The sequence below is a fragment of the Epargyreus clarus genome, unplaced genomic scaffold (assembly GCF_041222505.1).
Source record: "Epargyreus clarus isolate Ecla_fem2 unplaced genomic scaffold, WU_Ecla_fem_2.2 ptg000014l, whole genome shotgun sequence".
Classification (NCBI taxonomy): Eukaryota; Metazoa; Arthropoda; class Insecta; order Lepidoptera; family Hesperiidae; genus Epargyreus; species Epargyreus clarus.
The window spans coordinates 15904546-16048724 of NW_027332222.1; the positions used below are offsets into that span (position 1 = coordinate 15904546).

At 34.4% G+C, this 144179-nt stretch overlaps 15 protein-coding genes across 21 annotated transcripts; 6 read left to right on the top strand and 9 right to left on the bottom strand.

The window, feature by feature from the left end:
- Positions 1-277: 277 nt before the first annotated feature.
- Positions 278-3704, bottom strand: RpS23 (ribosomal protein S23). The gene is made up of 5 exons (XM_073079212.1): positions 3551-3704; positions 3045-3204; positions 2000-2198; positions 1356-1445; positions 278-359 (listed from the first exon to the last, which is right to left on the bottom strand). The coding sequence occupies exons 1-4, from the start codon at positions 3552-3554 to the stop codon at positions 1377-1379; spliced, it is 432 nt and encodes a 143-aa protein (XP_072935313.1). The 5' UTR covers positions 3555-3704; the 3' UTR covers positions 278-359; positions 1356-1376.
- A 3224-nt stretch (positions 3705-6928) lies between these two features.
- Positions 6929-7522, top strand: RpII15 (RNA polymerase II subunit RpII15). The gene has a single exon (XM_073079369.1). The coding sequence runs from the start codon at positions 7081-7083 to the stop codon at positions 7459-7461; it is 381 nt and encodes a 126-aa protein (XP_072935470.1). The 5' UTR covers positions 6929-7080; the 3' UTR covers positions 7462-7522.
- A 4256-nt stretch (positions 7523-11778) lies between these two features.
- LOC140747118 (uncharacterized) lies at positions 11779-28916 on the bottom strand. Its single transcript, XM_073079371.1, has 7 exons — positions 28565-28916; positions 27124-27267; positions 24700-24787; positions 13415-13564; positions 12688-12817; positions 12458-12547; positions 11779-12242 (listed from the first exon to the last, which is right to left on the bottom strand). The coding sequence occupies exons 1-7, from the start codon at positions 28753-28755 to the stop codon at positions 12058-12060; spliced, it is 978 nt and encodes a 325-aa protein (XP_072935472.1). The 5' UTR covers positions 28756-28916; the 3' UTR covers positions 11779-12057.
- A 2898-nt stretch (positions 28917-31814) lies between these two features.
- On the top strand, positions 31815-41359 carry LOC140746998 (casein kinase II subunit beta). Of its 2 annotated transcripts, XM_073079215.1 has the most exons (8): positions 31815-32126; positions 32628-33470; positions 36574-36651; positions 37171-37273; positions 37890-37989; positions 38278-38369; positions 38973-39162; positions 39445-41359. In XM_073079215.1, the coding sequence occupies exons 1-8, from the start codon at positions 32025-32027 to the stop codon at positions 39551-39553; spliced, it is 1617 nt and encodes a 538-aa protein (XP_072935316.1). In that variant the 5' UTR covers positions 31815-32024; the 3' UTR covers positions 39554-41359. The 2 variants fall into 2 exon arrangements, with proteins under 2 accessions (XP_072935316.1, XP_072935315.1); XM_073079214.1 differs by lacking the exons at positions 31815-32126; positions 32628-33470 and adding an exon at positions 36204-36348 and having other exon boundaries at positions 36576-36651.
- A 1480-nt stretch (positions 41360-42839) lies between these two features.
- LOC140746997 (protein roadkill) lies at positions 42840-44270 on the bottom strand. The gene is made up of 2 exons (XM_073079213.1): positions 44041-44270; positions 42840-43955 (listed from the first exon to the last, which is right to left on the bottom strand). The coding sequence occupies exons 1-2, from the start codon at positions 44059-44061 to the stop codon at positions 42963-42965; spliced, it is 1014 nt and encodes a 337-aa protein (XP_072935314.1). The 5' UTR covers positions 44062-44270; the 3' UTR covers positions 42840-42962.
- Positions 44271-46123: 1853 nt separating this feature from the next.
- LOC140747001 (uncharacterized) lies at positions 46124-59912 on the top strand. The gene is made up of 19 exons (XM_073079218.1): positions 46124-46331; positions 46912-47011; positions 47339-47464; positions 47967-48085; positions 48486-48711; positions 49372-49523; positions 50058-50198; positions 50865-50958; positions 51193-51379; positions 51760-51903; positions 52412-52556; positions 52995-53120; positions 53747-54048; positions 54687-54778; positions 55241-55357; positions 55700-57004; positions 57278-57382; positions 57766-59416; positions 59497-59912. The coding sequence occupies exons 1-18, from the start codon at positions 46300-46302 to the stop codon at positions 57835-57837; spliced, it is 3585 nt and encodes a 1194-aa protein (XP_072935319.1). The 5' UTR covers positions 46124-46299; the 3' UTR covers positions 57838-59416; positions 59497-59912.
- Positions 59913-62616: 2704 nt separating this feature from the next.
- Positions 62617-66580, bottom strand: LOC140746999 (casein kinase II subunit beta-like). Of its 2 annotated transcripts, none has more exons than XM_073079216.1 (6): positions 66180-66580; positions 64748-64850; positions 64382-64469; positions 64190-64281; positions 63456-63645; positions 62617-62767 (listed from the first exon to the last, which is right to left on the bottom strand). In XM_073079216.1, the coding sequence occupies exons 1-6, from the start codon at positions 66252-66254 to the stop codon at positions 62686-62688; spliced, it is 630 nt and encodes a 209-aa protein (XP_072935317.1). In that variant the 5' UTR covers positions 66255-66580; the 3' UTR covers positions 62617-62685. The 2 variants fall into 2 exon arrangements, with proteins under 2 accessions (XP_072935317.1, XP_072935318.1); XM_073079217.1 differs by lacking the exon at positions 66180-66580 and adding an exon at positions 65423-66111.
- Positions 66581-71082: 4502 nt separating this feature from the next.
- Positions 71083-84727, bottom strand: Mvb12 (multivesicular body subunit 12-like Mvb12). Its single transcript, XM_073079219.1, has 6 exons — positions 84418-84727; positions 79032-79536; positions 75391-75601; positions 73826-73948; positions 72253-72634; positions 71083-72045 (listed from the first exon to the last, which is right to left on the bottom strand). The coding sequence occupies exons 2-6, from the start codon at positions 79240-79242 to the stop codon at positions 71959-71961; spliced, it is 1014 nt and encodes a 337-aa protein (XP_072935320.1). The 5' UTR covers positions 79243-79536; positions 84418-84727; the 3' UTR covers positions 71083-71958.
- Positions 84728-85986: 1259 nt separating this feature from the next.
- On the bottom strand, positions 85987-90651 carry LOC140747003 (uncharacterized). Its single transcript, XM_073079220.1, has 8 exons — positions 90417-90651; positions 89901-90236; positions 89174-89335; positions 88650-88738; positions 88214-88333; positions 87340-87441; positions 86775-86844; positions 85987-86495 (listed from the first exon to the last, which is right to left on the bottom strand). The coding sequence occupies exons 1-8, from the start codon at positions 90537-90539 to the stop codon at positions 86319-86321; spliced, it is 1179 nt and encodes a 392-aa protein (XP_072935321.1). The 5' UTR covers positions 90540-90651; the 3' UTR covers positions 85987-86318.
- Positions 90652-90886: 235 nt separating this feature from the next.
- Nubpl (NUBP iron-sulfur cluster assembly factor, mitochondrial) lies at positions 90887-95146 on the top strand. 3 transcript variants are annotated; one of them, XM_073079223.1, is made up of 5 exons: positions 90887-90979; positions 91289-91463; positions 91990-92155; positions 92429-92613; positions 93007-95146. In XM_073079223.1, the coding sequence occupies exons 2-5, from the start codon at positions 91364-91366 to the stop codon at positions 93378-93380; spliced, it is 825 nt and encodes a 274-aa protein (XP_072935324.1). In that variant the 5' UTR covers positions 90887-90979; positions 91289-91363; the 3' UTR covers positions 93381-95146. The 3 variants fall into 3 exon arrangements, with proteins under 3 accessions (XP_072935324.1, XP_072935323.1, XP_072935325.1); XM_073079222.1 differs by having other exon boundaries at positions 90913-91142; XM_073079224.1 differs by lacking the exon at positions 90887-90979 and adding an exon at positions 91195-91216.
- A 440-nt stretch (positions 95147-95586) lies between these two features.
- Surf4 (Surfeit locus protein 4) lies at positions 95587-106260 on the bottom strand. Its single transcript, XM_073079225.1, has 6 exons — positions 106104-106260; positions 102653-102814; positions 100421-100522; positions 97677-97907; positions 96651-96830; positions 95587-95814 (listed from the first exon to the last, which is right to left on the bottom strand). The coding sequence occupies exons 1-6, from the start codon at positions 106152-106154 to the stop codon at positions 95728-95730; spliced, it is 813 nt and encodes a 270-aa protein (XP_072935326.1). The 5' UTR covers positions 106155-106260; the 3' UTR covers positions 95587-95727.
- A 446-nt stretch (positions 106261-106706) lies between these two features.
- Positions 106707-107704, top strand: ubl (Ubiquitin-like protein 5). The gene is made up of 3 exons (XM_073079231.1): positions 106707-106759; positions 106862-107074; positions 107398-107704. The coding sequence occupies exons 2-3, from the start codon at positions 106897-106899 to the stop codon at positions 107439-107441; spliced, it is 222 nt and encodes a 73-aa protein (XP_072935332.1). The 5' UTR covers positions 106707-106759; positions 106862-106896; the 3' UTR covers positions 107442-107704.
- Positions 107705-108001: 297 nt separating this feature from the next.
- LOC140746923 (uncharacterized) lies at positions 108002-109503 on the bottom strand. Its single transcript, XM_073079082.1, has 3 exons — positions 109483-109503; positions 109283-109333; positions 108002-109128 (listed from the first exon to the last, which is right to left on the bottom strand). The coding sequence occupies exons 1-3, from the start codon at positions 109501-109503 to the stop codon at positions 108622-108624; spliced, it is 579 nt and encodes a 192-aa protein (XP_072935183.1). The 3' UTR covers positions 108002-108621.
- Positions 109504-109701: 198 nt separating this feature from the next.
- Positions 109702-112707, top strand: LOC140747007 (pre-mRNA-splicing factor 38B). Of its 3 annotated transcripts, none has more exons than XM_073079227.1 (7): positions 109702-109890; positions 109956-110084; positions 110402-110526; positions 111004-111139; positions 111506-111719; positions 112160-112312; positions 112389-112707. In XM_073079227.1, the coding sequence occupies exons 1-7, from the start codon at positions 109875-109877 to the stop codon at positions 112633-112635; spliced, it is 1020 nt and encodes a 339-aa protein (XP_072935328.1). In that variant the 5' UTR covers positions 109702-109874; the 3' UTR covers positions 112636-112707. The 3 variants fall into 3 exon arrangements, with proteins under 3 accessions (XP_072935328.1, XP_072935330.1, XP_072935329.1); XM_073079229.1 differs by lacking the exon at positions 112389-112707 and adding an exon at positions 111976-112084 and having other exon boundaries at positions 112160-112299; XM_073079228.1 differs by lacking the exon at positions 112389-112707 and having other exon boundaries at positions 111976-112171.
- A 368-nt stretch (positions 112708-113075) lies between these two features.
- GlyRS (glycine--tRNA ligase) lies at positions 113076-115583 on the bottom strand. Its single transcript, XM_073079226.1, has one exon. The coding sequence runs from the start codon at positions 115444-115446 to the stop codon at positions 113245-113247; it is 2202 nt and encodes a 733-aa protein (XP_072935327.1). The 5' UTR covers positions 115447-115583; the 3' UTR covers positions 113076-113244.
- Positions 115584-144179: the final 28596 nt, after the last annotated feature.

Below are 144179 nucleotides of genomic sequence, written 5' to 3' on the forward strand. Positions count from 1 at the left end.
AGCCGAATATTTCTCAATGTATGCTTAAGCAGACTACAATTGGTTACGCGGCTTCGTGACGTAACATATGGAGGACTGTTGCTTATTACGTTAATGACAACAATTGTTTAATTAATCTTGTTACTTTGTTTACGCAAAAATGCTCATCTACATTATGGATACATTGATTCACAACTCCCAGTTTCTTTTTATTTTTCTAAAAGGTATTTTTTAATATTCTCAACTATGAAGCACGCACTAGTTTGGTTGGAATTTTTCACACAAAAAGAAAAGATAGTTTGGCATACATAAATTTATTATGTACTTGGCTTTACATTTTTTTTAGTTTACACTTAGAGCAACACCACTCCCCAGCACAACTGAAACAAGAATAATAATAGTTTAGACATCTCACAAAGATAATGATGATAAATGATATGGATTTATAGAATCAGATCTGTTTCGCATCATGACAGTCAGCAGTAGCAAATAGATAATATTGGCATCATTTAGATCCTATATACGGTAAAACCAATATCTTAAAAAACCATTAAAATATATGAATTTTTTAAGTAACCAATAATAATATTAACCCTAAAGTTAAGTACATAAGCAGACTGCTTGAAAAGTTACTTAATTATACTTATTATCTTTTACCAAATAAATGATAAGATAATGAGTGTTGTAACAATAATGACTTCAACTTAACTTTGGACATTCAAACATTTGTTACAAACAAAAGGTTAAACTTATCTGTGAATGTTAAATGTAATGACATAATCGGTGATAACTAACTTAAACATTGAAAAGTATACACTATTCTAACAGATTTAAACTTTTATTTTTGCATTAGAGCATATCCTTACTTTACAATGGTTGTTAACTTTTTATAAATGATTACGTTTTCTGTATTTATCGCCCTACTCTAGGATCCCATGTTAATTGGTATCATAGACACAACAATGACTTCTAAAATATAAAACAATTTTTTTATTTAAATGTCTAAAAATTGTAAGAACTGACTAGCTGCTTGATAAGAATTAAGATCTAGCATTGCATAAAAGCTTACATTATAAATGTCTATTCACCACCTCACAAATCACATTGCGGCAACTTACCTCCACCCATAATTATATATGGTCATGACTGATTTAATTAATTACTGACATCAATTTTTCCTAATAATAAATATGGGAGTACTTTGACTATACAAGTACATTTATTTTTAAATATACGAGGATACTAAAGTTAAATATTATAATAAATTGACTCAACAGCAGAAGATTGTTAAATTTACAATTATATCATCATGACATTATTTCCATTATTAGTAAGAACAACATATAAAATATATAAGAAAATATACATATATTCACCTTATCACAGCGTACATGGTCTTATGATCTCGGTCTCTCCTTCTTCTCTTTGTAGAGGGCGAGCAGTGATACGTTGGCAACCTTCACCACCTGCAACCAAACACAAATCAATTCATCTCCATTATGGTTGTATGGAACCAACTGTTTTGGGTTTCAGTACAGCTGACTGCATCATGGCCCTCAGAGTAGCAAATACTCCATTCATTTTAAGTAATTCATCATTTCTGAGTTGCAGCTTCTCATACTGATGTACATTATATTTTATATGAAAATGAAATATGTTTTACAGTGTGCAAAGTGAATAAAGACTAACTATGTCTATTTTCAACAGTACTAGTCCTAACAGTTGAATTTTGTTTTTATCATAGCACTTTAAAGGTAAGAACCACACTATAAATAAAAAACAGGATATACAAAAATAGAGGAAAGAGTAACAAACAAATTTTGTGGCTATCTTAGGAATTTGGCCTACAGCTAAATATCACATGCATTTACTTTTGACAATAAACCAATTTCCATACACTGACAGACAGCTACACAAGTGAGCAGCATTTAGAGCAAATACAAATGAACTTATTATCTTACAATCATTACCAAGAGAATATGAAAGAGAAATTATAAAAAAAAAAGTGACATTTGCTTACCTTAAACCTGACTCCAGGAATGTCACCGACAGCATGACCCTTACGACCGAAACCTGCTACTAGTACTTCATCGTTCTCCTCAATGTGGTTCAGGCAACCGTCCCGCGGCACGAACGCTGTAACCTTCTTGCCGTTCTTGATCAGCTGCACTCTCACACACTTGCGGATAGCTGAGTTAGGCTGCTTGGCTTCTACACCACTGTTGACAAATTAATTGATTACTTAACATCTGTACCACTAATTTGAAACATATTTAAGACATGGGAACATTTTTTCAGGGAGTGTTATGATATAAATTTTAATAAGTTAAAAAATCATTGCAAATAAATATAAATGCAGAATATCTTAATAATATATAAAATTCACTAAATTAGACAAACTTTTGATTACAATGTTTGATCATAGACCACAGTTCCAATGATATAGAAAATTTATTAAAATGATAACACTTAAACACACAACTAGTTCACAATATAATCGCTAACTATAATTACTTAGTAAAATCAATACATTGAACACAATTTATGTATGATAAATTTGTAATAAATACCACATGGCCCATATAAACAAAAGTATGAAATTACACTGCTGTTCATGTTATTTTTCGTTGAATTGTTACGTGATGCGATTATATCATTCCTTCATGCAAACAATTAAAACAATAGTGTAGTAAAACTAAGTAAACACGTAATACGTACATAAATCATCCCTAACATAAGTGGTTTATTAACCCCATGTGTAGTTCATTGACCCAATTCCGGCGGCTGCATTCCCAGGGAGACGCGACGCCGCCGCTCGCAGTATTATCCTGTGATTGTAGACCGAACACATTCACGGGAATAATAATGCGCGCGGGGACGCGCTACGTGACGGCACGCCACTCTTGTCTTCGACACACTTTCTTGCACGTACGCTTCTTGCGCGACTGTTCGACCGTTATTCACTTCATTAGCATTCCCCCACAATTTTTAACGGTTTCGCGGAAAGACTTAGCGTCACTTCACACGAAACTGATGCGCACGTGAGACAGGTAAAACGTACTTACACTTTCTCTAGGACGATGCCCTTAGCGTGAGATGCACCACCGAAGGGGTTGGCCTTCCACCTCGTCCCCATGTGGGCCTTTTTGTAGTCCTTGTCCGCCCATCGCTGCTCGCGGCGATGGTTCACGTGCTTACGCGCCGTGCGTATACCACGGGGTTTACCTGAAATCGTAAGTTGCCGGTTATCACTCCATGTTTACGGAACGTCATGAAATCGACACACTACACTCTGTGGATGATTCCGTGAATGGGAAATCTCTCGTTGAACTTTATTTATAGCGCAGCATTACCGAGATGAAAATAGATTCGTTTATACACCACGAGAAAAACATGTCTGCGCCATGGCCGACACCTAGGCATGCAGATACAACTAAATAACCAAATTACTTAAAAATATATTAACGTAGATTTCACTTTCACATAACACAGCTATTACACTTTGAAACGAATAAAAAACTGATAAACTTAGAAATAAAACTTAAAATTCAGGCACAGAACTATTCCTTACCCATTTGGATAGCACGACACCAGTCGGCTACGGATGGGAAAAGAAATAATTTTTGACCAACCACTGCCTTCAGTTCAACATTACTGCCAATATTATAAAAAAAATATTAGGTGTTGCCATCTTTTTTGGATATTATATTTTTAAGCCTACTATACACTATCAAGCACGTTGGAGGTCTTAATGAAAAACTTTACGTAATTAATTACAGAAAATTAATTACATTGTTTTAATTTTATTACATAACATAAAAAAGTAGTATTACAAATTACGATTAATTGTGTCTTTCAATTTTTTTTTGTTTTTTTTTTTTTTATTTTACCATGGAATAATAAATATATTTAAATATATTACGTTATCAATTACGTTGTAAATTATTTACAATATTATTAATTTATTGTCTTTCAATTGGTTATATATATTCTTCATCACTATTCTTTTGTCGTTGTTTGTATCAGATTATAAGTTTAGATAATTATGCTATTATTATTTATTGTACCTATGCCCATATCTGCTATGATTATGTACAAAATATTTATATAATTCCTAGTTCCCATGCACAATTTTATAATACATATTGTCCTGAATAAAAATGTTACGTTTAGTATAATAATATCATTTTAAAATAATATTACTCATATTTTAGATAAAATTAAATTTCATAATCTTGAAAATATTATTTAATAGTATTAACTGAAATCAATTGTATAAGTACTTGTTTATGTAAACATTTATGCCCATCCTAACGAGGGGCGCTAGTTATACTATTTGTATTTTATAAACCTACTACATACTTTACTAATACCACAGTATAAGGATTATACAGTATTTTATCTTCATACAAACGCACGAAACGCAAGCCACGCCTACTCGCCTCGAGGTAAGTAAACACTCGGTACACGCAGTGTCGTGAATGTGCCACGGTGACGAGCGGGTTATGTGACGGTTTTGTAAGATATTTTGTTGTTTCAAGAATAATATGGCGAAGAAAAGTTATAGATTATATTGTGTTGTTTTTGGTTGCTTCAATTCGTCAATAACACATCCAGATATAACATTTTTTAAACTGCCTGGAAACTCCGAAAGGTAAGACAATTACAATGATTTTTATGTTAATACTAGTTACTTAATCTACTAGGTACTACTACTACTAAATTAGATTAGTTTTTAATTAATACAATTTGATATTTTAAAAAAATACGTATGATTGTTGTAATTTTGGTTCAGTAGACAGGTGTCAGAGCTTGTTATTTGAGGTTATCCCTCTTCTGAATTAATAGAATAAAACTATTTCTTCGACCAATTTACAACTTTTATTATTCCCGCGCAAAATAAAACTCGAAACTGTTGATAAACGAAGGGCTTGCTTGCACAACGCACGCGTCGTATTTATTCGTCGTCGCGCGGCGCAACAAAGGCTGAGGGCGTGGCTTAGCGGCCTTTCGGCACCCGTTTGTTCGCGCGATATGCCGCCGAGGGACTATTCTGAATGAGGTAATATAAATATTAGAAAATGAGAATTGATCTTAATTTATTTAGATCAATATTTTATTATTGTTGTATTATTTTAAGATCGTCAAAAATAAGAAACTACCATTTGAAAGGTATTTTCTTGATAGGTAGGATAGAACCTTTGTTTACATTTTGGACACCCAATTATGAATCGGAGTATAGATTATAATTAGAGATGCGCCGAATATTCGTTTGGTATTCGGTTTTCGGCGTATTCGGCATCTTTTTTGGTATTTGTATTCGGCCGAATTATTCGGTTTTGGTGCCGAATATATTCGGTTCGAGTAGGTATGTCTACTTTCGTGTATACACGACACGGTACATAACTAAAACACAAAACTTCTTATGTAAGATTTATGTTATATTTTAAGTCAAAGAAATCCTATGATAATTTAATAACATAAAGCAATTAAACTTCAAATCAACATTTATTTTGAAACCTTAAAAGAACATATTTATTACTTACGAGCTGTGCCCCGCGGTTTCACCCGCGTTAAAAGTGTAAATACTCTGAAGTTTTCATGGGATTTAACTTTTTTGCGCTTATCCCTAATTCTTTTTCCAAAATTAATGTAGCCTATGTTACTGTCTATAACATCAGCTAATTGCCAGTGAAAGTCCCATCAAAATCAGTACAGCCATTTTAAAGATTAGCCGGAACAAACCAAATTTGAAATAATTTTTTTTTTCGTTAAAAGTACCGTATGTACCGTATATTTTATATTTTCCTTTTATGTTATATGGTCTTAGTAAAATGTTGTTATTTTGACATTACAAACAGACACTTAAATTTTAATTATTTGTATAGATTCTAAAGTTAGTATAGTTAACATTTATTTTAAACCTCAAATCAGTATTTCTTTTTACAACTTAAATCAAAGTTTTAATGAACACAGGTAACTGGCAAATTGACAATAATGGACACTATAAAAGAAATATTAGAACCTGTTTACGCGGCAAAACAATGAATTGGTAAACCGAATCATTCGGCCGAATATCCAGTTCGGTGAAAGTTAAACCGAATAATATTCGGTATTCGGTTATTCGATGAAACCACTATTCGGCGCATCTCTAATTAAAATTATTATTAAATATTGTATTAAATATTTAAACTAAATTTTGCATAATTTATGTTAATTTATAAGCTATCATGTCGAACATATTTCATATTTTATTGTTGTATCTGTCAAGTACCCAATTATAAGAATAGTTTTTATTACGTAATATATACATATTAAAAAACATAACATGCATTTTCATTCAACACTTTCTATATAATTAACTATAGCATTCATTTGTATAAATAAAAAAATACAACATTTACAATCAAAAAATTAAAAAGAAAGTCAAGTATGCAGATGTAATTAAAAAACTGTAGGCAGGCAGCCCTAACGCGTTACCTTGCCCAGCGCAACCGTAGGTATCTAATTCAAGGACAGGGCCGAGTTAAATTACTGTATATCCTTATACTGTGCTAATACTGTTCCTTTAAAAAGAAGTTAATTAACATTATAAAAATTACAATACAAAACATAACTATAACTGTATTTAAACATAAGTATTTTCTTTAAATCTTTCCCTCATAGCAGAATTTATGAAATTGGATGATTTGGTGTTGGCTTAAGAGATCATATCATTTACACAATATTTTTTTATTGTAACAAAAATATGACATACAAAAGATCCACTTAAAAAGTTAAATTTAAACGACAAAATTAAATACAAATATTAAATAAATATATTGTGTAATAAGACAATAAATTATGTTCTACTGAATAATATTGTTTCCTATGCATACACTTCAAAGTAAAAAAGAATGGGTATGTCATATCGTATCTGACAGACTGACATTGATTGTCAAAAAGACAAGTCAAACAGCAAACTCATTAACTCACTCATCGATTCGATGAATCCAAAGCCAAAACCACTACAACAACAAACTTACTACTAGAAGTTTCTCGATTTCCACAGGAATCCAAAAAGTATTATAAATACTCTAAAACTTTAGACACAAAATCGCTATGACTCTTAACCTCGGTAGAAAGGATGGGGGGCCCGGATACGTGGGTATTCAGTTCTGTCAAGAATGCAACAACATGCTTTACCCGCGAGAAGATAAAAACAATAAAGTGTTACTGTATGCCTGCCGGAATTGCGACTACAAGCAATTAGCAGACTCCAACTGTGTGTATGTGAACAAAATTATGCACGAAGTAGACGAGTTGACGCACATCAACCCTGACGTGGTCAGTGACCCAACCCTCCCTCGTACGAAGGATCACATGTGTCCTAAATGCAACCACAGGGAAGCAGTGTTCTTCCAGGGGCAGACGAGACGCGCCGAAGAGGAGATGCGACTATATTACGTGTGTACAAGTTGTAAACATAGATGGACTGAGTGAATGTTATTATTGCTTCAAGATGTATATTATGATGTAAGTGAAATAAAGTATTTTAAGCTTATTTCGTGATTTTATTTTCAGCATGGCTATAACAACCGGCTCAGGTTTATTCACTTTACGACAACCAATACAAATATTTTTTACTATCAAAATTAATTATATTTGCTAATAATTTAAGAGAAATAAGTTATGTCTAAGTAAACTTTACATATAGATAATCAGACACTACATTTTCAGCAACATGATGTTTCTGATGATGTGATTGCATAGTCAGTACTAGTTCATACTTCATCTGTAATATTGAATTTTTAAATAATTAATTAGAAATAATTGTTAAGTCAATGATTCACCCAATTTACGACTAGCTACTAAAATCTAGCACTCTAAAAGGGTTAGCGAGTATAGAAATAAAAGATATTTTTTAGATTTTTCTTGCTTTTATTATAACTAAAAATATTGCCAAGCCACATCTGATCTAAGTATAACAGTTAACAATTCACAGCCATTGATTAATTAACTAATTACAATAATGGAACATTGCAGCTACAACAAGTTTCTCTCTGAATTGCCTAATTATAATAACAACCGTAACTTACTAAATAATATTTCTGTTTCATTAATAACTATCATATTTCTAAAGGGTTTTACAATTGCTTAGTCTCTATTACAAATGCTTAATGTCTACAGTAACAAGTTATGGGTGTTTATCATTCACCTGAACCAGGCAGAGGAGTTGTTTAATGTTAACAGTGAAATTCATATCTTTCATATTCAGTTATTTTAGTTTCATATAAACTGAAATTACTGCAATCCCCTTGCACATATATTTCTGGAAATTTCCTTCTTTTGTAAGGTGTTGATGTAGATAAAGCAGACTTTAAAAAATACATTCTTATAGATAGGAATTTTCAAAGAATAGAACCAACCTAAGGATTTTTGTCCTATATCATCAATTCATCAGTAACAACAGATGCTTTCTTCACTCACAGCCCCATACTAGGGCTCCCTGTGTTGTAGGTTAGATGGACACACAAGATGAAAATCAGATTCAGAATATAGAATTGAAAACCAAAATATAGATACACCGTTTGCACATCAGATCCAGTATAAATACTCTGTCATACGCATCCAATAGAAGTTATAAATGTATTACAGGTCTTTATTTCTCTTTAAAATATACCATGAAAGTATGCTCTGGTGATTCATATTTTCAGTTGATGGTGGCTATTTAGCATTAGATGGCTCACCTGAATCCTGGCTGTTTATTATGATAATAACAAGGGTAACATTATATGACTAGGATGGATAGATAATTAAGTTATAATAATTTTGCTTACAGTAGCCCAAAATAAATACTTGATTTTACCACCATATACATCAGTTCAGTTAGTCAGCACAATTAAATTAACATAATAATATAATTTATTTTAATGAAAAAGGTAACCCAAAATGGGCGCATTTGTATATTTCGTCGCTCACACATTATTAAAAAGGAATGAGAGCTATAAAGATAGAAACTCCATTGAAAAAAATATACCTATTTATATGAACAAATAGCGTAAAAGTTGTATGTCAGTAAGTTATTTAAAGATATTTAACTTATTGTTTGGTTGATAATCTTAACAATAATTTCTTAAATAATGATTCTAACATAAAGTTAATTTTTTACCATAATCATTCTGCTCACTGAGTGGCTAATGATACGTTCAATTAAAACAACTAGGCGGATGATAATAATAAATTCTACTTAATGATTAAAAGGTAATTATAATAAATAAATAAATGTTAACAATGAAACCCGCGATCAATATTAATTTAATAATAATAATAGGCTTAATAAGTTTAATAAATTCTCAGTTGAAAGTGGTCTTTTCAGCTTCATGTAATAATATCTCGACATTGCGTCATTAATGTTTTATTAGTGAAAAAACAGTTTATTTTTATAATATTGAAGTAGCTAATATAGACTATATGACCAGTAGGTAAGTGGCCTACACCAACACCATATAAAACAGGGGTTCGAGGTGAACCCGTTCATCGATGCGTTTCAACCTGATAAGATGATTGCTTCAAATGTAAATCAGCCGTCATCCCCACTGTCTCACACCACAAAAAGGTGGTGGTAGGTACTTCCTCGGTCGTTTTTTTATATATATAATACCCCAACGATGACGAAGACGGGCTTCCTGATGGAAAGCAGTCACTGTCGACTATGGACATTTGCAACACCAGAGATGGCTTTGAAAGAGAGCTCTTTTTGAACCTTTTTTGAAGAGCCTCATGTAATAGCGCTCCAGGAATACCTCAGGAGGAAGTTCATTTCACATGCAAGTCGTTCGTGGCAAGAACGTCCGCGCAAACCGAAACGTGGGGGACCGCCAGGAGTCCAGTTGGTGTGGATGGAACTTCATCCTTCGGGGAGTGGTGCGATGGAGAAATTGTGACCAGGTAAAATAGTTCCTGGGAACACTCACCATTGTAAAGCCAATCCATCTCCCTAGCCGAATCTATATCCCTCCGCAAGCTTAAAGGTTCTAACCGATCGGAGGTCCTGGGGTCGTTGACGATTCGGATCGCGCGTTTGTGCACGGAGTCAAGTGGGTTAAGTTGGTATTGGGGCGCCTCTGCCCAGAGATGGGAGCAGTAATGGGGAATTACTCGAATTATGATTTTCTAGTTCTACTACCTTTTAAGTAACTATTTTTAAAAACGTATTATTTATGTACTACCGAGTCCATATAAGGGACACCAATTAAGGTGCACCCTAGAAAAACGGCACAATCTAAATTAGTCTACTTAGTCTAGATTATCGTATTGAAGCACAGTAATATCAAATAGATATTATCAAAGCTAGTTCGCTTAACAATTAGATTACAATATTTAATAAATCGAGAACATGATCCTAGAGGGGCAATACTAAAAATTTAACAAGTGTACATTTTAATATCATCAACCTTTGAGGAAGACGGGGAGTGCGACATAAGTCGTTGATATTAATCTAATTTTTTATTTTAGCTTATTAATATCCGGTTTATACGCATCTACGAATAGAGTAGCCGGATAATATTATAGAACCAAATGGTTCCAAACGTTATGCCACATGCTTAACACGCTGGTTTAAAATTTTTGGTAACCCTACCTGCTAATATTGCGATATGATAGTTATTAAGCTCAAATCAAATTATCATTTTATGTATAAAATTAAATCTACGATAAACAGTGATTCATTTAACTTAACATCTTTTTTAAAGTCATTATTGAAATTTTATTAGAAAATTATAATTGAACTAACTACCTACGTCGTAAGGCATTAATCATATTTTATTACCATAATAATTAATAAATAATTATCAACAATTTCACTTGTATCTAAACAAACTTCGAAGGTTTTGTACCTAAGCTTGTAAAAACATAAATGGTTTAATTTTTGTTTCAATTTATCGTTAATCGTTTACTAATTTCAATATTTTCATTGCCTATGGCGTTGCCTTTGGCAATGAAAATATTTGGAATAATTTTAACAGGCAATAAATATATTTATTACGTAAAAAGATCGCTACGAAACATTCGATAAGTAGGTATACGTATTTCGTTGTATTAAGTAATTACTTAAAAAATAGACCCCGATTCTAATTCTGTACTTAATAATGAATTCTGGAATCGTTGCATAGAAGCGAAGAGCAGTAAAAACTATTTTTGCCTATTACCTATTACGTATTGATCAGGATTCCCAGATTCGATCAAGCACTGGCTTTACAACTTATTTTAAAAATAATTTACGTATTTTAACTTCATTATTTTTTTTTGTTATAACAATTTAGAACCTCATGTCTAATTATACAGACGGCCGTATTATCGATGTACAATTATTATATAAGAAGTGTGCGTACGAATAAGGTAACATCAATAGTAAATTTACTTCTATAACTAAGCACTAATATGTTATCAAAGGGTAAGCTCAGGCAAAACAACCATTATTTCTATTTCCTACACTAAGCATGAAGCTATTTTATCAGGGTTGCTTAAAACTAATGGAGTTTATTAGGAAGAATTTGATTGGCATACAATACAAATTATTCCGTTACTTGATTACCCTTACGGCACAATTATCTCGTTATCATTGGGAAAGTGTGTTAAGCCCATAAGTATTTTATTTAATTCAAGGAAATAACTTGCACAATTTTGAAAAATATACATCCAAAAAGTCATTGTATTATGTAATCGATGTACCTATATCGATTACGTTCTTTGGAACCACCAAACAGCAAATTCGTAGTACTTTATGTCTCCAAAGTCATATCTTGAACCACGTCAAACTATTTTCGCATCGCTTCCCCTAAATCCAATAATATGGCACAGATTTTCTGTCGTCGTCATGTTTATGGATGATACCTGAATATTTATTCAGAAATAAATTGATCTTCACAGTTTGCCACTGTTTCCATATAGCGACGGACATTTCATTTAGAAGTGAAACAACAAAACCCAAACCGAACTCGAAACACAACGTCACTCAAACGACCGAATCACATTACTCATTTACTTCTTATACGTGGCATCGATCTTAAACCTCCTGCCACGTATGGAAAGCTGTCGTCAGTGTTCCTGCGGGGGCTCCGGGAAGTTGTCCGGGAGGGGCGGGAGCACGTTGGTCTCGAACTGGCCGTTGATGTTGCCCGGGGGAGAGTAGTTCGCCACCACTATAACTTTGCCGGCCCGAGAGCGAGCCTTGCCTACGCCGAAGAATCGTGTCGATACCCAAACCATTTGGGTAAAGTGACCTGGAAAACATGATTTTTTATAAATCTTGGGTTTTAGTAGGTACAGGGATGGTTCGTCTATTGGTTTATTTATAACCGCTTATGGAAAGACCTTGGTTTCTTTTTATTTTTGAATCAATAATATCCAAATGCGTAAAGCCCAATTTATAAAATTTTAATTACATGTTGATACCATCTTATCGCGTCATGTACCTACCTATTTTTGGGTATATTACCTGCATTAACATTAGCGTGTAAAACATCAGATTCTTTGAAGAAGTTGTACTGCCGAACCGCTGCGTACCAGTACGATGACACTTCTTGACCTGAAAGATATTTAATATCATAATATTTCAGTCGTAGAAAAGCTTAACAAGCAAGATACAACGCATAGGTACTACGATAAAATGAAATAACAAAACCTAAAACAGCTTAGTTGAATCACGAAATATAAATATTATTTTACCCGTGATGTCAGGTTGGATATCACTGACCGGGCGCTGGTAAAGATTCTGCCCAACATCGCGATCATTCCTGTAGTGGAACTTGTTGGTGTGAGCGAGGTGGTTTGCCCACGCCTGAGCATAGTCGCACAACTGAAAGATCAACGTTGAATTATAGTTATATATGACGTAACAAGGTGTTGAAGTTTGTGTTTGAAGTACGTTCAAATCCTTCTTGCAAGCTACGAGTAGAAGTTGCCATTAAAACGAGTTCTCGGTGACCTTTGTTCAAAATCCATTGCAATAAGAACAAATCTTCTGAGCGAAAAGTTTTGAAAGGTTAGAAGATACTCGAGCCACTTTAAAACTTTAAATCCAAACTTCTGAAGCTCACCTCTTCAAAACCCGGTCATTGTTGTGTAATAGATGCATTTGGCATGGCGAGCTCTGTGGGTAAATCATGGCTCTTTGAGACCAGTGTTTTATTGCATAGGTTCATGCCAAAATTTTCATCTGACCTTCAAGACTATGACATTTACATCACGATATTATTTTATGGTACCTATCACGTCAACTATTTTTTAATTGCAAGTAGGTACTTATTTGGAAGTCTAAGGAAAAAATAACGAATGAATTTCACACAGACACACTCACACAGTTAATTAAAATTAGTATTGAGGCTGTGGTTGGGTATTTATATTTAAAAAGAGTTCTGTCAGTTCAGTATTTAATTTAAAATAAATGGCATACCTCGGGTGCCATGTAGAGCTGTGGCGCGCTATGCCGCTGCCGGTAAACGTTGTGCCAGCAGAGGCACTCGGTGATGAAGTCGCTATCCTGCCACGCGGTGCGCACCTCGCTCCACTGCACCACCATGCTCACCGGCCTGGTCTTTAGCACCTGCGTTTCAATGCAATTCATAGAATAACCACATCGGGTATTGATTTCATGGAACTCTTACTGTGATATGTTATGTTATTTACTTCGAGACTGACCGTACCTATGTACACATAGGTTTGGTGTGGTAAGGGAGACATAAGTTTCCGAGGCGTTCCAGCTTAGTCCTCAGGGTAGCGCCGCATATTTGACCGACCTCAGGTACGAATCTCATCCTATCGGGGATTGATCACAGATGTCCATGGACTACTTACAATTAGGTGGAGTGCATGCTGATCTGCTACTACTACATTACATTAAAAGTGTAAAAATTATTTGTGATTCTACATTGTGCCCGCAAAGATCGACTTTTTAGTATTTGTTCACACTAGACATTGGCAAATTTCTGTTATAGACAGGCACAAATTTGGTGATTGTTAATAACTCAATCAGAAAGGTGTGATAATAAATAAATTAAAAAATATATTTCTTTCAAATAAGTTCTAACTTAATACATTTTGCCATTAAAATTAAATCAACCCTAACATAAATTCTAGATAGAATTGGGAATTGGGGCCGAATATCCAGCAGCAATAAGGCACGGTTTGGAAGTGCGCCAAATGGCTCGCTCGCCAAGATTTGCACCGATATTGCATTGGGGCCCGCACCGGCTGGCTACCGGCCATACATTGTAACATAAATTAGAGAAATTCTACATGATGCAGACATTAGTCGAAGAATTTTAAAAATCGCATCTTACTAAGAAATATTTACTTTCAATTTAAAGTTAAACTAGACAATGAGCGAGCTTTTTAACCGAGTCCAAAAAGTAAGAACGTACTAAGTTTGACGGAATCTTTTTTAGTACATTTAAGACTAATCAAGAGATTTAAATTTAATATTAAACTACTTCTATTATTACAAAATAATATAAAATAGAAATCTGTTTAGAAACATTTAAGTAACCTGAAAATCTGTTTTTTTCTGGGTCTTAAATATCAAATCCCGGCTGGTCAACCGATTTACTAAATAAAAAGTTATTGGCTTTTTAATATAAGTAAGTGATTTTATCTTAAATAGTCTGTGAAACCTATTCATAGCGATGTTTAAAACGTTCAAAACTTTAAGTTGGCTTCACTTAACCCATTATTTTTTTGTATAGAGCCAACGTACGCTGTCAAAGTGCGCTGGCCACAAAGTATGAATTCGAACAAAAGGTTTTTCATCAGCAATGAAAAATTAAAACCATAGAGCCGCAATGGATTCTATTCAGTGAGAACTTTTAAAAACACAGGCCTAAAGTAGCTATTGTGATAACTTTAATAATAAATAACATGGAATATGTGTGCACGGGCAAAGAAATATCTACACCAAGCGTGCTATTCAAAATATTTTATTCAAAGTTCATATTTTAGAGAATTATTTTTGATGTGTGACGTTTATAAGGTTTCGATGTGGAGAAAAAGCAGTGAAATTAAATCACATGAATATCATCTATTTTACAGTAGGGAATTCATCTCGGAATAGATCACATTATAGTTTAGTTACGAATTTTGAGAGCTTTTGAAAGAACTCTACAGTCTCTAATGTTCCCCACGATCGTTCCTTTTACCTTTAGGAAAACTAATCCTTCATTTCTAATAAGGACATAACTTAGAAATCACTTACCGGGAATCCAAATGGAACCCCCAGAAGACTATCACTCAGTTTGTAGTTCAAATTCGGATTAGATTCTAGAATTTTCCTTTAATCACTATATTTGGAATGTTTCTAGTGAAATATGTACATCTTAAACAAGTAATTAATTAAAAAAATCAAAAACCCGACTGCACCAAAAAGGCTGAAGTAGAATTTCCAAAAGCAGTGAAATAGGCATTTTATTATTTTTATCCAGAAAGCCACATACAAAGTTTCATAGTAGGTGTCTGCTTCAACAAAAAAAAGATGTTCAAACAATATTATCCTATTTATCCTCCTTGAACAACCCTTATCACTTAGGGGTAAAAAATATAGATAGTGGCCGATTCTCAGACCTACTGAATTAGGTGAAAATCGGTGAAGCCGTTTCGGAGGAGTACGGTAACTAACACGAGAATTTTATATATAAGATATATTATAATTTCCTCATAATTTCCTGTATTTTGACACCCTATTCGATAGGTTTGGTTAACTTTTTTTAAAACGTGTTACTACTCGTATTTCGCGAAAAAATCCACCATTTACGGTCTATAAAATATATAACTTCAGTAAATCAGAGTTTCGGTCATTATTTTACCTCGATAGAGGTAGAATTTCATTATTTTTATCTAACAAGCCTGATGCAAAATTTCATAGAGTTTGCTTCAAAATTGACGATTGTTCAAATGAACTTTAAACCCTTATTTTACCCTCTACGGGGTTGATTTTTCGGCAGGCGATAAATAAGTGCGTCCTTGTTCCTATCCAGAAGGCCAAATACAAAATTTTATAGTAGTTGCTTCAAAATTAAAGGATTTCAAAAAAACTGTTTTACCCTAGTTTACCCTCTTTAGGGTAGAATTTCCAAAAGGCCTTTCTTAGTACTTATTCGCGCTATATAGAGAACCTATGTGCAAAATTTCAGTGTAAGGTCCTTGGTTTAGGCAGGACGTTGCTTTCTGAAAAATGAAAAAGTCATTTAGTTAGTCAGTCAGTCAGTCACCTTGCTGTTTTATATATATACAAATATGTTTTTATAATCTCCGTTTAATTTCCTTTCATTTGATACCCTACTCGATAGGTTTGGTTAACTTTTTTTTTTAAATGTGTTACTATTTCGCGCCAAAAATCCGCCATTTTGTTTTTTTTTTACTAACACCTATCTAAGGACACTCGGGTCATTGAGACAAATATAATGACACCTTAACTGTTGAAATTCATCCAGCCGTTTGTTAGATCGGATCAAATAAAGAAAGACAAACATACAAGATACGCGCGAAAAACATAACCCTTCCTTGGCAGTCGGGTAAAAAATCTTCAACCATCTTTATGTACTGCTTTAATACCATGTCCAGCCTCATTTTTCATCTCTCGTAGTTTCATGATTACTCTACACTTTACTCCACACTTTTTCACACACATAATGCATTCGTGCATTTTTTCAGATTTTTTGCAACTAGAAAATTCTCGGTGGAAAGCGGAAAATCGTGTCGCCGTATTTTAAACCGCCTGCAGGCTGCAGTAGGTAGGTAGGTACGTTTTAACTTACGTAAGAGTTATGTCTTTTATAGGTACATCTTTCCACTAATGTATGACAAAAATGTATTAGGTACCTAAGTATTGTAATAAGTATTCAGCTATTAATTTAATTGCATTGCAACAGAATATATCTATGGATTTCATATTGAAACGTTCATAGCTCTATGGTATTCACAACTTGCAATTAAATTGTAAGCTTACTTCTTATACTTATACTTATTTATTTGGATTTGATGTTAATTCGTGTAATTATAACCTCATAGGTAAACGCCCGACTGATCTAAACTTTCATATTTTCTTTCTTTATTTTTTTAAATCACGTACAACTATGTTAAGGTGTGCATTATCAGTCACCTTAAAGTAATATAAAGATAATATATGTCCTCCGAAACTAAAAATCAGCAGCATTGATGTTATAAAGAAATACCACCAACGAATCGCGGTGATTTCTTCCACTTATGTGAGTATGCAATATAAACCACCTTAGTCAAAGTTTGATTTAAGTATATTGCATATACGCCTATAACATTACGACTGTATCAAAAGTACTTAATTCAAATTGAATACCTACCTACGATGTTTATCCAAAGAGCCGAAAACAAAGATGTTTCAAGGTTGCGTGTCGGTGGCGTCTTAGCGATAAATTTCAATAATGGCGGCCCGAGCCCCGCATAGACCCCATTTGCATTTCACATTCCGAACGAGTATGTTAGTTTCCAATCTACATATTTTACCTTTAATATTATAACGCTACCTACACTAATATGTACAATAAATTATATATATGTACTATGTACTTCTTAAATAATATGTATAATAAGAAATAGATTACGTTCCTCGCATGGCTATACGCAAATACGTACCTACGTGGTAATATTTTGTGTTTAAAATCTAGTGAAACTGTAGCAGCATTGCTGCCACGTCTATAATTGCCTTAAAGCTGCTGTATACCTATATATATTACATACAGTACTGTATAAGATAGATATGTAGACTTACTGACAGGAATCACTTATAAGTGAATTTACAAAACATAAATAATTGCAACACATCTAGCAAATAAAAATTCCAAGAAAATATTTATAGCAGCAAAATAACTAAGGGCCTCATTACTCTCATATTTCACACGTCAAAATAGCAAGTTTTTATGAAAGAACGAGCATGGCTGATGGCCCCCACTGAAAAAGTCAGGCTGAACTCCCCTCTAATTGGAACACGGCGAGAAATAAAAAGCTCTCATGAACTTTCACCTCAGTTCATGCCTGTTTTGTAGAGCGCTTTATTCTGAAAAGAAATCCTGAGTTATAGAGTCATTGTGTTTTGTCGAGTGCCTTCAAAGTCTGAAGGTTTAACGAATGTATGATTATAATCTTTTTAGAAGTGACAAATGAGCATGCAGTCAACTTGAAGGGATTTTTTTTTATAAAATAGAGGTGGCACAAACATGAAGTCCGTCTGAATGCAAATGGATACTACCGCCCATGGACATCTGAAATCGACGCTTAACATTGGCGTTATTATAAATATGTGTGGAACTGTGGAACCGAACCACAAAGGAGTCTAACTACCTCCAAAATTTTATCACTGATGCCCATAGACAAGTGAAACAGTAAGGTGAATCAAAATCTTACTCAAGTTCGAAAACAGATACGTTGCTGCCTCCGAGAACTTAGTTGGGACATCTCGTATATCTTCTTTATACTCAGAAATAAGTGTTCATCAGCTAACACGCTTTTCATGGTTTTTATTGACCCGAGTCATAGGTGACTCGCGTCAATTATATCGACGATTGACACTCGATGAGTTCTGCAATGTTCATCTGTAGTGCTATCCAATTAAATCTCGAAATAACAAAGCCCGTATAATTTTTCCGTTGAATATGCAGTCGTTTCAATTGACTCTTGATATTTGAAACGTGCCTATTATGTATGTACAATAATGTACATATACGAACATTTGCGTTTTCATAATTTAAATGCCAACCTGATGACCCATAGAGTAAAACCCAGAGCTCTAAAGTTCACAGAATGTGGGAGTAATTGAAAATATTAATATATTGTCGAAGTACTGTCATTGTATTCGCTGAGAGACGTGAGAACCCGAAATTACTAACGAAATGTCAATCATGTTAATCATAATCTTTAAAATATCGTAGTCTATAACGTCATAATTAGTTTCGACAGTTTTAAAATTAAGTACTTAATATACTACTTATTAACTACAAGGTCCTAACTAGAAGGTTATTTACCAAAGATGACTAAGGATAATAGAAATGAAGCAAAATGGAAAAATCATTCATGTATCTTATACAGATAGATCTAAATCGGTTTATCTCTACATTAAAAAGCCGTGTCACCCTACAGTTGTTGTTTAAAAGTGTACTTAAAACCACAGAGGCACAAGTTTAGTCGGGAGCTTTACGAGAACCATTAGCGTTAGTTGTTTTTGTTTCCTCATCAAGAAAAATAAACATCATTAAGCACTGAACAAACGTGAAGTTTTTTGCTCTCCGCGTTAGATACATTTAACTGGAGCACCGTTATGTAAATAGATGCTGCAACAAATCGACTATCTGTAAGAGCTTCGTTCCCTGGTTTTGCAGATAAGTTAATATTAGAATTTGAGGCTCATACCCATTAGTTTAGCACTTTACCACTACATATTGGATAATTCATCATGTTATTTGTGAATTTTGTCCTCTTGTAAAATTTACACACTATATAATGCCGATTATACACAATAAATATATAACATAAGTGGTAACCGTTTCCCATTTTCATCTATAATATCCAACAAAACAGGTGTATTTTATTCTAAATGCTGTAAAAATTGTACTTAAATATTGTAAACTAATCTAAGTGAGAGTGTGAGTCCACACAACAAGAGCTTTGATCTCTAACCTTTGAATTGAAATAATTGTCTGAATGATGCCAGAAAAGAATTTTCATTTCGCTTGAAGCATTTCCGCAATATTTTGTCCGATATCGGTATAGTTACTTAAGACACCGACCCGATAATATGGCACAAATAAAATATAAAAAAGGATAGTAAAAAGTAAGTGCCTATTTATTTTTCATATTCTTTGCAACGATATTAAATAGGTATCGTTGCTGTATCCCGCTTATGGCACATCGAATGATAATAGCGAACGATGTATGAATATATAAATTAAGGGTGTAGTTATGTATATACGTATGTATAACTCTATTACATCTCACTAACTTGCGTAATTTTAATATTTAACACAATGGATATTTTTTAAAAGCGGTACCTACATCTTTCAATTATTCGACTATGCCGACATCAACGCCTAATAATATCAATACTAAGACTACCAATACTAAGACTACCAGTTATACTTAGTAGTAAACGGATTGTAAAATTTCAACCGTCTTCCTAGTACAGTTTAACAGTTTGATCGAAAAATGCCGAAAAAATCCGATTTGTTGTATGGAGACCCCCTTTAATATTCAACTTTATTTTAGTATTTGTTGCAATAGTAAAAATTTCATGTGTCTATCCATTACGGTTCCGGAGATATAGCCCTGTGATAGACGGACAGACGGACAGACAGCGAAGTCTTAGTAATAGAGTTCCATTTTTACCCTTTGGGTAGGGAACTCTAAAAAGAAACAGAAGACATAATCACTCGCTTCTAAAAGCACTTTGCTTAGAGCAAGTGATGTGAACGCGGTTCATTGAATCACATCCGCAGCGACCGTACTCGAACAATGTACAATCTCTTTGTGTTGACCTCCAGAGACTTTCCGCTTTTATGTCTCGTCTTTCTTTTGATATCTATCTATGAATAAGAGCTTTCGCTATTTATAGAATGGCATAGGGCTGTCACCTGTCCCTGTAGTACCAGGACCAGAATAGGGCTACGGTATCCCCTACCTGTCGTAAGAGGCGACTAAAAGGGGCTTTCGGGGTTGCGGGCGGCAAGAGTGGGAGCTCAAACCGTCCAGCAAGCGACCCCGGGAAGGACAGCGGTTTTGTGTGGTCGCATATCGCTGTAATCACCAGGGGATGTGAGAGGAGCGTAAATTGCTCCCCCAGGGCAGAGCCCGATAGAAGGGCATCGCGTTAGGAGGACTCCGGTTGTGTTCCGTTGGAGATCCCGGGGTTCTCCACGAAACGCTGAGGACGGCCACCGGGGGGGTTTTAGTGCGGTAAAAATCCCACATAACACGGCGTCACTCCCAACCTTCAAAAGGTACCCTGGCGTCGGGTACCTTTTGAAGGTTTCCCCCTCGTCAACAAAAAAAAAAAAGAAGGGCTGTCACCTAGAAGTGTATACCAGACATTTATTTAATAGCAGTAGGTATTTTTTTCATCTTTTTCTACTGACGGATTCTAAGATTGCTCTTGGTGTTAAATAAATTTTTATCTATGGCATCCGTAACTAACTTATAACGGAACATTGCTTTTTAGATTAAGTTAATCCACGACCCGTAATAATTAAATCAAAATGCAGAAAATGCGTCATATCGTAACTTGTCTGTTTTACGACTGTTAAGCCAGAAAACAATAGTCTCTGACTAGGTATAAACCAGAATTAAGTGCGGCACCCTACTCGTTCTACAAGGATTCTTAATTTTTTTTTATCCAAGATGACGCCCTGTTTGATATTGTCCTGTCATGTCAGGCTAGGATGCAACGAATTTCAGGTTCGATAGCCGATTAAACAAACATTTAATAAATTAATCACGTTCATTGTATACCCGCAAATTATCCGCGCCACTTGTCAGTCCATTCTAATTCAGTTAACCTTGCTGTTATGCAAATTAGACAACCCTAGCGCACAAGGCAGTATCACGGTAACCCTCGCCTGCTATTTTTAAGCACGGGCGCTTACCTACGCGAATTGTTCACGGAAACGCCCCACGGTTCGCTCCGCTCGAGCTGCCGTGCATAAATCACGAAAGCCTTCATTTACGTGAAAGCTGGCATTGTGACATTTATGGTAAGCCCCAAGACGGTTTCCGACAAATCCCTAGCGCATAACGTTTAGTGGTTGTATAATATTTAGAAATTGATTTTAAATATCATACGATTTACTCGTACTAATTTAACATATTTTTTAAAGATAAGCTACTTTTCATGCGTTATGAAAAGGTATCTGATTAGTGTTTTTTTTTTAATGAAATCAAAATTGCGCATGCGTTACTTACTTAAATGCTTTCGTGTTTTGACATAAAATGAATTGAATTTGGATGAAATTACCAAGTTTATTATTACTTTCAAGTTCCTAATTATTAGTATTAAGTAGTAATTAAGTCTTCTGATAAAGAACAATCCAATAAAAGATCATTTGAGTTTATTGTGAATACCTAATTAACTACCTACATCGGAGAAATATCCAGTCTATTCACGATGGCATTAGTGGCCGAATTAAGATCTAATTTCGGGATAGAGTGGTTTGATGTCTTATCCGGCCATTGTTTATAGTAACGTAAAGAGATTCGTGCCAGAGATCGGATCTTATATTGCCCAACTACATTGTACATAATACATATTATACATACTTGTCTACTTTATAGTTAACAAATATACAATCTAAATAGGTACGCGGTAGATGTAGATAGTAGATAAAGGTAAGGGGAGATTTGTACTACATAAATAACTCCAACCTGAGTCTGATAACAAGGTCTTATCTTACAATCGTACTCGAGTCCCTATCGATAAAACAGCTGAGTACCTCCATTATCGACATAACAGCTGGGTTCCTTTAGCAGACAGACAAAGTACAAACGAATCTGACCTTTCAACTAATCAGATGTAAATGCGCCTCCCATTATATTCGCGTCGGGCGGAAGGGCTGGAATGGTTCGTAGGCAGAGATCCTAAGGTCACGCAGTATTTGGGCGGATCGGGTCAAGGGCGGCGCAACCTGTTTCCGGACCTGGCACGTTTTTTTTAAATGGCTAAGGAAGGTTTGCCAAAATGGTTATGAGTCATGAGATTTAAATTTTTAATCTTCATTGGAAGACTTTAGAAGTGGTACATAGAGTTAATCATCAGGTACTAAATTGCAATGAATAACGAGAAAAATGGGCGATATTACTTACTCGTTATCAGAGTTTACTGTTGTCCATCTCGTATTTAGAAATTAATCGTTGCATTGAAACACTGAGAGAATATTATCTACCTCTCTTTAGGGTAATCTCGGATCGTAATCCAAATTAATTGTATTATGATAAGTGCATACGAGAAATATTCAAAAAGGGTAAAAACCTCGTTAAACGTACGTTTTACTTTCTAACCTTATGAAGTATTGGCAATATGCGATTATGAACATTATATGACGGAAAATAAATGCCTTCATCATACTCGTGCACATCCATCATGTATTGACGGCAAGGCCGATAATACTTACTCAACCCCACATGCGCTGACTGTATATCTCGTTACAAGAGCGTTATTTGATCGATCATGGCCCAAGATTGAATCCTCTACAGATCTCATTACGTATCGTATACCCTACACGGTAGACATTTGTTTTTGTACGCTATATTATTTATAAGTACCTATAGTATAATATTCTATTTAGTTCATATAATTGAATATTAACATAATATAAACGATACAGAAAGTTTTTGTACTGTACAATTTCTGTTTACATTTACTAAACAACGCCTAAAAACTATAGGTACTAACTTATACTTACCTTACTTAACTTCATATAATTATTTATGATGATTTCACATTAGGAGAATATAGTTAAAGACTGTTTTCGTTAGAAAAAAACTGGGAGATATTACCAAGCTACGAGACTACGATTTAATTTGTAATTATGCAATATTTTTTTTATGTCATATTTTTTATTCCTTGTCTATCCTCTTTCTTCTCTGTAACAAATGCGAGTAGCTGACCTACGTACCACCAAGCTTCCGCGCGTTCTTGTAGGTCTACGAAAATGCTTCAATATCTTCGTGCTACGTGGTCTACGTGTCATGCTACGACGTGCTACGTGCTACATGCGCCCGCTAAATTATTCCATACTAGCTGACCCGGCAAACTTTGTACCGCCTCAAAATCTATTTATCAAATATATTTCATATAAAATATAGCCTATGTTATTCGTGAAAGAATTTTTAAAATCGGTCCAGTAGTTTTTGAACCTATTCATTACAACCAAACAAACAAACAAAGTTTTCCTCTTTATAATATTAGTATAGATTTTATAGACATACATTGCTTTGTATTACATAATAATATCAATTATTTGCGGATTTTGACACTTCTTTCTCAGAAAGCAAAAAATAGAATAAAATTACTAACAGTTTATCTACTGAGGAATGATGATTAAAGTATTTAGTATACCTATTAATTAAAAAAAGATTCCTTAACGCCAATGCAGTTAAAATTTTACAAATTGGTTTATTTAATGTTGTTATTACCAAAGCACTTAGCTAACTTTTTCCCTTTTACCGGTTCCAATTAACTATTGCAGCGTTGACACATTATGCAGTGACCATGGTAATAAAGTTTATACTTACTAATTACTACACATGTGGTACGTGGCACAAACTGCCTGATATGCAAAATAAGGTCGACGTTTGCGAGTAATTAAAATTCCACTTGTAACTATTAAAAATATGTTGCTGTTTTAATCGAGCGAATTAAAAAACTCAAACGGGCTTTTTAATATGTAGCTGTGTATTCTATTAAAATTTACAAAATATGTTAAGTACCAAAAGTAAACTCATACTTTTACGAGTAAATTTAATAATAAATATTAAAATCGCAGATGGAATCCGTAATTTATATCACTTTAATTGAGATAAGAATAAAACCCTAATGAAATTATGATATTAAAGGTAATATCTCTAGTTAAGTACATATGCACCTATAAGATATGAAAGCAGTAACATAGAAAGTATCATACAATTACTAAGTTTACACAGACTTAGGAGCTTCTAGCTATCAGTTTGGCTTACCTTTTGTAAAAGTTTAGGTCTATTGTCAAGTGGCTCGGTTTCGTTGTCGTGTTTCTTCAGTGCTTCGTTGTTGTTTCTGGAGGGATATCTGCAAGAATACAAATCTTTTATAGATTTTTACTTATGTTATAGAAATGTGAGTGAGTAGTCACGACTCTGATGAATAGCAATACCAGAACCTAGTACAATAATATTGGAGTAACAGATGAGCATGCAGTCCACCTGATGGTAAGTGGCCCGTGGATATCTCCAATCAACCACAGATAGGATTACATATTCCTACCTGGAGTCGGCCACAGGTGGGCTACCCTGAGGACTAAGCTGGAACGTCTCGGAAGAGTATATCTCCCTTACCATATCCTTCGACCCAGAACACAGCAGCGCTCAAACTTGCTGTGATGAGTCAGAAAGAAGGTGTGGTGGTGGTGCCACCGGAGTTGAACAACAAAGGGTTCTACCACCTTAAAATTTGTAGAGGACCAAGTATATTGCAATCGGCATTTCCGAATAAATGTTTCATATCATAATTGTATTGTATTTAATAGATTATTTTTATTGTAGTGACCTGCGTTGGTTTCTTGAAATAATTTTGTATACGAAAGGTAACATTTAATCACTAAGTATATATTTTTAAGTACAACGTTTGCATTCAATTATAAATCAAAATGATAAGTCGTAAAATCTAAATCTACTCGTACATATTTCAAGATAATAAAACATACTTAGCAAGAAAGAAACGTAAGAAGGGTTACGAAAATATCAACTATATAGCAAACATATTGACTCGATTTCGAAAATCGAGTTAGCCACAACTCGGACAAAATCGAATTGGGCCATGATAAATCGAGTTAATGATTCGTGCGCTCACATTTAGACACCTGGGACAAACCGAAAGCTCAGGGCTGCGATAAACGAACCATTTACAACAAAAACTGTCAAGAAAATCATGTTACTTGTAAAAATTGGATTCGTCTACTAAAACAAGGTAGGACTGCTAAGACTTACTTATCAAGAATGAATGTAACAAACTCGAAGAACAACCCCTATCACGAGGAGGATGTCTAATTGACCTCGTTTTTCATTTTAGATTGTGTTTTAGCCAGCATCTACATCCATCAAGAGATCTGATCAATAATATCATACTGCATTGTCATAGAAGTAACTTAAGCCTCCCAATGTACGAGTAAGTCCAATAATATATTCTAACATAGCAAGTTTAGTAAGTTACTTAAGGTCTTGTAATAGACACATTTACATAACCTCGTCTTCGTGTCATGTTGTGTTGTCGTGTTTAAATTTTAACTGTAGGTACACATTCCTACTTATAAATGTATTAAAATTTAAAATAACTTTAATAACCACAAAAACCATGAGCTGGTACATCACTAATTTCAACCCTCTCCACTTACGTGATTCAAAATAATAGCTACTGATGTCGAGATAGGCATTATTTTCAAGGCGTTGCGTGTCGCGGAACAAAAGAAGTGTTAATCGCTAATATTTATTGCCATGATTAGTTTACTGACATAAGTATTGTTGAAGGGCTCGAATAAATTCGCTAACATTACTGTATTACTTTTTATACCTACTTAGTAGGTAAAGTTACGAAGTAACAAGTTACAATTGTCGCTCGAACTACTTAAATGTTACGGAATAGTATCAAAGAACTTTAGGAACTACAGAATTATTAGAATTAACGCTTTGTTAGTAGTTACCTAGCATATTCCGATAGATGTGTTTTCGAGGCCACACTATAAGTTAGAATTCTGTTAGATTATATAAATTTCCTAGCTTACCAAAAAATAAACCAAAACAAATACTTACTTAAGTTTAAAATTTCAAATTTTCAAGACCAATGTTTCTATTTGTACGAGATTTAATCTTCCTCTTAAAAATTATAGCGTTTAATTTAAAGTGCCAGTAAGTATATTAAAACGACAGTGTTATACCTTTATTTAAGTACTTTATACAGCTACGTAATTAATTAAAGTTTGTAAGCAACTCAATAGAAACTTTTTTCCGTTTACATGTACAAAATTTCGGCAATTTTAATTAATAAGGTACTTAACCGCTGACCACAAATATACAGGTCTGTGGCGCTGACATACATAAATCTACACATGCTTTAAACATGGTTTTACTTAGGTATCGATAAAAATGTAAAAAGTAACATTTTAAAATTCTGAATAGGTACAGCAGCAGTTAACTAGAAGCACGCATGGTAAGATAAATCATATGTTTCAATCTTAATAAGTAATCAGAGAAATCAGGGTTACTAACGCATCTTTGAGGTTTAATTTGTGGTCTTCGGGGCTGTTATCCAGGATCGTAGCTGCCCATTAGTGTGATTGTATGCCAGTTTACTGCCCTTCTCTAAAGCTATTTGTGAATAAAACTTATCTTAAATTGAAGAACTAATCTTACCTATCAGGGTTGAGGAGTGCTGGAGCAACCTTCTTCCTGAGGTTGGCGAGCGCTGTCAACTCCTCGCGCTTCCGCGACGGCGGCGGAGCCCCGCACAGCGTCAGCAGCGGCGTAGGCGCTGGCTGGGCTGACCTGGCCAGCAACCTGAGTGGTATAAATAAAAGGATAATTGTCTAGTTGTGTATTTCTTTGATCATTCACAAAACATCACCGCACTGACGTCGACCTAGTTAATGTGTCGTAATCTTCGATCACTAGTTCTTATAAGTGATCGAAGGTCGTAATAGAAAAAAAATATATTTTTGACATTTGAAAGATAGTGACTTTTCAGCAGGCTCAGAGTAATGTTCTACAAATTGGAACACATTAAAATTAATATGACGCGTCCTAACCTGAATCTAATTAAGTATAGAGATTAATTATTTGTAACCGATCTCTATAATTAGATTCACAACAATGTAGGTACAGAACCAATACACAAAATGCGTGCCTGCGAGTTTCCTGCTAAATCTATCCACTATGGTATTATTTGGAAGAAAATTAGTAAACGTTTCATATCAAAAGGATTTCATGTTATACTTTTAACACAACTTGAGACCTATTACAAAAAATATATAAGTAGTTTGAACGGGATGAAATTTCAATTTGGATATCATACCCCAAAAAGAGCGTGTTACTTTTTATCTTAACGATTAAGTAGTTAGTATAGGAATTCACGAAGTTTGTAAGTGGTAAATATTCTAAATGATACAAAATCTATTTACTTACTTAATTTCTGAATATATTGTACCTACCAAATAATACTGTTTTACTATAAGTATGTGGGTAAATTGATACCTTAAAGATTTTCGACATTTAAACACATAGTTTTTATTTTGTGGAGATGAGAACATTTTACGAAGATATAACCATATCTTCGTAAAATGTAATCTGTGTTAGTAAACATAACTGATAAATCCATAAGGTTTACTTATTCTCTAGAGAGCAATATAATTGGTATAAATCACGGCATAGTTTAAGTAATGTAGAAAAATATTACGTTACTGCATCATAAAAATATTTACTTAGGCACGTTGGTAAATAAAACATTTAATTACTTACAATTCATATAATTTCAATAAAACGACCGTTTAAGGACCATAAAAATAAAATACTTAATGTTATTCATTCATTTTAAGCCCTAAAGTCTGTTTATTTAGTTACTATTCACCTTTTATTTATTAGTCTTGTAACGAAACTGAAATTTAATGCTCACCTGAAAGCTCTACAATTTACAAAGCCTTTGTTTAGATATTGAGCTAACGCTACGGAAACGACGTGTTAACGTTTTATTAAAAACGATTTAATGTTAATCTATTGTTATTATTATCAAAAATAGACGTCCATATATCGTTAAAAAATAAAATTGGCGATAATTAACGTGAGATAAAGAAGACAGTACCGTTTGGAGGCCGGCGTTCTCTTCGACAGCAGCGTGTAGTCGTACAAATGTGAGCTCGAAGGGTTGTTGTTGAAGACCGGGGTCGGCGGATAGTAAGCTTCATCCTCCCTGTAATTGTTGTTGACCAGCACAGATTTGAGCGGTAGTAACTCGACGTTGTCGTCGGCACGTCGATCGCGTGGAGCGGTCATCGCGCGCGTGACATCGTGCGCTGCCGCTGGCGGCTTGCAGCCTACTGAAGTACTGAAAGATGTGGCCTTGAAAATGCTGCAGTATAGGGCCGGGAAACGGGAAAACGGAGATGAAAATACGATACATTAAAGTTTAAGTACGTGCTCGTATCATAAGGTCGTAAGTAACGTCTTTGTTATCATGTATACGATCGCTTTGGTCGATTGAATGAGAAAAATAATTATGACTTGCAAGAGTTATTATTTTTAGAATATCTGGCAAATTCTTTATTACTTACTTACGTTAAGAATTAATATATGTTATTAACGAGTATAGGTATCTTTAACTTATTTATTATAAGTAAGTATTATCTAATTTTAACTATTAACATTGTAGTAAATTGGCATGTTTATATATGCATGAAAAATACAACTTTGTAAACCTTTAATTCTAGGGGTGTTGAATGTGTCCCTAGAATTGATCAATATAAAGTAATACCTAATATATTTAAGTCTGCCTTTACAGACGTAACTTAAGAAATCCAAAAATTGTCTAATAAATCGTTTCTCTTTTAGTAGCACTAAATTCTTATTAAAATCTTAGTCAGAACTTTACAATTGTTAATCAGTGCGAACGTTGAACCTTAATTGCTTTGTGTAAAAATTCTAAGAGAGTTCTCTGAAATCGCTGTAACATCACTATAGTCCGGGATCAGTCCGGGCTACGGCCCCGGGGCGCGCATGCGCGGGCTGCGCGCCGGCCACCGCCTGCCGCGGCCCATTCATAACTAATAGTGGTGCAACTGTCGCACTGCTTACACAAAGGATTGCTGAACTTTACAGTCTGCTTCTCTCTTTTTTTGTCATGTAGGAGTAGCAAACGAGCATTCAGTCCACCTGATGGTAAGTGGGTCCTGCCGCCTATGGACATCTGTAATCAACCCCAGAAAGAATCAGAATCCCACCGGAAATTGGCCACAGATACGCCACTGAAAACTAAGCTGGAATGCCTCGGAAACGTATGTATGTCTCCCTTACCAAAAACGCAGCGCTTAATGCTGCTGTTATTAGGTAAAAATAGGTGTGACAGTGGTGCCGCCGAAATCGTACTACTGAGGGTTCTACCACCTTGAAAACCTACTACAAACTCTTTTTTATAATTTTGAAGTGACAAACGAACTGTGGCCTTCTTCCACAATTTTTACGAATTCAACGACACCACGTATTTTTGTCTCAATAAAATCCGTCAAGCCTTCTGGACTGTAGAGCGTGCCAAAGAATGAGATTTCCGTAATACGTATATGTACACATACAATCACGCTCGAAACACATTACCCTCTGCAGTGGGGTAAAGAAGAACAATATAAACTTTCGGCATAAGAACTTTCATAATTAATTTCAAACGTTTTAAATCACTACGCTGGCAGTTTAGTGATTTCCTTCCCTCAAATTAGTCCGCTAGAGATCATATATCATATGTCTATTCTATTAAAATTATTATACGTTACTGTACAAGCCCAAACTACGATTAATCCCAATATTTAACTCATAACGGCAAAAGTCCGAAACAATCAGCGATCATTATTTATTTCAAAGTGTTACATCGTTCATTGGATATAATATCTTGGATATGAGTTTATAGATACGGTAATTAATAAAAAATAGACACACTTGGACATTTTCCGCCAAAGTCTCGTATTGAACATAATGTATGTCAGCTATTGAGTATAATAAGAAAAAGACAATATTACTATTATCTATACACATTGCAAGTTTTAACTACTAAATTTACGTTATTCTTAAAATCTGCATTATATAAATTTGATCTATACTGTATAGAATGTGAAATACATAATATAGGGTGGCGCAAAATTAATCACCCTATTTTGTTTTTGAATAACTTTTATTCTGAATAAAAAAAGTGATTTTGAGTAATTGAATACTTTACCAGGACCTGTAACTATTTTTTGCCTATTAGAAAATATGATAGCAGTTTAGAGTCTACCACCAGCGTTGATACAAATTCGCGCCCGATTTTCCACGACTTTCCTTCAGATCTCCGCCCATAACACTTCGCATTCCAGTCGAATATTCTCCTTAAGCGCTGCGGTTGTCTTAGGCTTGTTACTGTTGTTGAGTCATTACATCCACTTAAAATCACTGTCTGGTGTGCCGTTCATGCGGGAGGAGTGATTTCCGTATTCTTTTGAGGACGCCATCGGCAATACAGTGACTGTTGCTGGCGAACGCTATGGCTTGATGAACATATGGTTTCAACAAAATAGTGTCACCGCACATACAGCACGACCCACAATGGATATAGTGAAGGAAACGTTTCATGGTCGCGTAATCTTCCGTTTTGGCGATTTGGTATGGCCAGCAAGATCGCCTGATAACCACCCCAGAGTTCTTCCTTTGGGACTACTTGAAGTCACGGGTCAATCGCTGCTCTTAAGTAGAATATTCGACTGGAATGCGAAGTGTTACCGGCAAAAATCTTAAGAAAAGTCGTGGAAAATATGATAAAACGGGCGCAAAATTGTATCAACGCTGGTGGAAGACACTTCATAGATATCATATTTACTAATAGGCAAAAAAGGTAACAGGTCCTGGTAAAGTACTCTATTACTCAAAATAACTTTTTTTTATTCAGTACAAAAGTTATTGAAAAACAAAATAGGGTGATTAAGCGCCACCCTGTATTATAATTACTAATATGCAGCCTATGGCATTCCTACAATACTTCAATTTAGACGATTCCGACGAGCCAACGACATCTTATACTGTGTGAAAATCCTAAAAGTATTTAGACTGCAGATCGTTCCAAAGAATGAAAGAAGCATACATATTACATTGTATATAATATATTAACATTAGCCGTATCAAAAGGCTAAAGAGATTATTAAAATCGTGGAGACAACAATTGCTGAAGTAGATAACATTAAATGAGTGTGTTGTGTTAAAGTCGGCAACAATGAAAATGCACTATTTGACATTTGGTTTGAACTATATCTATGCAGTCTATGCATTAAATCAATAACACTTCTAGTATGCTTCTAGTCAAGCGGAGATATTATATCTGTGACCTGTGTCTGTGGTACGTAATCAAAAATCAATCAATTCCATTCGGTACGATTGCCTATTTACTTCATAAATAACATAAAAGAGTAAAGAGTAGGAATATAGATAAATAAAACGAACGGAGCGAAACGTGTGAATCATTACGGTCGTAACGTAGGTGTTCTCTTGTAGTTGTGAAAAAGTTTGTAATTATATTCTGTTGTCGGAAAATGGAGGACAATGAAGAGCCGGAAGATATTTACCTCAATTATTTGGCTTACATGGAGGAGCCTAACACAATTACTCATACCAGCCTAACTCCATGGAACAAGGTAAGAACCAAAACATATCAAATAATATGAAGTGTCACTAGTGTGTCAATATAATAATATCCTCCAATATTCTTCCGAAATGAAATAAAATATCTGATTTAACTATTTATTTTTCACACAAACTTAAAGAAACCTAGTAACGGATGAGAATCATATTATGCAGAATGCCTATTCATAAAATGATGTATTACTAAGTATAAATAACATTAAGAAACTTTATAACAACAAATATTAAATGAAGAATAATATTATACTGAAAATTAGAGTTTCACTTTTTAAGGTTCTGTTTTCACATATCCTTCAGTATTTACAATACAAATCTTGAGAAAATCTATGGTCAGAATGACATCATAGCTAAATATAAGTTTTGTTCATATACCTAAACATAATGATAAATGTAATAATATTATAAAACAATTGCTTTAAATGTGTTTATATTATTGGATATTCAACAGAAATAACAATATTTTTGAAATATAAATTGCAATTTCTTATTTTCAGGTAAATGGCGCAATCGCAACCCTTTACAGATGTGAATCCACAGATGCAAAGGGCCTCTACATATTTGATAGCAATTACAAATTGCAACACAATGATCAATATGACATCGGAGGAGTCTACTGGGACGGTGAACCTGCACTATGGTTCTTTTTCACCACCACTACATGTCCCGGCTACAACCACCTGATTAATATATTTGTCAATCAAAGACAACCTGGTATGTTCACCCTTGGTATAAGTAACTCTAATACCATCACAAATTCAACTCTCAATGGTGATAAAATCTCAACCTTAACAAATGAACTAAGATGGATGCAGTTTAATTCTACAAAACCTGATTACGTCCACTATGTTAAAACATTTTGCTTCTCGGAGCGAAATCGTTCATTGCTGCATACTAATGCTCTGGTGATACCGGTAGTGATTGATATGAGCCCTAAAAGTTTGTTAAACAAAGATGTGGTACAAAAAATTAAGGTTGAACATGAATTTGGTGAGGAACTTCTCAAAGATCAGGTACCTGATTTTATTCTAACATCAGAGAGTGGTAAAGAGTATAAAGTGCACAAAATAGTGCTAGCTGCACACAGCCCTGTGATAAGAGATGCAATTAAAGCCAAAGACTGCAACGCTTACTGCCTCAACATAAGTGATGAAGAAATTGAGCTTCTGTTGCAGTATTTGTATACTGGTACAATAAACGATATTTTAAACCAAAGCTTCGAGGTGTTATTGGATATATCAGAAAAGTTTCAACTGCAGAATCTTTCAATTCTAATAAATTTAGCCATTGTGGCATCTATCAACTCTGAAAACGCCCTAACTATAGCAGTTCTGGCTGAGAAATATAATTACAAGGAGATTCAGGAGGTAGCTTTTAAGTATATTGAACAGCATCCGGAGATACTTGACTCGGATGCTTTTTCGGAAATAGACAATGCCAACCTAGTCAAGAAATTGTTAAAATATATACATGTTAAGAATTCCAAAAAATAAACCCTCTATTATCTATCCTGTATCCACTGACAAGTATAATTATTATATCCATTAGACTACTCAGTACTTATTATATATCTGTAGTATTAATTGGTTGAAAGTATTTGTCTATAGGCAGTTAAGCTGAAATAAGAACAAAAGTACTTAAACTTAGAATTTCCGAATTCTTTCTGCCAATGAAAACATAGATGTAACTTTATATCTTTGTTGTACATATAAATTAACCATTGATTTTATTTATTAGCCTACCTAGTAGTCTACAAGAGAACCTTTTTTGTATTTATATTTTATTTACAAGTCACAAATGTATTGAATCATTTCCTGTTAGTTTAATAAGCCTGCACAATTTGTACAGCATTTTAAAGTTGTTACTTTTATTGTATGTTATTTAAGTACGTAACTTTATTAAATATTTGTAACAAAAATATATTTTGTTTGTTTACAATTCGCTTAATTGAATAAGTACATTGACTTTCTTTGATCACAACTTGAAACACAAAGTAAATGCAAAAACGTCTAATTTTAAAATTAATTGTTTCTTTACTTACATATTATGTATGTACTTTACAAAATATAACTGGGCAGGGACGTCGTGTGACCGGGCTCTCGTCCTGCCGGTCGTTTACCGAATTTAGTCGGTTTTTTAGGGTTGGTACTGGTTCTAAAATATATAGTGTTGTATTATTTATTTTAGAGAAATAATTATGCCATAAATCATTTCGTATCGATGATACTATGGTATCAGTGATGATCCAGATGTAATCATCCCCCATTGATCTATAACTATAAAATATAAAATGTCATTGTCATCCCCTAAATTCGATTTATGATAATATTTTCAAAACAGGTCATCTGTAAATATATAAAATACGTCGTCTTGGTGTATATATTAGAAACAGTTTATCAGAAAAATGTACGTACTCATAGGTACGTTAAGGTTAGTCCGCGAAATCAAATGTGTATATACCTATTGTATTCTTTCCTAAAGTACTTATATATTAGGGAATATGCATGTGATTCAGATTTGTTTGTTATTTTTTTCCTCGGTACATTACGGTCCTGCATTAAATTGTTTAAAACTTTAATCAAAAATCGTAAATTATGCGAGCGAAATTCAAATTTGCAAAACGCATTTTCACTGGTCGAATCGAAAAATGACGTCACATAGCGTGTTACGATGTTTATCGGCGTCGATATTCAAACTGTTTGAGAGTAAAATTGTTTTTGTCTATATTCCTAAAGTGTTATTTATTACAAATGAGAACAATGATTGAAAGTAGTTTTGTCAAAACACAATCGGACTATTTACCTAAAATATGCAAAATGAATAAACTGGTTTTTACGCATAGGTCAATTCAGAAATATTTAACTGATCATAACTTATTTTGTTAATATTCTTTTTTTATAATATAGGAGTAGCAGACGAGCATACAGTCCACCTGATGGTAAGTAGCTACTGCCGCCCATGGACATCTGTAATCAACCCCAGATAGGATTAGATATTCCCACCTAAGGTCGGCCACAGATGCGCCGCTACCCCTGGGGACTAAGCTGGAACGCGTCGGAAAAGTCTGTCTCCCTTACCACACCCTTCAAACCGGAACACAGCATCGCCTAACACTGCTGTTATTAGGTAGAAATAGGTGTGGCGGTGGTGCCGCCGGAGTCGAACCACAAAGGGTTCTACCACCTTCAACCTATCACCTATCTTTATAATATTATAATACTAATCTATGATTATAATAGATTATAATGTAATTTTGTGTGTTTCAAATTGTTTGTGTGTTTGATGTAGAAGTCGATAAGTACCTAACGAAGTAGATGATCAACGCAATATTTTAAGATTATTTACCTAAAATTATTGTTTGTTACAGTAAATGCGATACGATTAATACGGTTTTGGAGATACTTTATCTGTTTCCTATAATCTTGCACCACATTTTTCGTATTTTCGCATCTTTTGCAAAAGAAAAAACACTATAATATATATATTATAAATGTATTTATAGTAGTGGTTTTGCACAATAACTCTAGGAAATATTTATAAAGTGGTTATTTAGCCTTTCCCATGATGTAAATAGCGATGAAACCTGAAATCACGCTACGTGACGTCATTCGATCGAAGAGCGCGTAAAATGGCGGCGTTCAAATGTTGCAATTTATTGATACTTTAAAATAATTTTTAAAAAAATATTTTAAACTAATAAAATTGTTCATATTTTTTACCATGTTAAAACGACGTGATAAGTGGTTTAAAATAATAAAATAAAAATGTGCATATTCCCTTTTGTAAGAAACACTATATCTTCAACAAAAGTGGCAGGCCTACAGACACGAGTAGGGTGAATACAGCGTGTGGCCACGACGAAAATAATCGCGGCAAGACGAGGAGCAAGGTGTGGACACACCATAAGGAGCACCTTTACTTACCTCCACACTCTTTATAAGCAGTATGTAGATATTTTGCAACAAATGCATTAGACAAAATGCTTTAAAATTGTGTCAAGTTATAATGTAATTTGAAATATTTATCCACCTTGAAATACACATTCAAGTAAAATAGATTATGTTGAATAAATAATGAGTAAAACGGAGCGTTTAGAGTGATGTGATGTGCGCTTGGATATCTACCATAGACAATATTCACCCACACAACAGCAAATTGAAATTTCTCCCTCATCTCGAGGAACGTCCCGTCAAGCGTGGCTAATCAAGGCACGAAAAGGTGAGGTTTCTAATCGTTAAATCGTAATTTATTTGGTGTATTTGTTGAAAAATCGGTCAGATTTTATAGAAAAACAATCGCCAGTGTCGAAATTTTAGTGTAAAAGAAATTAATTCACGACATCTTGTCGAGTAAATACAAGAATGTGATTCAAATTGTGTAGACGGCGAGGCGTTGTATTTTTTGTCGAAAGTGCGGTAGGCTATATATCAAAATTGTTTTTGTAGAAAAATGAGCAGCTCGGAGGAGGTATCATGGATTTCATGGTTCTGCGGATTACGAGGCAACGAATTCTTCTGCGAAGTAAGTAACCGTGCATTATAGTTTGATTAGGTCTAGTATAGTAATAGTATCAATAGTATGTCACATTATTGATCCAACTGGTGGTCGTATCTTCGACGCCCGTGGCTACATTACGCCACTACAGTAGTCACATATGTCTCTGCCTTGCAATCCTAAAAACTATAAAAAAGTTTTAAATTTTTGACCACCTGGAGGACCACATCTGTAATAGCAGAATAAGCAGCACCTGCTTCGTCGTAAACTTTCCGAAATAACTCCATATGATGAATTTTACCTCTTGGGATGTACTTAGCTTGCACAGTGATATGCCCATATTGTTATAACTTACAGTTGGGAGACCTAGTATGGTTTGACCTGGGACATACCACCACTACACCTATTTGTACTTCATGCATTTCGGTGGAAGGGTGTGGCGCTGGCTGGAGTAGTTACCATCCATAGATTGCACTTACCACTTACCATCAAATGTACTGCATGCTCACTTGCTCCCTAAGTCTTTAAAAATCTCCAACTTTTCAGGTAGATGAGGACTATATAAATGACAAGTTCAATCTCACTGGCCTGAATGAGCAGGTGCCACACTATAGACAAGCACTGGACATGATATTAGATTTGGAACCAGGTAAATATACATCCACCCATATTTGGTATATACATGGGAGGTCTGAGGCATACTTCAGTCTAACCGTATCTTCTTTATTATTTCCTTAACATATGTATAAGTGTTGCATAATTGGTCTAAGTAATAAGTCTAATTAAAACTTATATGTTTTTAAATGCCTGAACTTTTTAAAAACAACTGTATATTTATTTTTATGATGTATTTTATTTTCCATTACAGTAATTTTTTGTAAAGTTAAATGCTATTTAGTTAGATTAGAAGTAGTGTACATTATAAGAACGTTTTTGCTTACAAGCTTAGAAATTATACAGATAATGTATTATCAATACTAATTTAGCATGTTTCACAATCACAATGGATGTTTACGCATCTATTTCATTTTATTGATAAATAAATTATTTTTTTGTATTACAGCTAAGATAAGGCATATTATTATCTAAATCTACAAAAACATGATGTTTATGGGGCCTGAATGCTTCATTTTTAAGATCTAAATCATAATAGCTTAGTCTAGTGGTAGGCATTGATTAAAACCTAAGGAACTGCACATGTAATATTGTCTTAATATTTATTTATAAATTCTTAAAATGTCTGTAATTATGTTTTATTGTCACAGATGATGACCTCGATGATAATCCTAATCAGTCAGATTTAGTGGAGCAAGCTTCAGAGATCCTGTATGGATTGATACATGCTCGATACATATTAACTAACCGGTAAGACTAATAATAAAATATATGAAGTGTGTATAAATCTGCTAGCTTGTTGTTATTTAACCAGTTTTGTTTATTATTTTGTAGCTCATGTGCTATTTGTACTGAAAAATCAATAATGTAACTTTTTAATTATAATTGTGATGTAACTCTTTTTAATTATAAACAGTTTAATATAGACGCTTTGACCCCTACAATCCGTCTTTTAATAAAAATTTAAGAACTGAAGAATCACAACTCACAGTATATCTTGTTACATCTATGAGTTAATGGTTTTTGTAAAACTTTCAGGGGAATTGGACAAATGTTAGAGAAGTTCCAAGCAGGTGACTTTGGTCATTGTCCTCGGGTGTACTGCGAGTGCCAGCCAATGCTTCCTCTAGGTAAGAACATGTTTTCAACAATAAGTTTACTGGAGATCAGGTAATTATGCTTCAGCTTGTGATATTCTAATTGCTGCCTCATGATGTATGCCTTATGGTTAAAAGAAATAAAATTGGATCAGCAAATGGGCTTTATAGTCCATCAAATTGTAAGTATTTACTTCTGCTCATGGATTTCTATTTCTCAATACAGAACAGCTAGTCATAGTTGCATTACCACTCCTGAGAATCAGAATGGAAGCCTCATGTATAAGCCAGCTTGCATCTTTACCTATCTATCAAAATGCAGAACTGCTTCATGCTAGAAACAAAAGAGTCTTTATCTCTTTGATTTTATGTATCCTATTAGTCATCTTAGATCAATGATATCAAAATTTGACAATCAAGTAAGTAAATGTCATATTGCAAACACCTATGAGAACTTAAAATAGAACATGTATTTGTGATTTAGTTGTGTTTGTACTAGTGGTTAAGTTTAAAGCGATCTCGATAGTCGTACACCTTGGGACGTGCTGTCGCAACGCTGAGCGTTCAGTGCACCGCAACGGTATACGTCCGCCCTTCAAGCTTGATGCTTGTTTCATTTAAATGAGATGTGAACAGGTCTGTCGGACGTGCCCGGCGAGGCGATGGTGAAGCTGTACTGTCCGCGCTGCATGGACGTGTACACGCCCAAGTCGTCGCGGCACCACCACACGGACGGCGCGTACTTCGGCACCGGCTTCCCGCACATGGTGTTCATGGTGCACCCCGAGTACCGCCCCAAGCGGCCCGCCTCGCAGTTTGTGCCTAGGTATGTCTATTATATATTGCATATTTATACCATTATCAAACGTATGCACGGAGCATAAGATGTAGTGAGGTCGGCACTCTGTCTGATACAAATAAGACAGTGTAATGCCATGCACATTTATAATTTATCTTCAAATTATGAGTGTATCCGAATCTTATATTTCTATACTGGAAGAGTAAGCAGAGTCGACTTATAAGTGTATGCTGTCTTACTATACTACACCCTGAAATTGAATTGTTGCATAATTACAATGTTACAATTATTTGTAAAATGTGTTCCCAGATTGTACGGGTTCAAGATCCACCCGCTCGCGTATCAGATCCAGCAGCAGGCTGCGGCGAACTTCAAGGCACCGCTGCGGAATCTCTCGTACAACAACGGTAAACGCTAGGGCCGCACCAGCCCTTGAATCAGATCCCGCTATCTCACCACTCTGTATATACAGCGCCCTCTACGCACTCAGAATGGACTACTGTACTACGTAGCTTCTAGCAGTGCCAGTGTATCGTTGCATCTATCAAGGCAGCGCCAGGAGCAAATGGTAAAACGAAACTATGACGAGTAGAAACAGTGTTGGTCGGGGAGGGGATATGTTAGCAGTGCGAGTTTGGAATTTGATTTCGAAACGAATCAGTAATATAATATTAGACTATTCAACCGACGTGTTGTTCTAGTTTTAAAAATTAAAATCGTATTGCGCGTGGTTTGCGACGATGTAGTTTTCAGTTGAGGATTTTAAATAGTGGACCATAATTCGACAGAAATACCTTTGCCACGTGTATATTCTGCGTGAATTTTTATCTTTCAAAATTTTACATGTGTGATAGACTTATATAAAGTTTTATCTGTTTGGATTTCTTATGTCCATTTTTCTGCAGAGGTGTGGTATCAGTACTGTAATGTTAACGATGACAGTGCCTGGCGTGTATGTCGTCTGTGTTTGTCTAACTTCTAACAATGCCTGAAAGTGATAGAAGTATCTGCGTTTCAAGCATACTTTAGTACATAGTGTTCAAATTGATCATAAGGGCAACAAGGCGCGTTTCATCAATATTAATTGGAACTTCTTTACAAAATATGATCTGAATTTCGTGCATCAATGTAGTAGATATAGTCCGACAATTTTTTCTATGCGTATGGCAAGGGCGCTGTTAAAAATGTTTATTTTTATTGCCAAAAATAACATAACATTGACGTCGTCATTTTCTTTCTTTTTGGGGAAATTTAAAAAACCGCACGCATGAAACTAACTACACTTGACTGTTTACGAAAAGTGCCAAATGTATAGAAAAAAATGTCAGACATCACAATGGCACACATAACTCAATGACATGGTGGGCACAGTAAGCGCGAAACAATTAACGCCGTGACGCACACTCATAATTGAATGTTTACGATGTACAATTCAGTGTCACTCGTATAAACTCCTCATAAAGAAACTTAAGAAATTCTACGAATTCGAGAGGACAACAAATTCTTAAGAAAGATGTATTATTATTTACGGCTATAAAATATAATTAATAAAAAGCAATATAAATGGGCTCGCTGCATATTTATTTTGTAGAAGTTAATAATGTATTTAAAAACGCGGTTTTTGTACCTCATGACAATTGGCACTGGCAACGTAAGATGCCTTGAGCGGAGCTACTAGGTGCAATCTGTCTCGATCCACGACATACGACGATCTTGTAAGTGTTGATAAGGTGTAAGGAAATCTAAATAGAATTTGGAATTCCTTCTATTAAAATAATGGGTAAAGATAAAATCAACGTATTGGATCTTAGTTTTTTTGTTCTTCATCGCCATTTACTGTGTAGACTTCCATAGCATATAATTAAGCTGGCTAGAATACGCTGTTGTGAGTGGGTAGTTCATATTTCATTTGCTATTACGTTGTTTTGCATAGAATGTATGTATTTTAACACTTACGTGCTGAGTTTGGGTCACTCCACATTTGGTTGGAAAACTTTAGCGTATCAGATAAGTTGGTTGTAGCTAATTTTGGCGTGATTCAAATAGCCATTATAATTCGTATACATATTTATAAACTTAATACTAAGTTAGGGTCATATAAGTTTTTATTTTTATATCCGATACCTAATAATCTAGTGCCTAGGTCATTACATATTTTCGCGTTTGTTCATGGACTCGTTATTGTATCGGTACCAGTAATTATAAATAAATAATATGACAACTATTGGCCTTTTTTCTTGCTTATCCTGCATGTTGGCTCCAGACGATCACGATAATAGTGCACAACTGTATAATGTCAGTGTTCCCTTAATTATTTGCGAGGAAGAGTTGGACTCATAAGTAGATATAATATCCATAAGTAAACGTAATTGAAAACCAAGTAAAAATACACTGTTTCGTTTTTATAAGATCCTGGAATCTTAATTAATTTATAAAAGTCAATGTGGTAGGTAGTTTCAAAAGCGAATACCTCTTCTGGAGTCTGGGATATTTTGTATTAAATTAGTCCACACCATTATTATGTACTGCATTAGTGTATTTTTGCTTATAATATAAGTACATGGCACTGAGGTATATAATTATACAATTCTACAATCATAACACGTTGGCAACTACAAATTGAATAAATTACACATTTAAAAATATACAATAGGAACAGCTCACTAAAGTAGAAAAGTTAGAAGCATCTATGTATAAAAAAGATTTGCCAGTATATCTAAGTATCAAAGTAACTAGCTCAACAGTAAATACATTTGCATATAGTAGTAGTTACGCTATATTTTAGTTTACAATTAAAACATAAAATAAATCTTAAATCATGAAATACAGCAAATCACTAAGGAGTTGACTAGACACAGACATCACTGGTAGAACTTATTATTTGGTGTCGATAATACTGAGGTACAAAGCATTATCACTATCTCAAAGGAGCTAACTTTAAACCAAGATTCTGACCTATTTAATTGATGACTACATAATTATATGTTTTTTTTATCAAATCTTCAATATGAGGCAGACAGGCATAACTTTAAATAGCCACCATCCATAAGACAGTTGCAAAGTCAGAGTAGCCATCGCCGCACCAGAGGTGGACTCTATAAGGAGCATAAATAAAACTATTAGCCCATTTGCTACGAATCTTATGCAAGAAAAGATAGGATGCATTACTTGTGGGCTAGCATTCAGCCCACGAGGTGCATCTTATATCATCCAATAGATTCTAAACGGTTGTTTGTTTGCCGCAGAAACGAAGACTACAAATATTATTCCGAAATGATTATGTCCGCTGGGGCGGCGCGGTGCGCGGAGCGGAGAGCGGTGCTTGACGTACAAGTTTACAGCTGAACTTTAATTGTTACCTAACTTTGATTTAGTGGTATTATACTTATTTAACTTATATTAACACACTCTTCTGTTACAAATGGTTATGTTTTCAACATAATAAACTTTATTTTTACGTTTTCTTTATCCAATTAATTTACTATGTTTATTTTAACCATTCATCTATAGGAATCCATAAGTTTTTTTTTTTAATAATTATGATTCTTTACATTCTTATCTGTCAATAGTATTAAGAAAATAATAAGGTAAAGGTATTTAAACTGTTATGAATGTTTTAAGCATATTTATAAGGTTCCAATAATTTTTTTATGTTTCACTCTTTATATTATAACATATTAGTAACATAAATTACACAATAAACATAAATTGACATGATTTATTATAAAAGCTTATGTTTATGAGACAGCAATGTTATAGAGATTTTTTTATGATAATAAATAACAGCTATATTTAAGAATGTTTATGCATAATACAATTGATTATATTTAACATTTTGGAGCTAAATATTTACAGAGCTCCCGCATCAAATGAATGTTGTGAATTTCTTGAAATACGGAACTTTCGAGGGCAACAATGTTAGTCTTGATAAATTTGAATGCAGAAGTTTTCAGTACGGCAGAGTTGTACATGTCTGCAGCCCTCAGGATCTCCAGTGCATTCTCAGTGCAAAGCTGCTGGTCCAGAGCGTGCTGGGCCAGTTCCTTCAGTCCTTTGATATTGTACCTGTCTGCTAACATGAGCAAATTGAAACAGTTCACATTTTCTAGATCCTTAACTGTCCCAGTGTACATGAATTCCACCAAGCAGCTTAGATCTTCCTTCCCAACATCAACTATTTTCACATGATTATTAATACTCTCTGCAGTGTCATCCTTGAGCATAGCTCTAAATACCTCACTTCTTGATGCCAACAACAATTTGTGCACTTGGAACTTATCTCCATCTGCAGATTCTATGGTGAAGTCTGCGCACACCGGGTCATGTATGAGCTGGCCAAAGTCATGGAGACTCTTAACATAGTCCATTGGAATTTTCGTCTCCTTGGTTGGTTGGTTATTAAAGCTGATAGCAATAAAAAGTTTCCTGTCCTTCATGAACTCTACATCAAGATCACCAAAGCTGTAAGTTATGAGGTGGCTATAGGTCCCCGGAGGTACATTATCAAACTTGAAGTCCGAGGATGTGGAATCGAGGTGTATGATGCTCGTGCGGTCATTAACATTCAGTTGATTCCCGTTGGACACTTGAATTTTGAATGAACCGGTTTGGCGATTACATACAAACAAGTGTAAGATGTACTGCTTGCACACTTGCTCAGTTCTGTACATAAACCAGAACTCGGCGTATTCGTCTATATAGGTGCCGCCGATGTCATAGAAATTCGGCCTATGGAAATGCTCGTAGAGATTTGGTAAGTATAACCACTTGGCATCGCAGGTCTGGCATACCTCGTGCCCCTGTATCACGTCTCTGACCACCTGTAACAATAGCAGTAGGTTGTAATTCACGTCAACTAAGTTTGATCAAGGATACAAATTTTGCGATTATTACAATATGACTCACAATTCTATTACTATCGCCCATCTTCAAATATCAGCTTATTTACTGTAGAGAAATCCTAGTAAATCTATGTAATGATCAGTTAATATTAATTTAAATTATCCCAAATACACTTTTCAATTCGAAATACAAATATCCACAACAATGATGGTAGCAGAAAACAATAATCGATATTCAACTTCTTATACTGATAGTGAATAGTGATAATGAATGACAAAAACAAATTGAAGTCGTTGTTGTCAATCAAATATTTATACTCTGTTCTCAGTACCTGACAACTTTAGCCCATAGATAAAATATAACTTTCGTCTATCAGTCTTATCCGCGCGGATAGACACTCGACGATCACGAATGGCGTGGAAACTGGAAAGTGGTAAAACGTAGTGGTTATATTCTGTTAGGGAAATGGGTGGCAAGGAGTATAGATGTTGTATGGTGGGTGGTAGGGATGCAATCTGACATCGATTAATCAAGGAATCGATCTTTTGGGTCAAAAAAATTGATTACTTTAATCGATGTACAGTTATGGATCGATTCAATGAATCAATCTTTCATCCTAGACAATCAAAAGTCCATCTTTTCGAAATTGGTTCAATGTGTTAGACATTTTTTGGCAGTCAGATACGAATTTTAGTGTTTTTTTTGTTTGTTTTTAATTTTAGTGTTGATTTTTGGAGAATCGATTTGTTTTTGAATCGATTGATTACACTCCGATCCAAATCGATGGAAGAATCGATCTTTTTTGGAAAGAATCGCCATTCCTAGTGGGTGCCCACCCACTAGTCCACCCAGTAGTCCACCGCGCTGGCCAAGTGATGTTCGATAGTTATTCGAATACAATCGAAATTCTTCGATTGTATTCGAATAACTATCGAACAATCGAAATTTTTCGATTGTTCGATTGTTCGTCGATAGTTCGATTGTTCGTCGATAGTTCGATTGTTCGTCGATAGTTCGATTGTTCGTCGATTGTTCGATTGTTCCTCGATTGTTCGATAGTTCGAATTTTGGTCGATTGGTCGATTGTTCATTACACGTAAAACTAGTAACAGCGCAGCCAAGCGATACTATTGTCTTCGGATAAAAATCGAACTATAGAAGCTACTTGATTGTTGGTTGATTATTTAGTATACACAAAGCTAGTAGCATCGCGCAGCCCCTAATTTCTGTGTTTAAGAAACCTGAGTCAGACTTATATGCGGGAGCGCACGTGCGTCGTGCACCTCTTCCACTGCCCCGTTGCGTTCCGTTATTTAATGGTGCGTCCACAACTTGCTCCTCGCACTGCTCACGTCGTGGCCACACACTACCCTACTCGCGTCATTAACGTTATTTTTCTTTGAAGATATAGTATTTCACCGATTAATTTTAATGTTACTATAAGTACATAATTTTTGTGATAAATTTCATCTATAATTTATGCTAAGAAGACATATTTTATATTTTCTGATAATCTTTTTGTATAATATACGCCAAGGAGACGTATATTATATTTTTCAGATGAATCAAACGACTTATTGAATTTAGGGGATTTGGATTATCGATGATACTATGGAGGCTTTGATAAGAAATGATTTATTTCTCAGCAATATATAGTACAATTGACTAAAGTGTAATACAATACTTTACATTTTCCAACCAGTGGCAAGTGACGATAGCTTTGCAACACGACGCACCTGCACATTGTCCTCGACACACGTATGTGGCCGCGCGGTAATATTTATATTCGGTCGTCGATAGTTATTCCAAGGTCGATTTTTATTCGTACGTCGATTGTTATTCCAATGTCGATTTTTATTCGAACGTCGATTGTTATTCGTACGTCGATTGTTATTCGAACGTTGATTGTTATTCGAACGTCGATTTTTATTCGAACATCGATTGTTATTCGAATGTCGATTGTTATTCGTACGTCGATTTTTATTCGAACGTTGATTGTTATTCGAACGTCGATTGTTATTCGATTGTGTTTTTTGCTACGAATAAATCGACAATCGATTGTTGATTCCTTCGATTGTCGATTTATTCGATTGTTTTTTTTTAGAACAATTGCCCATCGCTAATGTATAGGTTACTATACTCTTTGCTCCACACAACAATCATTGATAAAATGTCGACTTTGACAACACAATGACATTTGACATTTTAATTTTACATGGATCTCGATTGTTTTTAGGAATTTTCTTCTTTTAGTTAGTTTTTAACACTTCAGTTTATTTCCTAATGCTATGACAAAAACTGAGGCTTTAAGCCTCTATCAAAATGGTTCTAAACGCCGCTGTGCAAATGTTAAGGTTAGTAAAAAGTTTATACTTAGCATTTTTCCCGTAAAAATGTATATTTTATTACATTGCGTAAGTGTGCATGTTAATGAACAAATAACTTGAATTTGTCATTATCTGTAATATCGGATTAAATGATAACCTAAGTTTCCATTTCTCCTATGAACAGATTTAAATTATCAACAAAAGTTTATTCCCTTATTTACAACCTGGCAGTGCTGTAACTGAGTTAATTCAAATATCAAGCATTTAGGTTATCACTTTTGTATTGGACTTTATGCCAGTACCTGTACAGGCTACCATTTATATAACTGAGAAGAACCAGTAACTACAATATAAGTAATGTTGATAAAAAAATAAATATGACTAATATTGTTAATTTTTTTTTTTTTTTTTATCATAATTTTGATTATTACTAACATATTATTTTATCTTCATGTAAGATTTTGTTCTTAGTGCAATTACTTTCGCTTCGTTGAGTATATTTTACCAGTAAATTTCTTTTACTTTCTTTGGGTGGTCAGTATTGCCAATAAGTGTATACAAATCAAACCACATTCTACATAATTATGACAAGTGAATCTGAATGCAGGGATGCCGATGAGTTGAAGCAGAACATACTAAGGTTCAAAAGTGGAACATCAATGCTGCAGGACCGCAATCTTTGGACCACACAACAACAATTGCAACAGGTAGTATATATGTATTTAAGAAATTATCACTACACTTTAATTTGTTCATGAAACTGATGTTAAACTGTTGTTGATAAGATAGGATAATTGTTACAAAATCTTTTCTAAGTTTGTTTCTTTAGTTTAGTGTAGTGTATAAAATAATTGTGGAAAGTGTTAAAAATTTAATCATCTTGTAAATTATAAGTAAACAAATATATTGCAATTTTTTTTATAAAACACTTAATAATAATATTTACATAATTTAATTACACTTTTAATTTAAAATAATATTATTTCTGATAAACAGTAAAATTTTAAAGTTAAAATAATCTATTCTCCATTCAGGCATATCAAAAGATACTTATACTGGATCTGGATTATGCTTTGGAGAAAAAAGTAGAACAAGATCTGTGGAATGTTGGCTTCAAGCAGCAAATTGAAGCTCTTCAAGCCATCTCTAAAGATAAAAAGGTAAGATCTATTGAAACTAGTATAAATGTTAAGTTAGCAAATTAGTCAGTCACTCCATGAATTTAGGCCAATTTTATAACAACCTATATATTTAAATCTGCCGAGCCATTTGGGCTGTAAGGGTGAGCCAAAGAATGAGACATATATACAAGCTGAAGAAATATTATCCTCTGCTGGAGGGTGAGATAAACTGCTGGGAGGCTGTCATCGTCGCCCAATTACTCACATTAAAAAAAATCACAAATATTATCATGGCGTCTGAATACCCTGAACCCTTAATGTGACAGGCAAAAATGTATATTTCTAATCTATTAAAACTATTAATAACTGTAGCTTTGTTCTATAAATTAATTCTCACACATTAATTTGGCTACTAATCTGGTTTCACAAATTCTGTTTATTATTTATGTATTGAAAATTCAGTATGTTAACAAGATTTGCTTTATTTCTAAAAACTATATGTTTTTCCACAGACTTTAAAAAATATTTGTTTTCTTAACAGAGTCCCCTACGCTCCGATGCTCAGGCAATGCTCTCATGGGTGCTTCAGGCAGCGGCAGGATTCTACCTCTGTCTCTTGCACCAGATATGTACCACATTCAAACTGGATTTGCCATTTAGGTTAGTGGAACAGAATGTTTTTAAATATGAATCAATAAGTGATCATGTAAGATTTTTTTATTATTCTCATTACTTTCGTTTATAAATTCTAGTCATTGTAATTGAATGATTGAATAATACACACTCATTGAAGATTTCTCCTTTGTTGTAACAATTAATGCAAATTTTGTCTTTATGTTTCTGACACATGTATCACTAGAAAAGTGTAATAAAATGTAATTAAACGCAAAAGTATGCATTTTTGTAGTGAAAATATTTTGTTTACTAGATAGTAGCCGATTCTCAGACCTACTGACTATGCATATAAAATTTGGTGAAAATCGGTAACGTTGTTTCGGAGGAATACAGTAACTAACATTGTGACACGAGAATTTTATTTATAAGATATTATTGATTCCAGACGTCGAGCATCCCTCCTAGGCGCGGTGGAGGGTTGGGAAGCGGGTCCGGGCGGGGCGCCGCCGGCCACGGTGTCGGGCGGCGCGGGCGCGGCGCGCTACGCCAGCCAGCACTGCCTCGTGCACCTCGGCGACCTGGCCAGATACCGCCAGCAGCTCAGACTCGCGCATACCTTCTACAGGCACGCGTTGGCTGTGTCGCCGCATTCCGGACAACCTTACAATCAGGTAATGTGAAAGCAAACAATATTTGTCGTTATCTGTGATGGTCGTAGAACCCTTTGTGGTTTGACTCCAATCATGGAATGATCCTAATGTTATCTAGAGATGATTACAGATATCCATGAGTGGCAGTACCCTCTTACTATCAGGTGGACTGCATTTTCGTTTGTTAATGTAATATTACAAAGAAAATAAAATATATATATGTGGCCCAGCATACTTACCCACTCTTTCACTAAACCGCAAGAATTACATTATGCTAGAAATCAATACACTTGTGATGATGGTACCTCCCTGCTCGAACCATACTGGTTCTACCACATTTCAAAACTTTAAAATTTCTTTGCATATAATTACCACTGCTTTGCAAGAACAATGGCACAACTCAAATATCATTTTTCTGTTAAAGATTCAATTTAATCCCAAATATTTCCTATTTTAATGTGTCCTAGCAGTACTGTGCTTATATAAATAACTACTTATAATTGTATTTATTTTTTTAATTATTTCAATTCAATTCTCATTAAAAAAAAATGGAAACAAAAACATTGTTTAATTTTAAACAGGCTGTCCTGGAAAATTACCTTTTTTATGTGTGCCGTTATTCTTGCAAAGCAGCATTATGATGAATTCGATCAGTGAGTGTTAACTGTGTAATGTCCGCAGCTGGCGCTGGTGTGGTGGCGGCGCGGGCGGCGGCTGTGCGCGGTGTACGGGCACGTGCGCTCGCTGCTGGTGCGCGCGCCCTTCCCGCCCGCGCCCGCCAACCTCGCGCGCACGCTGCGCGCCGCCGCCGCCGCCAACACCAACAACAACTGGTAACAACAACATCTAAAGCCCGCTCCACATTCTCGCGAGAACGCGAGAAATACCCGATCCGTATAGGCTCCATATTCTCGATTCTCGTGCTTTTCGCGTTCTCGCAAGATTCTAGTATCATATTACCCTAGTATCTTTTATTTAATATTTTTTATTTCGTAAACAAATTCATATATGCACATTTATTAATCGTTTTTTCTTTGTTAAACACGTCAAAGAAGTAGAACTTCTTACGTGCGTCAAAAACGCTTTTTTATTCATTATGTTGAATATAAATTTAAAATAACGTTATGCCTATTTCCTAAAGAAAATAACATAATAGCCTATAGGCAATGCTGGGACATCGCCGTATCGGGTGAGATCCGTTGTACGAATGTTCATAACTATATGCTACTATAGTTCATAGCTACCTGCGTCCGAGCGGCATCCTTTTATCTTTTACGACTTGTGCGGCATTGTCACATTCCTTTGACGTCATGTTTTATGACTCAGATCGCACGTATGTAATGGCCCAACTATATCTGTGTTCTTAGCGAGAAGGAAAGCGCGCTGCCGGTGCTAGGGTCGGTAGACCGCAGCGTTCCCACGCGCATGGCTACGGCCGAGCGCATCGACGCACACTCTTACACAGATGAGCTTCTGCGAGCGCTGCACTACATACACAGCCTGGAACAGTGAGTTGCACAGTTGCTTTTTTTTTTTATAATTATAGGAGTAGCAGACGAGCATACAGTCCACCTGATGGTAAGTGGCTACTGCCGCCCATGGACATCTGTAATCAACCCCAGATAGGATTAGATATTCCTACCTGAGGTCAGCCACAGATGCGCTGCTACCCCTGAGGACTAAGCTGGAACGCCTCGGAAAAGTCTGTCTCCCTTACCACACCCTTCAAACCGGAACACAGCACCGCCTAACACTGCTGTTATTAGATAGAAATAGGTGTGGCTTGCTTGTTTTACTACCTATACTCGCAACTCAGTAATTTTCTTAAGTAAATTAAAAATATGTAAAATTAATATATGTTTTATGTAAGCCATTATATTTTTTATATATAAAATTCTCGTGTCACAGTATTAGTTACCGTACTCCTCCGAAACGGCTTTACCGATTTTCACCAAATTTTATATGCATATTCAGTAGGTCTGAGAATCGGCTACTATCTATTTTTCATACCCCTAAGTGATAAGGGTTGTTTACCCTTAACATTTTTTATTTGTATGGCTACCAAACGTTTGCCGGGTCAGCTAGTGTTTTTTTTATAAAATTCAAGTTTGACTTTGATATTTGTTGATTAAAATCTTACTGCAGTTTCTTAATACATTTTGTTCTTTATTCAGATTAGACACGGCGACGTCGCTTGTGGAGAATTTGAACTGGTCGTTAACACCACTTATTGCCACGGACAGTTTCGATTCTATGACACTAATAAAGGTAATTTTTTATATATTATATATATTCGATATATTTTTAGGTTTATACATTTTCTACAACATTCACAGCCGCAGTTTTGCGCGACTGTAACGCTGCTAACGCGTGCCTTTTGCGATTCGAAAGTCTTTGTATTGTTTATTCATTTTCATGATAAACTCTAAAGAAAATGGTGCTATTTTAGCCGTTGGGCTATTTGGAAGGCACCTGTACTTATACAATACACTTACTCTCCAGATGAGCTGCGTGATAATATGGGCGGTGCAGTCGTGTACAGAGGAATTCCTGCTGAAGGCGAGTGCTCTGAGCGCGGACGAAGCGACCGCGGCGCGTCTGGCCACCTCGCTCGCCGCCTCGCACGTGCTGGCGCTACTGCTGCCCGCCTACACCTCGGACGAGCCGCCGCGCAGGGCGCTGCCTGCATGTGAGTTGTAAAAGCTGTTATTAATTTATTACTACATTTAGTCCTACAGAATCCCGTAGAAAGATAGATAGTCGTCAATGCCTCCAGTGCATGAAAAATATTTCTGTGCCAATTTCTGCAATAGATGTGTAAATTTGTTGACTGTAGAATTCATGGAAATATCCATCGGGATACGTGTACCTATATATTATGCCTATTTTTTACGTGTATTAAAAATTTTAGGTACTTTCAGTTTTCAGCTACTTTACTAAATTGAATTATAAATAGGATACGACTTAATTTTAAAAAATGCTAGCTACTACTACTATTACTACTGTGATTATTCCAGTATATTGGTATCATTGCATTCAGAAACAAAAATTGTCTGGTTGTTCCCCCAGTGAAGGTGTGGCTGCAGTGGGTGTCGCAGCAGCCGGCGCTGCTGAGCAGCGAGGCGTGGCGCGCGCGGCCGCAGCTGTGGCCGGCGCTGGCGCACGCGCTCTCCGCGCTCGCGCCCGCCGCGCACGCGCTGCGCACCGACCAGTGTGAGCACACTATTATCATACGCACTGTACATCAGCGAGGCGAGGCGCGCGCGGCCGCAGCTGTGGCCGGCGCTGGCGCACGCGCTCTCCGCGCTCGCGCCCGCCGCGCACGCGCTGCGCACCGACCAGTGTGAGCACACTATTATCATACGCACTGTACATCAGCGAGGCGTGGGCGCGCGCGTTTCGTATGCACATTCCTGTCCCAGGGTTGCTAGAGGAAATTCCATTTTGGAATAAGCAATCATTTATGCTACATTTCTATGTTTTCTGTATTGATATGTTTTTTTTTTGTGTGTACAAAAACTTATTAAATAATAAATCATAATATGAATATTACTTTTGGCCTGTAGCTTTAAGTGTACGGTTTGTAAATGTTTATGTTTTGCTATTGTACAAAATTATGTAATATGTAGTTTGTCCTTGCAGGAAATTGTACCTTTGTTTTTAATTATTTTATAGTGATAAAATAAATATAATAAAATAAAATGTTGTGATCAATCATCAGATGATACTGTCCCCCTACCGGAGGACGAGGAGCTGCAGGGGTTTCTACCGCTAGAGGAGGGGTTCAAGGGGTTGAAGTTCGCCAGTCGCGCCGCCTGGGACGCCTATAGCGTGCCCGAACTCGACGCCAATGACGATGACACTGGGTGAGTTATTTTACTGTATTTAATAAAATCTGAATATGCATGAATCTATTGAATTATTTTATCAGACTACAGAATCAAAATAGCATATTTGAAATTGTTTACTTTTATTTCATTTATTATTTTAAAAAATATTGCCATATATTAATATATTAATATTAAATATAAGTTATTCTTAACCTGGCAATTACCCCAGTTACCCCAGTCAGTTTAGGTTATTTCCTTAGATTTTTTAATTAATACATTTTTGTATTTATGTTCACAGTCACTCTCTCTCTCACAAAGTCGCTCTGATTTTCCGCAACGCATCCATTTTGTGTAAAATATCATTAACACAAAATCAATGCGTTGCGTTTAAATTTAAATCTTTCTTCCGCCGTTTTTTTACTGACTAACCATCAATATAATAAGAACGATACTAACATTGTGTGTCGCGTGCAGTCCCCCGGCGGACCCGTGGAGCGCGTGCCGCGAGCCGGAGCGCGAGCACCGCATGCGCGCGCGCCGCCTGCTCGCGCTGGCCGCGCGCCTCGCCGCGCAGCAGCCGCAGCACCTCGCCTGCCACGTGTGAGTCGCACATGCATTAACTATCACACTTACATTTATATCATTCGATTCGTAACTCCATTCGAATTTTATCGTAGTACGATCCTAATACCGGCTCCAGCCTCACTCCGAGATCTCCCGAAACATCCGAGAAGAATATGATAGCTTTCTTACCTTCTCGTTCTCGCGCTCGCCTGTTCTTCGATCGGTGTCGATATTTTGTCCGCTTCAAAGGTTTCTCGGGCGAGATAAGAGAACGGTATAGTATAGGTAGAGAGTGTAGATGCCTTCCCGGTTCTCGCGCAATTTCTCGGCGCGATTTCTCAGCGAGACTTCTCGTGGGAATCTGAGCCGGCTTAAAAAGCTTAAATTTTTTAATGGTTGCATATTACCTATTTTGAATTAAACGTGAATTTCATAATTTAGAAACATAAATAATATGCTCAATAGACTTTTGTAGGTCACTTTGAAATAAAAAATAATCATAATTTTACAGTTTTCGTTTTTATTATAGTTCCCTAAGATAATTTTAGCATAGCACTTCTGGACGTTTTCATCCACACCCGACGGAAAAATTTACGCTGTGAAAATTATAGACAAATAACCTGTATACCAAAACACCCAATATAACTAATAATATTTGACAGAGATGAAGATGGTAGAATGACTTTTGAGGCGAGCACCCTGGGCGGTGAGCAACTAATAGCCGCAGAGCTGAACACTGTCAACATCGCCACCATACCTTCGCCATCAACAACTGTCACCACATCAGCTGACACTACGGCTACCGCCACTACAACTTCTGCCACGACGACGGCCGCCGATACAACAGCTACCACTACCGCTACAGACGCGCCAGACACACCAACAACTTCCACTGGTCTTGTTATCCTCACTGGGGCACCGCCAGCACCCGTCGTCATATCAGAGGCGGACTTTCGCGAGAAAGGTACATTTTTTAAGGAAGTAATACATTCATTTTTGTTGCTTTGCTATTCTTCTATATTTAATAATATTTTTTTACTATAAGGAGTTGTAAAAATATATAATATGATGATAAGTATGGAGGTAATATACTAAGTAAATTTATTTTTCTTACGATTTTATAATTAAGCAAGTTAAAAGTATCAAAGTAACAGTCACACAATTTTAATTACATATGTGACGATTATTACTGTTAGAAAATGAAGAATTAATTTAATAATATTAGCTACATAACAATTATAGGCAACAATCATAGTTTAGTAAAGATTACTTACTACTATTAAGAAAATGTAACCAGTTTTGACAATTGAAATTGTCACTGTCATCTATTTTCGTGTTTGAAAAATATTCAAAAAATGTAGTTTTAAGAGTATTTACGAATGAAACGATATTTCATCGCACTTTTGCTTCGATGCCATGTTTTTGCACGTCTTGACTGCACATGTCGGCATTGGTCCGCGTAAACTACACCATGACAGCCATTAAACGGCTGACACATTTGTCAGCCGTTAAAACCATTTAATGGCTTCCTCCAATTACAAGGCGGTGAGATATCTATACTTATGTATGGGCACACTAATGAACGTGTTACATGTTGGTCAGTGCGGGAGAAGCGCGTGGGCATCCTGAAGCCGCAGGGCTCGCTGGAGCGCGCGCGCGAGGAGCGGGCGCTGCAGGGCGCGCAGCCGCCGCCGGTAACACACTCTCTTATACACACGATCTACGCACATACGGCAAATCTATATTAAACGAGCTGACCCGGCAAACGTTGTCTTGCCATATAAATAAAAAATGTTAAGAGTGAACAACCCTTATCACTTAGGGGTATGAAAAATAGATTGTAGCCGATTCTCAGACCTACTCAATATGCATATAAACTTTGGTGAAAATCGGTAAAGCCGTTTCAGAGGAGTATGGTAACTAACATTGTGACACGAGAATTTTATATATAAAATTAACACATCCTACATGATTGTAGATTTATTTGTTAACACAAGTGTAATGTTCCCGACACTGTAAATAAAACTATTGCTCGCTAGCGCACCACAACGTCCGCTTGATAATATTTTTTAGTAACATAATTTTGAGTAATGACGTATGTGCTCGAGATAAATACCCACCTACCCACATAAACTACAAGAAATGTGTACTTTCAGGAAGGCGAAGTGAGTGATGATAGTGCCAAGAGCGAGGAGAAGAAAGAAACTCGCAAGCCGCGCGTCAACATCGCGATGGCGGCCATCATGAGGAAACAGGAGGAGACCAACAAGCAGGTGAACAACATAATTATATAAATGCTGTTAACACTATTTTATACAACTATGTTCTCTAGAAATTGAAATTATTGTTCTCATAAAATGTGCTATATTCTGAAGATGCGTTGAAAGCAGTAGATGGTAAGAAATGATAGATTGTTTAAGATTTCTAGTCTCTTATAACAGGTATTTACACCGTGTACATGTACATTAAAATTTATATTTCATTAGCACATAACATTGTAAATAATTTCCATGAAGATCGTATACCGAATCGGCGTTTCGTTTGGCTGTTCGTATGTTTTGTATAAAGAAAACATAATGAAAAACAACCATTTTAGAGTATATTTAAAATTGCAGGTAAAATTCGTAACACCACCTCCATCAACACCGGACTCCACGGCAGACTCGACCGAGACGCCAACGAAGGAAGCGGAGAAGCCCAAGGTGATTCAACCGAAGCCGGTGAAGTCGCTCGCCAACCTGCCCGTCGGCCGCAAGACCGGTGGCATCCTGTCCCTCAAGGACAAATCCGCCGGGTACCCACACCTCGTCAACGTCGAACCGGAACCCAAGAAACTTGACAAGGAAGAGAAAACCGACTCCAAACCTAATCAAAGCACTCAGAATCTTACCAACCAGAAGCGGCAGGAACAGCCCGGCTCCCAGGGCTGGGCCAACAATGTATCTCCCCAAAATTATACGGATCCCACGAGGATGAACTTCCAGAAAAACTACGGCATCCAATCCGCTGGTATCGGCTACAACCCCAGCTACCCGGCGGCGCCCAGCCCCAACAGCCAAGGCATCAAACTGCCCGTCGTCAATCCCAAGGAAATTGATGTAAGGACGGCAGCACTCCAGAAACAAAACTCGAGACAAGAGATGTTCCAGGAACCTCACAAGTTCGCCAACCAGAACTACCAAATATCGGGCGATAAGATCAATTTTTTGAACGACCTTCCGCCACGATTCGCCAACCAGTACCGCTACTGGCACGCTTCGCAGGATAATCAATTCAATGAGAACAAATTCAGAGATGACAGCTTCAAAGCAAGTCCTGGGTACTCCGCTCAGGTGCCCAGACCGGGCTGGTCGGCCACGCAGACCGACGGCTTCCAACAGCCATCACCCTGGTGGAAGCCCGACAACCCGCCACTCTTCAACCCTTCCTACACCAACTTGCAAATGAACGTGCAAGCCGTACCGAACTATTACTCCGCAGTGCCTTCTAATGTACCCAATCCATATAGAAATCTGCAGTACAATCAGTTGGCGACACAGAATCCGAATGCGCAAGGTTTAGGTCAGAGCAAGCCTGAGAATTTGGGGTCGAATTACTTGCAGACGGCCGTGGGCCCGCCGCAGCTACAGACCCTGCAAAACTTGGTGACGTCGCCTAGTTATAATTCCTCCTTGAGCAATTTTAGTTACACGTCTGCAGTGCCTTACGATTCGTCGATGTACCCGCAATTCAGTAATAAGTTGGGCTACCCTCCGCTGCAAATGAAAATGTTGGACAAGCCCGCGTTCCAGGGGGACAAAAGCGTTGACATGGGACTGAATTTCGGCGCTAACCTCTCGAATGCACAGCCGAGAACATTGAATTACAACGAGCCATTCACACCAGCAACAGGAGGTGGGGCCACTACGGATTCAACTGGGGTGAGAATATTCTATACTTGTAGTAGTTTAGTCATTCTTTGCTGTATTATTGTCGATTTTTCGTATGTATTGTATAGAGGTCTATTTATTTCTTTTTTTTTTATCTTACAATACTTACTTTACTAGGCTTACGTTTGACTGCAACCTTACCTGATGTTGAGTAAGATGCAGCCTTAGACAAAACACGCTTGCCTAGAAGTAGCCTATTCACCCTTGTCTTGAACAATCCCAATTTCTTTGTTTAATATTTGATTGTTTTGCTTTTATTTCCAGGTGGGTGTCGCTGGGGGCGGTGCATCGGGTGCCGGGGGCGGGGCCTATTCACTATTTAGCGGAGCCGCCGCACCCGCATGGGCGGGGCCTCGCGCCGCATCGCAGGTATTAATCTGAAATTTTACAAAGATCAATGTTTCCCATAATAAAAACAATTGGTTTCGTTTAATTTAGGATTTCATCTTAAAAAGAGTAGAGGGAATGTTCCCATGTGGAACAGATGTAAACATTATGCATATGAACGAACAAAAGCCTTTAAAAAAAAATTACAAAAAAAATAAAACCGATTCTATATAAGGACTTCTATATAAAGTAAAAAATAATTCAAATAAATGTGGTTGGTACCTAGTTCTGAAGTCGCAATAATAAAAAATGTACGCGACGAATAAATAACCTCTCTTCCTTTGGGAAGTCCTTTAAAAATCGAGCTTAACGCTCGATTTGTACTATCGAGCCTAATTTAATGCGACCTCAATAAACGCTTGCAGTCGCTGTGGTCGGGCAGCCAGTCGCCGCTGGAGCGCCTGCTGGAGCAGCAGAAGCAGATGCAGCCGCAGTGACGGCCTGTGCCGCTCTCCTCACACACGAGCGAATTTATAATTACGATTGCCAAATTTTATATTATTGTGTTATACGTCATCACAAGTATGGTGTATTCCTTGTTTCATGGGAAACTTAGTCACCATCATACAATCTACGTAAATAGACCATTTACGGAAGAAGGAAACCACTTCAAAAATCCTAATTGCAGATTGAAAAAAAAAACACAGATGGATCACTCGAGTTTAAATACTTACAAAATTGACGAAAATAAAAAAAAACGATATCTAAAAAGTTTAAAAATAATATTTTCTCATATAACAAAGTTTCATCTGAAAAGTAGAAAAGAGCTTCAGTTATTGTAACTATTACATATGATATTGATTAATAGTATATCAAATTCCGGTGTTCTATCTGCCTTTTACTGACCTGTCTTAAGATTGTGATAATAATACATAGTCACTGTTTGACTAATGAAGCAAATTACCAAGCAATACCTATAATGTATGGCATTATAGATGCGTCGTGATCGTATTTTACCTTATTTTTGTTTCGATTATTAATTATCAATGGTATGCCTTAAATTTTATTTGCCATGTTTAGTTTTGTACCTGGGATAACCACGGAATTACTAAATAATTAAGTTAATTAATTAAAACTATGCAATATAATATTGCTACGTAAAAAAATATATATTAAATTAATATAAATCTCAAGATTATTCTTTGTGTTTCAACGATTATTGTTACTTTGACTTCTTAGATTATTGTTCTCTTTTTAAATACATAACAGCTGTAATAACGAGACCGTATCAGAAATCGGTACATGCAACAACACAAAAAAGAACATTCCGTCAGCCATTGTTCGATCGCACTATACTTTAAAACGTACGTATGTTAAAACTTGCGCGGGCAACCGCCTCGTGCGATCAGCAATACATAGCGGCTGCGCTCAATTGATGATTTGGTGAAACAGTTCTGAGAGCGGGCATTCACCGCTCGTAGGTAAAAACCCGTCGCATGCTTGCGAGCCTATAACGCCGATCATGAAATTTTTAAATACAAATACGCGAGCGTGCACCCGCGTCAGTTTTAGCGTACCTAACTTAAGGTATTGCACGGTCTGAAAATAAAAATCTTGATTCTTAAGGATGATAGAATAAGTCCAAAGAATATTTAATGGTTACACAGCGGTGTTTACAAAACACGCTTAAGAGACTACAGTTTTATGTAAATTAATTGTTAAAAAAAACAACATTATTTATGTATTTGTTTAAAAAAATGTGTTATAACGGTCACAGCGATTGCTGCTTAGATACACTATTGCGTTAAAAATAACTTTGTAGATAAACAGTTTTTATTATTAAAAATTAAACTGTGTAAAATATACTTTCTGTTACATTATCATTAATGCCGATAAATTATCACTTGATATTTGCTCAATCTTCAATAAGTTTCGCGGCTATGTTTCAAATTAAATTTAAAATATAGACTGGGGTTTAATAATAAGTTTTGTGCGTGTGAATGTATAACAAAAAATATGTTTTACACAATGAGAATTACTTCCTTATGTTTCGTTTTATTTGTAATTCAGATTTAGGTATTTTTAAAAACACTGCCGGTGTATTCAGGCTGTTACGATTTGTGTATTGTTTCGTTTTATTTGTAATTCAGATTTAGGTATTTTTAAAAACACTGCCGGTGTATTCAGGCTGTTACGATTTGTGTATTCCTACAATTAACTGATAGTAGTACGGTAATAATATTTGGAGATCTTACCTATTCACGTGGCCTGGCTGCCGCCAAACTTCTTTCCATTTACGCTAGTTTTGGTATTAGATAAATATAGAACCACTGAATATATTTTAAATAAAAATATTACAGAGATGAAATACTATGTATAAAAGTCTGTACAGTATTGTGTTGTGTAAAAATGAATGTATTGATAAAATAAAATAACTTCCATTTTGACTGTTGTAAGTCCTGCTAGATTTTTTATAACGATTTGTCTTAAGCGTCTCTTGTCGTAAGTGGAAACAAATTGAAGGAACTGTTGTGAATATGTTTTGTAATAAAGTTATTTTTGTTATTAAAAATGTTTTATTTATTGTGTCTGTCTGGGCAACACTATATTTCTTATAATTGAATGTTGTTTATAGAGTTATAGAGCTTATTTATTTAAAAAAATGAAGCAATAGCTTTTATCTGCATTCAAACAAGGCACACAATTATATTAATAAGACAATAATGGATTAATTAAACACGATATGTTTTTTTTTTCTATTTATTACATCTTAAATTACATGACCTGTATTAAATGGAAAGTATTACAGAAATCAACAAAACACCAATGCACATAACATTAACGTAAAATGTATAAACACAACATTGTATACTGCGTAACAATATAAAAATAGAATTTTATTTTATTTACTTAATACTAGTTAAATAATGCATTCGAACATTCAATTGACTGAACTCATTTTGATTTTGAGATTTAACTCAGAAAACGCTGTTGTAAAGAAATAGCCATTCGTGATCTGCTGAAATGCTTCTAAATCCATTCAAAATATCCTGGTGGTTAATGGTGGTCAGCGCTACGCTAGTCGTATGCGTTCCCTTTATTCGAGGACGAACTAAATACACTAATGTATGGTATTATTGGCTGTAAAATATACATATTTTTGTCATTTTACATTTTTTGGTTAATAAGCTACAAAATAAAGCGATATTCACTTAGTTAGAGACGCAAATGGAAACAAAAAATAAAGTAAATAAAAAATATAAAAAATGAACCAATTTTTATAGACCTCCCAATCCCCCAAATTTCCTAGACCTACTGTATAAAGGTATAAACAGTATATATTATTAGTATTATTTAATCCACTAAAAAGGTTCTATCGTCTGGTTCAAATAATTTATTATTACTACCTATATAGTTTATACAATGAACGAAAAAATGTTCTATGAGTTTATAATTATCTCAACATCACCACCTTCCCTCTAGTCATTGTTTTTAAAATCAAATTTCATATCAGCTTCCTCTGTATATTTGCACATCTTATTGCATTGCTTTTTTATAATACAAGTTACCAACAGTCGTATTTTAGCCTGGTGTTCATTGTTAACTGTAGATCATAAACACCTGATTCCAAAATAAGGCGATGATAAGCAGATTGTTACTTCAATAATTTCCAACGTAAAACATGTAAGTAATGGCCTCACTGTCTCTACACCAGAATGCAGTAATTTAAAGTGCTGTATCGCAACGTAAGTGTGGTCATGGTGTCAGCGAACTGAAGGAGTTTTACAATACGACAGTGATTTAAATCAAGTAAGATAATAAATAATTTGAACATTGTCACTGATGGCTTTGCAATATCTAGGTGACAATGGTATGTGAAGAGGTTTCCATTCAGCAGAAGATGACAGCTGATATGAATTAATAAATAAAATTAACAAATTTTAAGAAATCAAAGATAAATAATATTTAATTCTACCGTTCCTCAGAGTATTCGTCATTTAATCTATGCCTAACCCATACATGTACACGTAATATTATGCTACAATATTGGAGTCAGAAAAGACTTATTCTTTCATCACATAAGACTTTACACATATTTTGTATCCTACTATATCTAAGTTTCTGGCAATTCATAACTGTTTAAAAAAGAAACTTACATATCTAAAATTTAAATACAATCGGGCTTGAGTCTACTTAATGCACGGTTTTACAAGAGCATTTCAAACTATCTTAGTCAAAGTAAGTGACACTCTTATTCGAGACATTATTTGTAGATCGTAACTCAGTTATGACTTCCCAATACCTAAAACTGAACAACCTTACATTTAAATACTCCATTTGTACATAAAACATTCACATTTAAATAAAACAAAACCAATGTTAGTTAGTGTAGAATATTACAATTATATTCGTAATATAAGGCACTTGCCTCACCAGGGGCGACTGAGTAGTAGGGCGAAACTAATAATTATGTAAGAATAAATACTTGAGGCCTCTCATGTTTAATACAGTTTAGTGTTATGTTAATAATATAATACTTGGTAAAAAGTAAATTAACATAAAGTTGCCATTGTAAATAATACATCGTATATCATTCTTTCTATAAGTATTATAGCGGAGCTTCACTCGGTGGCCCAGTTGTCGCAATATTGGCTAAATTGCATGCAGGTTATGTTTTTCCTGAATAAATGCTTGTTATATCATCCACGTACACTCTTTTATAACCCGTATGGTAGATGTAAATATTTTATTTTTCTTAAATCTTTGCGTAACTAAAAGTCGACAGGTGGGTGAAAACATATTTCTACTATATGCCGTATTTGTCGACATCACTACTAACAATCTACAAAAGATATACATGGGCAAATAAAGCATATATTGACCAAGTGAAGCCCCGCTTTCATTAAACGTTACCTATCGGCATAATGCAGCAATTGCAATGCACGCGACAATTGCTCTAGACGTGAGACATGCCGAGTATAGGAAGACAACGAAAACTAAATGAATTTTCAACAGCAGATTCTCAAATGCAACCTTTTCAATCAGCATAAGCGGCAGCGCCACTTGTGCCACGTTCAAGCCGACGGTTAGAAAACTAAAAGTATGTTAGAAATTAGGGTCTGTGTAGTTTCTGTGTCAAAAATAAAAAAAAATCTTAAAACATACGCAACAATTTTTTACTGACCAATGTAACACGTGTAACTGAGTTGTTTTGCGACCCGATATAATACAGACAGACCCTCGGTAATATTACAAATATTCGATCATCTTTATCTAACTTAAGCTCAGATTTAAAAATAAATACAAACAGTTAATCATTTGGTTATTGTTATTTGTACTATTCGCTATACTGTTTTTGTTTTGCTTTTAGCGGCCACCTCCTCTTGGATCTGATAAGCGAGCGGGTGGATCTTGAAGCCATATAATCTGAAAATATAAAAACATTTACAATCTAGTAATAAAACTTGTGAACAACTATGTGTTAAAACCAACGTCGTGCCCTTTGGAGTTTGAGAGATTTTGAATTTATTTTAGATGCAAAAACTTATTTACTCGTCTGACTTGTCTTGGTCATTTATATAACAAATACATAATAAATTTAATATTCTGTATTATGAGCAAGAAAATTATATTAAATAGCAAACGGACATTAAATTATAATTACATATTTGTAAAGAATTAATAAATTATATGTGATTGTATTTGTAAAGAATGAATGAATAAATAAATACAAAGACTACATGTATTAAGTAAACTGTCGTTGAAGCAGGATCTGTGGGGAGAAACTTTTGCCCTGTGTGGAAATTACAAATAACAGCTATAAGACTAGAATGTTTTACAATACACTGTTTTAGTGGGTTTTTAGTTTAAAAGAGTGGTTTTTATTTTTTACTGTTTTGCTGTTAGTATGTATGAGACCAGTGGCGTATCTAGGGGGTGGACTGAGAACCTCATGCCCAAAGCATTAAGGGGGTGATAAAATTTCAGAAATTAGATTTTTTTTTTTTGATCAGCCACCCGGCCATCTTTCAGCCAGGGGTTGCGAAAATCCAGCGTAGACGGTGTAATATATCAAAGTAGAGTGGTTGAGAGGGTGAGTGGTGAGGGTGAGTACCTGGGCACGAACTGCTTGGCGGGCAGCGGCGGGCGGCACTCGGGGTGCACCATGAGCAGCATGTGCGGGAAGCCGGTGCCGAAGTACGCGCCGTCCGTGTGGCGGTGGCGCGGCGCGGCCGGCGCGTACACCTCGCGGCAGCGCGGGCAGTACAGCGACACCGTCGACGCGCCCGGCACGTCCGACAGACCTGACACACAACATTATTATTGTAAAACCCGCTCCACATTCTCGTGATAACGCGAAAAAAGCACGAGAAACGAGACTGTGCAGCCTATACTAATCGGGTTATTCTCTCGTTCGCGCGAGATTCTCGCGAAAATGTGGCGCGGCGCGGGTTTAAACAATAAATAGTACGAACAGCAGCATAAACTTAAAAAACACTAATTCCTCATTATCACGTTAAGATGTTGAAGACAAGGTACAATGTCACAAGATGGTTGATTATATATTAATGATGTTTTTACTGAATATATTTCAGCTATGTTAAATTATGTTTATCAATCTATTTTATTATATACAATAAAGAAACATTGAGAATCAAATTATTTACTCTCTTACTACTCTAACTACTCTCCACATACTTTACAATCAAAATCAAATCATAAAAAAGGCTGAACTAATGTAACTTCGCTCACACCGCTTTTTAATCTAGTTTCTTGCATGAAGCACCTGATGGACAATTTTTAAGTTTACTCATATGTCAAAATGTCACAATTAACAATATTAATTACCAAGTGGCAACATGTGCTGTTCCTCGCAGTAGACTCGCGGACACCTTCCGAAAACACCCGCTTTAAACTTTTCCAACATTAAACTGATCCCTCTGCAATTATAAACAAGAACTAGTAAATTTTATTTGTCTAACAACCACTGTATTAATAACAACCATTTCATATATAATTCTTTATCTGAATTCTTCTTACCTGTTGGTCAATATAAATCGTGCGTGAATTAAGCCATAGAGCATCTCCGAGGGTCGCTCCAACATTCCCGAGTGGTCTGGATTTTCCTCTATAAAAACATAAATATGATCTATATCTATAAATGTATATTCTTAATGGGTATTGTATGCAGAACCGGATTTGGTTAACAATAAATCAATACTATGGTTCTGAACCAAATGGATTAATTCGAAACCTGCATCAAATTAACTTATGCCCATCTTGATGGAAATTATTTTTTCTTTAACAGTGACAAACAATATTATTTTTGTCAATAAACTAACATTAAAAGGATATATTAAAAGGCAAAGGAATATAATTAATAAAATCATAATCTTTTATACATACCAGGCTCCAGATCAAGGATGACATCGAGGGCCTCCCTGTAGTGGGGCACTTGTTCATTGAGCCCAGTCAGGTTGAATTTGTCATTTATGTATTCCTCATCCACCTAGAAAGGTTTTATAATTATTTTGTAATAGGAAAAGCAACTATTTTCAAATTAAACCCAAACTTAACTTGTCTATCATTAAATTACCTTCATCCTATACATCTGTTATGTAGCAATTAAGTAATTTATAATACCCATTCCCGATAATAATGAAAGTCTAAATTTGACACTTTTTAGATTGAAGAAAATTTAGATCTTTGGTAGGCAAAAGAATAGATAGAGTAATTGTTAATAATAACAGGCATAGATATTCTAATAAAATAAAAAAAAAAAAAACAAAAATAAGTTATCCTACCTATAAATGGTTTCAAATGTGTAAGACTAACTTGCATATTTGTATTCCTTAGGAACTTTCTTATATAAGAAGCCTAAACCATGACAATTAATTGTAATGTAAGTTGTAATAAACAAATAAATACACACATACTTAAACAACAAGGCTGTTTTTATTGTATCAAAAATATACTCTTGATTTAAATTATTGTATCAACAATAGTTCACATTAATTATGAACAGATAAAGAAATTGTGTAATAGAGAAAAATACTGATAGGCATATCAAACCATACTTACTTTATCAGCCACGGATGTCATAACATTGATAAGAGTGATAAGTATTGTTACTCAAACTAAGACTGTACCGTAACAATTGATAACTTTGATGTTAATTACCATAAATTATTATACAATAGGCTCGTGGGAATATTTAAAAATATATGTATATCATACTACATGTATATTGTCATTTTTAATTTATGTATTTTCATACTATTTGCTTTCAGGAAAAATGTATGAAATGTAATTATTTTCTATAAACCTACACTTCAATTTATTTGGTAGTATATATGGTACAAAGGATTGAGTTAAGTAATTAGTGCACTGGCTTAATGGCCAGTTACATTCTCATAACCCAAATTGAAGATTTTGTAAGAAGTCATAATTTTTTCGCACAGTTTGAGAATTTTGGATATATGTTTGAAGTAGTTATAGATAACATCTACTTGCATGTAATCTCTTCAACAGTTGTGTTTAAAGTATTTAGTATAGCTCAACACAATTAGGTGTATCACTGGAATTTCATCATCACTTGCATACTTTTATAATTTGATAATAGCTCCTGGACCACTCAAACCAGCTACAAAGTCGCTTTTTAGGATGCAAAGGAAGCAAACATTATTCAAATTATAATTATATAAAAGGTCTTTTAAGGGAAATTTTACAATAAAGACAAAAAGTACCTAGAGTTGCAAAACACAAACATTAGAGTATCTATCGCACGTAAGCAAAACAATACGACACACGTCCGTGTTATTATACAATAGGTACAAACCTGGCAGAAGAAGTTATTGCGAAACAAGCCACAGTACCACGTTATCCACGACACCTCCTCGCCCGAGCTGCTCATTGTTCCACAAATATCAAGTTTTCATACGCACAAATTGTTCTCCTCGTATATTAATGAACATGAAAATTGCTCTGTTCGATTTGATCTCGGTTCCTACTTCCCCACTGGCGTGAGTTATCTTTTTCATCGATATTTTCACTATAAGCTTAATACACTCAATTTAACACCAGTTCCAATGAATTACGAGAGATTGCTGTTTTAAAATAGTTCAATGACTGTATTTGTATCATAACCTAAAATAACAATCTCTGTTCTCGACGCAAATTATAAATCGATGCATTTAACTGTCAAACTGTCAGACGGCGACTGTCATGAGTGACACAATCGTGAAGTGTCACGACAACAGATAAAAAAACGTGTACACTCGTAGGCAAAGAGTATAGTAGTCTCGTAGGTGTACTAAAAAAACCAAATGTTTCTACAAAAAAAAAAAAAAATCTTAAAATTTTTACCCTTAGTTTTGAGTTTTCAATTAAGCACTTAGTTAATTCCTAAAAGATTCAACTCCATCAAACATAAAAAAACAACTTATTCTTTCGTAATAAAAAAAAGAGTGAAAACCATAACTATGTTGCAAATAAACACATTGGATATATTTCAAAATATTAATCGAAGCATGTATGTTCATAACATTCATTTAAGTAATTATAATATGAAAAATTAAAGATTCGTTTGAAATTGTATCTCTCAAAATGAGACTATGAAATTGAGACCAAGGTACTTAATGATAGTCTTAATAACATACTATCATTAAGTACCTTGGTCTTGGATCGGGAATATCGCATAATTGTAGGAAAATTAAAAACATACATTAATAATTTAAACTTTACTTTTTATATCGGCTCTAAACAGAAATGTAGATGCAATCATCTCTAATACATAAAAAGCGTACAAGTTTACTATTGATTAAACTTACAGCATTACAAACCATATTTACAATATCTCTATTAAATATTTTAATTAAGCATACATTTGAGACAATATGAACAATGTATTTATTTATAGTATTGGCTATACTCAACAATAGTGGAAAGGCGAGAAGAGGTCAGGGTTTTAACATGTTTAACTCGATTGGAGTTCCTTTTTTTAATTTAATAGACTTATTTATGTGGATTCGTTGGAAACTTACACATTAATTAATTACTAAAAACAAAGATATAGTTTTATTTACGTTTTATAAATTTTAATAATAGTAGTAATAGTAAATGATTCAAAATTGGCTAATCCATTATTTAAAAATAAATAACTTAAATTCCACAAGATACCAACTAGTCTATTAAATAAAAAAAAGAATACATAAACATGAACACGAATTGTATTATAGGAACAGTCAACTAAATGTTATACAAAAATGTAAAAGAATCAAAATATAATAGTGACCATGTCGGACATCATATAAAAATTGATATGGGGAATATAAGACAATTTCTAAATCTTTAACCAGGCATGTTACAAAACAAAATGGGACTTATAGTCCACCTGATTTCAGGTATTATAAGACCTTGTAAGAAGAGGCGACTACTGCGTGAATCGTTTCGCGCGAATGAAGTATGTAATTGGCGTATGTAAATACACGCGTACATCGCGTGTATAGTACACGCGAAACTGCTAGTGAGCTCTGAAGTTGTTGCAAGCAGGTGTAGTCTTACAATTTGCTATGGCGACGTGACTAATTTATATATTCAGAGCGCACTAGCAGGTTAACGCGGCCTATACCTCGCGAACTTGATTTGAATTGATATGCAATGAGTCGAAATACTAGAGACGCCTTATTATGTCTACTTTTATCTCTTTATTACTTTATTCCCGAACTTAGGAGAGTTCTCGTCGATAAAAAAACTCGTGCGTTAATGATACTCCTTATGGACGTAATGATGCATATTATTATGCGCGTACGCACGGAGTATGCCCTATCTGGACAAGGTCTTTGCGGTTCTTTCGCCCACTTACATCTGTAGTTTTAACTTCTTTTAGAATTGCAATCCTAAATAAATCTATTATAACAAATTTGTAACTCGTAAAGATAAAGTTTGAACCAATCTAGTAGCATTTTAATGCTCAAAACAACAACCGAACAAAAATACAAACACGCTAGCAGTGATAAGCAAACTATTGGAGAGTCATATTGTCAATTAACAATGAACCAATATTGTTTATTACAATGTTCGGTAAACATTTCGTTAATATAATTTCATAGTAATAGTATTTCAGAAAAAAAAAATCACAATATGTCAATAATACATAGCAAACAGGTAATTACTAACTTTGCGTGGTTTTATTATAACATTAACAGTTCGAAAATATTGCTATAACATTAACAAATGTCTGAAATGAGAAAATACTTCAGGGCGAAAACTTAGTTAAAGAAATAGGCAAGTATTCTAAAAGACAGATATTATTAAAGCCATGATAATATTGTAATCCTGAATAAAGATAACATAATTATATAAAAATTACGTCTTTTTACAAGTTTAAATCTACATACATTTAAATGATTAAAAAGATATTACAAGATATGTACAAAAATTGACAATAATATAATGACTTACAATAATAAAAATTGTAAGCAATTTATATCAATTAATACAAATTAACTTATAATTTTGAGACAGATCATAATCTTTTTAAACTAGGAATATTTATATAATTTAGAATAGGATCCTACAGAAATAACTCATGCATAATACAAAAAACATCATACGTGTATAATTTCATTGTCATATAAATGTGCGCAAAAACATTCTTACATACTACTCGCTTATTAAAAGGTGACTTAGCCATCAAGTTCAAAAACACTGTAAATGACACAATCATAATAAAATGGCCCCAAAATGGTAAAATAAAAAAATGTGTTTGCAATCATTACATGTATACACATTTTAACTATAATATGGCAAAATTGGCAACCACTATTTGTTGTAGGATTTATTGATTTTTTAGGATCAATGTTTAAATTCTTCAAATTCATGCATATAAAAGTATATTTTAGTTATGGAATAGGTTTTGATTACTACATAGGGCCCTGGATCTAACGTCATGCTACGTTAGATAGTCGGATACACATATAAAAGTTATTACAATAATGATAATAGCCCTATAATATTTAAACTTCTGACTAGGCAGATCTACGTACTTTCCCCAACGGGGACCAGAAAGTGTAGTTGTACTGTTATTGGCACATAGATTTATTTTATATATACTAAGGCTGTTAAAATTTTAATTAGTGAATGTATACACATTAAAATATACAAACAAAATTACATGTTTCTCAAGAAACATTTTAGTTACAATGACTTTCAGGTGCTGAATGATCAATTAAACTATTTACTGTTTAAGTTATATATTTATTAACATGTTTGACCTGTATCAATAATATAACCATTTGAAATGAAACTTAAAAAAACATTTATTGTTAAATAGCCATAAAAATATAAACAAATATGAATTAAAATTCTAAAATTATTTCTTGAAAGTGAATTATGAAGTATTCTACATCAACAAAGCACTCTATATTGATTTAAAAGTATATCCCCTACCATATGATACGAATATTGGAATTTTGAGAGCCAAAAGTGTAACATCATTATTTGAGTATTAGAGAAAGATAAGAATGCTCATTATCCACGGCCTTAAGTATAATCTACGACTACTGTTACGCCGTTTCATGTGGGATCTGTCTCGTCTCTCCGATCTGATATCCATCGTTTAATTCAAGTACCTATTCTGTTAGCTGTTAAATAACTATGACAATTATCATCATTCAGTATTGTACATTCTTTAAATTGTCACTGTATGCAATTATTTAGTTGGGAATTATATATTTATTAATACTATAATATTTCCATGAGTTAAACATAATAATAACAACTATATTCTGTCACCTGTCACAACATTATGAACACCATGATCACTCCCAGTACAGTTTCCAAGATAATTTAGTCAGTCTTCCACGACAATCAATGCCGGCTCAAGGCCACACATACTATTCATAATACACACATCTCTATCGAAATTTAAATGTAATAATTGAAAAAGTATATACTACTGTACGAAAAAAAAAACGTGGTGAAAAATTATCAGGTACCATACAATTTAGTCCCGACAATACTAAAAATAAAAACAAAGGGTTTTGTAATTGAAGTTGTTCAATTAACTTTCATATAGAGTCTACAATAAAAACATTGAAACAATTAAGTTAAGACAAGATTCTAGATAATGTATGTCTAAAATGATGTTACATGACCAAGTACATTATTTATTTTAAGATCATATTTTACATAATTATACGTAGTAATTTTGGAAATTTAATTTTAATAATATAGCATTTAAATTTCATACACTATATTTATAGATGCTACGAAAAAATGGACACTATTCCTGAATAAGATATGATTATTTATTATTATATTAAACAACACTATTATATTTCGTTGATTTTATAAAAATAAAAAATATGAGGAGTCTTTCGGATGTATACAGTGCCTAGATGAAGAAGCAGACGTCATAAAAAATCGTCTAAATACCCTATTTTTTATATAGTATATTGCATTTTTTTACCGCAATAAGTCAACATTATATACGAAAGAATATATTGTCTGTTACTTTATGTGAAATTGTCCATTTAATTTTCATATATAAGTAGTCTGATGATATGCGAATAAGAATTATGACAGGATGAGCTCTAAGCATAAGAGATATTTTCGTCCATTCAACAATTTAATTCCGACTCCTCTACAATAGCAATAAATATTTCCACATATGGTTTGTATAAAAATGGTATTTTACCTGCAAGGGATCCCTCTACCTTAGAGCACCCTCTACCTTCTCTAGGTGTAGATTGAGATCTGATTGTATCTCCTCCGATGATGTATATACATACGTAATGGTGGCTTTTGCTGTCAGATAGCCGATTTACTCGGAATATCATTATATAAATCTTCTATATATTCATCTATCCACATTTATAAAATTTGTTTTAATGCCAAAATAAAATATAACATTTTCTGTCTTTATTGTTGTCTTATATCATTAGCCACAAATGGAGGTCCCACGTATAACTGAATTTAATTACTTCTGGCAAAGTCTTTAATAAATAACTACACTCATAGCATCACACTATTACTGCAAAGTGCACACAAACGGAAATTCGCAAACACCTATCTGGCTGGAAATCAGTTCTGAAACACCATGAGTCCAAATGGTATATTAGTCATTGTGCTATCAATTAATAGACGATATAGCCTTATTCTTTCATCATATTTAGCACCTGCTTTCTATACCTCCAAGAAAACTTAATTGATTTAAAGAAGTCTTGAAAATAATATGTTAAGTTATTGCTTAATTTACCCTGTCCGATGGACATTGGTCATCAGTCGAAAATATTGTGGTATTCCAGAAAGAAAAATTCAATCATCATTTTCATAACCGTAAATAAATTTACTACATGTCACTGTAGGTCAAAACATACAAGTACTTTTCACAAATAATACAATACTCTTCAGATTAAGAGTTATTATAATCGAATGGTGTTCAGGATACAAAATTAAATGTAACTCATAACAAAACATAGGTACCACTATACCAACCACCAAGGAATCCTTACTAAGTCCATACCTACATTGTGGCTATGTGTCCACACTGGTGCTACAAGGCCACACGAGTGCCTGTCCACACTGCGGGCAGCTGTGTGGTTGCGCGGCGGGTCTCACGTCTGTCGCTCCACTGCGAAGTTGTACGAGTAGTCGCGGTCGAGCTCGAAGCGCGTTCTCTGCTTTATCACCGGCAACTGTCCCTGTGGAACATAATTTATTGTTTATATGTGTTGGTTACAATGGCAGTCAAATGTAATATTTTAGTGTGAGTGTGACTTTTTTCCTCATTACTAATTTCACAAAATGAAAGATGTTTTTAATAGATGAAAGATGTCTTTTTTTGACCTCCAGTAGCGTTTAAGCGATAAAGAATGCAAATATAAAGATGAAGAAATTGCGACACTTACCATATTATCGCTTGGCAGGCCACGCAATTTGGAATTGAGAACAAACGGCACGCCTTCGAGGCCATTATACCCGCCCAGGGTTTGGTAGTTGACGTTCCTCGGGAGTGGCGCGGGGCCCTTCTTTCTGTTGGCGGCGGGTGCGGGGTGCGCGGGGTGTGCGGGGTGCGCGGGGGGCGAGGTGGGGCGCGCGGGGCTGGCGGGCGGCGGGCGCGGCGCCGGGCGGGACGGCTTCAGGTTGTACGAGGGGCTCAGCGCCTCGTAGTCGTGCTCCGACGTGAACTCCTCGATGTGCGGGTACCCCGGCGAGCCCTTCAGGTTCAAGTTGTTCAGGTCCGCCACCAGCGGCGACAGCTTCGGCGGACGGTCCGGCACCGGCCTCAGTCTGCGGATAAAAATCACATATATTGAAACTGACATAATCTTAACAAGACAAGTAAACTCAGTATTCAGGAATAACACATTCGGAAGAAAAATGTTATGAAGGAGTAGACAAAGTTTTGCTGCATGGTGTTCTCGCAACAAGAAATTAATATCGCGATATTAGTGATAGGTCAAATCCACTCTAATTAATTGTTATAAAATATGTATAGTATGTAGGTAAATATGTACAAATGCTTTAAAATGTATAATGAACTAAAAAATACACACGAAACATTAAGTCCTATGCATATCATCCAAGAATTACGTCAGTGACATTTTGGTAATCTGTTTCAAAGGATCCTGACGGAGATCAAATGCCTACTGTCCGTCATTACAACAATGCAACATTAAGAGCTAAGCCAAGGAAGATTTGTGGCGCGCGTAATGTTTTGTATACTTTATGATAATATCAAATAACTAAGAGCTTCGGATAGAACCCACAACTTGTTAATGAATGTTGAGAGTAGACTAAATCATAACTCAAACACTCCCGTTGGCGCTGTTACTGTATCTACTCGAGTCATAATTATAGGACCTATCTCTGCTGTCTATAAACATCCCCCACTTTGGTCATGCAATTCGTGGATGATGATATTTGAAATTAAAACAAAAAACAAACACTTAGAATATATGCTAGCAATACCCAGTGCAACCACTCCATCTCGTCTTGATTTGGTTATACAATTTTGATGATAGCGAACTGAAATAACATTAAAAATACACTGAAACAATATTTTACGTAAACACTTTGTAAATACAAGATAAGACTTTTTTTTATAAAATAATCGCTTTTCCGATGTTTATAAAAAATGGGAATTTCTTTAAAAATAACCCGTCGCCTATATAAAAAAAATTGAATTGAATGCGATAGTATAACCATATTTTTACATCAACTGTCAACAATATGATTTGTTGCACGACATACATCAACCCGAGTCCATTAGACATGATGCACCCAATAGCTCCCTTCTCATGAGCTATGTTGAATCTTACTCATGCGAACACTGATGATACAGATACCGTATTCTTGACTAATCACTGTGCCATTTCACCAGAATTAGAGCTATTTTCAGTTTCGGATAAAATATTAAGATTTTTGTTTACGTTTTGACGGAGGGCAAAGTTTTCTCCTTTAATCTGCGTGTATGCTCACCTCCTGTTTGCTTCGGGCGTGATGTTCGAGACAACGTTCTCGTATTCGTTCTGCTTGTGCGTCGGCGACGTCTCCGTGCTGCCGCCGCTCACCTTGTAGCACACCATCTTGCCATTAATCTCCCTATTGTGAGATTAAAGCACGGGATTATATATTATGTTATATTGCTTTGCATCAATTAATGTATGTATATCAGTTGTTATGTGAGGTGATTGTAATGTAAAATTGTAGCGCTTAAGCCCCACGCCGAAAAATTAGTATTATATTATCTGCTATTTTATCTGCTTATAGATTTAATAAATGTTTAAGCTTTGAGTTATTCTATGTCTTGCGACAGGTGAAAGCAAAAAAAATATTAATAAAACGAAATTAATTTTCTAATATCTGAACCCACTTTCAGATATTATTATAAATTAATACATGTATTTGTATGACGTTATTTAATAAGTAAGTACAATTTCTAAAGGAGAAATGATCCCTTAGTCATCTTATACAATGAGCTTACAGTCGAGACACATTTAATTCACATTGACATTGATGAAATTGATAAATACGCCTCATCCGCCAAGCAGTTAGTAACCAATCGTAAATACATTTTAAACCGTTAGATATATAGCATTGGGCTGAAAATCTTTTTTTAGGGTTCCGTACCAAAAGGATAAAAACGGTACCCAGAGGCTTATTAGCCACTTTCCGTCCCTCTGCCACAGGGCTTATCTCTTGAACCCTAATTACTAATTTTTTTGGCGTGTTTCGCTTTATCTATTGAACCGTAAGAGGTTCAAATTTTCCCAATGCACTTACTATGAATCCTATGATAACAAATACCAAGAAAAAAGAATAAATGAAAATTTAATGGTACGGCTACGGAACCCTCAGGGTGCTATTTCGATTCGCACTTGGCCTTTTTTTGACTGACTACAACACATTAACGTCCCACATATTCGGCACGAGGCCCTCCCCGCCTACAGGCGTGAGGTCAGGCGCACCCCACGACATGGTGACTACTACAAATGATTGTCACTTCATTTTATAATCCGGTTCTATGCGAAATCAGATTAAGTACAACTTTTATGAAATTGCATTGCATGAGCATGCAATCTATCCATCCATCATGATCGTGTCACTAGGACTACCATTGAACAACGGCCGTAAATTATCCCAAGGTGAGAACAGTACAGTTGCCTAAAGACTAATTTGAAATTCTACGTATCTGATTTTATCTGTAAGATGTAAAGACTAAACACAGTCTGCAAAACAAGAACGCAACCCAGCTATTATAAATCAAAAATAGGTATGGCGATAGTGGTGCCGCTGTAAAACCACGAAGGATTTTAATGGCAATGTACACAAGAAGTCAACAAATTAAGGGTTGTGTTTCAATCTGGCGGCACTATGCCACATTCATGTCTGCGTAATAACAGCAGCATTACAGATGTCCACGGGCGGTAGTAGTTAATTATGATCACGTTTGCAATGATGTACATTAATTATCATAAATAAGGCAACAAACTTTCAATTGTTATTTTCTCTAATTATAAATTCCGTTTACGAGGAACCCTTACCCGGCCAGCACGAAGCCCTGCGGCGCGTTCCTCATCCTGGAGCAGACGATGATGTCGGTGACGAGCGGCGCGGAGGGCGCGGCGGGCGCCTGCCGCGACACGCGCGTGCACAGCCGCCGCTTGCCCGCCCGCCCCGCCACGCTGAACCCGGGCGGCGCCGCCTCGCGCTCCCCGACCACCACCACGCCGTCCATCACGTAACCCGGCACACCTGGAATACATGGACACATACCCTAATTACGGATTGTTTTATATAATATGGGAGTAGCAGACGAGCATGCAGTCCACCTGATGGTAAGTGGCTACTGCCGCCCATGGACACCTGTAATCGACTCCAGATAGTATTAGCTATTCCTTCCTGAGGTCGGCCACAGATGTGCCGCTACTTCTGAGAACTAAGCTGAAACGCCTCGGAAAAGTATGTCTCCCTTACCACACCCTTCAAACCAGAACACAGCAGCGCTTAACACTGCTGTTATGAGGCAGAAATAGGTGTGACCTATTGTCTACCACCTTGAAAACATGTATAATTACACCAGGCACCAGAGTCAAAATGTAAGTAATGTAATCGAAAATACTCTAATAACTCTCTTAGAAAGGAAAGAAAACCAGGCAGTACAAGCCTTTTAACTTGATCAATCAATCTTTATAATAATGCTTTTAATGATGAGCATCTAAGCAACCTCAAATAATCAAAGTAGAGAAAGATATGCACGAATTGTTTTGAAACTACTTTAGGTATATAAATATATAAGGAAAGTTTGTATGTCTATAATGGTTTTGTGCCGTAACTTATACCAAAAATCAAGTTTAAATTATAGTTACATACGCATTTACAGGCAAATGCCTAAATTATAGTTTAGTGATACGGTAAAATGTTGTTTATCCTTAACATTATTTTTAAATTTAGCTCACGCTAAATTTTGCATCAAGTTTTTACATCTCTTCCTAATTTATATGTTAGCGAAGGAGGTTCAGGCCTCCTTCAGTCATGTAAAGAGAGCTGGTTTCAAACAGTAGAAAGACATTAAAAGGGTTGGAGTTGAAGTCGACGCTGATGGCTTCGTAAGGGCAGTTGGCGATTTTAAGAACCTATGCTTGGGAGTTTACGACGTCCATTATTTTTTTTTATACTATTGCAAACAAAAATAAAATCAAAATATACGAGATACTGGTCCCGAAGCACTGTATTGACCTTCTTTGCCTTCTCGGTTTATTTAATGAAAGTGTTCGCGTCGGTTGCGAGTTGCGTCATTTGGGTACTTTCATTGCCAATTACGGCTGTCGAGATATTAGAACTGGCATCGCGATAAGAATAATACAAGCGCATTAATTTTATTGCATGTCTGCTTCTGCCGTGTTTTTATCCTTTTGTCTCCCACAAATGCCTCGAGCTTACACGCTCTTAGGTGATATGAGCCTTAAGCTACGCTACTCCGATTTTCAATAAAAATATTTTTTTTGGAGTTAAAAACGCATTACGTATAAAATGTGTTTTTCTCTTTAACGCCCTATTATAGGTATACTTCAGATTGGTAGTACTGGTAGTACCACTGTTATTATATCATTGTTGACGTCTAATAAATAATCCCCGTAACAAAAAAGAGTTACAACGCATACAACAGTCAGTCTCTGACAGAATGTTAGAAAATTTGGAATTGACCAAGATAAATTCAGAAACAATTAGTGTAGGATATACTTCGATTATGAATCTATATAGATATTAACATATAAAATACTTCATAAAACTGTATACACGGGTATTAGATAACATTCTTTGTGTTATGGCTAAAAGATCATAGATTACATATCTACTTATGAAGTTTAAAGAAACTACAGTATACATTAATGATAAAAGGTTTAAAACAAACAATGATAACAAATTTTAGATTACATTTATTCGAACTTTTATTACTATTTTAATCATAAAAGGACCACCAAAGTTACTCCAGTCCAATAATACAAAATTTATTACAATTGAACTATACTCTTTATGTTAGTTTTGTTCGAAGATAGTGCGCTCTATCGCCGAATTTTTTGATATATGAAGCTCGATGCATTATACCAATACGTTATTTTTAAGATCCCTCCAAGGTTTACGACCTAAAAGATAAAATAAATGATTCTGTCGACATCGGAACTCTTTTTCTCCGCTCGCGATACGACCAGCCAATGTGGAACACTTTTATCTTCCACGTTGACCCATATTATCTGGTTTCTAATTGATTTATGCGCAATGTTTGACGTTTTAACAGTTGGTTACTAACATGTTACTGTTACATGCATTTTAAATAGTAGGAAATTATTATTAAGCCAGGGCATAGCCGTTATTTCATCATGTTATGTTTCGTTCAGTTAATATTTAAAACTGCGTTTAAATCGGGTGTAATGAACTCATAGATCTGTAGAATATAGATAAATGTTTCTGTCTGCGACTTTAATAACTGCAATCCATTTATGAACATAAAATAAAGATGAGTTGAGTCAACTCGTTTTGTGAGACTTTTACGAAAAGTTTAGAAGAATTTGCAGTCAAGTTAATCCGAAAAATGGGGCAAGTTAATCCGAAAATACCCAGTTTTTCGAAAGTATTATTAATCTTGCTTGTGCACAGTTTCGTAATTAATGAAATTAGATACGGATTCAAAATAATTTTATAAAATACCATATCTCATGGTTCACATATTATAAATCGTTATATCCATATGGTATGAATTGTGATAGATCGTCGTCACGTGAGGGATTTGGGATTCGAATTCCAGGCTTTCCATTTTTAAATTTAAGTTACTAACTAAATTAATAATTGTATTGAATTAATCGAAAAGAGATATTTGTACCTGCGACCAACAGTATCATAGCAGATAAATAATAGGTTTCAAATATTAGGTGCGAAATATTTCTAACGCACTATTTGCTACTCCCGCTCTATAAGTACCCGGCCTTCAGAATCATTGTCTGACGTCATATCATACTACATTCATTGATAAATAGAGCTATAAATCTGGACTGACTGACACTGACAACATAAATTCGTACGCACGTTACGTTAAAACTGTGATATACATTCACGATGTGATTCAAACTATGTACATTTATATATTAATAACTTTGTTCGTGGAACTGCCATTTACATTAACATACCCAACATGAACAGTTTCGCTTATCCTACTACTATCTTACATCAGTTCTAAAGAATTTTATAACTTTACTAAGCTAATTTAGTTGTCACGCAATATATATATAACATACGTAAAATATATGCGTCATCGGTATCTACACTTTCGTAGGTTTTTATGTATGTACAGCAATATTTTTTCGTAAAATATTTGAGAGTTGGAGAACCAAATTCGATTTTATACATATTGGATATCGGAAGATCTACGATTCATCATCAATCACCATTAGAGCCAAATTCAGTTCAGTAGGCCGCATTGTCCATTAAACAATGTGTTCGCGTGCTACTAGCATTGTGATAGACCGTTACTTCTTAATGATCAATATAAGTCAGAGTTAGCAAAATAACCTGTGTTTTAAAGTCAGAAGAAACAAGAAATGCAACGTTTTCGACGTCGTGTTCTTGCTTGATACAATACAAATTTACGTAGGCAGGGTGTAAATGCAAATTTAATTGAACAACTCACCTTCCGATTTCGATAGACAAATATAGTGACTAGGTTTCTTGCCGAACAGTCCATTTTGTCGGAGCAGTCCAGCATCAGCATCTTCATCGTACGTCCGACTAACGGGCCAGTAGCCCGCGGGACACTTGGCCACGCTCTCCACGATCTGGAGGGAGAGGAGAGGCCTTTCGTCCGGGAGGGCGCCGCCTAACGCCGATAGCACCTTCGACATTGTCACTAAGACGTCATATTCAACTATATCACAATAACGTTCACTTCCAAATAAGATTGACACTTGATTGAGCAAAGAGCTGTCTAGCCTGCGAATGTATTCAAGATGCTGTGAGCTGTCTGAATGGAAGGTACACGATCGCACAATGTTCACATCAACATACAAATTGCACAAAATCACCGTCTTCAACGTCGCGCCGCGGTGTGTCAACAACCTTTGTATTCAGTCTTGGATGTAAACGTAACAAAAAGTGTGGAGTTCAAATTCTTCTATCAGTCTCTAATTATGTAGCACCTGTAACAAAAATAAAAATGTATTTCAAAAAATACCGCAAGTATCACACGGTAATAAGATGCAAGTGGTTAATACGAATGAACAATTTATCAGTAGAGCATGATAAGGAGTGATCTCACAATGCAAGGAAAATATTGCACGCAAGAGTCATCAGATAAGAGAGGTATTAGGTGCATTTAATTGGAACAGGCTTATCCGCGATTTTGCTAACTACAATTTGTCTCGGCTCTAGGGAACAATTCGAGCTACAGTTTCCGATTTACATTTATTTTTGTAATACAATATTGAAGCAGCAAAGGAGCATGCACTACTCTTCATAGGAAATGGCTACTTTATGGACATCTGTAATCAACCCTAGACAAGATTCGATTGTCTGAGTAATTGGAGTAAGTTGAATGCCACCACGAAAAACAAAGCGATGCTTAACACTGCTGTAATAAATCTGAAATGTAATTAGCTCCGGAGTGAACCATGAAGGGCTCAACAAATAGTTAAAGGTGGTCAACACACATAATTTTTTTTCGTTTTAACATACAGTGTAAACTCCATGTAACGTCACTCGATTTAACGACAAACTCTCTAATACGTCGAAAACAATTGGCGTAGTTGGTTTAGCTTGTATTCCATACAATGATACACTCTACATAGCATTACACCCACTCTCAATAACGACCACAATTAAACAAAAAGTACCTTTTAAGTTGCTAAAATTAGTAAAAACTGCGCACCTGTGTACGTTCTTTTGTCGCTTTATTATCCTAGCCCGCAATAAACTCGTCTGTCGGCATCATGCATACGAAACTTTCTATGAAATTCGTTCTTTTGTTTACAAATTCGATTGCTTGCACAAAATTATTGGAAAATTACTTCCTTTGTCACCAAGATGCCTCAATATCAGAAGATATGAATAAAATAATTAAAAAAATACAACAAAATTACTGGTGCAGCAAAAGACTTCACGCAATAGCGTTCAAATAAGATTCTTTTTTATGTACATAACTACTAACACTAGACTGAAATAAACTTTTTCTTTTTCTAATTCTGATTTTTCTTCTCTCCATTTAACGACCACTCTCTATAACGCCATAAAATGCACAGTCCCTTCAGTGCCGTTATATAGAGTTTACACTGTATTTAAAATAGCATCGTTTTATTTCATGTTTTGGTGCAGCAATATCTACTTAGCTTGGACGGTACGGTCATTATTTCCTTCTTCCATACGATAAAAAATATACCTGAATAATTCTACTGAAGTAAATAAATATTATAGTCTTCCAATCAATCTTCGTATCCATTGTTGCCTTTCAATTGAATTCTGTAACAATGGGATCAGTGCAAACTCATTTGTCTGTACCTAAATAATTAATTCTTGGTAGAGACTTATCACTCGATATTCCTTGAGCTAGCCTACGCAATAAGCAATGCGTTTAAGAAGTATTTTATTGTCCTTCATTTAATCCAATCAGTTTTAGTATACAAAGCAAGGATTTTGTTATTCCAATGATAAAACTAGTTACGTGAACTGGTTTGTATGAATCGTATGCTGCTTACTCTTAAAACTTTAAATGAAACTTTGTATTAACTCCAAAGGAAGTCCGGACAGTTTTAATTTCACGAAAACATTAATACGATGAAAGAAAACGTATAATTTTAAAAGTAAGAGTTGACAAATCTTTAGTAGATAAATTAAAGTGAATTTCGCGTGAGAATTTTGTGAGTCGGGGAATTACATTAGGTGAGTATAATCTTAAAATAAAGGTGGAAAGGTGAGTCATTATAAGGTGACGCCGACTTAAAGAGTCATCAACGGAATAAATAATATATGTAACGTTTATATTAAAAGTTGATAATGATGAAGTGTGGGTATTTCCTCATACTTTAAATTGATAAATTGTTACGAGCCCAAGTCCTGTTTGTAATTAGGAGCTGCACTGACACAGGACTTCCTCATCAATGATAGAGTCATTAATTCATTAAATTGTTACCAAGACGACGCACATACCCATTAAGTTTGTCGGCGCGTAATATAATGCAATTCGAGATATTCTGGTCTATATATGTATAATTATTACAATTCTTTGTTGACTCTAGTAGAAATACGTTATTTCACCAGAAGGAAATACGTTATTTCACCAGAAGCAGAAGAATTTGTAGGGGTAGGGGTTGACATTATTATGATAGGTACATTTGGATAAGCAATTGAGAAATGGAATGTGTATAAATTAGTTACGCAAGTCCCATAGACACTGTGTAAGGTATATCACGAAATCTTTGATGACTTGACCTGCACACAACAATCTTAGATATATTTACCCATAATGTGGCAACCTATGTTGTGCAAATCTCTATGCAGCCACCAGCAGGAAGGAAGTGTGGAATGGAAGTGAAAGGAAGTGTGGAAGGAGGTGCCTGTCTCGTGCTGATGAAATGATGGTGGGTGAGCAGCCCATTGCCTAAGTGCACCAGAAAATTGGCTAGCCGCAAGAAATGGCGATACATCGTGAGGATAACTACAGACCCCCAGGACAGACAAGAAACATAATTACCACGACCGATCTGCCAAGAGTGCATTGACAAAGAAGAAGAAGCCACCAGCAGTTACAGATATGATGGATTAATTTATTTGAGAGGTTTCTGTTCTGCGTTTCAATGTTTGCCTATTTATCTTTGTATCCATGGCACCCACAACACAGGGAATCTCATTGTAGAGCTATGAGTGTAAAAAGTGATACATAGAACTTTTAATACTTATCAAATATAATATATTTTTTAAAAAGATACACATTTATTTTAATAAAGTAATCTATATGAATACAACATAAATAATAAAAAAAAAAAACAAATTACACATCTTGGGAAATGCACACTAGGGACTTTCTTGGCAGACATCTATAACCACTTAATAATTGTTTACCATATCAGTTAACAAATGCCTTTTTATCAAGTCCTAGAGTATTAAGTGTAACATGACATCATATCAAAAGTTTTGTCCATTCAAAAATAATAGATAAAACTCCTATGGTTATATAATACAGTTTTGATTTATTTGTTTCTATTAATTTTCTTTTTTAACTATATCAGGCAAAACACTATGCAAGGAAATTGTTCAGTTACATTATTCACATAATATTATTTCTAATATCAGTTTAGTGCTATACAAAATAGAAACATAATGCATGATATGCATTAACTCCTCCACATGTTAATCTGAAATGGAGCTAAGTGCAGCACCTGCTCTCAAAACACTTTAAGTGTTGGCTGCATGCTAATTGACAGCTAACCCACTTTCTGAGCTATTCATAACTGGACTCCCTCAAAACTTTTACAGCTCCATTGTTAGCTGTTTCATCTTTAACATGTACCAAAAGAGCATAATAAAATAGTACCCATATGCATATGAGGATAACAGTAATATGACTTGGATCTCGTGTACATATGATTTATGAGACTTGAAACATAAATGTTGTATCTTACGTAACATTTATGTTAAATGTCTAAATTTTATTGAAAAATTCACCAGATTATCTCCAAAATACCAAGACTATCTTAATAAGACAATAGCTTTATCTAAAGCATGTAGAGCTATTCGAGTTACAATGTTTTAACATTAGTAATTTTATCTAAGCTACACAAAGCAGGTCAAGTAAACAATAAATGTTAACTGTTGATTAAGTAGCTATTTTGATACTTAATATAGATAACATTGCTCAGTAGCTCACATTTAATTTTAATTGAGTATAGTTTAGTTGATGTAATCAGCAGTTATATAATAAATACATAAAATAATTTCATACAAAAATCTTATTTAAAAGTAATTTAAATAATTTTTAAATTATTTTATGACTTTGTTTTACATACAAAAATGAAAATTATAGGAACAAATGTATTTGTTTTATAAAATATTACTCAAACCCTAAAGAAACACAATGTAATAGTTAAAGGAATGTGTTTAAGCAACAAAGCTGCTAGGGTTACTAATACAGGGACTATCATACAGTTGAACAACTACCCATTGTTGTTAGGGATAATGGGATTATGAGATAATCTATCAACTTGCCAGACAATTGCTTTGTTTCTGTAATTTACTCAAATTCAGGATTCAGGGTTCTTCATATATTTCTATATATATGGTGGAAAATAGAAGAGATACATATTTCAAATAATAATATTATATGTGAAATGGAGACTTTCAAGTTTTATTTTCTCACCCTGTACTGTCCCTACCAGCCCTATCTTTTATGTTAATTACTTCATTTGTGGATCATTTAAGTGCATTTATATATAATGCTGTTTTATATGACCAGTATTTAATATTTTATTTCTACCTTTAATAACAAGGCAGGTTCAAAAATACAAATATATCAATGAAGGAAAACCACAATGCATTCTGCATATTGACAACTATGAAAACACAATTACCATTGATTACAATCACTCAATATTATTAAGAAAAACATATACAAATGCCAGATTGTGAAATTATTGTCCACAAATAGAATGAACTGAATCAACATTCAAGGCTGAACTATTTAGATACACAACAATGGTCTCCAACAATCTTAGATAGATAAAACGCAAGTTGAAGTAAGTATATTTTATAAAATTTGGCAGTACTTATTGTTATGTACAGCTGAAATTCATTGTTTTTTAGCTTACATTTGTAATAAATTCGGAGTTGCTCCTTCTATCACAAGAGTTGGCAAAAGTCCATGACAATAACTCGTAGCACTACATGTGTGCAATCGTCTGGGTGCACGGATATTTAATTAAATCAATTGCTGACATTGCTGATCCCATCATACAAGAACAATGACCCCACACAGATGATGCCTTTATCGGACTTACTAGTTACCATTCAGAATTATCGCAAACCCCACTCACCATAGTTACGTCAAGTGTTCTTCACTCCGAGCCCAAAAGTATTTCATCCGAAGTATTCTTCTACGAAAATGTTCTACACAATTCATTCACAAAACTCGAATTATGATCACGGAATCTAAAACTTCACCATCTCATAACCTTTGAATGGCACGTAAATTATGACGCACACTTATAAAAAACATTTTTAAAACAAAACATTTAAATACAAGTATTTTTGGCCAGAAAACACAACTGCGAGTAATAGTTAACAAATTACAAATATTACTATACATTTGTACAACAGTCAACAACTGGACATGGAATAAAAGAAGTTTATCATTATGTTGCCATATAACAATGTTTTTGAATTATTTTTAATTTATTACAGTGTTGCCCACTAACTCCTTTTGAATTGCCCTAGGTAAGAAAAAGTGCCACATCGTATGGCTGTATTATGTATAAAAAACAAAACACTTTTTCTTATTTATTTTATTTTGTTGCTATTAACAAACTTTAGTAGTCATCAATAAAAAAAAATAAGTAAAAGTAGTTAGGAAAAATATGATTCGGTCACCTATCCTACTTTCAAACAACTCTATAATGAATATGGTCGACATTTCGATCCCCAGTTCAAGGGAAATTTAATTAAATTGCCGTAATTTAAATTTGTATGATAGTAACAGTTCTGATTTAAAGAAATCTATTTTAAAGTCCATTTACCACAAAAAACGGCAATTGTAATACTTTTGGTAACACTATTTAGAGTCAATAAATGGGTCGAGCGGTGTTGCCAGTTAATAAGAATTAGATGATAGTGAGCTGTTCTCTATAAATTTTATTTTCTGTTTAGCCTGAGCAGAGCGTGTTTATTACCAAAGAGTATAGTACTTATTACTTTATAGGTTATATGCTAATGCGCGTAACCTTTCCACGCTGCACTGCTATTGGATAATTTTCGCTTACGCCCGATATTAATAAGCAATCTGACCAATTTTTACCAACTAAAGATCTTAATCGGACAATGTCTGCTAATGCCTATTATTGGTAATCAAGCTATCCAATGCTTTGCCTATTGAAGATCGACATTTGAAATCTTTGGTAGACAAATTATTGGATAGACTGACTGATAGAATCAGAGTTTGTGGTAACTACCTAGGTTTGTAGAAAGAAACTTATATGTAATGTGTTTATCAATGTTTCATATATTATTACGAATCTCTAATGAGATGTTTAAAGTCATCATTTTATTAAAATAAACTAAAAACTCAAACCTGTTTACCTAGGGAAATTTGAAAAATGACTCATAAAGCTGACAACACATGATCATAGATAATAGAACATAGCTGTTTCCAGTAAAACGCACACATACAAAAATCCTTGGGTAATAAAATAAAATATAGTCTATCCATAAGGCGCCAAAATTTGAAGAACAAGTGTCGAGCATTTCATTAAAATATATAATAAAATTATTTATTTCGAATAGATCACATTGATTTTTAACTTTAATATTTTAAATAATACACAAAAATATAATTATAGGGATACGTAAGTCAAACATAAGAAAGGTCATTGATAAAATAAAAACGCACATTTAAACATGTCATTATATTTTTTGCATAGCGATACAAAGTATCAATACAATATTATATACTACAATGCATTCGTAAAATTAATTCACTAACAAACAAAATAATATCACTACATCATTCACCACCTCTAGAGAAATCTATGAAGTGCTTACTGATGAACTTTAATAACTTAATTAGTGACCCAAAATGTACAATACTGTATTCTCATAACCAAATAAAAAGTATTATTCATTTATAAAATAACAAAATTTGTTACATAATTTCATGGCATAATAAAATTTTCAGGCTTTTGCTGCTCTTTCGCATACACATGATGGCATTACTACATCAATTTTAAAATTTGAAAGGCAAAGGAGCATTATCTGAATCGAAGTCGCCAGATGACGCACTTAGGTAAGGGGACATGTCGGAGAGGTAGTTTCGGGGCAGAAGACCAACAAGCAATGCGATTTTCGCAGCAATTGGAGCCTTCTCCTCGTCATCTACTATTTTATCTTGATCTGGCATCATCTGAAAAATTAATATTATAGTATAACTTCATTCATTTTATTTGCAAAATTAATTATTTTCTTTGCTTAATGTTCTCAGAAAAAAAAATTAATAAGTATATAGGAATTAAATATGTATTAAAAAATGTACAGCCAGTATCCAAACTGTATATAAACACCTGATTCCCTTTAAGTTATGTTTTTGTTTAAGGTTTTCCCATGATGTCTATGGCTGTGAACTCATGACGCATCTGTCTATTACAAGTGTAAAAATGGGAAAATAAATATTAATAGCTCTTACCTTATCTGCGATGTGCTTCTGAATGAGGCCATCACCTCCCACATAGAAAGTGGAAAATCCATCATACCATCTAAGGAAAAAAATATGACTCAATTATTTTTATTCATCCTCGGAGGTTGATTTAATTTTACAAACTTTTACAAATGAATTGAAGACATTTATATTCAAAGATTTAATAATCTTCTATCTATGTTATTTACAATTATAATTACTAAATATATGAAATTTAAAGTAATAAAATAAACTATAAACTAAAAAAGGACTTATTTACAAAATATACAAGAAAATTATAAATAAAATAAGCCATCTAAAATTTCCGTTAATTTCCTCGGAGTAATTTTTATATATTAAGATTCATCCATGTTTATTTAACACAAAAAGTAAAATTATCACACTCTGTAATTATGTCTAGTCTAGAGTTAATTTTATTTTAATTCAGTTATTTTCGTGACAGTCAAATACAACTTGGATTACATTTCCAAGGTTTTCCACAGCATAAAATCTAAATAAGATTTTTTGGGTTTATCTGAGCAACATGATAGTACAATATTATTGAAGTACTCACAACTCTTGTTCTTTGAACATCTCCTTTATATCCCATAGCCTGTACTTCCAAAAGTTGAAGAACACCTTGAATCCAGATATACCTCGGATGCGCCATCTCATTCTATGAAACAGTTACAGTAAGTATTAAGGGGTTTAAATGAAACATATTATATTTAATATTTGGATTTATGCACTTGATAATAAAGTGTTGCCAATGAATAAAATTACTTTTTATATATTTTTGTGAGTAGGCCATATGTTTTAAATTTAGTTAGGCATTACAGTGGACCCGCAGTAATCCCACAATCATATTGCAGGGCAGTGTCGGACTATCGAATTTGTCGGATTATAGAGTATTGCTTAATAGTCCGAATATTTTTACGAAAGGGTACCTTGTAATCCGACAAATTACAGATCCAATGATAAGACTCTATATTTTATATACTTGTGTATATGTATGTATGTACTCTGTAGTACAAATCATACTTCATTATTTATGTTAAATTTAGTAAATTAAACAACACAATAGAGAACTTACGCAAAAGTATAAAATTAACGTAATTAATGCTATAAAACTTACAAAAAATATTGTCAAAAAATATGCAATACATATGTAATAAATAATAGACCATGTCGGATTACAGGGGGTGACGGATTAGACATGGGCCGGATTACTGTGGGTCTACTGTATTGTTTTTTACAAAATAACTACAATAAATGCAGAGAACACTCTGCAAAGGTTTGATTATTTTCTTTCTCATAACAATAAGCATAATTAATCTTGTACTCATCAAATTAACATTAACAAATATTTATGAACAAAACAATTTGGTACAAAAAGATTTGGTTTGTATCAAAATGGTTATTTGTATTTTTCTATTTAGCATACTTACTTAACAGAAGAATCTTCAGGATGGGCAGTTATTTTAAGAACCTCTAATTTGACATATGCAAACTTTAAGTGGCCCACAGTACGCAATAGGGCTATCTGCTTCACATAGTGAAATAAACCGCTGCAAATAATAATAATAATAACCAATAAATAGTAAACAGTAGGTAACAAATTTAATGATACAACTTAATGCAATCCATATAATGAATGACTCATATAACTTAAATAACTTTTTATTGTAAGGATTAAGAATTAGGGATATAGTTATTTAGCTTTACTCTCATTGATCCATCGTCTAAACATGACATTTTTTGTAATTTATATTCAGTATATTGGATGTTTAAAGCTATTTTTCTGTCAGATGACCCAAACAGTATTGAAGGGAGTTGCAGATTTCTAATAACAGCTAATATTATTACATAATAATTGATGCTTACACTGTAGTAACTCCTCTGATATTGTTCACAAATATCATATTTGGATGGTAAATAGAATAATCCAGTGGCTTTATAAATAGATCAGGCACCTGAAATATATAACAAATGCTGTTAGACAGTGCCAAGGTCAATAAGCATGTAGCCCAGTAAATAACATACTAATTCTAGCTGCGGAAAAACTTCCTGTGGAAGAACTTAAGCTTGTATAACTTTAGTCATATTGTTTAAAAGATAACTACTCTTCGGAGCATAGAGGAACTCATGGGAAAAATTTCCACAAGCCAAAATCCTATCCAGTTTTGCTTCAATTGGGTTAGTATTTCTTAAGTGAGAAAACATTGAGCTTCTGACAGTATCTTTAGGGTTCTGTAACAAAAGGATAAAAATGGAAGCCTCCTAAGGCTCCACTGTCTGTCACGGATAGACAGACACAATAAATGAAAATTTGCTGGCAAGGTGCCCTCTGGGTGTTAGTTTGATTTGCACTTGACCAATTGTATAAATAAAACTCAAACAATGCTTACAGTTTTGGAGAGAACATTGAACACTTTCATGAGCTGTTCCTCATTGGGTTTGCCTTCTCGGTTGGAGTCTGCTGTGGCATTTGATGGAGAGGGCACAGTTGGTCCTGTGCAGTATGCAATAGCATCCCTTTCAAAGTCAGACAGGCATGTCGGCTCCACATTCTGAAATTATTGATATCATTTTTATTATGACTATCCCAGCAAGAATGCTATTATTATAAATGTTATATAATCAATGTAACACAAGTAATTCAATAAAAAGTTGTTAAACTGTTTATGCTAATATTTATTTGTAATTTTTTTGCCTCACAATAGCAGTTCAATTTATCTATAACTTGAATCTATCTATAAATATTGAATTTATCTATAAATGAATTACTTATAATTATATTGTTATTCCCAGTATTTTATAATAAAGGCAGTAATTGCCATTGTTATTATTGAAGCTTCAGAGGACTCTCAACATAAACCTTGTATCATTACATGAATAGAAATTAATATTGTAAAATGGATACTCAAGTAGGGAAGGTTAATTACAAGTTCAAATAATTATGCCTTATACGAAGTTTAAAGTGTAAAGTTGCACAGTTGGTTGATCTGAAGTGATTATTTGTTTGAGTACTGATAATGACAATACATATATGTTGAATAATTATTTGCTTCAGAATTATATGGTTTTATTTATCATGATGGTAAAATAAAGTTACAATATTTTAATTATCCTCACCTCCTTGCATTCAGAAAAATCAACATCATTCATGCAAATTGATGAAATGCCATTGAACTTATGCAGACCAGCATCTTCTATGTAATCATCACTAGTAATACCTAAGGATTTAATTTCTATGCCTTCACTATTTAAATTACAGTAATTATCTACATTATCATTAGTATCTGTTCCTGCATCTATATTGTCTATGATGCTCCGTTTCGAATCTCGTGCGGATGGAACACGATACTGATTAGCCAAAGTGACTTCGTGCATGTAAATATCGTCAATATTATTTTCCACCACACATCTAGGTACAGGCTGGCAGCTAGATATACGCCGGCGATGTAAAAACTGAAAAGTATAATATTATTTTAACATTTATTAGTTCGAGGTCAAGGGTAACACGCTGCAAGAAAAAAATGCACGTCTTAGCAAAACTTACATAATATTTTTAGTCATGATTTAACTATAAATGAAATTTAATGCCAGAGCTATTATAACTTGGTAAAATATAAGCCAAAAAATACTAACATCTTCCAAAAATTGTGTCCGGACGGGGATCTTTCGGGTTATGCGATTGGAATGACTTTTTGTGGAAACAATCCCGTTTATAGGAAGTATTTTATGCGAGAATGTACGCAAGCAAATCGCCATTTTTACATCGAAACTGCCTCACTCTTTAAATTCAATAAAAGGGCGAAAATTCGAAATATGTCGTAAAAAGAAAATACATGTCGCACCGCACATGACATTGACAAGTTGACACTTTCGTTGCGTAATTGCAACGTGCGTTCAGAATTACAAATCAATGCAATTTTTATTACATCGATTTAAAATTAAATATTTGTCGCTAATTACGATACACTGAATATACAAAAGATTATCAAATTAAATACAATTTCAGTATTTTAATATACAACGTCTGCATAGGTTACTATACTTTTTGGTCTGCACCATAGCAATATCAAGGAATGAAAACTTGTATATAGATGGTGACTTGACGTCAATTGTCATTGTCACTGTTGTCTGTTTGTCACCGTCGGTCAAATGTCAAGTCAAGTCGGTCTTCGATTGAAAATGAGATACGAAGTCGAGTAAGATTGCGTCGATTTTTGTAAATAATACGATATAAGTGTTGTATTTCATTTATTAATATAACAGAACTTTGTACATAAATCTAGGAAACGATTTAACAGCTAGAATATGCAACGCGCGTTTTGTAGACTGTACGGTGTCGTCGTTCCCAATTTGAATCCCGTGTGTATATACCTATACTGTTTTGTTTTATTAATTAATTTGTCACGAGGAAGCTCAATGTACTACGCATTTCTGTGCGTTATCTTATTTCATAAGTAATATATTTCGCTTCATAACGTCAGCATTATTTGTATATTTTGTTCCAGTCCCTACCCTGTGTATCGATTCGGCTGAAGCACGACGCTGGTAAGAATGATCTCAATGCGCACAGAGCTAAAGTTATGGGCAGAGGGCTGCCGGAGAAGAAACCTCTTCCGGGCGTCAAGAGCATCATCCTAGTTGCATCTGGTAAAGGTGGCGTTGGGAAGACTACTACAGCTGGTAAGGCTTCTAAAATATTCATTACGGATTACTCAATATTCTCATAGATTGAATCAAGATCCATCAGTATATGATTTAAATCAGGTGGATCAGGAGAAGTGTCCTGTTATTATAATTTTACTTATTTATAACAATAAAGCTGCAGGTTTAAAATATGTATAATAATAGATTTAAAATAACTTTATGTTTAGTATCTTATTTCTAGTTATTATTATTCATTTTAAGAATTTGAGCCATTAGGAACAATCTAGACAAAACTACTTTTTGTTGTAACAATAATAATAGGACATTAAATTTTAATCATCATTAATTATATAATTATGACTTTCTGCAAATTTATTCCTTACTGCAATAATTTTCATTTAATTTCTGAGCTTATGTTCCATAGGAAATAATTATACATAATGAGTATCATGTTCATTTTAAATGCTTTTATGCATTTTATTATTAAATAAGTGCACTTTAACAAAAGTATATAATAATTGATAATGACTACAAGATTAATTGAATAATAACATAATTCCAGTGAATCTCGCATGTGCAATGAAGGTGATAGAGCCTGACAAAGAGATAGGGCTGCTTGATGCTGATGTCTTTGGACCTTCAGTGCCACTCATGATGAATATTGCGGGAGAACCAATGCTCAATGATGATCACCTGATCGAACCACTGCTAAACTATGGAGTCAAATGGTATTAGAAATTATTGCATTTTGATATTCTACCACTACTTATAAGTCTTCAAAGATTTGATGATTTCCAGTAATATTTGTAGACATTGTTTTTTTTTTTTTGGACCGATGGATTAATTTCTTTTATAATTATAAAACTTTGTAATTTTTGGGACTTAGCATAATATTAAACATAATTTTGTAAATTTGCTCAAGTATACTGATAAAACTGTGATGTACTAATCACAGTAAGAGATAAAAATATGTAAAGTAAATAAAAAATAAATGTCCCCAGCATGTCAATGGGTCTGCTAGTGTCGGGCGAGAACGCGGTGGTGTGGCGCGGGCTGATGGTGATGCAGGCGCTGGAGCGGCTGACGCGGCACGTGGCGTGGGGGCCGCTCGACTGCCTCGTGGTGGACACGCCGCCCGGCACCGGCGACACGCATCTCTCCCTCGCACAAAACTTACCTATCGATGGTAACTTATTTTTTTTTTGACAATATATTTTGGTTTGCCCTAAAAAATTAGAATTCTTGGATTCACAAGGCTCAGTTCTGGTGGACTGGTACTAATTAATATTTTAGTTAGTTATGAACATTTTAAAAAGGTTGAGTATTCAATGCAAAATAGACTTAGATAATATGAATACTATGGTAATATTTGTGATTTCCTCTGAAATAGTACTGTAGATAGAAGTAATGGCAACTTCAAGTTTGGAACCATGGATGAATATCCATGGGCCAAAAGAAGCCATGAATAAATTATTTACTTCAAAAATTCAAATGTAGCATATTATACATTAATTTCATAACATTTTATAGTATTATACCGTGTCTTTATATTTAACACCAATATTTCGTTTGTTATCAGGAGCCTTGGTAGTTACGACCCCACAGTCCGCAGCTCTGCAAGTCACTAAACGTGGGGTGAATATGTTCGAGAAACTTAAGGTTCCTATCATAGGCATGGTAGAAAACATGTCACACGCGATATGTCATAAATGCGGCACCAAAAACTTTGTATTTGGAAATGAAACTAAGAAAACCGCAAACGAAATGGGTCTCGAGATAATAGAAAACTTCGAAGTCGATTCAAACATGTCAGAATGCATCAACAGTGGCAAGCCGGCAATTTACGCTCTCCCAGACAGTGTACACGCAGAAAAATACCGACAGCTAGCCAATAAAGTGTTCAAATATATAGCTGATAAGGATAATGAACAAGCAAAGGCCACTAAACAGTAGGATGGCATGTAAAAATCTTAACAAAATTGTTGTTGTATTGTTTATTTTAAAATATTTTACAAATAAATCTGTTATATATAAAAAACGTTGTCTGACTTACACAATAACATAGAACAAAATATTATGGCAAACAACAAGGCTATCCCTGTCGCAAGCACACAATACCATACCATAGACAATTAAAATAAAACATTTAAAATATTCCTGAAATTTATTTAGAACAAATAGTTTATTATTTTGAAAACCTAATTGCACTTCCTATTATCAAGCAATGAAAATAAATAAAAAAATACTACAAAAATATTTGTCTTTTTAAATATAATAGTTATAGAATAGAAATAAATTTATATATTGAAAAGAAAAAACTGTTCCAATTTGAATTTAATAATAACATTACCACCAAAGTCCTTTGGGCTCCTGGTGTTTACATTTCTACTGTCATAAAATTTACATCTGATATAAAGGTATCACGATTCCTACATCAGTGTTCAGTCGATAAGTACAAAACGTTATATTTATTTACATACAAATCACAACAGGTAGAAAAATTCGGAATGAAACATGTGCACAACACTAAACAAAAAGGTCTATTGAAGTTCAGTCCGAGTACAACATTCTTACAAGTAAAATTATAATTACTTCCATATTAATATTAAAGGATTACTTATATTTGATATAAAAGAGGATGCTATTGTCGATAGACCAAATTTCTCAAATAATGGAATGTTAAAGGGGTCCTCACATTGTGCATTTCATAAAATTTCATTATGCACATATCGTCGCAAATATTTCGACTGTTTAAGAAGTGTAGACGTTACTAAATGAGGTTAAATGTTTACTATCATTAAAATATTGAGAGGTAAAGGTGGTGTAATGGACATATAACTACTAAACAACAGTTGAATTGACTCTTGATTATACAAAACTATTTACTGATATCTGAGAGCTTAGGTTTTACTTATATGATCACGATCTATCTTCATAGTATCATCAGAGTCAGTTGTTACCTGGTAAATATTTAACACCCAATACAATCAATAAAAGTTGAAAGTCTGTAACATAGCATTATGATGTCAATAATTCCTTTATATCTATTTTACAAAATATTATGTTAAAAAATGTGCTGTTAGTTTTATGATGCCACTGCAAGCCTCAGTCAATAAAAAAAAATCAATCACAGTGTCAAAACGGGATGATAATATTTCGTATATTTTTTTACTACGCTCTTTAGACATGGCACATTGTATATTTCCCTTAATGAAAGTGCTATATTTTGATGTTGGATAAATTATTCCCCCTTACAGTGGTGTTGTTTGAATGATTTTTTATGAGAGGAATGATTTGTAACATCAAAGCAATGTTGATGTTTATTGTAAAATTATTTTTTGACAATGAATTTTATCAAAGTAGTTTAAATAAACAGTTACCTTTGTTCAAGAGAGTATGGCGGTGTAAACAGTGAGAACTTATAAATGATGTTATATCTTACAGTTTATTGATGAACGAGGTGCAAGTATCATTGTAACAATTCCATTATCTTTGAAGAGTCTGCTATCTGAATGTATTTTTTACTTATTAAGTTAACAGTAAAACTTCACAATATTTGCGATTATAGGTGACGACAAGCGTAACTGAATTGACAAGTATCAAAATGTACTACATACACACATATTAGAGACAGTCAAAACCAAGAAACATTTCGTTAAATGAACATCGTCGTTACATTCTAGGAACACGACATAAATTTTAGTCAAACATATTTTTCGTTTCACAACAAAGAAATTTTCCAAAAAACAAAATATACAATTCCATCGAGCTGTTCGTTCGAGCGACATAACTTCGTAACTTCTCATGTAATAATAATTAATTACATATTGAATTTTTAAAATGTTTATTGAGCTTGCACCACTTGTACAATACGAAGGTATGTCACGTGTTAATAGAATCGCACACCAAAGATAATACAACAAATGTCTTGTAATGAAACTATACTTTACCATGTAGTACGCACTAGAAAATCCGTTCTTATTTTATTGTTTCGAGGCATGCTTATTGTAAATATCTTGGTGTGCGACTTTCAGGCCTTTAAACATGACGACTTTTTGAGCCAATAGCATTGCGATACAAACTGATCGTCGTGTACATGGTCAATATGTATCGTGACTATCGCGATTGGGACGCAAGAAGTCGTCGTGTAAAGGCCGTTACAGCGTAGAATTGCAATTCGTTGGTACTCGCATATTATATACACAATCACTGATTGTTCCTCGGGTAGTGTCGTACTCGTCGCACCATGTATACCTTAGCTCAGTAATAATATCAAGAGTCCGTGCACTGCGGCGCGCCACTACCACTTCTTCTTGTGCTCGTCCATGCTGACGCCGCCGGGCCCCAGGTACACTATCATCAGCAGCCCACCGATCACTGATAGAGTCTGTCAAATAAATATTATCACAATGATTCATTTCTAGAATATGCAAGTTTTTGTTTGTGTGCGTGCGTGATACAACAAGAAAACTTACTATAATTCAGTCACTATTATAAAGATATTCATAATTGATTATTACAAATTTCTTTCAGATAATTCACAAGCACATTTCTGGTTTTAAAATGTTATAAGACATATGTATTTGTTACTAGTAAAAATTGCTGATAAATTATTATAATATTATTTCAAATCGCAATCTCTGCAAAATATCTGGTGTGTAATTAAGGATTAGTTAAATACGATAAGAGCAGTGGCCTACTGTAATGAGAAGCCGCTACCAGAGCCGACCTACTGAACCAGTGAAACAATTTTCTGATATTACCATAAGTGATTCATTGACTTTTATAGCATATAGTTCAATGTTCTGACATTTATATATTTCATCATAATTATACGCTTTTTATTATAAAGTCAAACTGGTTTAAACTCGTTTTCGCATAGGTACAATTTAGAATTCAAATTACATAAATGTGTGAAAATGCCACAAATTATAAAACTGTTTAATTTTAAGGTTATAATCTAACAACTGTATGATCCACTACCAATATGTGTGATGGTATAATAATAACTATGTACTTATATTTTAAAATATCTATCAATATGAGTACATAATTTGCTTCAAAATGGAGTGTAAGTTACAAGTACTCTGTTGTTCAATTGGTAAAAGTACTTCTAATGGAATGTATCCTACGTTTTATATTTCAACAGCTGTGTACTACATATACACACCTCATTGAGGAACAGTATGAAAAGTTCTTTATACACAGAAGTGTACAACTCACCTGGAAGAAGTCGTACTTGAGGAAGTCCCTCAGCGGTTTGTACGTGGGCACGGCCCACCACGCGTTGTGGTACAGGTTGAGCACGGACAGCACCAGCACCAGCATCAGCGCCGACAGCTTCGTACGGTAGCCCACAGTCACCAGGATCATCAGGATGCTGCCCAACAAGTCTTGGACAATCTGCGGATGTAGACAACTTTACTTTTAATTCTGCTACATAAAATTAGTTCTATAAATATTTTTTTCTAACATGCCATGAATATGTTTAGTGAGTACCACAGATATGCACAAAACATAGCAGTGCATAAACATTTGTTTAAGTATTTATACACTTATACAAATGTATATGCACGGAACATGTGTATGTTAACAAATATTTGGGACCCAGAAATTAAATATAAACTTATTATTTAGATGTTTCTTTGAGTAAGGTAAAACCTGAACATCCTGCATGTCAGACACCTATGTTATATGAATCTATTTAAGATTAATTATTACAATTGTATATTAATTTCCATTTGTGATAAGACAGAATTAAGATGACAATGCAAAATAAATATCATTTTATAATTACACATTTAATTATATTCCTTATTTAGCTAAGCACATTATTACGGAAATAATTATAACCGCAATTTAATTTTAACACCATTGAAAATTCACTGACGCAACCTTCAAAGACATCCCGAACACGTGATAATTACGCATGAATAATGTATATTAAATATTTGAGTACGAATCATCTGTGATGAATGGTTTCATGTTAAAAAATTTGCGACCTGATATGTAAAATGGATTTTTAGTCCTACAGACAAAACGTAAAATACGTTTTTTTAAATAAGCGGCGTAAAAATTACACGATTTATTACTAAAAGCTACTTTATCCATTTCCTATCCAAATCTTTTTAGCCTAATGATTCATCATTTAAAAAAACCAAATTCCCATAAATTTTGGTCCTTCGCACCGGACACATGCTGAAACATAATTTTATGGCTCGAAATAAAAATAACTGTAAAAAATCTCACCTGCAGGAACGAAATTTCGAATCTCAGCAGCGTGATGAACATGAAAGCGAGGAGGATCCTTCCCGCCAGCTGCAGATAGGTCTTGGGCTTGTTCTCCCCCAGCGACGGCACGCCCGCAAACAAGCTGCGGCCCTCGGCGCGCGCCTCCGCCAGCACCAGCAGGAGCGCTCCGATCAGCGCCAAGTTGCGCAGGAGGAACTGCATGTCCCATAGTATGCTGTAGGCGAATGTCTGAAACGAAACATCATCATTATTATTATTTTATAATATAGGATTATCAGACGAGCATGTACCGCGAGTCCACCTGATGGTAAGTGGGTACTGCCGGCCATGGACATCTGTAATCAATCACAGATAGAATTAGATATTCCTACCTGATGTCGACCACAGTTGTACCGGCTACTCCGGAGGACTAAGCTGAAATGCCTTAGAAAAAGTATGTCTCCCTTACCACACCCTTCAAACCAGAACATAGCAGCGGTTAACACTGCTGTTATGAGGCAGACAGGTGTGGCGGTGGTGCCACCGGAGTCGAACCACAAAGCGTTCCACCACCTATGATCGAGTTATTACTTTACAGTGCTATTGCTAAGTACAAGAGCCCTCACAAAATTAGAATTAGACCTCAGGCTGGCCAAGTATGGGCGAATTGATTTAGCTCTCTTTTAAGACAAGATAGCATAATAAGGCCTTTTCTAGTATGTCGGTTCCTTTACTGAAAGAAACACATTATTTATTGATTTCTATAATGAGTACATAACATGAGTATATAAATCATTATTTTCGTCACGAATCTCTTCCGTTAGCTATGTACACAATTACATAAGTCTGCTTGTTTTCAAGCGTCAGGATAACTCGATCAAATCACCCTGAACTCTATATTGTACATTCATTATGAATATGAATTAGAAAACATGTATGTCGTCGTGATTGTAATGACGTCAACAATGCCAAGTTTGCCCATCTATGAAATATTTACCACATGCAAGTCCATGCTCCGAAAACGTTACATAAGGCAGTCGATATAGAATGTGGTAATTACCATATTTCGTAAGAAGATCTAGAAATTGGTCCAACATGTCACGTTTGTACGTTTTAATTACTCAATTAAGGTTCACACTTACGAAATTGTTTCTTGTTATCAACCTAGTACTATACTTACCAAAGGTGAGCACAGGGAGTAAACAATAACACGTTGTTTTATTTTTTAAAATAAGGAAAATTCTCTTGCGCGGAATAAGAAATTTTAATTTATACGTTTTTAAATAATAATACGTAATTTAAATCAGGTTTCTTGACTCCAAGGCCGGACCGTATCCAAGAAGAATTTAAAATTTAACGTATTATCGCGTATATTATTTGTTACGTATAGGCTGCTGGTATATTAATAAAAGACGATATTATGGTTTAAAAGCGGCGCGGGCGGCGGCAGAGCAAGCGTATATATATAAAAGCAGCAATGTGTCTTCAGTCGAATCGTCCGATCATCCGATGTGCGCAATTAAAAAAGCGCGGGAAACCGCAGCGGCGCGAATTACCACAAAGTCGATACGGTTTCTTTGCCGCCGTCCTCGTCTGCATCTTTATTATGTTCCACAGATTATTAATACAGGCTCATATTATGACTCATTTATATTTAAGTATTTTATTTTATAATTTATATTTTATGTATTAATCTGTCGTGCACATTATTATTTAGCGTATTTCGTACAATATACTTTTAAAGTGCGCATTAGAAAGCCATAGTTGCTCACTTAGAATATACTTACTCAGTTATGTGAATAGCGGAATGATGTAATAGGTGATGATTATTATGTAAAAAAAAACGTATTTATTATAATTTATGCAAACCAAAATATTTGGTCTTATATTATACTCATTAAGAAAATACCACACAGTTGGTATTCGGTCCAGCAAAATTCTTAATCGACTAATGATTGTAATTTAATGCTAGATTCATGCGAATTAATTAAGACATTTTATGCGCGTTTCAAACAATTGTGTTGTGTCATGATAGAAGCCAGCCAACTGCACAACACTAATACGAAACGATACACACGAGAATGTACTTATAGTGAACTTTTTTTGCGTTTTAATGGCACCATGTATGTGTTTAGTTTTATTACAATCAGCGCATTCAATCAAGGCATACGCCTACATACTATCCGTCTATTACGAATATAATAGATTTATGTAGTACAAAATACAAATCTAACATCGGCTGCTAACTAAAACCTCAGGCGAGACGTTAGTTAGTTACAATAAATAATGCAATAAAACGTATTTGACAATGTGTCTGGAGGCAACACAGCTGCTCTATGAAGAGTACCTATCACTTTCTTTTTTACTGACTGCGTAAGGTTTTTTTTCCAATTTTTATTATGTCTACAGAGGCAGACAAGATCTGCGTTGTTAACGGGTAGGCGTGAGTCATTCACTTTCGTTTTTTGTCTATTTTTAGCACGAGATTTATTTCGACGAAGAAACGTAGTAGCCCATAATGCGATTGAGAATATTTACGACCAATCACTGTGAGTCGGTGCGACATTGTTTGCGAAAGCTATTCATACTATTTGGGATTAATTAGTCACGTGTTATGAGGAAGTTATAAAAACATAAATACAACTTAATTTTATAGCAGAATGCATGGAGAATGCCTCGTATCACCTTTTCTAGGAGCTAGTTCGTTCCCTCGACGGTACTATGTATAACATGTCATAGCATTGGACTTAAAATTCACAAACCTGTAAAACAACAATGAAGAAGAGCACCCCGCAGGCGATGTCCACCTTGATCCTGCCCAGCACCATCACGCAGCCGCCCAGCTGGCCCACTAAGTTGATTATCTGTAGATAAACATCACCGTTTTCCGATCATGCCATTTACGACATTAGCAAACAACAGGAAGTATAAATTTAATACCTGATAATGACCATTTTATACCATTTTGGCATCGAACGAGTGAAATTATTTTCATATTATGTAAACGACAAACGACATGTAGGCGATCTCTAGTATAATTATCAAAATAACTTACCGCTTCGAATTCATATACATATTTTTATTTAACGTTTCAACTGGTATAAAGATAATTCAAGTTTATGTGTCAATTTTATATTAATTTAGTTACTAATGGGGGCACAAAAGAAGATAATGGATGACAATACGTTCAATGAAGGGATTCGGACAATATACCAACATCGTCACTTAACAGACTCATAAATTTAAATTGTATAATATGCTCATAGTATTATAATAGATGAATCGATTAAATATATACATTTGCTCTTGAACGGTATTCTCATCTAAATATAAAAATTGCCGTATAGATAAAATAAAGTCTTTGAAATATAATTCATAGATACAACTAGTATAGAAATATTTATGACAATATCGTTAGATTTCCGACGAAAAAAAATAGTTACTTGGCGAGCTCTAATAGAGTTAATTCTAAGCGGCCCTAAACAAATCATGATCAAAAATATACTCGATAACTCACATTTGTGATTCAACATGATAGCAAACTACATATAAATTTAATAGGAAGACAATTCACTTTCTCCATCTGTTAGCGCGTTCTACATATCGCAGCTCTGCGTACGAAACGCACATGAACATACTTTACAAGTGCACAGAATTATAACGAATCCTTCATTGGACATGGGGACAATGTCATGGATTTCATTGAATTGATTTATTCAATACGTTTATCATATGGATCGACGTAAATACCAAATGCGGGAGTGGATAAAATATATTTTTACAATAGTACAGGACCTGTACTATTGTAAAAATATTAAGATTTAGATTTTAGAAAAAACAATTAAATTAAATAGTTTGTAAATTTTCTTGGATAACTTTAATAGACATCATCAAAACCTTGATGAGTGTCCGATAACTCATCATTTTCGTTTTAATTGGATGAATCATTCAAGGATTCATACGAGACAAACAAAGACAATTATTTTATATGTAGGTATGGAAAAGAAGTCAAGAACGATAGTGTTTAAATACATTTCATTGAACTTGAAAAGTTCTGTCCAAGGTTATCTTGCACTCAGTACGATTTAAAAGCTCCACTTGAAATTTTTTCGAAGGAATTCGTTGCAAAATAGAATTTTATACATTTAAAGATACACAGTAAATTATTTTTGAACCTTAATTTAATTGTCTTTCATCTAAATATTAATATCATAATTAAAAAATCAGAAAATCATTACCATTGGAAAAAAGGATATTGGATTCTGATTTGGAATAAAACGTAATTTATCGGGTCTAAATTTGTAATTCTATGTCACTCCTGTATTTTAATAAAAAGGGAATTAAGCCTTAATTATGATTGAATGCTATTGGCTAGGGACCTTACGATAATGCAAGAGCTTTTAATAGATCTGAACGTGTATATTTAGCAAGAGCCATAAGAGCGTGGCTCTTGGTAAAATACGATAACTAATCCGTGAAAGGACAAGAACGAACAAGGAAAGAACAAGTAATAATTTTGCTACAAGTTATATTCGACCAATATCTTAAATTAAACATAAAGCCCAGTGGTTTCAGTGCAGTGAAAGTGCGACTAGATCGCCAGAGCAAATATTTAGATATACATTCTAAACATTCTCCTTTTGTACGGATATGTACTCTGTATTGTGATGTTAATAAATCGTAATATAAGTATGGCTGCTTTCTTGTTTGTCGTTATTAAAACTTTTATTATTATTTTCGTTTTAACATTGATACAATTTGATTTTTATGTTGTAATTTTGAAAATCCTGAACTGATTTCGACAATATTCACGGACACTTGGAGTGACTAAAAAATAGCCTTCCGTGACGGGGTAATGCTGTAGTAGTCGTGTTTGGCCGTTCTTATATGAGTTGACAAGAGAATACTGCTACCTATTTCCTGAATGCAGTTCATTAATCACAGACGGGAACAGATAATGCAGATAAATGTAATAATTTATACATTATACTCACTACAAACATAGTGGCGAGGAACTTGCCGCAGCCCCACGACATGTCCATGTAGTCGCGCTGCTCCGACCACTGCACCCACATGCGGATGCCATCTTCCAGGAATGTGGAGATGAGGCACAACCGTGCCACTGTCGGCAATACATTCTTTCCTTTTCTTATTACCTGAAAAAATATACAATTAATGTTAGATAAATACACATCATTCTACAACAACCATGTAACCTTAAATTAAGAATAATTATTTTATCTTATACTAGATGACCCGGCAAACTTTGTACCGCCTTAAAATCTATCAATCAAATATATTTCTTATAAAATATAGCCTATGTTACTCATGGATAATGTAGCTTTCGAATGATGAATTTTTAAAATCGGTCTAGTAGTTTTTGAGCCTATTCATTACAATCAAACAAACAAACAAAATTTTCCTCTTTATAATATTAGTATAGATATAAAATTCTCGTGTCACAATATTAGTTACCGTATTCCTCCGCAACGTCCGTATGAATCCGCATGAGCCCACTGCATATTCCTTCCTCTTTACCGATTTTCACCAAATTTTATATGCATATTCAGTAGGTCTGAGAATCAGCTACTATCTATTTTTCATACCCCCAAGTGATAAAGGTTGTTCACCCTTAACAAAAATGTTATTTATATGGCACCACAACGTTTGCCCGGTCAGCTAGTATTTTATAATAATTTCCTAGATTCCTTCCTAGATTCTAGTGTTATGCAAATCATGTTATAAATGCAAAATAATGGTTTTTATAATTTCGAAGGGTTAATATTATGTGTATTTAGCGTAAGTTCAGGTCATCAATAATAATCGACTAGAATTGAATATTAAATCTTGTTTACAGATTCATTACATGATAATTTTGCCTCCACATAAATGGAATGTATAGTTTCTGTTATTATCTGATAAGTTTCAAAACATCCATTGCTTTCAATCAAGTTATGTAACTTCAAACTAAGAAATTATAATTATTGCTAGAATTGATTTAATTTCTTAGTGTTGATAAAATGAACTGAGCAACATGTGTGATATGCCTGATAAGACATGCACGGTTCAGATACACAGCTATGGAAATCAAATGTCATGATTATACTGAAAAATTATTCAAAAAAGTATGATCCCATATCAGTATTCATTTACATACTGTAGTAATTTTGTAACAATATTTCTACACTTAGAAATGAGGGAAATCTGCTCTTCGTTTAAAACACATTTAGTTTTCATTTACAGTAAAATCTATCTATTCTTAACATAATCTTCTCATACTTTAAAATGCAGTTTTATTTTTGCAACTTTGAATATCCAACATAATCATTACTATAAGGAGTATTATGAAAATGGTTTCTTCTTTTTACCTATCTATGGCGACGCCTAAGGAGGGATATAGCCATAAAAGTATTGTCTAAAATCTATCATTGCATTAGGTACAATATGAAAACTTATTTATAACTTTAATAATGATATTAACCAATTGCTAGCAACATTTTCATATCACAATTAAATTATGTCAAAAGCATAATTGGCTACTTGACACTTTTTGGGAAACTGTTTTAATGAATTCATATACGTATTATATATGCCTTTCATTGATCATTTTTTCGAAAAAGGGCTATTTATTAATAAAAAACATATTTTTATTACGGTAAACGGAACGTTACGCCAAAACAGGCGGTCAAGTGTCATTTCGTAGCGTGACGTCAACACATTGAAAATATAGAAATAAACTTCGACGTTACACATACTTCAGGTTTCGATGTGATCGACAGGTTTCGATGTAGTGACGTCACATGACATTTGAGGCAGCACTGTCGCCGTTTTGGGATTTAAAATCCACAGATAAATAATCGAAAATTTCTTTTTAAAAATTAAAATACTTAGAACATATTAAAAAATAAACGAAATACTGCATAATTTATGTTTACTTATAAGCTATCATATCCAACATATTTCATATTTTATTGTTATAACTGTCAAGTACCCAATTAGCATTTAAATACAATATAAATATATTAAATATTCACAAAGACATTATACTTTTGATTATGCTGAAGTAATCATTTGCATCTTACTTTTTTTACGAGCATTGCCAATGTCGGCCAATTAAATATGAACTTGAATTTAAAAAAGTCCAAATGCCTATTATTTGTATGAATTGATACAAAGTATGTTTATTATTACTTTAAAAACTTGATCAATACCAAATTTATATTATGTACTTTTCCATGTGTAATCTTTCATAAATAACCACTTTCTTAAGAGTTTAGGTTTGAGAGTATATGTTTTTTTTAAATATAGGTGTAAGATGAGCATGCAGTACACCTGATGGTAAATTTCTACTTGAGCCCATGGACATCTGTAATCAATTCCAGATAATATTATATTCCTACCTGAGGTCAGCCATGGATGCCGTTACCCTGAGGATTAAGCTGGAATGCCTCGGAAAAATATGTCCCTTACTATACAATTTTATAACCATGAACAACTTTATCTTAAAATATAATATAAACAGAATGTAATGTGTCCTAACTTTACCCTTCAAAGTGTAATGACCAATTAAAATAGGATCTTTCATTGATAGAAATAAACAAAATATTGGTACATTTTGTTTTACAAGACAGCAATATTTAGAAATTATTTTATATTTATTAGGAATATTTAGAAAATCAATCAATAAACTGAACAGTGCCTAATATAATTTTATTGTTGTAGATTTTTTTATGAAAAAGCAATATGAAATTTAGGATATGTCCATATAACCAAGCACAATACAGAAACAGACCCAGTCATTAATTAAAATTAAGTAAGCAAATAGTAATCTTATCAGGAAGATATTATTAGCGCCAAAGTAATAAGTATTAACCAAAGTAATAAGTATTAGACTAATGATTCCAATGTCAACTAATTGTATCTTCTACAAATTTAACGATAGAATACTCAATCCCTCTCACATGTACCCCACATGTTCAAAGTGAAAAACTGATTATGTTATGTAAATATTGGAGTTTAAGTTTTAAAATTTTGATGAGTAAATTCCAAAAATAAGATTTATGGTATACTTTGGGCCGAGTAAATGAGCTTATTTGCTACAAAATATCATATGTTTATAAAGTGTACAATATTGGTAGCTCGTATATTTTATGTACGATAACATCTGCATCAGAAATATTCCCCAAGAGTATGACTTATGTCGTCTGCAGATCAGGTAGAAAACAATTAAAATATGACACGTAGCCAGTAAATTTATTCAATTGGCATCAATCTTATTATAAGTGTCAGTCAGTGATTAAATATACTTTTCAATATATCGCAAGAAGCGCCAACAAGAATTAAAGTTCGGTGACGTGACAGAACCTATCCAAAGTACATGTCGAAAATACAAGTTTTCAATGGATTTACAGCAATACGATCTATTAAAATCTAAACACAGCTTACCTGATCTGCTACGTCTTCTGCCGCGGACACATATTCATTTGGAATTTGCATTTTTTTCACAAAATGTTCCTAAACACTATCACCGAAACGAAATTTCACTGTCGTCAAACTCGTTGAACTTCGTCAAGTGACGTGTGGACAGTTGGATTCACTTCCTGTTCAAATAAGACACAAATAACTACTGCTTAATTATACAGCAAGTTTGTGCTTACCTATACACCGAATTTATATGGTAAAATAAATCAGAATTAAATATTTTATACTACTTTGTTGCATAATACACGATTTTTTTTAAAGACTCTGAGTTGACCGGATGTTTTCATTAAAATTGGTAAATACACTTTTAAATGTCAAAGCGATCATAAATTATTAAAAATAATAATTGATTATTAACATGAAATATGTACATACTGAAGGTTTTTAAGTACTGATATGTATATTGTCTTTTTTTGGGTAAGAAACGTATGAAATAATATATTACATTTATAAATTAATTTGAATTGCCCATTCATGTACGAACGTACTTTGTGTCAATGTCGCTTCCCGACTGACATTTGGTGGGCAATATTTGTCATTGTCAATTTGTCATTGCAATCTTTTCATCACTGGTCACGCTTTATTTCGCTTAAATTACTAATTTATTGTTAAAATATCAGGTGAAAACATTTTACTAATTATTTATGGATATTAGGTTTCGTAGTATGTGGGGATATTGTGTTGCTTGATAAGTGGCGTTTAATACTTCATTGTTGTTTTAGAGAGGACATAACCGCTAGTGGTTCAAGTAAACAAAATGCTCGAAGTAACTTGCAATGATCGCCTGGGCAAGAAAGTACGAGTTAAGTGCAACCCCGACGACACTGTGGGTGACCTGAAAAAGTTGATTGCTGCACAAACCGGCACGCGATATGACAAAATAGTACTGAAAAAGTGGTACACCGTTTTCAAGGATCACATCAAGCTCTCCGACTGTATCCTTTTAAATATACTTGATTTTAGTGTCGCATTTTATTACAGGCCTTTTATTTGAACAGAATTTTGTTCTTATATATGATTCTGATTCTACTAACAACACAGTTTGTAGATTTTGACACAATAAAATATTTTGACTACATTAAGTTAAGTTTTAGTGTGACCTCTAATACTAATCCATGATTATTACTTATTACTTTATTAGTAACGATTTATTATTATTTGCATATTAAAAAGCTCTAAATTCTGAAATAGTAATCTTCATACTAAACATATAAATTTTCAATAACGGTTTATTATTGTTTCCTTAGCATACCTTCAGATGAAATTCATGATGGAATGAACCTGGAGCTCTATTATCAATAAAGGAACGATTTTTGATTCAGTTCTTAAAAATAATAAATAAGTAAGGGTCTGTAACCGTTTTGTTGCTATTGTTCTACATTTGAGATAAATAGAGTAATGATGTAAAATATCATTAATTATTAAGTGTATTCTTGTATACTAATATATAATCAAATTCTTAAAATGGCAGGTACTAGTGTAAAAGGAGTATGGAATGTACGGTCTTCATCTTTTTGTGTTTGGTGAAAGATCTTTCTGTTTTTCTAGCTGGTTTTACTACCCATCGATTTCTGCATCTCCATTTTCCTAAGAATTTAATTTCGATGTAGTCACTATATAGTACCATACTGCAATGTATACTTGGTTCTCATCTAATAATCTTTAGTAGTATACTACTACTGTTCTGATTAAAATACTAAAAAGGTTACAGACCCTACTTTCTTGGACTATAGCAAGAATGTTGTGTGTATGTATGATGTAAATAAGTATTTTTTTTACCTTTAACTTTATGAAATTTAATTTAAGTTTCAGAAATAAAAAAACTTCTTTATTAAAGATATATTTATTTCTATTTTCCTTACTTAACTAGTTACATACTAAACCATAATTAAAATATAAATGATATTGAAATTGCTTGACCCATAATTATCTCAAAACACTTTGATCTCATGTTATTACATGCTTTGAATTCATTACCAATATACATGTTTGTAAAGACTAGATGCATCTATTTTCAAATAATTGTTGGACTATTTTGCATTAATCATGATATTGCTATTTATATATACACTAAAATGTTCCAAGTAAACCAAAGTCAGTGAGACCACTTCCAAAAATATCAACATTGTTCATTGTCAATTTAATATTTTATTTTATTTAGATTTCCATTATTCAATGCTTTCTTTCAAGGATGTGTAATACATATTAAAAGAATTTTATTTAAACTGAACCTATTTTTAAAATATGTAAATTTGGAGATTTAAAGCAGACATCCTATGAGTCTCCTGTAATTTAAAATTAAAGGTACAATTGACTCTAGTGGCAGCAGAATGCAGGTTAGTCGTCAAAATTGCATATAAGATTTTAAAACCTTGTAATGTATAAGGGCAATATGCAATATTATTTTCTTTTTATCTGCTAGTAAGTAGTTGTTTTTGATGTTGAATCAACTACTACAAAGTATTTATTCTGTCATTTCATTTCATGTTGGAATGTCAATATTTTTGCTAGGGGCTTTGTGTTTTGGCTCTTTTGTGTTCTTTAAAGTCCACTTATTATTAGCTGATCTAGACCATTTGTAGCCAAGTTTCATAAGTAAATTGCGAAGAGTATTTAAACAGCCAGTGAATTGGAACTTTTCTCTAAATATGGATTGGAGTTTTGTCAATGTTGGACTTTCATTATGTTCTATCTGATAATTTTGTATTATGGAATGCATAAGACTAACTGTGAGTTCATCGACATCAACCTTAGCCGCACGTCTCCGACGTTTTGACATCGGTGAAACAAATCTATAAGATGTAAGTGGTAATTCTTTCTCTTCCTTTAAAATTCTAGATACAGTTCTCTCGCTGACTCCTGTCGCTTCGGCCGTACGTCGCCTGATGTTAGCTAAAGGGCTTAAGTCGGAATTTTCTACATTATGTGTCTTCATGAAATCGTACTCGTCTCGCAAAAAGTGAAAAACCCTAGCGATCATTGCACGACCCTAAAAAAACAAAAGGCAGTTGTTTATTTATTTATTTGTTATATTTTGTCATAATGTACGTTCACTATAAATATAAAACTTAAAAATAACTGAAAATGTTATAAGAATTAATACAATTTACAGAATAAAATAATAAATTTACACAATAACAAACCTCGCTATCAATTACTTCTCGTTTTTTAATTTTCATTTTGACTCGATATAACTCGTATTAAACTTGTAATAAGACATACAATTTTCCGTCACTCTTAACACATTTAAATACTAGTTATGAAACATTTTATTTACAATATATTAAAATAACTGATTTAAAAAATATACAAAATTTTAGTAAATTAGTGGTTAGTGACTGACAAGTGAGTGACATTTAGGCATTTGACAGGAGAACGAATAACGAAAGTCAATTAAACCAAAGATAATATACCACTAATAAATATGAAAGATTTATTTTTTATTTTCACACCAACTAAGAAGAAATTAATCCTACGACATGTATTTAAGCGGCCTTTCAAAGAGTAAAATAGCTCTTTACTAATATCAGATATAATTAATTATCTGTTGTAGTATCTCTAAGTAGTCTGTGGTCTGTTATGTCAAATTTACGGAATCAAAAGAATGCGTGTTGTATAGTTTTAGTGCTACGTAATGTAATTTAGCCAGGTTTTGGAGGCAAAACATTGCAAACGGTGCTATATCCTATTTCAACTTCACTAATTCCCGATAAGTATTAGTATTTAAATGTAGAGATGGCGGAAGTGGAAGGTATGTAAGGATTAGTTGGCGATGCTGTCAATTGTTGGCTTGGGCTAATGATTTTTATTTTTCAGAGTTTAATCAACAAAAGCCCGGGAAAACTGGCAAACAGCATAACGTTCTGCCGATATGGGGTAACGAACAGACTATGAATCTGAACCCTTTAATCTTAGCAAATATTCAAGGTTCCAGCTACTTCAAAGGTAGGTAAGCAAACATACCAACGCACAGGAGTTTGGATCGCCGTTGTGATCGGTCACTTATGTATTTTCGTTACATGTGTCATTTAAACTACTCGCAAACCTATTTTAATATCTATTGTATCTTTGTTTGATAACATGAAGAGAAATTTGTCGTTTAACAAGAGTGCCACTTGTTGATGTGTCTGTACGTGCGTTAACGTGCTTTGAACTTTGAACTGGTACTACATCTCAACGCCAGCCTGCAACATGCTTCTGTAATTAAACCTTCGACTGTTGTGGTCATGGACCTGGCATAATATGTGTTATGTTGTTCTCAGTGCACTTATTCAAGTTGAAGACGTACCACGAGGTGGTGGATGAGATCTACTACCAGGTGAAACACTTGGAGCCGTGGGAGCGCGGCAGCCGCAAGACAGCTGGTCAGACCGGCATGTGTGGCGGCGTGAGTATGTTATTGTGCATTCTCTCATTAAACATGTTTGCTATCTATTATTTATTGTTTACCATTGTGAAATGTTTATTTTAAGTACCTACTGTGATGTACAGTAAACTGATGAGTTTACTTACACTAGGCTTTACTTGCAGGATCCTGCCTAAATATAAAACTTTTAAAACACAATTTTGCATTTATAAAGTGATTTGTGGTTTTCCTCAAAATGTTTCAGTCTGTGCATATTTTCAAAGTAAGATGATATAGAGTTTTTGCTATTATCTTTATTTAATGTTCCTATTATCAATCATATTGTCTCTTATGATGTTTGGTTCTGCTCTTATATTTACAGTTAACTCACAGGCTTACTACTCTAGCAATTATTTTGTATTATTCAATTTTAGAATTCATCAAATTCCATCCAATTTTGCTGGTCACTATTACTACTTCTGTCAGATGTTTCACACAGCGCACATGATATTGTTGTAGGTGAGAGGTGTAGGTGCTGGAGGGATAGTGTCAACTGCCTTCTGTCTGCTGTACAAGCTGTACACGTTGAGACTCACTCGCAAGCAAGTCAATGGACTCTTGCAACACACTGATTCACCATACATCAGATCACTTGGTAGGTATGATGTGTCACAATATAATAACATTTTTTTTATTAAATAGCTGGTTCCAGTAAGAAATCTATTCAATTTCACTAAAAACATTGCCAATGACCAAATGCTGAGAGTAATTACATGTTCAACAATTACACCCATTAACTAAGGTACGACCAGTGTTTTTGGAAGTTACTTTTTACATTCCATAAAACAAAAGTAGTAACATACAGTTCCACTATTACACCACTGTTTGTACATTTATTAAGACAAAGATTAGTAATATAAACTTTTAAGATTGTGACATTCACTTTAAGCCTTTGTGTACTGGGAATAATAAATAATAATTATCAAATTATGTAATAGATGATTTGCTTGAAATTTTATAGGGTTTATGTACATCCGTTACACCCAACCACCGGCCGACTTATTCGACTGGTATGCAGACTACCTGGAGGATGAAGAAGAGGTAGACCCTCGGGCTGGAGGAGGAGGTTCCACAACCATCGGCGCCCTCGTCCGTCAGATGTTGATCAAGCTCGACTGGTTTAGCACACTGTTCCCGAGGATACCGGTGCCCATACAAAAGCAGATTGAACAAAGGTATGACTTAACTTTCTTAATGTATCTATAAACACACATTCATGTTAACTATTGACATTGTTATTTCAATATTTTTTTTGACCAGAGACCAAAAATTCAAATCTTTTTGATTTACAATATTATCAACTATACCCGAGATACCATACTACATACAATGTTACTCAATATTCAAAAGACTGCGAAACTATTTGCTCATAATATAAAAAAATATTACTGCTATTAACTAATGTAATTTGTCAATGTGAAGCTTTCTCAGTTACAGCATTCGGACCTTGTATTGGCCAGTCAACTTTGACGCACGTACTTCGATCATGTAGCGCTGACACGACACCTACGTCTACTATTCACCGACGCAGCGAAAAAATGTACAATGAATGATACTTTTCTACTAATTGTTTATGTTTGTCGTTTAATGTTTTAATATGTGATATGAATCATAGGCTAGCTGAGCATAGCAGGCAGACGGCGGCGTCGAAGCCGGCCGCCAACCCTCGCGGCGGAGGGGGCAACGCCAGTAATTACAACCCGGGACGCATGGACTCGGATCGCCGCGATCACGACGACCGCGACAGACGGGACTACGATGGGGATAGGTGAGGAGTAGTACCTCGTATTGTAGTTACACTGCTAATTCTTACGTATGTAGTAATCAATAAACGTATTTTTCAGATATGCAAAAGACAAACACATGAGGCGGGACGAGCGTGACCGTGACACTCGCGACAGAGACCGGGGGGATAGAGACCGCGGCGACAGAGACCGAGAGCGGGAGCGAGACCGCGACCGGGACCGGGATCGAGATCGGCGGAGAGAGCGCGACGAGCGGGACCGCGACCGCAACCGCGAGCGGCACCCCGAGCGCGCCCGCGAACGCCATCGTCACAGGTCGCGATCCAGAGACCGCCGCTTTAGATAATTTTACTGTTAGATAATAAATTTCAATTGCGTTTCTTTGTGTATTTGACAAATAAAATTTAGTTATAATGTTCTACTTTGTTTTATTTTATTTATTTGTACGTTAAATTTGAATTTACCATTATCTTCAATGGAACTTGGCATGTTGGAGTATGGGCACTGAATAAATAAGGTGGTCGTGAATTGATAAAGTGCCTCTAGCCTTAACCTGCGGCGTATTTACTTGTTGGCAAAACACGCTGTTAAAATGGCAAATAGTCTTATCTGGCAATTGATCTCGTGAAATTGGTTTATTGGAAATTATGATAAAACACTGTTTAATTGACATGAGTTTTATTCAATGCATCTTATATTTTTTAATTACATAATATTATTATCAGTTCTAATGGAGATGGCTCTGATAATGATGTACTGAATAATTTAAATGAAAACAAAGTAAACTACTTTTTAATCATTTTTATTCATTGCATTCTGATGTTACAAGCTTATAGCTAACGAAAATAAATAAGCAAAGATGTTCATTGTATTCTTCATTGTAGTTGTTGTTGTTATGATCTAGTCTTATTTTTATGGAAATACAGCTGGCCAAATAAGAGAATTGCGTCACGCGTTACGCAGCGGCACCTTTACCGCTCTCTTGTTGTTCGAACTTTGGATACTTCTCCTCCACATGGGCCCATGATATTTTACTATTGGCAAGGTCTCTTACTACAACAGGAACATCAGTTAAAGGCATTCGAATCTGTCCCATACTGTCTCGCTCCCGTAAAGTTACTGTATGAGGCTCTTTTATGGTGTCGAAATCTACAGTAACTGCATAAGGAACACCAATCTCATCAGTACGAGCGTACCGGCGTCCAATGGAACCCGAGGAATCGTCGACCTTATGAGAAACATCTGCAGAGATGAGTTCCTGGGACAGCTCCCTAACAAAAGGTTGGAACTCTGCATTACCACTCAAAGGCAAGACAGCACACTTCATAGGGGCTACTGTGGGTGGCAAAGAGAAATATGTTCTTTGCTCATCACCATCCCTCATCTTGAAATTATGCTCCAGAATGCAATAAAGGATTCTACCAATACCGAATGAAGGTTCGATTACACTTGGTATTATTTCTTCCACATGAACAGTCTTTTGAGTTTTCTTAACACTGACAATATTGGGAGTAAGTTTGAACTCTCCATTTTGTGTGCTCAAGGTATAACTTCCATCATTCTCTAGTTTTTGTTGAAGGTCTTCCAATGCAGCTGAATCCATTGCTGCTAGTGAGTCATTGATGAGTTTAGCATCTTTCTTGAACTCCTTGCCTATAGCTGCCTTGTTGGGCACAGCTTCTACAATTTCAACTTGTTTTGGAGCTGGCAATTTCTTTTCTGCAGCTAGCCTGATGCCTGTAGCTTTAGTATGCTGAGTGAGATCATACGCCGATCTGTCTGCACAGCCAACGCATTCCACCCATCCATAACTGGAAAGGCATTCAGCATCCCAACAGTCACAGGCATAGTGAGCCATTTCATTGCCCATGTGTTGCCTAAATCTCAATTTCTTGGGATCAATGCCCACAGCCAACATGTACAGGTGAATTCTTGCCATAAAGTAGCCTAGGGTTTCATTGTTGACTATTCCCTTTGCCACAGCCTCACCAATTGTAAGAATCTCAGCAGGTTTCCCTTGCTCCTGATTGTCAGCTGAGTACAACAACATTGGTGTATCCTTTATAGATTCAAATTTAGGATGATCTTTAGAATCACAGAAATGTTCTATCTCACACATTGTGAATTCTCTCACTCTCAAAAGGCCAGAACGTGGGGAGATTTCATTCCTAAAGGAGTTCCCAATTTGTGCTGCTGCAAATGGAAGACGGCCTTGGTTAAATTCCAAGAGGCGCTTGAAGTTGACAAAGATACCCTGAGCTGTCTCTGGCCGAAGGAAACCTTTCACAAGGCCTGAAGGGCCTATCTGGGTGTTGAACATCAGGTTAAATTCAATAGGTGGAGTCAGCTCATTGCCACTGATAGGTGACTTCATATCAAATCTTTTCATTAACGCAGACATCTCATCAGCATTCATACCGTCCAGTTTAACAAGGATGTCTTCGATTTCAGCTTTAAGCTCGGCTTTAGTATTCTTTTCACTTTTTATCTTTTCAAGATGAGCCTTGATCAAGTGATCTAACCTGAAGCATTCGCCAGACTTCACATCCTTGGTCATGAGGTCGGCAAACCTTTCCACATGGCCAGAAGCTTTCAAAACAGGCTCAGGTGTCAGTATTGAGCAGTCAACCTCCAGCATTTGCTCTTGAAGTATGAAGTATTTTCTCCAAAGCTGGATCATATTACTTTTGAGAGCGCAGCCCATCGGCCCGAAGTCGAACTGGCCCGTGATACCCCCATAAATGGCAAACGATTGGTCGTAAAAGAACCGTCGCTTGATAAGGTCCTCCATCTTAGCACGATCGAAGTTCTCTTCAACGGGTGCGAGGCTCAGCTCCTTGTCTTCTAACACCTTTTTCCTTGTTTTCAACTCGGCAACGGCTTTTTTTATATCAATCTCAGGTGCTTTCTCTTCTTTCAGTTTTCGAACTAAATCGCCCTGCTCCTTAACGCTGGCACGCAGCGGAGCGAGGATTTCTTCGATCTTGGGGTCTGCCATGATTATGTCACGAAACGGATTTGATATTTTTATTTTACGATGAGATTTGTTACTCCCCCACTGCTGAAGTTGATGATTAAACCTGTACTGAGTAGTAACAGCTGGCAAACTTTTACTAAATACACTACATTTATAAACTAATGTGAGAATATTTCTCATTTAAGATTGTTCTTATAATCTTTCACTTTCTTAAAACATCTGCTAGGTTTCCGGTAAACGCTCGCGTGGTAAAGGTGACGAAATAAGAATCTTCGATGATGGTAAGTGACTGACATTCGTAAGTAGTGAACGTGAAAGTGTCAAATGTCAATCTAAATGTCAAACATTGCCAACAACGAGTATGTCAATGGTGTCCGTGAAACTAGCACAGCATTTGCCAGCAGAGCACTAAAAAATGAGAGTTCTATTCGCATGCACATGAGTTCTATAGTTCCTGATAGTTTTCAGGAATAGTTCTGGCGATTTCACGGAGATAAAGCAGAATGAAATAATGCTCTGCTAACTTCACACAGCAGAGCATTTTCTACAAAATTAAAAAAAAAGCTATTGATTAGTGTAATTAGCTAATACCTGGAGTTCCTAATAGTTTTCAGTGATAGTTCTCGCGAAATAAACTTAAAAAATAATTTATTGATAAAATAAATTGACAAAAATTTAACCAAACAAAATCTGCAAAAAGGTTATTTAAAAGTGGAAACTCGTCGAATTTGCAAAGCCTAGTAATAAAATGATACATTTGTACAATAACTGACCCAGGAACTCACACTAAAGTGCCAGCACAGCATAATAGAATAGTACAAATCGGAAAGATTTTCGACAAAACTTTTTTTAATATTATTTTCACGTACTCAGGGGGAAGAAACTCAGCGGTTTTACATAGGGTAGTAATATGGCTACAATTAAAAAATATAACCAATCCCAGAACTCACACTAAAGTGCCAGCAAAGCATACTAGAATAACAAAAATCGGATGGAGTTTCGACAAATATTTTTTTAATTATTTCCACGTAACCAGATAGCGGGAACTCATCGGTTTTATATAGACTAGTAACATAGCTACAATTTAAAAATATAACTAATCCCAGAACTCTCAAAAAAGTGCCAGCAGAGCATACTAGAATAACAAAAATCGGATGAATTTTCGACAAATATTTTTTTTCAATCATGTCCACGTAACCAGATGGCGGGAACTGATCGGTTTTATGTAGACTAGTAACATAGCTACAATTTAAAAATATAACTAATCCCAGAACTCACACTAAAGTGCAAGCAGAGCATACTAGAATAAAAGAAATCGGATGGAGTTTCGACAAATATTTTTTTAATTATTTCCACGTAACCAGATAGCGGGTACTCATCGGTTTTATATAGACTAGTAACATAGCTACAATTTAAAAATATAACCAATCCCAGAACTCTCAAAAAAGTGTCAGCAGAGCATACTAGAATAACAAAAATCGGATGAATTTTCGACAAATATTTTTTTTCAATCATGTCCACGTAACCAGATGGCGAAAACTCATCGGTTTTATGTAGACTAGTAACATAGCTACAATTTAAAAATATAACTAATCCCAGAACTCACACTAAAGTGCAAGCAGAGCATACTAGAATAGCAAAAATCAGATGGATTTTCGACAAATATTTTTTTTTCAATCATGTCTACGTAACCAGATGGCGGGAACTCATCGGTTTTATGTAGACTAGTAACATAGCTACAATTTAAAAATATAACTAATCCCAGAACTCACACTAAAGTGCCAGCAGAGCATACTAGAATAACAAAAATTGGATGGATTTTCGACAAATATATTTTTACAATCATGTCCACGTGACCAGATAGCGGAAACTCATCGGTTTTATATAGATGAGTAACATAGCTACAATTTGAAAATATAACCAATCCCAGAACTCACACTAAAGTGCCAGCAGAGCATACTAGAATAGGAAAAATCAGATGGATTTTCGACAAATATTTTTTTTTCAATCATGTCTACGTAACCAGATGGCGGGAACTAATCGGTTTTATGTAGACTAGTAACATAGCTACAATTTAAATATATAACCAATCCCAGAACTCACACAGAAAGTGCCAGCAGAGCATGCTAGAATAACAAAAATCGGATGGATTTTCGACAAATATTTTATTTAAATTATTTCCACGTAACCAGATGACGGGAACTTATCGGTTTTATGTAGACTAGTAACAAAGCTACAATTTAGAAATATAACTAATCCCAGAACTCACACTAAAGTGCCAGCAGAGCATACTAGAATAGGAAAAATCGGATGGATTTTCGACAAATATATTTTTACAATCATGTCCACGTAACCAGATGGCGGGAACTCATCGGTTTCATATAAACTAGTAACATATCTACAATTTAAAAATATAACCAATCCCAGAACTCACACTAAAGTGCCAGCAGAGCATACTAGAATAGGAAAAATCGGATGGATTTTCGACAAATATTTTATTTAAATTATTTACACGTAACCAGATGACGGGAACTCATCGGCTTTATGTAGTCTAAAAACATAGCTACAATTTAAAAATATTACCAATCCCAGAACTCACACTAAAGTGCCAGCAGAGCATACTAGAAAAACAAAAATCGGATGGATTTTCGACAAATATTTTATTTAAATTATTTACACGTAACCAGATGACGGGACCTCATCGGCTTTATGTAGACTAAAAACATATCTACAATTTAAAAATATAACCAATCCCAGAACTCACACTAAAGTGCCAGCAGAGCATACTAGAATAACAAAAATCGGATGGATTTTCGACAAATATTTTATTTAAATTATTTACACGTAACCTGATGACGGGAACTCATCGGCTTTATGTAGACTAAAAACATAGCTACAATTTAAAAATATAACCAATCCCAGAACTCACACTAAAGTGCCAGCAGAGCATACTAGAAAAACAAAAATCGGATGGATTTTCGACAAATATTTTATTTAAATTATTTACACGTAACCAGATGACGGGACCTCATCGGCTTTATGTAGACTAAAAACATATCTACAATTTAAAAATATAACCAATCCCAGAACTCACACTAAAGTGCCAGCAGAGCATACTAGAATAACAAAAATCGGATGGATTTTCGACAAATATTTTATTTAAATTATTTACACGTAACCTGATGACGGGAACTCATCGGCTTTATGTAGACTAAAAACATAGCTACAATTTAAAAATATAACCAATCCCAGAACTCACACTAAAGTGCCAGCAGAGCATACTAGAAAAACAAAAATCGGATGGATTTTCGACAAATATTTTATTTAAATTATTTACACGTAACCAGATGACGGGACCTCATCGGCTTTATGTAGACTAAAAACATATCTACAATTTAAAAATATAACCAATCCCAGAACTCACACTAAAGTGCCAGCAGAGCATACTAGAATAACAAAAATCGGATGGATTTTCGACAAATATTTTATTTAAATTATTTACACGTAACCTGATGACGGGAACTCATCGGTTTTATGTAGACTAGTAACATAGCTACAATTTAAAAATATAACTAATCCCAGAACTCACACTAAAGTGCAAGCAGAGCATACTAGAATAACAAAAATCGGATGGATTTTCGACAAATATTTTTTTTTCAATCATGTCTACGTAACCAGATGGCGAGAACTCATCGGTTTTATGTAGACTAGTAACATAGCTACAATTTAAAAATATAACTAATCCCAGAACTCACACTAAAGTGCCAGCAGAGCATACTAGAATAACAAAAATTGGATGGATTTTCGACAAATATATTTTTACAATCATGTCCACGTGACCAGATAGCGGAAACTCATCGGTTTTATATAGATGAGTAACATAGCTACAATTTAAAAATATAACCAATCCCAGAACTCACACTAAAGTGCCAGCAGAGCATACTAGAATAGGAAAAATCAGATGGATTTTCGACAAATATTTTTTTTTCAATCATGTCTACGTAACCAGATGGCGGGAACTAATCGGTTTTATGTAAACTAGTATCAAAGCAACAATTTAAAAATATAACCAATCCCAGAACTCACACTAAAGTGCCAGCAGAGCATACTAGAATAACAAAAATCGGATGGATTTTCGACAAATATTTTATTTAAATTATTTACACGTAACCAGATGACGGGACCTCATCGGCTTTATGTAGACTAAAATTATAGCTACAATTTAAAAATATAAACAATCTCATAACTCACACTAAAGTGCCAGCAGAGCATACTAGAATAGCAAAAATCGGATGGATTTTCGACAAATATTTTTTTTTATTATTTACACGTAACCAGATGACGGGAACTCATCGGCTTTATGTAGACTAAAAACATAGCTACAATTTGAAAATATAACCAATCCCAGAACTCACACTAAAGTGCCAGCAGAGCATACTAGAATAGCAAAAATCGGATGGATTTTCGACAAATATTTTTTTTTTATTATTTACACGTAACCAGATGACGGGAACTCATCGGCTTTATGTAGACTAAAAACATAGCTACAATTTGAAAATATAACCAATCCCAGAACTCACACTAAAGTGCCAGCAGAGCATACTAGAATAGCAAAAATCGGGTGGATTTTCGACAAATATTTTTTTTTCAATCATGTCTACGTAACCAGATGGCGGGAACTCATCGGTTTCAAATAAACTAGTAACATATCTACAATTTAAAAATATAACCAATCCCAGAACTCACACAGAAAGTGCCAGCAGAGCATGCTAGAATAACAAAAATCAGATGGATTTTCGACAAATATTTTATTTAAATTATTTCCACGTAACCAGATGACGGGAACTCATCGGCTTTATGTAGACTAAAAACATAGCTACAATTTAAAAATATAACCAATCCCAGAACTCACACAAAAGGGCCAGCAGAGCATACTAGAATAGGAAAAATCAGATGGATTTTCGACAAATATTTTTTTTTCAATCATGTCTACGTAACCAGATGGCGGGAACTAATCGGTTTTATGTAAACTAGTATCAAAGCAACAATTTAAAAATATAACCAATCCCAGAACTCACACTAAAGTGCCAGCAGAGCATACTAGAATAACAAAAATCGGATGGATTTTCGACAAATATTTTATTTAAATTATTTACACGTAACCAGATGACGGGACCTCATCGGCTTTATGTAGACTAAAATTATAGCTACAATTTAAAAATATAAACAATCTAAGAACTCACACTAAAGTGCCAGCAGAGCATACTAGAATAGCAAAAATCGGATGGATTTTCGACAAATATTTTTTTTTTATTATTTACACGTAACCAGATGACGGGAACTCATCGGCTTTATGTAGACTAAAAACATAGCTACAATTTGAAAATATAACCAATCCCAGAACTCACACTAAAGTGCCAGCAGAGCATACTAGAATAGCAAAAATCGGGTGGATTTTCGACAAATATTTTTTTTTCAATCATGTCTACGTAACCAGATGGCGGGAACTCATCGGTTTTATGTAGACTAGTAACATAGCTACAATTTAAATATATAACCAATCCCAGAACTCACACAGAAAGTGCCAGCAGAGCATGCTAGAATAACAAAAATCGGATGGATTTTCGACAAATATTTTATTTAAATTATTTCCACGTAACCAGATGACGGGAACTCATCGGCTTTATGTAGACTAAAAACATAGCTACAATTTAAAAATATAACCAATCCCAGAACTCACACAAAAGGGCCAGCAGAGCATACTAGAATAGGAAAAATCAGATGGATTTTCGACAAATATTTTTTTTTCAATCATGTCTACGTAACCAGATGGCGGGAACTAATCGGTTTTATGTAAACTAGTATCAAAGCAACAATTTAAAAATATAACCAATCCCAGAACTCACACTAAAGTGCCAGCAGAGCATACTAGAATAACAAAAATCGGATGGATTTTCGACAAATATTTTATTTAAATTATTTACACGTAACCAGATGACGGGACCTCATCGGCTTTATGTAGACTAAAATTATAGCTACAATTTAAAAATATAAACAATCTCAGAACTCACACTAAAGTGCCAGCAGAGCATACTAGAATAGCAAAAATCGGATGGATTTTCGACAAATATTTTTTTTTATTATTTACACGTAACCAGATGACGGGAACTCATCGGCTTTATGTAGACTAAAAACATAGCTACAATTTGAAAATATAACCAATCCCAGAACTCACACTAAAGTGCCAGCAGAGCATACTAGAATAGCAAAAATCGGATGGATTTTCGACAAATATTTTTTTTTTATTATTTACACGTAACCATATGACGGGAACTCATCGGCTTTATGTAGACTAAAAACATAGCTACAATTTGAAAATATAACCAATCCCAGAACTCACACTAAAGTGCCAGCAGAGCATACTAGAATAGCAAAAATCGGATGGATTTTCGAAAAATATTTTTTTTTAAATTATTTACACGTAACCAGATGACGGGAACTCATCGGTTTTATGTAGAATAGTAACATAGCTACAATTTAAATATATAACCAATCCCAGAACTCACACAGAAAGTGCCAGCAGAGCATGCTAGAATAATAAAAATCGGATGGATTTTCGACCAATATTTTATTTAAATTATTTCCACGTAACCAGATGACGGGAACTCATCGGCTTTATGTAGAATAAAAACATAGCTACAATTTAAAAATATAACCAATCCCAGAACTCACACAAAAGGGCCAGCAGAGCATACTGGAATAGCAAAAATCGGATGGATTTTCGACAATTTTTTTTTTTAATCATGTTCACGTAACCACTTGAAGGTACTTATCGGTTTTATATAGAGTAGTAATATAACTACAATTTGTAAACATAACCAATCCCAGAACTCACACTAAAGTGCCAGCACAGCATACTAGAATGGCAAAAATCGGATGAAGTTTCAACAAATATTTTATTTAAATTATTTCCACGTAACCAGATGACGGGAACTCATCGGTTTTGTATACACTAGTAACATAGCTACAATTTAAAAATATAACATATAACAGAACTCACACTAAAGTGCCGGCGTAGCATACTAGAATATCAAAAATCGGATGGATTTTCAACAAATAATAGTAGCCAACAATAATTGTATCTGGTTACGAGTAAATAATTAAAATAAAATATTTGTCGAAAATCCATCCTATTTTTGTTATTCTAGTATGCTCTGCTGGCACTTTAGTGTGAGTTCTGGGATTGGTTATATTTTTAAATTGTAGATATGTTACTAGTTTATTTGAAACCGATGAGTTCCCGCCATCTGGTTACGTGGACATGATTGTAAAAATATATTTGTCGAAAATCCATCCGATTTTTTCCTATTCTAGTATGCTCTGCTGGCACTTCAGTGTGAGTTCTGGGATTGGTTATATTTTCAAATTGTAGCTATGTTTTTAGTCTACATAAAGCCGATGAGTTCCCGTCATCTGGTTACGTGTAAATAATAAAAAAAAAAATATTTGTCGAAACTCCATCCGATTTTTGCTATTCTAGTATGCTCTGCTGGCACTTTAGTGTGAGTTCTGGGATTGGTTATATTTTCAAATTGTAGCTATGTTTTTAGTCTACATAAAGCCGATGAGTTCCCGTCATCTGGTTACGTGTTTTCCTATTCTAGTATGCTCTGCTGGCACTTCAGTGTGAGTTCTGGGATTGGTTATATTTTCAAATTGTAGCTATGTTTTTAGTCTACATAAAGCCGATGAGTTCCCGTCATCTGGTTACGTGTAAATAATAAAAAAAAAAATATTTGTCGAAACTCCATCCGATTTTTGCTATTCTAGTATGCTCTGCTGGCACTTTAGTGTGAGTTCTGGGATTGGTTATATTTTCAAATTGTAGCTATGTTTTTAGTCTACATAAAGCCGATGAGTTCCCGTCATCTGGTTACGTGTAAATAATAAAAAAAAATATTTGTCGAAAATCCATCCGATTTTTGCTATTCTAGTATGCTCTGCTGGCACTTTAGTGTGAGTTCTGGGATTGGTTATATTTTTAAATTGTTGCTTTGATACTAGTTTACATAAAACCGATTAGTTCCCGCCATCTGGTTACGTGTAAATAATTTAAAAAAATATATTTGTCGAAAATCCATCCGATTTTTGCTATTCTAGTATGCTCTGCTGGCACTTTAGTGTGAGTTCTGGGATAAGTTATATATTTTAATTGTAGCAATGTTACTATTCTACATAAAACCGATGAGTTCCCGCCATCTGGTTACGTAGACATGATTGAAAAAAAATATTTGTCGAAAATCCATCCGATTTTTGCTATTCTAGTATGCTCTGCTGGCACTTTAGTGTGAGTTCTGGGATTGGTTATATTTTTAAATTGTAGCTATGTTTTTAGGCTACATAAAGCCGATGAGTTCCCGTCATCTGGTTACGTGTAAATAATTAAAATAAAATATTTGTCGAAAATCCATCTGATTTTTGTTATTCTAGCATGCTCTGCTGGCACTTTAGTGTGAGTTCTGGGATTGGTTATATTTTTAAATTGTAGCTATGTTTTTAGGCTACATAAAGCCGATGAGTTCCCGTCATCTGGTTACGTGTAAATAATTAAAATAAAATATTTGTCGAAAATCCATCTGATTTTTGTTATTCTAGCATGCTCTGCTGGCACTTTAGTGTGAGTTCTGGGATTGGTTATATTTTTAAATTGTAGATATGTTACTAGTTTATTTGAAACCGATGAGTTCCCGCCATCTGGTTACGTGGACATGATTGTAAAAATATATTTGTCGAAAATCCATCCGATTTTTTCCTATTCTAGTATGCTCTGCTGGCACTTCAGTGTGAGTTCTGGGATTGGTTATATTTTCAAATTGTAGCTATGTTTTTAGTCTACATAAAGCCGATGAGTTCCCGTCATCTGGTTACGTGTAAATAATAAAAAAAAAATATTTGTCGAAACTCCATCCGATTTTTGCTATTCTAGTATGCTCTGCTGGCACTTTAGTGTGAGTTCTGGGATTGGTTATATTTTCAAATTGTAGCTATGTTTTTAGTCTACATAAAGCCGATGAGTTCCCGTCATCTGGTTACGTGTAAATAATAAAAAAAAAAATATTTGTCGAAAATCCATCCGATTTTTGCTATTCTAGTATGCTCTGCTGGCACTTTAGTGTGAGTTCTGGGATTGGTTATATTTTTAAATTGTTGCTTTGATACTAGTTTACATAAAACCGATTAGTTCCCGCCATCTGGTTACGTGTAAATAATTTAAAAAAATATATTTGTCGAAAATCCATCCGATTTTTGCTATTCTAGTATGCTCTGCTGGCACTTTAGTGTGAGTTCTGGGATAAGTTATATATTTTAATTGTAGCAATGTTACTATTCTACATAAAACCGATGAGTTCCCGCCATCTGGTTACGTAGACATGATTGAAAAAAAATATTTGTCGAAAATCCATCCGATTTTTGCTATTCTAGTATGCTCTGCTGGCACTTTAGTGTGAGTTCTGGGATTGGTTATATTTTTAAATTGTAGCTATGTTTTTAGGCTACATAAAGCCGATGAGTTCCCGTCATCTGGTTACGTGTAAATAATTAAAATAAAATATTTGTCGAAAATCCATCTGATTTTTGTTATTCTAGCATGCTCTGCTGGCACTTTAGTGTGAGTTCTGGGATTGGTTATATTTTTAAATTGTAGATATGTTACTAGTTTATTTGAAACCGATGAGTTCCCGCCATCTGGTTACGTGGACATGATTGTAAAAATATATTTGTCGAAAATCCATCCGATTTTTTCCTATTCTAGTATGCTCTGCTGGCACTTTAGTGTGAGTTCTGGGATTGGTTATATTTTCAAATTGTAGCTATGTTTTTAGTCTACATAAAGCCGATGAGTTCCCGTCATCTGGTTACGTGTAAATAATAAAAAAAAAAATATTTGTCGAAAATCCATCCGATTTTTGCTATTCTAGTATGCTCTGCTGGCACTTTAGTGTGAGTTCTGGGATTGGTTATATTTTCAAATTGTAGCTATGTTTTTAGTCTACATAAAGCCGATGAGTTCCCGTCATCTGGTTACGTGTAAATAATAAAAAAAAATATTTGTCGAAAATCCATCCGATTTTTGCTATTCTAGTATGCTCTGCTGGCACTTTAGTGTGAGTTCTTAGATTGTTTATATTTTTAAATTGTAGCTATAATTTTAGTCTACATAAAGCCGATGAGGTCCCGTCATCTGGTTACGTGTAAATAATTTAAATAAAATATTTGTCGAAAATCCATCCGATTTTTGTTATTATAGTATGCTCTGCTGGCACTTTAGTGTGAGTTCTGGGATTGGTTATATTTTTAAATTGTTGCTTTGATACTAGTTTACATAAAACCGATTAGTTCCCGCCATCTGGTTACGTAGACATGATTGAAAAAAAAATATTTGTCGAAAATCCATCTGATTTTTCCTATTCTAGTATGCTCTGCTGGCCCTTTTGTGTGAGTTCTGGGATTGGTTATATTTTTAAATTGTAGCTATGTTTTTAGTCTACATAAAGCCGATGAGTTCCCGTCATCTGGTTACGTGGAAATAATTTAAATAAAATATTTGTCGAAAATCCATCTGATTTTTGTTATTCTAGTATGCTCTGCTGGCACTTTAGTGTGAGTTCTGGGATTGGTTATATTTTCAAATTGTAGCTATGTTTTTAGTCTACATAAAGCCGATGAGTTCCCGTCATCTGGTTACGTGTAAATAATAAAAAAAAATATTTGTCGAAAATCCATCCGATTTTTGCTATTCTAGTATGCTCTGCTGGCACTTTAGTGTGAGTTCTGGGATTGGTTATATTTTTAAATTGTTGCTTTGATACTAGTTTACATAAAACCGATTAGTTCCCGCCATCTGGTTACGTGTAAATAATTTAAAAAAATATATTTGTCGAAAATCCATCCGATTTTTGCTATTCTAGTATGCTCTGCTGGCACTTTAGTGTGAGTTCTGGGATAAGTTATATATTTTAATTGTAGCAATGTTACTATTCTACATAAAACCGATGAGTTCCCGCCATCTGGTTACGTAGACATGATTGAAAAAAAATATTTGTCGAAAATCCATCCGATTTTTGCTATTCTAGTATGCTCTGCTGGCACTTTAGTGTGAGTTCTGGGATTGGTTATATTTTTAAATTGTAGCTATGTTTTTAGGCTACATAAAGCCGATGAGTTCCCGTCATCTGGTTACGTGTAAATAATTAAAATAAAATATTTGTCGAAAATCCATCTGATTTTTGTTATTCTAGCATGCTCTGCTGGCACTTCAGTGTGAGTTCTGGGATTGGTTATATTTTTAAATTGTAGATATGTTACTAGTTTATTTGAAACCGATGAGTTCCCGCCATCTGGTTACGTGGACATGATTGTAAAAATATATTTGTCGAAAATCCATCCGATTTTTTCCTATTCTAGTATGCTCTGCTGGCACTTTAGTGTGAGTTCTGGGATTGGTTATATTTTCAAATTGTAGCTATGTTTTTAGTCTACATAAAGCCGATGAGTTCCCGTCATCTGGTTACGTGTAAATAATAAAAAAAAAAATATTTGTCGAAAATCCATCCGATTTTTGCTATTCTAGTATGCTCTGCTGGCACTTTAGTGTGAGTTCTGGGATTGGTTATATTTTCAAATTGTAGCTATGTTTTTAGTCTACATAAAGCCGATGAGTTCCCGTCATCTGGTTACGTGTAAATAATAAAAAAAAAATATTTGTCGAAAATCCATCCGATTTTTGCTATTCTAGTATGCTCTGCTGGCACTTTAGTGTGAGTTCTTAGATTGTTTATATTTTTAAATTGTAGCTATAATTTTAGTCTACATAAAGCCGATGAGGTCCCGTCATCTGGTTACGTGTAAATAATTTAAATAAAATATTTGTCGAAAATCCATCCGATTTTTGTTATTCTAGTATGCTCTGCTGGCACTTTAGTGTGAGTTCTGGGATTGGTTATATTTTTAAATTGTTGCTTTGATACTAGTTTACATAAAACCGATTAGTTCCCGCCATCTGGTTACGTAGACATGATTGAAAAAAAAATATTTGTCGAAAATCCACCCGATTTTTGCTATTCTAGTATGCTCTGCTGGCACTTTAGTGTGAGTTCTGGGATTGGTTATATTTTCAAATTGTAGCTATGTTTTTAGTCTATATAAAGCCGATGAGTTCCCGTCATCTGCTTACGTGTAAATAATAAAAAAAAATATTTGTCGAAAATCCATCCGATTTTTGCTATTCTAGTATGCTCTGCTGGCACTTTAGTGTGAGTTCTGGGATTGGTTATATTTTTAAATTGTTGCTTTGATACTAGTTTACATAAAACCGATTAGTTCCCGCCATCTGGTTACGTGTAAATAATTTAAAAAAATATATTTGTCGAAAATCCATCCGATTTTTGCTATTCTAGTATGCTCTGCTGGCACTTTAGTGTGAGTTCTGGGATAAGTTATATATTTTAATTGTAGCAATGTTACTATTCTACATAAAACCGATGAGTTCCCGCCATCTGGTTACGTAGACATGATTGAAAAAAAATATTTGTCGAAAATCCATCCGATTTTTGCTATTCTAGTATGCTCTGCTGGCACTTTAGTGTGAGTTCTGGGATTGGTTATATTTTTAAATTGTAGCTATGTTTTTAGGCTACATAAAGCCGATGAGTTCCCGTCATCTGGTTACGTGTAAATAATTAAAATAAAATATTTGTCGAAAATCCATCTGATTTTTGTTATTCTAGCATGCTCTGCTGGCACTTCAGTGTGAGTTCTGGGATTGGTTATATTTTTAAATTGTAGATATGTTACTAGTTTATTTGAAACCGATGAGTTCCCGCCATCTGGTTACGTGGACATGATTGTAAAAATATATTTGTCGAAAATCCATCCGATTTTTTCCTATTCTAGTATGCTCTGCTGGCACTTTAGTTTGAGTTCTGGGATTGGTTATATTTTCAAATTGTAGCTATGTTTTTAGTCTACATAAAGCCGATGAGTTCCCGTCATCTGGTTACGTGTAAATAATAAAAAAAAAAATATTTGTCGAAAATCCATCCGATTTTTGCTATTCTAGTATGCTCTGCTGGCACTTTAGTGTGAGTTCTGGGATTGGTTATATTTTCAAATTGTAGCTATGTTTTTAGTCTACATAAAGCCGATGAGTTCCCGTCATCTGGTTACGTGTAAATAATAAAAAAAAAATATTTGTCGAAAATCCATCCGATTTTTGCTATTCTAGTATGCTCTGCTGGCACTTTAGTGTGAGTTCTTAGATTGTTTATATTTTTAAATTGTAGCTATAATTTTAGTCTACATAAAGCCGATGAGGTCCCGTCATCTGGTTACGTGTAAATAATTTAAATAAAATATTTGTCGAAAATCCATCCGATTTTTGTTATTCTAGTATGCTCTGCTGGCACTTTAGTGTGAGTTCTGGGATTGGTTATATTTTTAAATTGTTGCTTTGATACTAGTTTACATAAAACCGATTAGTTCCCGCCATCTGGTTACGTAGACATGATTGAAAAAAAAATATTTGTCGAAAATCCATCTGATTTTTCCTATTCTAGTATGCTCTGCTGGCCCTTTTGTGTGAGTTCTGGGATTGGTTATATTTTTAAATTGTAGCTATGTTTTTAGTCTACATAAAGCCGATGAGTTCCCGTCATCTGGTTACGTGGAAATAATTTAAATAAAATATTTGTCGAAAATCCATCTGATTTTTGTTATTCTAGCATGCTCTGCTGGCACTTTCTGTGTGAGTTCTGGGATTGGTTATATATTTAAATTGTAGCTATGTTACTAGTCTACATAAAACCGATGAGTTCCCGCCATCTGGTTACGTAGACATGATTGAAAAAAAAATATTTGTCGAAAATCCACCCGATTTTTGCTATTCTAGTATGCTCTGCTGGCACTTTAGTGTGAGTTCTGGGATTGGTTATATTTTCAAATTGTAGCTATGTTTTTAGTCTACATAAAGCCGATGAGTTCCCGTCATCTGGTTACGTGTAAATAATAAAAAAAAATATTTGTCGAAAATCCATCCGATTTTTGCTATTCTAGTATGCTCTGCTGGCACTTTAGTGTGAGTTCTGGGATTGGTTATATTTTTAAATTGTTGCTTTGATACTAGTTTACATAAAACCGATTAGTTCCCGCCATCTGGTTACGTGTAAATAATTTAAAAAAATATATTTGTCGAAAATCCATCCGATTTTTGCTATTCTAGTATGCTCTGCTGGCACTTTAGTGTGAGTTCTGGGATAAGTTATATATTTTAATTGTAGCAATGTTACTATTCTACATAAAACCGATGAGTTCCCGCCATCTGGTTACGTAGACATGATTGAAAAAAAATATTTGTCGAAAATCCATCCGATTTTTGCTATTCTAGTATGCTCTGCTGGCACTTTAGTGTGAGTTCTGGGATTGGTTATATTTTTAAATTGTAGCTATGTTTTTAGGCTACATAAAGCCGATGAGTTCCCGTCATCTGGTTACGTGTAAATAATTAAAATAAAATATTTGTCGAAAATCCATCTGATTTTTGTTATTCTTGCATGCTCTGCTGGCACTTTAGTGTGAGTTCTGGGATTGGTTATATTTTTAAATTGTAGATATGTTACTAGTTTATTTGAAACCGATGAGTTCCCGCCATCTGGTTACGTGGACATGATTGTAAAAATATATTTGTCGAAAATCCATCCGATTTTTTCCTATTCTAGTATGCTCTGCTGGCACTTTAGTGTGAGTTCTGGGATTGGTTATATTTTCAAATTGTAGCTATGTTTTTAGTCTACATAAAGCCGATGAGTTCCCGTCATCTGGTTACGTGTAAATAATAAAAAAAAAAATATTTGTCGAAAATCCATCCGATTTTTGCTATTCTAGTATGCTCTGCTGGCACTTTAGTGTGAGTTCTGGGATTGGTTATATTTTCAAATTGTAGCTATGTTTTTAGTCTACATAAAGCCGATGAGTTCCCGTCATCTGGTTACGTGTAAATAATAAAAAAAAAATATTTGTCGAAAATCCATCCGATTTTTGCTATTCTAGTATGCTCTGCTGGCACTTTAGTGTGAGTTCTTAGATTGTTTATATTTTTAAATTGTAGCTATAATTTTAGTCTACATAAAGCCGATGAGGTCCCGTCATCTGGTTACGTGTAAATAATTTAAATAAAATATTTGTCGAAAATCCATCCGATTTTTGCTATTCTAGTATGCTCTGCTGGCACTTTAGTGTGAGTTCTGGGATTGGTTATATTTTCAAATTGTAGCTATGTTTTTAGTCTACATAAAGCCGATGAGTTCCCGTCATCTGGTTACGTGTAAATAATTTAAATAAAATATTTGTCGAAAATCCATCCGATTTTTGTTATTCTAGTATGCTCTGCTGGCACTTTAGTGTGAGTTCTGGGATTGGTTATATTTTTAAATTGTTGCTTTGATACTAGTTTACATAAAACCGATTAGTTCCCGCCATCTGGTTACGTAGACATGATTGAAAAAAAAATATTTGTCGAAAATCCATCTGATTTTTCCTATTCTAGTATGCTCTGCTGGCCCTTTTGTGTGAGTTCTGGGATTGGTTATATTTTTAAATTGTAGCTATGTTTTTAGTCTACATAAAGCCGATGAGTTCCCGTCATCTGGTTACGTGGAAATAATTTAAATAAAATATTTGTCGAAAATCCATCTGATTTTTGTTATTCTAGCATGCTCTGCTGGCACTTTCTGTGTGAGTTCTGGGATTGGTTATATTTTTAAATTGTAGATATGTTACTAGTTTATTTGAAACCGATGAGTTCCCGCCATCTGGTTACGTAGACATGATTGAAAAAAAAATATTTGTCGAAAATCCACCCGATTTTTGCTATTCTAGTATGCTCTGCTGGCACTTTAGTGTGAGTTCTGGGATTGGTTATATTTTCAAATTGTAGCTATGTTTTTAGTCTACATAAAGCCGATGAGTTCCCGTCATCTGGTTACGTGTAAATAATAAAAAAAAAATATTTGTCGAAAATCCATCCGATTTTTGCTATTCTAGTATGCTCTGCTGGCACTTTAGTGTGAGTTCTGGGATTGGTTATATTTTCAAATTGTAGCTATGTTTTTAGTCTACATAAAGCCGATGAGTTCCCGTCATCTGGTTACGTGTAAATAATAAAAAAAAATATTTGTCGAAAATCCATCCGATTTTTGCTATTCTAGTATGCTCTGCTGGCACTTTAGTGTGAGTTATGAGATTGTTTATATTTTTAAATTGTAGCTATAATTTTAGTCTACATAAAGCCGATGAGGTCCCGTCATCTGGTTACGTGTAAATAATTTAAATAAAATATTTGTCGAAAATCCATCCGATTTTTGTTATTCTAGTATGCTCTGCTGGCACTTTAGTGTGAGTTCTGGGATTGGTTATATTTTTAAATTGTTGCTTTGATACTAGTCTACATAAAACCGATGAGTTCCCGTCATCTGGTTACGTGTAAATAATTTAAATAAAATATTTGTCGAAAATCCATCCGATTTTTGTTATTCTAGTATGCTCTGCTGGCACTTTAGTGTGAGTTCTGGGATTGGTTATATTTCTAAATTGTAGCTATGTTACTAGTCTACATAAAACCGATGAGTTCCCGTCATTTGGTTACGTGTAAATAATTTAAATAAAATATTTGTCGAAAATCCATCCGATTTTTGTTATTCTAGTATGCTCTGCTGGCACTTTAGTGTGAGTTCTGGGATTGGTTATATTTTTGAATTGTAGATATGTTACTAGTTTATATGAAACCGATGAGTTCCCGCCATCTGGTTACGTGGACATGATTGTAAAAATATATTTGTCGAAAATCCATCCGATTTTTCCTATTCTAGTATGCTCTGCTGGCACTTTAGTGTGAGTTCTGGGATTAGTTATATTTCTAAATTGTAGCTATGTTACTAGTCTACATAAAACCGATGAGTTCCCGTCATCTGGTTACGTGTAAATAATTTAAATAAAATATTTGTCGAAAATCCATCCGATTTTTGTTATTCTAGTATGCTCTGCTGGCACTTTAGTGTGAGTTCTGGGATTGGTTATATTTTTGAATTGTAGATATGTTACTAGTTTATATGAAACTGATGAGTTCCCGCCATCTGGTTACGTGGACATGATTGTAAAAATATATTTGTCGAAAATCCATCCGATTTTTCCTATTCTAGTATGCTCTGCTGGCACTTTAGTGTGAGTTCTGGGATTAGTTATATTTCTAAATTGTAGCTATGTTACTAGTCTACATAAAACCGATGAGTTCCCGTCATCTGGTTACGTGTAAATAATTTAAATAAAATATTTGTCGAAAATCCATCCGATTTTTGTTATTCTAGTATGCTCTGCTGGCACTTTAGTGTGAGTTCTGGGATTGGTTATATTTTTAAATTGTAGATATGTTACTAGTTTATATGAAACCGATGAGTTCCCGCCATCTGGTTACGTGTAAATAATTTAAATAAAATATTTGTCGAAAATCCATCCGATTTTTCCTATTCTAGTATGCTCTGCTGGCACTTTAGTGTGAGTTCTGGGATTGGTTATATTTTTAAATTGTAGATATGTTTTTAGTCTACATAAAGCCGATGAGGTCCCGTCATCTGGTTACGTGTAAATAATTTAAATAAAATATTTGTCGAAAATCCATCCGATTTTTGTTTTTCTAGTATGCTCTGCTGGCACTTTAGTGTGAGTTCTGGGATTGGTAATATTTTTAAATTGTAGCTATGTTTTTAGTCTACATAAAGCCGATGAGTTCCCGTCATCTGGTTACGTGTAAATAATTTAAATAAAATATTTGTCGAAAATCCATCCGATTTTTCCTATTCTAGTATGCTCTGCTGGCACTTTAGTGTGAGTTCTGGGATTGGTTATATTTTTGAATTGTAGATATGTTACTAGTTTATATGAAACTGATGAGTTCCCGCCATCTGGTTACGTGGACATGATTGTAAAAATATATTTGTCGAAAATCCATCCGATTTTTCCTATTCTAGTATGCTCTGCTGGCACTTTAGTGTGAGTTCTGGGATTAGTTATATTTCTAAATTGTAGCTATGTTACTAGTCTACATAAAACCGATGAGTTCCCGTCATCTGGTTACGTGTAAATAATTTAAATAAAATATTTGTCGAAAATCCATCCGATTTTTGTTATTCTAGTATGCTCTGCTGGCACTTTAGTGTGAGTTCTGGGATTGGTTATATTTTTAAATTGTAGATATGTTACTAGTTTATATGAAACCGATGAGTTCCCGCCATCTGGTTACGTGTAAATAATTTAAATAAAATATTTGTCGAAAATCCATCCGATTTTTCCTATTCTAGTATGCTCTGCTGGCACTTTAGTGTGAGTTCTGGGATTGGTTATATTTTTAAATTGTAGATATGTTTTTAGTCTACATAAAGCCGATGAGGTCCCGTCATCTGGTTACGTGTAAATAATTTAAATAAAATATTTGTCGAAAATCCATCCGATTTTTGTTTTTCTAGTATGCTCTGCTGGCACTTTAGTGTGAGTTCTGGGATTGGTAATATTTTTAAATTGTAGCTATGTTTTTAGTCTACATAAAGCCGATGAGTTCCCGTCATCTGGTTACGTGTAAATAATTTAAATAAAATATTTGTCGAAAATCCATCCGATTTTTCCTATTCTAGTATGCTCTGCTGGCACTTTAGTGTGAGTTCTGGGATTGGTTATATTTTTAAATTGTAGATATGTTACTAGTTTATATGAAACCGATGAGTTCCCGCCATCTGGTTACGTGGACATGATTGTAAAAATTTATTTGTCGAAAATCCATCCGATTTTTCCTATTCTAGTATGCTCTGCTGGCACTTTAGTGTGAGTTCTGGGATTAGTTATATTTCTAAATTGTAGCTTTGTTACTAGTCTACATAAAACCGATAAGTTCCCGTCATCTGGTTACGTGTAAATAATTTAAATAAAATATTTGTCGAAAATCCATCCGATTTTTGTTATTCTAGTATGCTCTGCTGGCACTTTAGTGTGAGTTCTGGGATTGGTTATATTTTTAAATTGTTGCTTTGATACTAGTTTACATAAAACCGATTAGTTCCCGCCATCTGGTTACGTAGACATGATTGAAAAAAAAATATTTGTCGAAAATCCATCTGATTTTTCCTATTCTAGTATGCTCTGCTGGCACTTTAGTGTGAGTTCTGGGATTTGTTATATTTTTAAATTGTAGCTATGTTACTCATCTATATAAAACCGATGAGTTTCCGCTATCTGGTCACGTGGACATGATTGTAAAAATATATTTGTCGAAAATCCATCCATTTTTTGTTATTCTAGTATGCTCTGCTGGCACTTTAGTGTGAGTTCTGGGATTAGTTATATTTTTAAATTGTAGCTATGTTACTAGTCTACATAAAACCGATGAGTTCCCGCCATCTGGTTACGTAGACATGATTGAAAAAAAAATATTTGTCGAAAATCCATCTGATTTTTGCTATTCTAGTATGCTCTGCTTGCACTTTAGTGTGAGTTCTGGGATTAGTTATATTTTTAAATTGTAGCTATGTTACTAGTCTACATAAAACCGATGAGTTTTCGCCATCTGGTTACGTGGACATGATTGAAAAAAAATATTTGTCGAAAATTCATCCGATTTTTGTTATTCTAGTATGCTCTGCTGACACTTTTTTGAGAGTTCTGGGATTGGTTATATTTTTAAATTGTAGCTATGTTACTAGTCTATATAAAACCGATGAGTACCCGCTATCTGGTTACGTGGAAATAATTAAAAAAATATTTGTCGAAACTCCATCCGATTTCTTTTATTCTAGTATGCTCTGCTTGCACTTTAGTGTGAGTTCTGGGATTAGTTATATTTTTAAATTGTAGCTATGTTACTTACTAGTCTACATAAAACCGATGAGTTCCCGTCATCTGGTTACGTGTAAATAATTTAAATAAAATATTTGTCGAAAATCCATCCGATTTTTGTTATTCTAGCATGCTCTGCTGGCACTTTAGTTTGAGTTATGGGTTTGGTTATATTTTTAAATTGTAGCTATGTTATTCATCTATATAAAACCTATGAGTTCCCGCTATATGGTCACGTGGACATGATTGTAAAAATATATTTCTCGAAAATCCATCCAATTTTTGTTATTCTAGTATGCTCTGCTTGCACTTTAGTGTGAGTTTTGGGATTGGTTATATTTTGTAATTGTAGCTATGTTACTATTCTACATAAAACCGATGAGTTCCCGCCATCTGGTTACGTGGACATGATTGAAAAAAAATATTTGTCGAAAATCCATCTGATTTTTGTTATTCTAGCATGCTCTGCTGGCACTTTAGTGTGAGTTCTGGGATTGGTTATATTTTTAAATTGTAGCTTTGTTACTAGTCTACATGAAACCGATGAGTTCTTGCCATCTGGTTACGTGGACATGATTGAAAAAAAATATTTGTCGAAAATTCATCCGATTTTTGTTATTCTAGTATGCTCTGCTGGCACTTTTTTGAGAGTTCTGGGATTGGTTATATTTTTTAATTGTAGCTATGTTACTAGTCTATATAAAACCGATGATTTCCCGCTATCTGGTTACGTGGAAATAATTAAACAAATATTTGTCGAAACTCCATCCGATTTTTGTTATTCTAGTATGCTTTGCTGGCACTTTAGTGTGAGTTCTGGGATTGGTTATATTTTAAGATTGTAGCCATATTACTAGCCTATGTAAAACCGCTGATTTCCTTCCCCCTGGGTACGTCAAAATAATATTAAAAAAAGTTTTTTCGAAAATCTTTCTGATTTGTACTATTCTATTATGCTGTGCTGGCACTTTAGTGTGAGTTCCTGGGTCCGTTATTGTACAAATGTATCATTGTATTACTAGGCTTTGCAAATTCGACGAGTTTCCACTTTTAAATAACCTTTTTGCAGATTTTTTTTTGGTTAAATTTTTGTCAATTTATTTTATCAATAAATTATTTTTTAAGTTTATTTCGCGAGAACTATCACTGAAAACTATTAGGAACTCCAGGTATTAGCTAATTACACTAATCAATAGCTTTTTTTTTAATTTTGTAGAAAATGCTCTGCTGTGTGAAGTTAGCAGAGCATTATTTCATTCTGCTTTATCTCCGTGAAATCGCCAGAACTATTCCTGAAAACTATCAGGAACTATAGAACTCATGTGCATGCGAATAGAACTCTCATTTTTTAGTGCTCTGCTGGCAAATGCTGTGCTAAGTTCACCAACATGCCAGCAGAGCACTAAAAAATGAGAGTTCTATTCGCATGCACATGAGTTCTATAGTTCCTGATAGTTTTCATGAATAGTTCTGGCGATTTCACGGAGATAAAGCAGAATGAAATAATGCTCTGCTAACTTCACACAGCAGAGCAATTTCTACAAAATTTAAAAAAAAGCTATTGATTAGTGTAATTAAGTAATATCTAGAGTTCCTAATAATTTTCAGCGATAGTTCTCACGATATACCCTGAAAAAAGAATTACTGAAAAAATAAACTGGCAACAATTTAAATAAAAAAAATATGCAAAAACATTATCTAAAAGCGAAAACTCGTCGATTTTGCGAAGCCGAGTAATAAAATTATACCTTTGAACAATAGCTGTCCCAAAAACTTACACTAAATTGCCAGCAGAGCATACTAGAATAGTAAAAATCGGATGGATTTTCGACAAATATTATTTTTCAATTATGTCCACGTAACCTGATGGCGGGTACTAATCGGTTTTATATAGACTAGTAACATAGCTACAATTTAAAAATATAACCAATCCCAGAACTCACACTAAAGTGCCAGCAGAGCATACTAGAATAGCAAAAATCGGATGAATTTTCACCAAATATATTTTTTTCAATCATGTCCACGTAACCAGATGGCGGGAACTCGTCGGTTTCATATACACTAGTAACAAAGCTAAAATTTAAAAATATAACCAATCCCAGAACTCACACTAAAGTGCCAGCAGAGCATACTAGAATAACAAAAATTGAATGGATTTTCGACAAATATTTTATTTAAATTATTTCAACGTCACCAGTTGGCGAGAACTCATCGGTTTTATATACACTAGTAACAAAGCTACAATATAAAAATATAACCAATACCAGAACTCACACTAAAGTCCCAGCAGAGCATACTAGAATAACAAAAATCGGATGGTGTTTCGACAAATATTTTATTTAAATTATTTCAACGTCACCAGATGGCAAGAACACATCGGTTTTATATAGAATAGTAACAAAACCTTTAATTTAAAAATATAACTAAACCCAGAACTCACACTTAAGTGCCAGCAGAGCATACTAGAATAACAAAAATCGGATGGATTTTCGACAAATGTTTTTTTTCAATCATGTCCACGTAAGCAGATGGCGGGAACTCATGGGTTTTATATACACTAGTAAAATAGCCACAATTTAAAAATATAACCAATCCCAGAACTCGCACTAAAGTGCCAGCAGAGCATACTAGAATAACAAAAATCGGATGGATTTTCGACAAATATTTTTTTTCAATCATGTCCACGTAACCAGATGGCGGGAATTCATCGGTTTTATATACACTAGTAAAATAGCTACAATTTAAAAATATAACTAATCCCAGAACTCACACTAAAGTGCCAGCAGAGCATACTAGAACAGCAAAAATCGGATGGATTTTCACCAAATATATTTTTTTCAATCATGTCCACGTAACCAGATGGCGGAAACTCATCGGTTTTATATACACTAGTAATAAAGCTACAATTTAAAAATATAACCAATCCCAGAACACACACTAAAATTCCAGCAGAGCATGCTAGAATAACAAAAATCGGATGGATTTTCGACAAATATTTTTTTTCAATCATGTCCACGTAAGTAGATGGTGGGAAGTCATCGGTTTTATATACACTAGTAATAAAGCTACAATTTATAAATATAACCAATCCCAGAACTCACACTAAACTGCCAGCAGAGCATACTAGAATAACAAAATCGGATGGATTTTCGACAAATATTTTATTTTAATTATTTCAACGTCACCAGATGGCGGGAACTCATCGGTTTTATATAGACTAGTAACATAGCTACAATTTAAAAATATAACCAATCCCAGAACTCACACTAAAGTGCCAGCAGAGCATGCTAGAATAACAAAAATCGAATGGATTTTCGACAAATATTTTATTAAAATTATTTCAACGTCACCAGATGGCAAGAACTCATCGGTTTTATATAGACTAGTAACTAAGCTACAATGTAAATATATAACCAATCCCAGAACTCACACTAAAGTGCCAGCAGAGCATGCTAGAATAACAAAAATCAGATGGATTTTCGACAAATATTTCTTTTCAATCATGTCCACGTAACCAGATGGCGGGAACTCATCGGTTTTATATACACTAGTAATAAAGCTACAATTTATAAATATAACCAATCCCAGAACTCACACTAAACTGCCAGCAGAGCATACTAAAATAACAAAAATCGGATGGATTTTCGACAAATATTTTATTAAAATAATTTCAACGTCACCAGATGGCGAGAACACATCGGTTTTATATAGACTAGTAACAAAGCTACAATGTTAATATATAACCAATCCCAGAACTCACACTAAAGTGCCAGCAGAGCATACTAGAATAACAAAAATCGGATGGATTTTCGACAAATATTTTATTTAAATTATTTCAACGTCACCAGATGGCGAGAACTCATCGGTTTTATATAGACTAGTAACAAAGCTACAATGTTAATATATAACTAATCCCAGAACTCACACTAAAGTGCCAGCAGAGCATGCTAGAATACAAAAATCGGATGGATTTTCGACAAATATTTCTTTTCAATCATGTCTACGTAAGTAGATGGTGGGAACTCATCGGTTTTATACACACTAGTAATAAAGCTACAATTTATAAATATAACCAATCCCAGAACTCACACTAAACTGCCAGCAGAGCATACTAGAATAACAAAAATCGGATGGATTTTCGACAAATATTTTATTTAAATAATTTCAACGTCACCAGATGGCGAGAACTCATCGGTTTTATATAGACTAGTAACAAAGCTACAATGTTAATATATAACTAATCCCAGAACTCACACTAAAGTGCCAGCAGAGCATGCTAGAATAACAAAAATCGGATGGATTTTCGACAAATATTTCTTTTCAATCATGTCCACGTAAGTAGATGGTGGGAACTCATCGGTTTTATATACACTAGTAATAAAGCTACAATTTAAAAATATAACCAATCCCAGAACTCACACTAAAGTGCCAGCAGAGCATACTAGAATAACAAAAATCGGATGGATTTTCGACAAATATTTTTTTTCAATCATGTCCACGTAAGTAGATGACGGGAACTCATCGGTTTTATATACACTAGTAACAAAGCTACAATGTTAATATATAACCAATCCCAGAACTCACACTAAAGTGCCAGCAGAGCATACTAGAATAACAAAAATCGGATGGTATTTCGACAAATATTTTATTTAAATTATTTCAACGTCACCAGATGGCGAGAACTCAACGGTTTTATATAGAATAGTAACATACCTATAATTTAAAAATATAACTATACCCAGAACTCACACTTAAGTGCCAGCAGAGCATACTAGAATAACAAAAATCGGATGGATTTTCGACAAATATTTTAATACAATTATTTCCACGTAACCAGATGGCGGAAACTCATCGGTTTTATATACACTAGTAAAGAAGCTAATATTTTAAAATATAACCAATCCCAGAACTCACACTAAAGTGCCAGCAGAGCATACTAGAATAGCAAAAATCGGATGAATTTTCACCAAATATATTTTTTTCAATCATGTCCACGTAACCAGATGGCGGGAACTCGTCGGTTTCATATACACTAGTAACAAAGCTAAAATTTAAAAATATAACCAATCCCAGAACTCACACTAAAGTGCCAGCAGAGCATACTAGAATAACAAAAATTGAATGGATTTTCGACAAATATTTTATTTAAATTATTTCAACGTCACCAGTTGGCGAGAACTCATCGGTTTTATATACACTAGTAACAAAGCTACAATATAAAAATATAACCAATACCAGAACTCACACTAAAGTCCCAGCAGAGCATACTAGAATAACAAAAATCGGATGGTGTTTCGACAAATATTTTATTTAAATTATTTCAACGTCACCAGATGGCAAGAACACATCGGTTTTATATAGAATAGTAACAAAACCTTTAATTTAAAAATATAACTAAACCCAGAACTCACACTTAAGTGCCAGCAGAGCATACTAGAATAACAAAAATCGGATGGATTTTCGACAAATGTTTTTTTTCAATCATGTCCACGTAAGCAGATGGCGGGAACTCATGGGTTTTATATACACTAGTAAAATAGCCACAATTTAAAAATATAACCAATCCCAGAACTCGCACTAAAGTGCCAGCAGAGCATACTAGAATAACAAAAATCGGATGGATTTTCGACAAATATTTTTTTTCAATCATGTCCACGTAACCAGATGGCGGGAATTCATCGGTTTTATATACACTAGTAAAATAGCTACAATTTAAAAATATAACTAATCCCAGAACTCACACTAAAGTGCCAGCAGAGCATACTAGAACAGCAAAAATCGGATGGATTTTCACCAAATATATTTTTTTCAATCATGTCCACGTAACCAGATGGCGGAAACTCATCGGTTTTATATACACTAGTAATAAAGCTACAATTTAAAAATATAACCAATCCCAGAACACACACTAAAATTCCAGCAGAGCATGCTAGAATAACAAAAATCGGATGGATTTTCGACAAATATTTTTTTTCAATCATGTCCACGTAAGTAGATGGTGGGAAGTCATCGGTTTTATATACACTAGTAATAAAGCTACAATTTATAAATATAACCAATCCCAGAACTCACACTAAACTGCCAGCAGAGCATACTAGAATAACAAAATCGGATGGATTTTCGACAAATATTTTATTTTAATTATTTCAACGTAACCAGATGGCGGGAACTCATCGGTTTTATATAGACTAGTAACATAGCTACAATTTAAAAATATAACCAATCCCAGAACTCACACTAAAGTGCCAGCAGAGCATGCTAGAATAACAAAAATCGAATGGATTTTCGACAAATATTTTATTAAAATTATTTCAACGTCACCAGATGGCAAGAACTCATCGGTTTTATATAGACTAGTAACTAAGCTACAATGTAAATATATAACCAATCCCAGAACTCACACTAAAGTGCCAGCAGAGCATGCTAGAATAACAAAAATCAGATGGATTTTCGACAAATATTTCTTTTCAATCATGTCCACGTAACCAGATGGCGGGAACTCATCGGTTTTATATACACTAGTAATAAAGCTACAATTTATAAATATAACCAATCCCAGAACTCACACTAAACTGCCAGCAGAGCATACTAAAGTAACAAAAATCGGATGGATTTTCGACAAATATTTTATTAAAATAATTTCAACGTCACCAGATGGCGAGAACACATCGGTTTTATATAGACTAGTAACAAAGCTACAATGTTAATATATAACCAATCCCAGAACTCACACTAAAGTGCCAGCAGAGCATACTAGAATAACAAAAATCGGATGGATTTTCGACAAATATTTTATTTAAATTATTTCAACGTCACCAGATGGCGAGAACTCATCGGTTTTATATAGACTAGTAACAAAGCTACAATGTTAATATATAACTAATCCCAGAACTCACACTAAAGTGCCAGCAGAGCATGCTAGAATACAAAAATCGGATGGATTTTCGACAAATATTTCTTTTCAATCATGTCTACGTAAGTAGATGGTGGGAACTCATCGGTTTTATACACACTAGTAATAAAGCTACAATTTATAAATATAACCAATCCCAGAACTCACACTAAACTGCCAGCAGAGCATACTAGAATAACAAAAATCGGATGGATTTTCGACAAATATTTTATTTAAATAATTTCAACGTCACCAGATGGCGAGAACTCATCGGTTTTATATAGACTAGTAACAAAGCTACAATGTTAATATATAACTAATCCCAGAACTCACACTAAAGTGCCAGCAGAGCATGCTAGAATAACAAAAATCGGATGGATTTTCGACAAATATTTCTTTTCAATCATGTCCACGTAAGTAGATGGTGGGAACTCATCGGTTTTATATACACTAGTAATAAAGCTACAATTTAAAAATATAACCAATCCCAGAACTCACACTAAAGTGCCAGCAGAGCATACTAGAATAACAAAAATCGGATGGATTTTCGACAAATATTTTTTTTCAATCATGTCCACGTAAGTAGATGACGGGAACTCATCGGTTTTATATACACTAGTAACAAAGCTACAATGTTAATATATAACCAATCCCAGAACTCACACTAAAGTGCCAGCAGAGCATACTAGAATAACAAAAATCGGATGGTATTTCGACAAATATTTTATTTAAATTATTTCAACGTCACCAGATGGCGAGAACTCAACGGTTTTATATAGAATAGTAACATACCTATAATTTAAAAATATAACTATACCCAGAACTCACACTTAAGTGCCAGCAGAGCATACTAGAATAACAAAAATCGGATGGATTTTCGACAAATATTTTAATACAATTATTTCCACGTAACCAGATGGCGGAAACTCATCGGTTTTATATACACTAGTAAAGAAGCTAATATTTTAAAATATAACCAATCCCAGAACTCACACTAAAGTGCCAGCAGAGCATACTAGAATAGTAAAAATTAGACGGATTTTTGACAAATATTTTTTTCAATCATGTCCTCGTAACCAAATGGTGGGAAGTCATCGTTTTTATATAGACTAGTAACGTAGCTACAATTGAAAATTATAATTTATGCCAGAACTCACACTAATGTGCCAGCAGAGCATATTAGAATAGCAAAAATCGGATGGATTTTCAACAAATCATTGTAGCCATATTACCAGTCTATGTAAAACCGACGTGTTCCCGCCATCGGGTTTCGTGTAAATAAATAAAAAAAATGTCGAAAATCCATCCGAATTTTACTATTCCAGTATGCTCTGCTGGCACTTTAGTGTGAATTCTGGGATTGGTTATAGTTTTAAATTGTAGCTTTGTTACTAGTGTATATAAAACCGATGAGTTCCCGTCATCTACTTACGTGGACATGATTGAAAAAAAATATTTGTCGAAAATCCATCCGATTTTTGTTATTTTAGTATGCTCTGCTGGCACTTTAGTGAGAGTTCTGGGATTGGTTATATTTTTAAATTGTAGCTATTTTACTATTGTATATAAAACCGATGAGTTCCCGCCATCTGGTTACGTGGACATGATTGAAAAAAATATATTTGTCGAAAATCCATCCGATTTTTGCTATTCAAGTATGCTCTGCTGGCACTTTAGTGTGAGTTCTGGGATTGGTTATATTTTTAAATTGTAGCTATTTTACTAGTGTATATAAAACCGATGAGTTCCCGCCATCTGGTTACGTGGACATGATTGAAAAAAATATATTTGGTGAAAATCCATCCGATTTTTGCTATTCTAGTATGGTCTGCTGGCACTTAAGTGTGAGTTCTGGGATTGGTTATATTTTTAATTTATAGCTATGTTACTATTCTATATAAAACCGATGAGTTTCCGCCATCTGGTTACGTGGACATGATTGAAAAAAATATATTTGGTGAAAATCCATCCGATTTTTGTTATTCTAGTATGCTCTGCTGGCACTTTAGTGTGAGTTCTGGGATTGGTTATATTTTTAAATTGTAGCTTTGTTACTAGTGTATATAAAACCGATGAGTTCCCGCCATGT

Bases quoted from the DNA above. Each gene is read 5' to 3' on its own strand.
- LOC140747003 (XM_073079220.1), bottom strand. From the start codon at position 90,539: ATGGCGATTTGCTTGCGTACATTCTCGCATAAAATACTTCCTATAAAC. The intron at 90,237-90,416 runs GTTAGTATTTTT...TATACTTTTCAG, and splicing joins GGACACAATTTTTGGAAGAT to TTTTTACATCGCCGGCGTAT. The intron at 88,739-89,173 runs GTAAGCATTGTT...TATATATTTCAG, and splicing joins TCAATGTTCTCTCCAAAACT to GTGCCTGATCTATTTATAAA.
- RpII15 (XM_073079369.1), top strand. From the start codon at position 7,081: ATGACTCTTAACCTCGGTAGAAAGGATGGGGGGCCCGGATACGTGGGT.
- LOC140747001 (XM_073079218.1), top strand. From the start codon at position 46,300: ATGGTTCTAAACGCCGCTGTGCAAATGTTAAG. The intron at 46,332-46,911 runs GTTAGTAAAAAG...ATCTGAATGCAG, and splicing joins GCCGCTGTGCAAATGTTAAG to GGATGCCGATGAGTTGAAGC. The intron at 51,380-51,759 runs GTGAGTTGTAAA...TTGTTCCCCCAG, and splicing joins GCGCAGGGCGCTGCCTGCAT to TGAAGGTGTGGCTGCAGTGG.
- LOC140747118 (XM_073079371.1), bottom strand. From the start codon at position 28,755: ATGACCGCTCCACGCGATCGACGTGCCGACGACAACGTCGAGTTACTA. The intron at 27,268-28,564 runs GTACTGTCTTCT...TATACCACTCAG, and splicing joins AGAACGCCGGCCTCCAAACG to GTTGCTGGCCAGGTCAGCCC. The intron at 12,548-12,687 runs GTAAAATAATAT...AATATCTTTCAG, and splicing joins TATCCAACCTGACATCACGG to GTCAAGAAGTGTCATCGTAC.
- RpS23 (XM_073079212.1), bottom strand. The intron at 2,199-3,044 runs GTAAGTACGTTT...ATTTGTCAACAG, and splicing joins GGCATCGTCCTAGAGAAAGT to TGGTGTAGAAGCCAAGCAGC. The intron at 1,446-1,999 runs GTAAGCAAATGT...GTTTGGTTGCAG, and splicing joins TTCCTGGAGTCAGGTTTAAG to GTGGTGAAGGTTGCCAACGT.
- Surf4 (XM_073079225.1), bottom strand. From the start codon at position 106,154: ATGCAAATTCCAAATGAATATGTGTCCGCGGCAGAAGACGTAGCAGAT. The intron at 102,815-106,103 runs GTAAGCTGTGTT...ATATTTTTTCAG, and splicing joins CAGAAGACGTAGCAGATCAG to GTAATAAGAAAAGGAAAGAA. The intron at 97,908-100,420 runs GTTTGTGAATTT...GTTTCGTTTCAG, and splicing joins TCTTCATTGTTGTTTTACAG to ACATTCGCCTACAGCATACT.
- LOC140746997 (XM_073079213.1), bottom strand. From the start codon at position 44,061: ATGGGCGATAGTAATAGAATT. The intron at 43,956-44,040 runs GTGAGTCATATT...CTATTGTTACAG, and splicing joins TGGGCGATAGTAATAGAATT to GTGGTCAGAGACGTGATACA.
- Mvb12 (XM_073079219.1), bottom strand. From the start codon at position 79,242: ATGTCGAAGGTGCTATCGGCGTTAGGCGGCGCCCTCCCGGACGAAAGG. The intron at 75,602-79,031 runs GTGAGTTGTTCA...CATGTATTCCAG, and splicing joins TTGTCTATCGAAATCGGAAG to GTGTGCCGGGTTACGTGATG. The intron at 72,635-73,825 runs GTGAGCATACAC...TTTTATCCGCAG, and splicing joins ACGCCCGAAGCAAACAGGAG to ACTGAGGCCGGTGCCGGACC.
- LOC140746923 (XM_073079082.1), bottom strand. From the start codon at position 109,503: ATGCCTAAATGTCACTCACTT. The intron at 109,334-109,482 runs GTCAGTCACTAA...GTTTAATACGAG, and splicing joins TGCCTAAATGTCACTCACTT to TTATATCGAGTCAAAATGAA. The intron at 109,129-109,282 runs GTTTGTTATTGT...TTGTTTTTTTAG, and splicing joins GAGAAGTAATTGATAGCGAG to GGTCGTGCAATGATCGCTAG.
- LOC140746998 (XM_073079215.1), top strand. From the start codon at position 32,025: ATGGAGGACAATGAAGAGCCGGAAGATATTTACCTCAATTATTTGGCT. The intron at 32,127-32,627 runs GTAAGAACCAAA...TCTTATTTTCAG, and splicing joins GCCTAACTCCATGGAACAAG to GTAAATGGCGCAATCGCAAC. The intron at 38,370-38,972 runs GTAAGAACATGT...AGATGTGAACAG, and splicing joins CCAGCCAATGCTTCCTCTAG to GTCTGTCGGACGTGCCCGGC.
- ubl (XM_073079231.1), top strand. From the start codon at position 106,897: ATGCTCGAAGTAACTTGCAATGATCGCCTGGGCAAGAAAGTACGAGTT. The intron at 107,075-107,397 runs GTATCCTTTTAA...GCATACCTTCAG, and splicing joins TCACATCAAGCTCTCCGACT to ATGAAATTCATGATGGAATG.
- LOC140746999 (XM_073079216.1), bottom strand. From the start codon at position 66,254: ATGAGCAGCTCGGGCGAGGAGGTGTCGTGGATAACGTGGTACTGTGGC. The intron at 64,470-64,747 runs GTATGTATAAAA...ATGTTTTTATAG, and splicing joins CATCCTTGATCTGGAGCCTG to AGGAAAATCCAGACCACTCG. The intron at 62,768-63,455 runs GTACTCACCCTC...TTATATTTTCAG, and splicing joins GCCAAGCAGTTCGTGCCCAG to ATTATATGGCTTCAAGATCC.
- LOC140747007 (XM_073079227.1), top strand. The intron at 110,085-110,401 runs GTAGGTAAGCAA...TGTTGTTCTCAG, and splicing joins AGGTTCCAGCTACTTCAAAG to TGCACTTATTCAAGTTGAAG. The intron at 112,313-112,388 runs GTGAGGAGTAGT...CGTATTTTTCAG, and splicing joins CGGGACTACGATGGGGATAG to ATATGCAAAAGACAAACACA.
- GlyRS (XM_073079226.1), bottom strand. From the start codon at position 115,446: ATGAGAAATATTCTCACATTAGTTTATAAATGTAGTGTATTTAGTAAA.
- Nubpl (XM_073079222.1), top strand. From the start codon at position 91,089: ATGCAACGCGCGTTTTGTAGACTGTACGGTGTCGTCGTTCCCAATTTG. The intron at 91,143-91,288 runs GTGTGTATATAC...ATTTTGTTCCAG, and splicing joins TCGTTCCCAATTTGAATCCC to TCCCTACCCTGTGTATCGAT. The intron at 92,156-92,428 runs GTATTAGAAATT...AAATGTCCCCAG, and splicing joins CTAAACTATGGAGTCAAATG to CATGTCAATGGGTCTGCTAG.